General features: G+C 44.2%; 1 protein-coding gene across 1 annotated transcript; it reads left to right on the top strand.

The window, feature by feature from the left end:
• Positions 1 to 34,947: 34,947 nt before the first annotated feature.
• On the top strand, positions 34,948 to 130,445 carry LOC137517502 (nucleotide-binding oligomerization domain-containing protein 1-like). The gene is made up of 11 exons (XM_068234474.1): positions 34,948 to 35,124; positions 43,404 to 43,578; positions 60,666 to 62,454; positions 81,273 to 81,356; positions 81,836 to 81,919; positions 91,454 to 91,537; positions 95,230 to 95,313; positions 97,144 to 97,227; positions 115,979 to 116,062; positions 127,367 to 127,450; positions 130,263 to 130,445. The coding sequence occupies exons 1-11, from the start codon at positions 34,948 to 34,950 to the stop codon at positions 130,333 to 130,335; spliced, it is 2,802 nt and encodes a 933-aa protein (XP_068090575.1). The 3' UTR covers positions 130,336 to 130,445.
• Positions 130,446 to 135,170: the final 4,725 nt, after the last annotated feature.

Genomic DNA, 135,170 nt, shown 5'->3' with positions numbered 1-135,170 from the left:
TGCATTGCCTAATCAGAAATTCCTTTACGACAGGTGTTATGCTGGGCATACATGGAGCGTTTTTGCGCCGGTATTGAGCCAGCGGCTTGATGCCAGTGCGTCACCGCTCGTCCACACATGCGCGCGGATCGATTGCCGCTCGTCCCCGCGGGAGCGGCTAATGAGCTGCTCGTTTCTTGCCATTGTTCTCCCCGCCGGGGTATCGGACACGTCGGATATTATCACTCAAGCCATCAGGGTGGATTGATAAGCCTCCCTCCTGTCCATGTATGCCCAGCATTAGACTGTTTCTGTAAATGTTAACCAAGATTCAGGTAAACCGAATAGCTATGGGGCTTGAGATCTTCTACTTCTAATCCTTCCCTCTATGATTATATTTCGTAACCATCATCACTCCTAAGTATGTCTAGATTGTGGTCAGGTGGTTTGTATGAAAGGTTGTTCTTAACATTTTTACAGCTCATTCACTAAACTGTCATATCTCACACCTACCTCTTCTCAGCACTTCCTCTTAAACAAATAAAAATGTTCAGTCGTGCATAAATGTTCTTATTGTGCTATGCAGAAAAAATAAATCACCAGCAACAACCATGACCATTATGTCGAAATAAACAATTCTAATGGCTAATGGGAAAGGCAGCTGGGAAATTTTACCAGCCTGTGTACATGTGTATTTCTACCTCACTGTGTGTGTGTTGCGAGGATAGGGAACTTGCCTTAGTAACAAAGATTCACAGGCAGGTTGGCTGTACGGAAGCTTAAATGATCTGAGCTGCTTTACAGATCACTGACAATTCACTCAAGCTAACTAAGCCTGAATACTCATTTGCTTTCACCTTGGGTTCATATTAATCAAATTCGGCTGTTGGACAATCAGAAATACATTGTAAGTACTTGTGTGTTAAATACTGTAGAATGTCTTTGTAGTAAAGTCTGATATAGTAAACCTATATGGCTATAGTAAACTCAGTCCCCAGGTCCTGAAAATGTGTCTGTATCAATATACAATGTATGAGCAATGCTGATATAGTAAACTTCTGATATAGTAAACTACTTAGCCAGATCCCTTGGAGTTTACTATAAAGGGATTTTACTGTGTGTGAATCAAAGGAGATGGTCTGATATGTAGATTTCCAAACTTCTTCCAAGTCTGTTAACTCAGCAGCAGCAAATGTATTATTATTGTTACTTGCTTACAAAATGTACATTACTTTCCTTGCATTTGACAAGTAGTAGGAAATCATTTAGAAAGCAGCATAGCTCACAACTGCCCTTCTTTTGAAGGACCCTTTCCTACTGCATGCATTCAATACGATTTTTGGAATGCATGCTTGTGCCGACAATTCGATGATCGCAAGGGCAACATAATTATTATGGTAATTGTGATAATTGTGTTTCAATAATGTGATTTATTTTTCCCCAAATGCAAATGTAGTGCGTGCCGCATTTTCCTTGTGTTTCACTTTTTTTCTTTCTATGAACTGGTAGGAACATGAACAAAATTGTACAAAGATTGTTCAGAAAAAATGCTTGATGGAAAGAAATGTTTGATGGAATGAAATTTGCATGCGATTTTGTGCACATAACATAGGATTTAGGGCCCTTTCCCACTAGCTGCCCTGCATTGCGTTTCCGCAGCATTTTCACTGCGTATGCGTTGCGTTTGCATTTTGAAAAACACGTTCCCATTTAATTCACTTGAAAAAGAATTGCGGCAAAATCGTCACGATTTTTATATAATCGCTGTATAATCAAGCATGACGATTTTGCCGCAATTCTCATTCAAGTAAAAGGAAATGCGTTTTTCAAAATGCAAACACAGCGGAAACACTGCAGAAATGCTTTGTAAAGGGAACACAGCACAGCTTGTGGGCAAAGACCCATACTGTGCTTCCACTGACTTGCTTCACACACTGCACATGGAGAAAACTGCAGAACAGAAGGATCCACAGCACTAGCGGAAAGTGGGTAGCGCGATCCCAGGAGACAGAACAGAAGGATCCACAGCGCTAGCGAAAAGTGGCTAGCGCGATCCCAGGAGACAGAACAGAAGAGATAGCTGGTAGCAACCGCTGCACCAGCTATACTCCAAGAACAGAGATCAGAACCATTTCCTGTCGACCACCGCTGGGACAGGACAACAGCAACAGAACAAACAAACAGATAAACAATCCTAACTGCACTAGGGAAATCTGCCTAGCACAGTTTCCAGGAATTACTCTAAGCTGATCTTCAAACCAAGAGCATGGCTGACACTCTCCAGAGTGTTTCACAGGAAGACTCCTTATGAACAGCAAAGCATTGTGGGACACACATAGTACTTATAGTACACGCCTCCAATGAATGTGGCCAGGCAATTTGCATGACAACGTATGCAAATTCCTCAGCAAGCACAAGCTGCAAAACTGACAGAAGCTCTTCTTTCCAGAGTCCTGCAGCATGCAAACCTACACAATGGTCAAAAAGCTGCCTGCCTGCACAGGCAGCTGAGCAAATCATCACAGTACCCCCCCTCCAGGGTCGAATTCCAGACGACCCTCAAAAGTGCTATTAGCAACAGACTCAAACTGAAGACTCATGAAGGTCGGGACAGACCGACAAAGTCCAATTCCAGAGTCAGTCCACCCGAAACCGACCTCATCAGAAACAGAAGCCACCGAAACATGCCCATCAGCACTACAAGTCTCAGCGTAACACCCATCAGGACTGTGGATACCAGAGAAGAAGCCACCGAAACCCACCAGACAATACCCACCACCTTCCAAGGAGCGTCCGAAAATACCAAATCTGCCACAAAACCTGTTCGAAGTGTCCCTTACAACACAAAAGCCACCGTTGATCTTATCCAGGGTACCAAGCAAAATTTCTCCCGGAATCTCCCAGAACCTTTTGAAGCTCCACAGAGATCCCAAGAGGGCAGAACAATCACCAGGCTTACATGGAGAACTATCAAGAACCCCTATGGAACCAATGACAATTCCAGACTCAGAATTACGAGGACATCCATCAAGATCAAGACTTTCAGGGACCACTTCTGGGCTTGCAAGCAGGCAGGCTAAATCAGAACATGTCTCCACCGAGGAAGCATCTGAGTATGCTGGTAACCGAGGCACACTTGGGCTTTCTGGGTCACAGAGCACATTGGGGTACACCAGCACAGGAGAAACCTCAGGACATGTTGGGGAACTGCCAACCTCAGAGTCCGACACGAGGAAACCAAAACCAGGACCGGGCAGAAAATCATCACGAGCAATGGTCTCAAGCACTGGACTTTCAAAAGAAGACTCGGATTCAAATTCGGAAATTTCTGTGACTGCAATATCATCATTGACTACACATGACTGAAGCTCCACCAGAGCTGAAAAGGTAGCCAGCAAGGCAGCAATGCCTACGGAAGAGGGCAACACCTCAGAAGGACTTGGGGGGCAGGAGACATCTCCTACAAGTTCTGCACCCTTTGGGAGGAACTCGGAGACCTCCAGAACATCAAAAAAGACCTCAGGAACATCATTTTTTAAGTTTTCTAAGAAGGATTCTGTACTATCCATGTTACAGGGCAAAACTGGAACTTTATTTTGTGAACAGGGCAGATGTCCCAGGGAAGGTTCCACCATAAACTGAGACTGAATTTCATCATCATGAGTGGAACATACAGGAATATTCACTGGACCACACACTGACTCCCTAACTTTAATCTCGCTGCACCCAGAATTCTGAGTAGCAGTCAAACTAGCTTGCAACTCCAAAACTGCAGAAAAACAGGTAAAATAGCAGCAATACCTAGACGAGCCTCTAGGGGCAGGGCAGGAGATATTGTACAAGGCAATATTGACTCATCCAGAGTACAGGGTGGAGAGTCAGAACTTTCTTCAAAGCAAGAAAGGGACTCCCAAATGTCAGTGTGATTGGACATCATTTTGTTATTCATGGTACAGGGCAGGCTCAGAGAAACTTTCTCTGAACCCAGCAGAGCTGTTTCAGAGTCAGATTCGCAAAACCGAAGCGCTGTCTCACTCTTAGATTCGGCTAACAATGTCAAATCCGAGGAGCCAGAACGCAAAACCTGCAAATCAAAAATCGCTTTAGGTTGTGAAACTGACGCTTCCATAGTGCAAACCTCCGCGATCTGCGGAGCAGACTGCAAGGCATCTAGGACCGAAACACTGGAGCAACTGTCCCCAGGCAACGGGCCCTTATCGGTGTGAACAGGGTGAGACAGAGACTCATTTGCAGAAGAAATAGCGACATCAACAGGATAAACTGTATTAGGCATATTAATTTTACTTTTGACGCTGCATAGTCGAGAAATTTTCCCCATAGCAGGGTCACAGACGGAAGATCTCAAAGATCTGTTTCTAAATGACAAAGGATCCCACACATCCTTGAGGAAACCGGCAGACTCATGCCGATCACAATCTGCAGGAACATCCGAGAAACAGGCATCAGATCGCACAGATTCAAACTGCACACTGTCAGGAGCGAATCCTTCAGGATTCGCACAGGAATCAACCACAGCGGCACACTCATTCATTTCAGATTGCACAAAGTCAAGACTCACATGCTTTACCCCAGAAAGGCAGGAACAATCATCCAACAACGATGTCTCTCTATTGGAATCAATTGGTTGGTGTGTGTGCAACTCATCCAAAATCGTTTGCCATACATAGATCACCAGATCCACATCATCCTTGTCACATTCATCGGAATCAATCAGAAGGTACATAGAATCGAGACAAGCATTCAAGACATCTTCGCTTTTTGCGATGTAAAAATCGCAAAAGGCTTTCCAATCAAAATCGAATTCCTCCAGCAAGGCCCCAACATCCCAGGAAGCAAATGGGGGTTCAAACAAGCCAGTATCTAGATAATTTTCATATGGGTGGAGTTCAGGAACAAGAACAGATTTTTTAACTGCTTTAATGTAGTGTGCGATCCTACCTATAGCAGGATCCACATAAGCTTTGGATTGGGGCAAAAAACCTGGAAACTGATCAGCAGATGCATTATAAACATCATTATCATACTGCATGGTTTTGCCCATTTCAGACTTGACAGAAATAACCTCTTTATTTGTGGTTGCTATGGGCAACGGATCTTTCCGCTGGGAAGCCTTCCTAGATCTTTTACGTGTAGACTTAGAGGCTTTGGATGGCTGCTTTATGGATGAAAGAGTAGATGGAACAGCTGATTGAGCTGCTGACAACAACTCATTAAGGGGGTATGGTAATTGAGGTAATCTCAGCCAATTGTGAATTAAAAAGGCCAAGAATTCCAGGGGTCTTTGACTCAGGGTGGTATGATCTAACACAACATAAGCCCACATTGACGTTTCGCCCCCCAACAGAATGTAGACCATTTGGGGGGCCCAGGTAGACACTGGGGTGCATTGGAATTCAGGGTTCGCTAACAGTTTCGTACACTCAGACATAAATTCGTCTGCTGATTCAGGTTCAAGTTTTTTAAATCTCTTAAAGGTACAAGAACCATATTCGACAAAATCGTACAAATCGGAAATTCCGTCTACACTGGAGTTTTGGGTTGGGCTGTTCATACTGTAACGATTGTGGAACTTTCTCCGTGATCAGCGCACAACGCGTGCGCTGACACGGCGGAAATCCTCCAGAAGCGTGTAATTGCAGGCACCCAGCAAAAGGTGCTACGCACCTGTAGAGGGAAATTCCTGTCGGCAGATGGCGCTGGGGAGTGCAGAGGAACCAATCCTCTGTACCTCCACAAATGCCAGACAGGAATTGTACGAAGCACAGAACGCAATCGCAAGAGAGGCGATTGCGAATGAGAACGAGCAAAGGGACAGGTTGTATGTGTGTGCGCCAATCCAGTCGCGACCGTGCACACACAAAAGCAGATATGAAATAGGAACGCGATCGCGGGAGGTGCGATCGCCAGACGTTACACAAGGCAGATCAGAACAGAATACGAGGGTAGCAAAGGCACAGCAAATAATACAATGAGAAGATGCGGAAAATAACAAACGCTAGCTAACCGCGAACACCGCACTCATTCGCAACAGTGAACGCGGTTGTGATGATTTGCTCAGCTGCCTGTGCAGGCAGCCAGCCTTTTGACCATTGTGTAGGTTTGCATGCTGCAGGACTCTGGAAAGAAGAGCTTCTGTCAGTTTTGCAGCTTGTGCTTGCAGAGGAATTTGCATATGTTGTCATGCAAATTGCCTGGCCACATTCATTGGAGGCGTGTACTATAAGTACTAGGTCTTTCCCACAATGCTTCGCTGTTCATAAGGATTTCGTCCTATGTAACACTCCTGGTGGGGTGTCAGCCTTGCTCTCTGTTTGAACATCAGCTTAGAGTAAAGGTGGGTACACACGTCAGATAAAAGTCTTTGGAAAATGAAAGATCACAGACCAATTTTACCCCCTTTCATGTAGTATGAGAGCCATACTCTACACAGTCTATTCTATGGAGCTGAACTCCCCATCAGATAAAAATCTTTGCAAGATGCTGCACACAAAGATGCTGTACACATGCAACAGATCACTTTCTGCAAAAGATCTGTTCCTGCAAAAGATCCGTTCCTGCAAACTGCATACATAGTCTATGATGTCTGCAGATCTCATACACACCTTGTTTAACGGACAATTATCTGTAGATCAGATCCACCAGGTTGGATCTTCAGATCGGCAGATAATTGTCTGATCTGCAGATGAATGTCCATTAAACAAGGTGTGTATGAGGATCTGCAGATGTCATAGACTATGAATGCATTTTGGAGGAACGGATCTTTTGCAGGGATTGATCTTTTGCAGATACTGATCTGTTGCATGTGTACAGCATCTTTGTGTGCAGCATCTTGCAAAGATTTTTATCTGATGGGGAGTTCATCTCCATAGAATAGACTGTGTAGAGTATGGCTCTCATACTACATGAAAGGGGGTAAAATTGGTCTGTGATCTTTCATTTTCCAAAGACTTTTATCTGACGTGTGTACGCACCTTAATTCCTAAATCTGCGCTAGGCAGATTTCCCTAGTGCTGTTAGGATTGTATTATCTGTATTGCCTGTTCTGTCTTGTCTTGCCTGTTTGCCATTGTCCTGTCCCTATGGTGGTTGACAGGAAATGGTTCTGATCTCAGTTCTTGGAGTATAGCTGGTGCAGCGGTTGCTACCAGCTATCTCTTCTGTTCTGTCTCCTGGGATCGCACTAGCTACTTTTTGCTAGCGCTGGGGATCCTTCTGTTCTGTCTCCTGGGATCGCGCTAGCTACTTTTCGCTAGCGCTGGGGATCCTTCTGTTCTGTCTTCTGGGATCGCGCTGGCCACTTTTCGCTGGCGCTGGGGATCCTTCTGTTCTGCTACTCTGTACTTGGATCGCGCTAGCCACTTTTCGCTAGTGCTGTGGATCCTATCTCTCGCTTGTCCCTGTTTTCGTGTGTCTGTCTGCTACGCTTGCTGGAGGCTCGGTGAGGTAACCGTTAAGCAAGCGCTCGCGTCCTCTGTTTCATGTTTGTCTGTTAATGGTTAGTTAGGCGTGCTTGTCTCTATTGTGCTTATCACGTGGAGACCGCGCATAACCGCATGCACTGTTGCGAATGAGTGCGTTGTTCGCGGTTAGCTAGCATTTGTTATTTTCCGTATCTCCTCATTGTATTATTTGCTGTGCCTTTGCTAACCTCGTATTCTGTTCTGATCTGCCTTGTGTCTCGTCTGGCGATCGCACCTCTCGCGATCGCGTTCCTATTTCATATCTGCTGTTGTGTGTGTGCGGTTGCGGGGTGGCGACTGGATTGGCACACACACATACAACCTGTCCCTTTGCTCATTCTCATTCGCAATCGCCTCTCTTGCGATTGCGTTCTGCGTTTTGTACAATTCCTGTCTGGCATTTGTGGAGGTACAGAGGATTGGTTCCTCTGCACTCCCCAGCGCCATCTGCCGACAGGAATCTTCCCTCTACGGGTGCGTAGCACCTTTTGCTGGGTTCCTGCAAATTATACGCTTGTGGAGGATTTCCGCCGTGTCAGCGCACGCAATGTGCGCTGATCACGGGGAAAGTTCCACAATCGTTACAGTATGAACAGCCCAACCCAAAACCCCAGTGTAGACGGAAATTCCGATTTGTACGATTTTGTCGAGTTTGGGTCCTGTGTCTTTAAGAGCTTTAAAAGGTTTAATTCAGAGACCAAGGCGGAATTTCTTTCTGAATGTGTGAGGTTTTGCCTGAATCCCACCTTTCAGATTTCTGATCCGTCCACGTCGGTTCTTCTGTTTGCCTATGTGCTCTTAAAAGACGATTTGTTCACCTGGGCATATAATCTGTTAAAAATCAATTCTTGGAATGGTAATCTGTATCAGTTGCTTGCAGAGATATTCTCTCACTGGTTTAAACTGCCTGGCTTACCACCTGCTCTGATTGAGTGTGTAGCTGCTGATAAGTCAGCTGATCTTTCCCTTCCATGCAAAACCTTTCAGTATGACAATCAGTTCAATGTGTCTGTTGCCACTTCAGGTTTTAAACAGCAGACATGCAAAGTGGCGAAAAAGAGAAAAACTAAAAAACGCAAGCATCGGAATAAAACACTCCCTATTGATGTTTGTAATGATGTTGTTCCGTCTCCGGCTTTTTTGCCCCAATCCAAAGCTTATGTGGATCCTGCTATAGGTAGGATCGCACACTACATTAAAGCAGTTAAAAAATCTGTTCTTGTTCCTGAACTCCACCCCTATGGAGATTATTTGGATACTGGCCTGTTTGAACCCCCATTTGCTTCCTGGGATATTGGGGCCTTGCTGGAAGAATTCGATTTTGATTGGAAAGCCTTTTGCGATTTTTACATCGCAAAAAGCGAAAATGTCTTGAATGCTTGTCTCGATTCGATGTACCTTCTGATTGATTCCGATGAATGTGACAAGGATGATGTGGATCTGGTGATCTATGTATGGCAAACGATTTTGGATGAGTTGTACACACACCAACCAATTGATTCCAATAAAGAGACATCGTTGTCGGATGATTGTTCCTGCCTTTCTGGGGTAAAGCATGAGAGTCTTGACTTTGTGCAATCTGAAATGAATGAGTGTGCCGCTGTGGTTGATTCCTGTGTGAATCCTGAAGGATTCGCTCCTGACAGTGTGCAGTTTGAATCTGTGCGATCTGATGCCTGTTTCTCGGATGTTCCTGCAGATTGTGATCGGCATGAGTCTGCCGGTTTCCTCAAGGATGTGTGGGATCCTTTGTCATTTAGAAACAGATCTTTGAGATCTTCCATCTGTGACCCTGCTATGGGGAAAATTTCTCGACTATGCAGCGTCAAAAGTAAAATTATTATGCCTAATAAAGTTTATCCTGTTGATGTCGCCATTTCTTCTGCAAATGAGTCTCTGTCTCACCCTGTTCACACCTGTAAGGGCCCGTTGCCTGGGGACAGTTGCTCCAGCGTTTCGGTCCTAGATGCCTTGCAGTCTGCTCCGCAGATCGCGGAGGTTTGCGCTATAGAAGCGTCAGTTTCACAACCTAAAGTGAATTTTGATTCGCAGGTTTTGCGTTCTGATTCCTCGGATTCGACATTGTTAGCCGAATCTAAGAGTGAGACAGCGCTTCGGTTTTGCGAATCTGATGCTGAACCCTCTTTGCCTTATTCAGAGACGCTTTCTCTGAACCTGCCCTGTACCATGAATAAAAACATGTGTTCCTTTTACACTGACGTTTGTGAGACCCTTTCTTGCTCTGAGGGAAGTTCTGACTCTCCACCCTGTACTCTGTATGAGTCAATATTGCCTTGTACAATATCTCCTGCCCTGCCCCTAGAGGCTCGTCTAGGTATTGCTGCTATTTTTACCTGTTTTTCTGCAGTTTTGGAGTTACAAGCTAGTTTGACTGCCACACAGAATTCTGGGTACAGTGAGAATGAAGTTAGGGAGTCAGTGTGTGTTCCAGTAAATATACCTGTACATTCCCCTCATGATGATGAGATCCAGTCTCAGGTTATGGTGGAACCATTCCTGGGACATCTGCCCTGTCCACAAAATAAAGTTCCAGTTCTGCCCTGTAACATGGATAGTTCAGAATCCTTCTTAGAAAACTTGAAAAATGATGTTCCTGAGGTCTTGTTTGATGTTCTGGAGGTCTCCGAGTTCCTCCCAAAGGGTGCAGAACTTGTAGGAGATGTCTCCAGTCCCCCAAGTCCTTCTGAGGTGTTGCCCTCTTCCGTAGGCATTGCTGCCTTGCTGGCTACCTTTTCAGCTCTGGTGGAGCTTCAGTCATGTGTAGTCAATGATGATATTGCAGTCACAGAAATTTCCGAATTTGAATCCGAGTCTTCTTTTGAAAGTCCAGTGCTTGAGACCAATGCTCGTGATGATTCTCTGCCCGGTCCTGGTTTTGGTTTCCTCATGCCGGACTCTGAGGTTGGCAGTTCCCCGACATGTCCTGAGGTTTCTCCTGTGCTGGTGTACCCCAGTGTGCTCTGTGACCCAGAAAGCCCAAGTGTGCCTCGGTTACCAGCATACTCAGATGCTTCCTCGGTGGAGACATGTTCTGATTTAGTCTGCCTGCTTGCATGCCCAGAAGTGGTCCCTGAAAGTCTTGATCTTGATGGGTGTCCTCGTAATTCTGAATCCGGAATTGTCATTGGTTCCATGGGGGTTCTTGGTAATTCTCCATGTGAGCCTGGTGATTGTTCTGCCCTCTCGGGATCTCTGTGGAGCTTCAAAAGGTTCTGGGAGATTCCGGGAGAAATTTTGCTTGGTCCCCTGGATAAGATCAACGATGGCTTTTGTGTTGTAAGGGACACTTCGAACAGGTATTGTGGCAGGTTTGGTATTTTCGGACGCTCCTTGGAAGGTGGTGGGTACTGTCTGGAGGGTGTCGATGGCTTCTTCTCTGGCGGTCACAGTCCTGATGGGTGTTATACTGAGACTAGTAGTACTGATGGGCATGTTTCGGTGGCTTCTGTTTCCGATGAGGTCGGTTTCGGGTGGACTGACTCTGGAATTGGACCTTGTCGGGCTGCCCCGACCTTCATAAGTCTTCAGTTTGAGTCTGTTGCTAATAGCAGTATTGAGGGTCGTCTGGAATTCGACCCTGGAGGGGGGGGGGTACTGTGATGATTTGCTCAGCTGCCTGTGCAGGCAGCCAGCCTTTTGACCATTGTGTAGGTTTGCATGCTGCAGGACTCTGGAAAGAAGAGCTTCTGTCAGTTTTGCAGCTTGTGCTTGCAGAGGAATTTGCATATGTTGTCATGCAAATTGCCTGGCCACATTCATTGGAGGCGTGTACTATAAGTACTATGTCTTTCCCACAATGCTTCGCTGTTCATAAGGATTTCGTCCTATGTAACACTCCTGGTGGGGTGTCAGCCTTGCTCTCTGTTTGAACATCAGCTTAGAGTAATTCCTAAATCTGCGCTAGGCAGATTTCCCTAGTGCTGTTAGGATTGTATTATCTGTATTGCCTGTTCTGTCTTGTCTTGCCTGTTTGCCATTGTCCTGTCCCTATGGTGGTTGACAGGAAATGGTTCTGATCTCTGTTCTTGGAGTATAGCTGGTGCAGCGGTTGCTACCAGCTATCTCTTCTGTTCTGTCTCCTGGGATCGCACTAGCTACTTTTTGCTAGCGCTGGGGATCCTTCTGTTCTGTTTTCTGGGATCGCGCTGGCCACTTTTCGCTGGCGCTGGGGATCCTTCTGTTCTGCTACTCTGTACTTGGATCGCGCTAGCCACTTTACGCTAGTGCTGTGGATCCTATCTCTCGCTTGTCCCTGTTTTCGTGTGTCTGTCTGCTACGCTTGATGGAGGCTCGGTGAGGTAACCGTTAAGCAAGCGCTCGCGTCCTCTGTTTCATGTTTGTCTGTTAATGGTTAGTTAGGCGTGCTTGTCTCTATTGTGCTTATCACGTGGAGACCGCGCATAACCGCGTGCACTGTTGCGAATGAGTGCGGTGTTCGCGGTTAGCTAGCATTTGTTATTTTCCGTATCTCCTCATTGTATTATTTGCTGTGCCTTTGCTAACCTCGTATTCTGTTCTGATCTGCCTTGTGTCTCGTCTGGTGATCGCACCTCTCGCGATCGCGTTCCTATTTCATATCTGCTGTTGTGTGTGTGCGGTTGCGGGGTGGCGACTGGATTGGCACACACACATACAACCTGTCCCTTTGCTCATTCTCATTCGCAATCGCCTCTCTTGCAATTGCGTTCTGCGTTTTGTACAATTCCTGTCTGGCATTTGTGGAGGTACAGAGGATTGGTTCCTCTGCACTCCCCAGCGCCATCTGCCGACAGGAATTTTCCCTCTACGGGTGCGTAGCACCTTTTGCTGGGTTCCAGCAAATTATACGCTTGTGGAGGATTTCCGCCGTGTCAGCGCACGCGCTGTGCGCTGATCACGGGGAAAGTTCCACAATCGTTACAGCGGTTATGCGCGGTCTCCACGTGATAAGCACGAAAGAGACAAGCACGCCTAACTAACCATCGACAGACAAACATGAAACAGAGGACGCGAACGCTTGCTTAACGGTTACCTCACTGAGCCTCCAGCAAGCGTAGCAGACAAGACAGACACACGAAAACAGGGACAAGCGAGAGATAGGATCCACAGCACTAGAGAAAAGTGGCTAGCGCGATCCAGGTACAGAGTAGCAGAACAGAAGGATCCACAGCACTAGCGGAAAGTGGCTAGCGCGATCCCAGGAGACAGAACAGAAGGATCCACAGCGCTAGCGAAAAGTGGCTAGCGCGATCCCAGGAGACAGAACAGAAGAGATAGCTGGTAGCAACCGCTGCACCAGCTATACTCCAAGAGCAGAGATCAGAACCATTTCCTGTCGACCACCGCTGGGACAGGACAACAGCAACAGAACAAATAAACAGATAAACAATCCTAACTGCACTATGGAATCTGCCTAGCACAGTTTCCAGGAATTACTCTAAGCTGATCTTCAAACCAAGAGCATGGCTGACACTCTCCAGAGTTCACAGGAAGACTCCTTATGAACAGCAAAGCATTGTGGGACACACATAGTACTTATAGTACACGCCTCCAATGAATGTGACCAGGGAATTTGCATGACAACGTATGCAAATTCCTCAGCAAGCACAAGCTGCAAAACTGACAGAAGCTCTTCTTTCCAGAGTCCTGCAGCATGCAAACCTACACAATGGTCAAAAAGCTGCCTGCCTGCACAGGCAGCTGAGCAAATCATCACACATATCTTGCATATTGATGCATCATAGCGGATCAAATACTGCTTTAAGAATGCAAATTAATATACAAAAAAATTATATATATATATATATATATATATATATATATATATATATATATATGACTAAGTAAGACTAAGTCAGTCGTGGGGACACAGCATCTCTGCCTGCACGCCGTGTGACTGCCTTCTCCGCCACCAGGGTCCAGGACTCCAGGTGGATTCCTGAATTTCTTGGAATGGTTGTGTCACGTGTTTGAAATAAAGAGGACTTGGTATTAAGAGTGTGCGGACGTTCTGGAATTTGTCCTGAATGTTTAAGGCTATACTACTTTTTTTGGTGTGTGTACATGAATGCCTAATTTTTCTGGCTGCACTGCAGCTGCAACAACAGAACAAAAGGGATGTACATGTGGCAATTCCCCTTCGTGATCATTACCTTGCTGTGGTGAAGGGGCTTGCGTATCACAATGAAGCAATGACCAACGGCTATATGAATGTCTCGGAGGGGGCACACCCAAGATAATAAGGTCGTTGCTTCATTGTGGACAGACTAAATTTGATCAGCTGGACAGTCACTGTTGTTCTATCATTGAGCTACCACAGCTCGGCGACCATATGGGCTTAAAAAAAACCGCCACGGCCTGCACTCTTGCCATGGTGCACACCAGTCCAGCACGGCCGTCACAACACAAACAGCTGTTTGCAGTGCGTTACACAGTGAGTTTGGTGTGTCAGTGTGAAGCAGTACTCTAATTACACTCCCTGATTGATGTATACACATGCAAGATGTTTTAAAGCACTTTAGGCCTGCAATTTAGCATTCAATGTGATTTCTGCCCTTAAAATGCTGCTTTGCGTCAAATCCAGATTTTTCCCCAGGACTTTTGGCCTCTATCCCACTCATCCATGCAAAAATGCAGATGTTAGACCCCTTGAAACATCTTTTCCATCACTTTTGTGGCCAGCATAAGTATTTCTAGTTTTCAAAGTTCGCCTCCCCATTAAAGTCTATTGCGGTTCGCGAAAGTCCGCACGGACCAAACTTTTGCGGAAGTTTGCAAACCGAAAATCGGAGGTTTCGTGCCATCTCTAGTTGCTACTCTTCAGAGAAAATTAAAAGAGGAGGGAAACTTACAATTGACCTTGCAAGGTCCCCCTGCTCAAGAAGGCACATGTGCAGGCCCGTCTGAAGTTTGCCAATGAACACCTGAATGATTCTGTGAGTGACTGGGAGAAGGTGCTGTGGTCTGATGAGACCAAAATAGAGCTCTTTGGCATTAACTCAACTCGCTGTGTTTGGAGGAAGAAAAATGCTGCCTATGACCCCCAAAACACCGTCCCCACCGTCAAGCATGGGGGTGGAAACATTTTGCTTTGGGGGTGTTTTTCTGCTAAGGGCACAGGACAACTTAATCGCATTAACGGGAAAATGGACGGAGCCATGTATCGTGAAATCATGAACGACAACCTCCTTCCCTCTGCCAGGAAACTGAAAATGGGTCGTGGATGGGTGTTCCAGCACGACAATGACCCAAAACATACAGAAAAGGCAACAAAGGAGTGGCTCAAGAAGAAGCACATTAAGGTCATGGGGTGCCTAGTCAGTCTCCGGACCTTAATCCAATAGAAAACCTATGGAGGGAGCTCAAGCTCAGAGTTGCACAGAGACAGCCTCGAAACATTAGGGATTTAGAGATGATCTGCAAAGAGGAGTGGACCAACATTCCTCCTAAAATGTGTGCAAACTTGGTCATCAATTACAAGAAACTTTTGACCTCTGTGCTTGCAAACAAGGGTTTTTCCACTAAGTATTAAAGAGACACTGAAGCGAAAAAAAAATTATGATATTATGATTTGTATGTGTAGCACAGCTAAGAAATAAAACATTAACATCAGATACATCAGTGTAATTGTTTCCAGTACAAGAAGAGTTTAGAAACTCCAGTTGTTATCTCTGCAAAAAAAACATTAATCTCTACGACTTTCAAAGTCGTGGAGAGGGCTGTCTTCTGACTTTTATTATCTCAACTGTAAGTGAACAGTTTTATTTTTATCTGCCAGAGGAGAGGTCATTAGTTCACAGACTGCTCTGAAAGAATCATTTTGAATGCAGAGTGTTGTGTAATCTACACATATTAGAGAATGATGCAATGCTAGAAAACACACTATATACCTGAAAATAAAAATATGAGAATATTTTCTTTGCTGCCAATCTTCTAGTAATTATTCATAGTACACAACCAATTCATTATATCATATATTTTTTTTCACTTCAGTGTCTCTTTAAGTCTTTTATTGTTAGAGGGTTCAAAAACTTATTTCACTCAATGAAATGCAAATCAGTTGCTATCTTTTATTTAAGGTTATTTTTTCGATTTTCCTTTTGATGTGCTATCTGCCACTGTTAAAATAAACCTACCATTGAAATGATACTGTTCTGAGACTTTTCATTTCTTTGTCATTGGACAAACTTACAAAATCAGTGAGGGGTCAAATAATTATTTCCTCTACTGTATATATATATATATATATATATATATATATATATATAATAAGACTAAGTCAGTCGTGGGGACACAGCATCTCTGCCTGCACGCCGTGTGACTGCCTGCCCTAAGACTAAGTCGCTCCCCACACAGCATCTCTGCCCGCAGGCCGGTTGACTGCCTTCTCCGCCACCACCAACAGGGTCCAGGACTACAGGTGGATTCCTGTGAATTTCTTGGAATGGTTGTGTCACGTGTTTGAAATAAAGAGGACTTGGTATTAAGAGTGTGCGGACCTTCTGGAATTTGTCCTGAATTTTTAAGGCTATACTACTTTTTTTGGTGTGTGTACATGAATGCCTAATTTTTCTGGCTGCACTGCAGCTGCAACAACAGAACAAAAGGGATGTACATGTGGCAATTCCCCTTCGTGATCATTACCTTGCCACGGTGAAGGGGCTTGCGTATCACAATGAAGCAATGACCGACGGCTATATGAATGTTTCGGAGGGGGCACACCCAAGATAATAAGGTCATTGCTTCATTGTGGACAGACCAAATTTGATCAGCTGGACAGTCACTGTTGTTCTATCATTGAGCTACCACAGCTCGGCGACCATATGGGCTTGAAAACCGCCACGGCCTGCACTCTTGCCATGGTGCACACCAGTCCATCACGGCCGTCACAACACAAACAGCTGTTTGCAGTGCGTTACACGGTGAGTTTGGTGTGTCAGTGTGAAGCAGTACTCTAATTACACTCCCTGATTGATGTATACACATGCAAGATGTTTTAAAGCACTTTAGGCCTGCAATTTAGCATTCAATGTGATTTCTGCCCTTAAAATGCTGCTTTGCGTCAAATCCAGATTTTTCCCCAGGACTTTTGGCCTCTATCCCACTCTTCCATGCAAAAATGCAGATGTTAGACCCCTTGAAACATCTTTTCCATCACTTTTGTGGCCAGCATAAGTGTTTCTAGTTTTCAAAGTTCGCCTCCCCATTGAAGTCTATTGCGGTTCGCGAAAGTCCGCACGGACCAAACTTTTGCGGAAGTTTGCAAACCGAAAATCGGAGGTTTCATGCCATCTCTAGTTGCTACTCTTCAGAGAAAATTAAAAGAGGAGGGAAACTTACAATTGACCCACTTAAATACTCTTTCTCATAATTGGATTTACCTGTGTATGTAGGTCAGGGTCACTGAGCTTACCAAGCTAATTTGAGTTCCAATAATTAGTTCTAAAGTTTTGGAATCAATAAAACGACAACAGTGCCCAAATTTACGCACCTGCCTAATTTTATTTAAACAATTATTGTGCACTTTCTGTAAATACAATAAACTTTACTTCACTTCTCAAATATCACTGTGTGCCTCCTATATGATATATTTAACTGATATTTTTTACCGTAACAACCAACGTTTTATACAGGAAAATCATGATCATTAACAAGGTTGCCCAAACTTCTGCATCCCACTATCCCACTGTAGATATATATATATATATATATATATATATATATATATATATATATAACATACACACATACATACACTTATTTTCCAGTTTTAACAGTCGCTATTTTGTCATTGAACAATATATATATATATATATATATATTTTATATTAATTTGCATTTTTAAAACAGTGTTTGATCTCCTATGATGCATCAATATGCAAGATACGTTCATTTGATTTTGATTCCAGAAACATGTTTAAGGAAAGATAAGGCATTTTTACCTCTGGGTTGTATCAGCTTTTCTATTAAAAGCTGGTCACCATAAAAATCACATTTCAATAGCAACTGGTCTGATTGTATTAAGTGATAAAGATGCTAATCCTGCATTCAAAACTTGCAAAACTTTCTCTGCTGTTATGGTTTGGAGTCTTCACATACTTTAGGAGCACTGGCCCTTTAGTAGTCAGTGCCAAACAGTTGAATGCTGGGGGAGGAGGGCAGTTATTGAATACACAATGAGCAAGAGAAGGGAGGGGGGAAAACAAGAGTCAGGGAGGATATGATGTCAGCATTAGCTTGGCAAAATGGCCACTGCCTAGAATAGGATTTTCTGCTTTTCCTTTATAAAATTCACAGGAATCATTACGTGGCTAGCACAATACATCTGTTATGCAAGTAGAAGTAGTATTTAACTACTTAATTATGTGTCTTTTATTTCTAGGTTAGCATGGGTGTCGCTTGTTCTTTAACAAAACTTTGTAAACATTTTGGAACTAAGGAGATACATTGCTGAAATGTTATCACTATTTAGCACTATTTACTGCTTTGCTATTGAGCTGTGATTACCATTAGCTGAAGGGACATCATCTTTGTACTGTGTGTGTGGGATATGAGTATGAAGGTACCTACTGAGGTCTTGCACTGTGTACGTTACCTGTTGGTATGCTATAGTAGAGCTTTTGGGCTCCCGTGATTCCAGGGACCCAAATCCTACAAGCAAGTTCTAACACAGTGGTATACCATCCGGCTATATCAGATAGGAGGACGGCAAATGTGATGTTTTATATGGATCCCTGAGAGCCTGCACAAGGTCCTCCAGCACCCCAGGTTGAAACACCAAGGTTCGCCCCTCCATCCCTCCCACCCCACCCATCACACACTGATTGCTATTAGACTAAGAGGTGCCCCAACACCCCCAACACCTCAATCTCTAGTTATCTGGCTTGCAGTCACGGCCATGAATCTCCTTTTCCTATTTCTCTCTGCTTCAAACACAGTAGGGGAATGATAGATGAGTGAGTTGTGCTTTCCCTCCTACACTGCACCCTGAGACTGGAGCCTCTCTCGCCTCTGGGATTCCTTACAGCACAGCTTGCATCAATAGTTATAGGTGGAAAAACTAGTATATAGCAAGTCTGGCCTCCCCTCTAACCGTACTGACCCACTTAAATTGGTAATGAATGCGGCAGCCAGACTGATACATTCTTCTCACCGCAGCTCCTCTACAACTCCGCTCTGTAAAGCGCTACACTGGCTCCCCATCAGCTTTAGGATCAATTTCAAAATCCTGTGCTTGGCCTACAAATCAGTGCACAAGACCTGCCCGACCTACATCTCTGATCTGGTCCACAGGCACATACCAGCCCGCCCCCTCCGATCCTCCAATGACCTGCGCCTAGTCACACCACGCATAACTCAGTCACACGCACGATTGCAGGACTTCACCAGGGCTGCCCTTACTCTCTGGAACTCTCTCCCACCAGCCGTCAGACTCGCCCCCACCTTTAATACCTTCAAACAAGCTCTCAAGACTCACCTCTTCACACTCGCATACCCCCCTACACCAGCATCATAATATGTTCTGTTTGACCCTCTCTCAAAAGACGCACCTATTGTCTCCACCCCACCCTTTAGATTGTAAGCCTCTGGCAGGGCCCTCCTCCATAATGTATCCAGCTTGATTATGCAATCTTACTCACAACCACCCCTCTTGTAGACTCGAACAGTCTCTATTTTGACCTATGACACTGTATTGTTTTTAAATCATTTGCATGATCTTGTTTTGTTGTGAGTTTCCGTATGTTCTACCTGTATGTTAACCCATTTATCTATTGTGCAGCGCTGCGTAATATGTTGGCGCTTTATAAATGCAATAAATAATAATAATAATAATAGCGACACTCCCCTCGCTGTATGATTAACAGGGGTGGGGGGGATCGACAAGGTCCTCCCCAATACTAGACATATCATGTCCACTTGGCCAACAGGCAATCAGTTAGAGGAATACACCTATTTTATACAACGTACTGCTTTACATTATTCCAATAAAGTTGTATCTTTTTAGTCGTTGTACATACAGGGCATTAACATTTTTGGTCCATGATATAACTGGAGAGGGGAAATATCACCCAGTGTTACAAATGCTCCAGTTATTCATACCAGACAACCTTGCTGTAATATCTGTGGCTAGCCTCAGGCAGCGGACAATGTCATCAATTTCACTTCCAGACGGTGAAGCAGTAGTGAAACTGTCTGGTGTGATCTTGAAAATGAAATTGTTAGCAGCTGATGCAATGTTTTTGAGTCTTTACAGATATGACACTACTATGACCCTTTTGAAGTATTTATGTGTTGTATACAATTTTTTTTATATCTGTTTATCTGTCGTAACAGCTACTGTAACCTATTACAGAAATACTGCAGACAAAAATCCCAGGGCTTGATGCAATAATTATCATTTTATATTTGATAGTTGAATTAAACAAGCTACATTTTTCAGCATCATCCAAGAATATCACGCTGTCATTGAGCCCTCGGCACTACAGTGCAGTAAGAGTCTATTTCTGTGTGCAAGGGTGGGATAGGGGTGCATGGGCATAGGAGTTCGTTCCCTAGTGTATTCTACATGATCATGTGCTGCTATGACCACTTCGTGCTTGTATTACTGGGCCTACTTAACCAGCCCAAAATTGCACGATCATGTATTTTGTACTGTTTGCCTTGTATAAGTTGTTACGTTACATCTTCCATCCTTTGTATCATTGTATGTATTTATTGTCCAGCGCTGTGTAATATGTAGGCGCTTTATCAATGCAATAAATAATAATCCTGTAAAGTTTATGGTGCTATCATATTGTCTGCCCTGGCTAATAAGTAAGAGGTGTTTTAGCAGATGCCTTACCCTTTTGCTGTAGTGTAAAGTGTAACCGCACATTTCACCAGTGTTATAGCTGAACTAGGGCACCTAAGGTAACTGCTTTGGTCGCTAGGTGCCAGCAACCTGGTCTTTGCCTTCTAATTTGTAGCTTTCATCAAGGCCACTTATTCAGTCTGTTCTAGGCTATCAGAAAAGTGTGTGACTGAGGGATTAGACGATTAGCTGGAATTGAGGTAGACGTGTGCTAATTGCCTTTCGAAGACCAGGATATCAGGATTCCAACAGTGAAGATCAAGCTATGTCCTTCTGTTGGTGAGAATGATTCACTTATCTACCACTCGCTATATTGCTGCAACCAGTTACCTAGTCAGCAAGGAGACCCTAATGCTCCAGGGTGGCTTAAAGTGAGTTCTTTGTGGCTGAAGCTCTCAAGCGCTTTGAGTCCAACAGGAGAAAAGCACTATGTAAATGTTAACATTATTACAGTATTATTACGGTAAATATTGAACAAAACATAAAAGAAATATTTACCAAGAGCAAATAGGGGTGGTAAAGTGATGTAAGGAGCTAACATTGTACATCCTGCCTCCATCTCATGTTCTGGTCTGTTGAGCACCAACTTCAGAATAAGTCATTGAGACTCAGCAGAAGTATCAGAAACAGAATAGATCACGTTAAATTTAGACAGGTGGAGACTTTTGTTAGGACAAAGGAACCATGGGCATAACAATCACCCCTGCGACTCCTGCCAACGCAAGGGGGCCCAGTGGCTTGAGGGGCCCTTCTCCTCCCTCTACCCAACCACAAGTGCAGCCAATTAGCAAAAATAACTCCCCTTTTGCTCACAAAAAAACGTCCCTGCTACCTTCCCCCACCATGCAGCGTAGAGGAGGGTGTGCATTTTTTTCCTGCTTCCAGACACTGCTTCACAGCAGAACACTCTCTACTGCCTTTTGCCAGCTCCCAATCCTGTGACCTGGATGGGGTTAGGGGATTAAGGGGGCCCCATACTATCATTTTTGCAGGGGGGCCCTATTAAGAGTCTAGTTACACCCCTAAAAGGAACCTATTTACACTTCTCCCCCCATAACAACACTTTGCAGATACAAACTTCAGCAACTAGGCTAAGCATTAGTTACATAAAACATTGTGATATGTGGCAATGTCCTTTCTCTTTCTACTGCTATTCAATTCCCTGAATTAGGTAACACATTATTACCAGCAAGTAATTACCTGTGAATTGACATTATCTTGGGCCACTTAGCTGACTCCTAAATTCCTAGTTATATCATCTGTGTTTATTGGGGAGAGTGACTGCAAAATCAGATGTCAATGTGTATAAGATATAGTTCTCATTGTGACCACATAACTTCATGTTACACAGAAGCTCCATAACAACATTCTTTACCTGCCTCCCGCTATGAACTGGTTGGAGCAGTTATCACAAAGGAGGGAACATCCATTGTAAAGCTCTTCAGGTGTTTACATTTTAGATCCAACAACAAATACATAAAACAGACATCTAATGCCTGGTACACACCATGCAATTTCCCGTCAAATCGACCGGTCGAATTGATAATTTCCAACAGCAGTTCCGATCTAATTTCCGATTGCTTTTCTGATCGATTTTCCACTCACTTTTGTACAAAATCGTGCAGAAAAACGATCAGAAATCAGATCGGTCCTGTCGGTAATGATCAATTTAACCTTTCGATCTGATGGGAAATTGCATGGTTGTGTACATTCCTTTAGGCTGGGAGCACACTAAGCAGAATTGCATGCAGTGTTTTAGGAGTGCATAATTGAAAAACGCATGCAATTCTGCTTAGTGTGCACTCAGCCTCAAGGCGTATTCACATTGAGCCTGTTTCATCAAGCTAAAGCAGCACAGCCTAATGTGAATGATCACCCGCTTTGCCTGCCTTACATAGCAGCACTTGCTGCTATGTAAAGAGCTGCAGGCAGTCGCTACCGTGATACTTCATTCATGGCTGATACTATGTTAATTTACATAGTTATAACTGCTATGTAAGGCAGGCAAAGCGGTCGATCATTCACATTAAGCTGCGCTGCTTTAGCTTGATGAATTAGGCCCATTATGAGCTATTCAGATAGCAGTAATGCCATGCAAAACCCGTTAGAACTGTCCACCTATGTTAATAAATGGGCTCATTCCCATCCAATGCATTTTGTATGGGTTTTTAAGCAACTGACAGCATGCTGCATGTTTCCTGTTAGTGTTCATGTCCTGATAGCTGTTGTTTTGTATGAGGGCCCTAGTGCACATTTTTAGTGCATACGAACCTATATGCTATGTGTTGAAAAAACTGGTGGGCAAAAGCATCATCATAGTTTTTTTAATCTTCCCATCTCATGATTACTCAGAAAATTATATTGTTATATGAGACCTTTTTATTGACTGAGTAGATTAATCTGCATAATGTACGGCACAGTACATGTTTGTGTAAAATCTTGTGTATTAAAGCAGAGCTGTACAGAGCAGACTCACTTCTGGAGATGCGATCTGCTGTAGGGCAGCCATTTTTGCCCAGCTAATGGCAAATGGCGAGAAAGTGCATAAAGCTTGTTGAAACAGAACTCCTATGGGGTCATATAATAAGTGCAGAACCCATTTACCCTTCATAACAAGTGCTTCCTGTATTGTCACCACTCCTACAACCCAACACAAATTCATCCACCATAATCTCTCTTCCCTCCACTATAAACACTGCCACAAATGCTCACTCAAACAACTGTTGCCACCCTTTACTATCCCCTGTACCAAGTACGCTCACTATTTCCCACATAACGAGTACTTCCATGAGATCCCTCCATGGAAGATAGTACATCAGAGGCGTAAGTATTTTTCTTGTCCTAACACCAAGTGGATCACCTCTCCTCTCTGGGCCCTGTTGATCCCAGCACGATGTGGGCTCTCCCAGGGCATGTAGTCTATGGGACAATGGGTCTTCATCAGAGCAACCCACAAGGTATTATGGGCCATCACCCCATCAAGACATCAAGTGGGTGGTGGATTACTTTGGTGCATGGTGGCCCTCAGGTCACAACCCCTGGTAATGCCCCACTGTTGACTTGAGGGGTGAACCCTGCAAAGTAAGTACGACAGGGCAGACTAACAAACAGAACTGGCTGGCAGGTATGGATAGAATGTAACTAGACAGGACTTGCAGGTCCAGACAGTCATGGAAGGACTGACTGGAGTGACAGGCCTGGACAGCACAGGACTGCACTGCACTTAACTGAACTAAGTGGACAGGAGTGGCAGGCCTGGACAGTTTGGCTGGCAGGTCTAGACTAGTTCAGACAGAGCAAAACTGACTGGATAAGACTAGACTACTAGACTGACTTGCAGGACTCGATAAGAGGGAAAGGCAGGACTGACTGAATAGGAGGGATTGGCAAGAAGTACAGGAGAGACTTACTGATGACTTGGTCATGCTGGATGAGCAGGGCAGGCCTTGGCTAGTGAAACAGACTGGTGGCCTGGGCTACCTGGACATATAGGACAGGCCTATCAGGACAGACTGGGCTGCCTGTACAGACAGGGCAGGACTTTGCTGGAAGGAGGAATTGACTGAATCAACATGAGTGACAGCAGCTGCCAGTCTGGTGGCTGAACAGCATGAAATATACTGTGGCAGTAAGCAAACAGCACTAAGTGCCAGGTGAATGTAACACCTCCTATTCTGCTCACCTACCTACTGTCAATCATTCTGTACAACTCCTGAGTCCTGACATGCACATTCCTGTATGTCAAAGGACAGAGATACGTGACAGTAGTGATTTGCACAGAAGAGGAGGACTGATCAGCCTAGTACCAGAGCATGTAATACACTTACTCCTTTGCTGCACTACTCTGCAAAGTGTGGGGATGGGTGTTATGCAGTTTCTACTGAGGGTAGTTTGTATAAACGGAAGAAGCCATGTTCCCTCTGTTGTAAGAGGCTGTGCAATTAGAAGTGGTGGAGCAGATTACTACAAACTAATTTTTCAGTGAGCACTGAGTGAGTACAGCATGAAATTACCTTCAAAATTTGCCTTAACTCAGAATTATGTACAGTACACCCTAGTGACCATCCCTATCTGCCAGTTCAGCCATGACAGGAAGAGTGGGACACATAAGGGCTCGATTCACAAAGCGGTGCTAACCCAGTTAGAGACTTTAGGCGTGATAACCATTTCATCATTGTAAGGAAACGCGGAAAAGCCGCCGTCTCTCGAAGTGAGGCGGCTGTTTCCGCGTCCAGCATGGCGTCACAACGCGGAAAGAACGCCGCATGCCGCATAGGCAGTGCGGCGGAATCCGCATTGGTAACGGCGGAATCCGCATTGGTAACGGCGGAATCCGCATCAGAGGCGGCCCCCGCACTAGATACATTGCATGACAGTACTGGTGTGGCTGGGACTGATAGTCCACCAAGATTCAGACTTACACGCGCGCGAGCACAGAGGCAGAGTTTAAATAGCAGTTAGAAGGGAGTCAGCTGACCAGCTGGGTCAGCTGACAAATTCCACTGCTCTCATTGGACCAGCAATTAGGGAGGTCCTGGAAAGGTCCTAGAGTATATATACTGCTGGTTGTTCACTTGCTCTTTGTCTGGCGTGCGATCACATATGTGGAAGCACCCAGATCCGTAGTCAGATCCGCAAGTGTGCCGGGACCAGCTGGAGCTGTAATCCTACACTTAGCTAGATTTTGTTGATAGCTTAAAGTACTAGTTTGATTGTGATTATCTGTTATGACTTTTGCCTGCCTTGACTACCCTTCTGAACTCTGATCTTGTACCTCGATATTTCTGATACCCTGTTGCCGAACCCCGGCTCGTTTCTAGACTCCGCCTCAGCCTCCTGATTCTGTACCTCGATATTCTGATACCCCGTTACCGTACCCTGCCTGTACTTACACTCCGCCTTTGCCTCCTGATCTTGTACTTTATCTGTCCGTGTGTGTACGACCTGGCTTGTCCGACCTCGAGAACCGACCTTACCGTTAGAGGCGGTTCCTCGCTCTGTTAGCGACCCTTCCTCCTGAGGGTCACTTCCAGACATCCTTCCTACTGTCGGTCTGACTCCTCCCGTCTTGGAGAGCTCAGGTCTGTAGAAGGAATCTGTGCAGTACTCCTTGCTGCACTGAGGCCTAGTCCTCAAAGTGTTACTGTTACACCAAACACTACACTCTACTCAGGTGAACAGAGGTTAGCTAGTATATCCGATTATCGGTGAGACTGCAGATCACTTATAATCTGGTATATATCTGTATTCCCAGTGATACTGCAGATCACCGGTAATCAGATCCTCTCTGTGCTTCACCGATCGTTACAGAACGCCAGACCAAATACAAAATGGACGCAAACACTGATTGTCTGGGTGTACTTGCCACTTCGGTGGACAACATCAATCAAGTACTGGACGCCCACATAACTCTTATTGATGCCCTATCAGGGTCAGTACAAACCCTCCAGACATCAGTGGATCATGTGCGATCCTCTCCTAGCTCTGACATACGTATGCCTGTACCTGAAAGCTTTTCCGGCCACAGATCTGACTTCCGGAATTTTAGGAGTAGAGTATTGTCCTATTTTGAGTTGAGACCCCAATCTTCGGGTACTGAGACCCAGAGGGTCACGTTTATAAAGACTTTGTTGTCCGGCGACTCCCAGTCTTGGGCATATAGCCTGCCCGCCGGAGACAAAGCTCTTACCTCTGTAGAGGAATTCTTTAAAGCTATGGCAGTAATTTACGACGATTCGGACCTTGCTTCGACTTCTGAGCGAAAGCTCAAGTTTTTGCGTCAAGGCGAAGGTCCGGTTGAAGATTACGCGGCCGAGTTTAGGAGGTGGTCAGTTACGGCCAGGTGGGACACTTATGCCCTATTAGATCGTTTCTTGTCAGGGCTGTCCGATGAGGTCTCTGATTTGATGTTAAGCCAGCCTGAGCCCAGAACAGTCGATGAGGCCATCTCAGCGGCCATCCGAATCGACCGCAGGCTGCGCTACCAAAAACAGACCAGGGGTAGTTCCCGTGTCAGAGGGGTATCTTACACTACGGTCCCAGTGACTCCACCTCCTACTATTTCACCTTCTCCCGTCTTGCCTCCATCCGAGCCGATACAGATTGCTCGGTCAAAATTGACCCAGGTAGAGCGAAGACGGAGAATGACCGAACAGCTGTGTCTGTACTGTGCTGAAGGAGGGCATATAGTACAGAACTGCCCTAACAAGCCGGGAAGATGCTACCGTTTAGGAGTGGTAGGGGGTAGCACCCTAGGTGCCCGGCTCATATCCTTAAACGAAAAACGTTTGCTCCTTCCATGTATGATTACATGGGGGACAAATCTGAAGCCACAGAAGCCTTTGTTGATTCAGGCTCCGTGGCTAACTTTATGAGTTCAGAGTTCGCAGAAAAGTTGGGCATTCCGCTCACCCCAGTAAAACCACCTATCCAGGTTACTGCTGTGGACGACTCCCCGCTGCAAAGGGACCGTCCGCTGTCTCAGACATCAGAGGTGGAAGTCACTATTGGGGTTCTGCATAACGAAAGTCTAAGTTTCTTTGTATTACACATGACCACCTCCACAATTGTTTTAGGAATGCCCTGGCTGCAGCTCCATTCGCCACAGATTAATTGGGCTACAGGACAATTAACTAGTTGGTCAGACTTCTGTTCCCAACAGTGTCTAGGGAAGGTGACTTTAGGTCAGACCAAGTTGCATGTGGAGGGGGTTCCCGAGCAATACTCCGAGTTCTCGGATGTATTCTGTCCCAAGGCTGCTGACAAGTTACCTCCTCATCGCCCTTTCGATTGCCCCATCGATCTCCATGCCGGTTGTATGCCCCCTAGGGGTCACCTGTATAATTTGTCTGGACCAGAGAAAATAGCGATGCAGGAGTACATTCGTGACAATTTAGCCAAAGGGTTCATTCGCCCCTCCCAGGTCGCCTGCAGGGGCCGGTTTCTTTTTTGTTAAGAAAAAAGACGGAGGGCTGCGACCATGCATCGACTACCGTGCCCTGAATAAAATCACGGTGAAGAATCGTTATCCGTTACCATTGATAGACGATTTATTTACGCAAGTCACGAACGCTAAGATCTTTTCAAAATTAGATCTGAGGGGTGCATACAACCTGGTCCGCATTAGAAAGGGTGATGAATGGAAGACGGCCTTCAACACTCCCGACGGGCATTACGAGTACTTAGTGATGCCCTTCGGGTTGTGCAATGCGCCAGCCGTCTTTCAAGAATTAATCAACGAGGTATTCAGGGAGGTGTTGGGTAGATTTGTACTAGTATACCTTGACGATATACTAATCTATTCCAACAACCTCCCCGAGCACAGGGTCCACGTTAAATTCGTGTTGGACAAATTGAAGCAAAATATGCTGTATGCCAAGGTGGGGAAATGTATGTTTGAGGTGACCACTGTCACATTTTTAGGGTATGTGATCTCCACCTCAGGCCTGTCAATGGATCCTGCCAAGGTCACAGCTGTCCTGGAATGGCCACAGCCAGTTGGGTTGAAGCCCCTGCAAAGATTTTTAGGTTTTGCGAATTACTATAGGAGGTTCATAAAGGGATACTCCACGATGATTGCCCCTCTTACCAGTCTCACAAAAAAGGGGGCAGATACCAACCACTGGTCTCCTGAGGCTGTGGCAGCTTTTTCTCACTTGAAAAAATTGTTTTGCTCTGCACCCATATTGAGACACGTAGACACCTCTTACCCATTCATTGTGGAGGTTGATGCCTCAGAAGTTGGAGTAGGGGCTGTGCTGTCTCAACGCTCTGGGCTGCAGGGGAGGTTGCACCCGTGTGCCTATTTCTCTCGGAGGTTTTCACCGGCAGAGAAAAACTACGACATAGGCAACCGGGAACTTCTGGCCATTAAATTGGCATTTGAAGAATGGCGCCACTGGTTAGAAGGGGCAGAACACACGATCATGGTGTATACTGATCACAAGAATCTGGAATACATCGAGGGGGCTAAGAGACTAAGTCCCCGACAGGCCCGTTGGTCGTTATTTTTTACGAGGTTCAGATTTATTATCACATACACTCCAGGCAGCAAAAACATCAAGGCAGATGCCCTGTCCAGATGTTTCGAATTAGAGACAGCACAGCCCCCCGCTCCTGAGTCCATCATCCCGCAGAGGCTGGTGTTAGCAGCCACAGAGACCTGGGAGGATTGGACAAAGGTTTTGGGTCCCTTTCAGCAGGATGTCCCTGAGGGAAAACCGGAGGGGGTCTTGTTTATCCCACTGTTTTTTCGTCTACAGGTCTTACAAATGTTTCACGCCCATAAGAGTGCTGGTCACCCTGGTGCTGCCAGAACGCAGGATCTGATTGCCAGGTGTGCTTGGTGGCCTTCTATGGCATCAGACTGCAAGGAATATGTCAGGGAATGTGCGGTATGTGCCAAAAGTAAACCCTCCCGGCAGGCACTTGTCCATGGATTTTGTGGGTGAGCTCCCCAGGTCTGAAGGCATGTCGGTCATTTGGGTGGTAGTCGACCGCTTCAGCGAAATGGCCCATTTCATGCCTTTGAAAGGACTCCCCTCGGCCCAAGAATTGGCTGACCTATTCATCGTCCACATTTTCCGGCTGCACGGCATTCCGGAGAACATTGTGTCCGGGGAGTCCAATTTATCTCTAAATTCTGGAGGGCATTTTGCCACCAAATGGGCATGAAGCTGTCTTTCTCGTCAGGCTACCACCCACAGACGAATGGGCAGACTGAACGAATTAATCAGTCTTTAGAACAGTTTTTAAGATGTTACGTTGCGGAGGCACAAAATGACTGGGTGAAGTTTCTGGCTTTTGCAGAATTTGCGCAGAATAATTTAAAGAATTCTTCTTCTGGTTTTTCCCCGTTTCAGATTGTGACAGGGAGGTCGCCCAAGTTCTCCCCTTTGCCAGTGGCCTCTTCTCCGTTCCCAGTGCTGGAGGATTGGCAGAGGTCACTCAGGGACAATTGGGGAATTGTTAGAGATAATTTGCAGAAAGCGTTCCAAAGTCAAAAGGGTCAAGCGGACAAGAGACGTTCCATGGAATGGAAGTTTCAGCCAGGGGATTTAGTCTGGGTGTCCACACATCACTTGACCCTGAAGCAGCCTTCTGCCAAACTGGGCCCCAGGTTTGTGGGTCCGTTTTCTGTGACCAAAAAGATCAACAACGTCACTTATACCATTGATCTCCCCGCCAGCATGCGTGGGGTGAGATCATTTCACGTATCCCTGCTCAAACCTGCAGTCCATGTGGGCCCTACTCCTCCTCCTCCTGTCCTGGTGGATAGCCATCCTGAGTTTGAAATAGAGAAAATTTTGGACTCTCGCATTGTCCAGAACTCGGTACAGTATCTGGTACACTGGAAGGGATATGGCATTGAGGAGAGGCAATGGGTACCTGGGAACCGTATGCATGCGGATGAGTTGGTGAGGGAGTTTCATGCCTTACACCCCGAGAAACCTGGTGGGAGTTGTCCGGAGTCCACTCCTCGGGGGGGGGGGGGGGTACTGTAAGGAAACGCGGAAAGGCCGCCGTCTCTCGAAGTGAGGCGCCTGTTTCCGCGTCCAGCATGGCGTCACAACGCGGAAAGAACGCCGCATGCCGCATAGGCAGTGCGGCGGAATCCGCATTGGTAACGGCGGAATCCGCATCAGAGGCGGCCCCCGCACTAGATACATTGCATGACAGTACTGGTGTGGCTGGGACTGATAGTCCACCAAGATTCAGACTTACACGCGCGCGAGCACAGAGGCAGAGTTTAAATAGCAGTTAGAAGGGAGTCGGCTGACCAGCTGGGTCAGCTGACAAATTCCACTGCTCTCATTGGACCAGCAATTAGGGAGGTCCTGGAAAGGTCCTAGAGTATATATACTGCTGGTTGTTCACTTGCTCTTTGTCTGGCGTGCGATCACATATGTGGAAGCACCCAGATCCGTAGTCAGATCCGCAAGTGTGCCGGGACCAGCTGGAGCTGTAATCCTACACTTAGCTAGATTTTGTTGATAGCTTAAAGTACTAGTTTGATTGTGATTATCTGTTATGACTTTTGCCTGCCTTGACTACCCTTCTGAACTCTGATCTTGTACCTCGATATTTCTGATACCCTGTTGCCGAACCCCGGCTCGTTTCTAGATTCCGCCTCAGCCTCCTGATTCTGTACCTCGATATTCTGATACCCCGTTACCGTACCCTGCCTGTACTTACACTCCGCCTTTGCCTCCTGATCTTGTACTTTATCTGTCCGTGTGTGTACGACCTGGCTTGTCCGACCTCGAGAACCGACCTTACCGTTAGAGGCGGTTCCTCGCTCTGTTAGCGACCCTTCCTCCTGAGGGTCACTTCCAGACATCCTTCCTACTGTCGGTCTGACTCCTCCCGTCTTGGAGAGCTCAGGTCTGTAGAAGGAATCTGCGCAGTACTCCTTGCTGCACTGAGGCCTAGTCCTCAAAGTGTTACTGTTACACCAAACACTACACTCTACTCAGGTGAACAGAGGTTAGCTAGTATATCGGATTATCGGTGAGACTGCAGATCACTTATAATCTGGTATATATCTGTATTCCCAGTGATACTGCAGATCACCGGTAATCAGATCCTCTCTGTGCTTCACCAATCGTTACAATCATGCTGGTGAAAAGCCAATTTAGGCATGATAAGTTTAGGCATTATAAGTTTAAACATGATAAGTTTAGGCATGATAAGTTTAGATAAGTTTAGATCGCGCGCAAAGTCCCGCACGCAAAGCAGCGCCATTAAATTCTATGCAAAGTGCACCAGACTTTGCTAGTGCAAAACTTTTGATCAGCTGTGCACTGCGGTGCTAACCCAGTTGGTGCTTAAACTTATCACCCTTAAACTTATCACACCTAAACTTATCATGCCTAAACTCATCACACCTAAACTTATCATGCCTAAACTGAGTTTTGGCGTGATAAATAGCTTTTCACCAGCGTGCTAACTGTTTGCACCACTTTGTGAATCAGGCCCATAGGGTACTTATGCTTCCGCCTGTACATCCTAGAACAAGATCAGAGCCACACCCCTACCACCCACATGACCATACACTAGCTCTGTACTTACAGCCTCACCCTAGAAAGCTCTGCCCCATCCCAGTCAACCTCTTAAAGGACAACTGTAGTGAGAGGTATGTGGAGGCTGCCATATTTATATCCCTTTAAACAATACCAGTTGCCTGGCAGCCCTGCTGATCTATTTGGCTGAAGTAGTGTTTAAATAACGCCAGAAACAAGCATGCAGCTAATCTGGTCAGATCTGACAATGTCAGAAACATCTGATCTGCAGCATGCTTGTTCAGGGTCTGTGGCTACATGCATTAGAGACAGAGGATCATCAGAATAGCCAGGCTACTTATATTGTTTAAAAGGAAATAAATATGGCGGCCTCCACATACGTCTCACTACAGTTGTCCTTTAAGCCTTGTAAAAGACCAGTACTGTTGCTTGGCAGGGATCGAGACTCAATCCCTCAGGCACCAGTGCATGGTTGACAGATGCGTCGCTAGCCTTTAGACTAGTAATACAATTTGGGGGGAGGGGGGTGACAGAGTGGTACACGAGGAGTGTCACACAGCAAGCAGGATGAGTGGGCGGAACAATTCTCTCAACCAGCGCTCAGCCAGGTGGATAGCTCCATGCCGAGGGGGTTTAGGGCCTGCCGTACACATGTTAGATTCTCAACAAAGCCAGTCGTTATCAGCCACTTCAATTTAACTTAATCAAGTGAAGGATAGAGGTTAGGGTTTTGTCCAGAAAAATCTAACTTTTTTTTATTAGCGCAAGTATCTGATTGAAATGTCAGTTGTTATCAATATAAGTTGTTTGGGCCCAGATTCTTCTGATCAACTTTTATGCAAATTTAATGTGTAAGATAGATTGCCAGTTTCTTGATCTGTAGACCCAAGCAATTTTTTCAGAGTTTTAATTTTTTTTTATTAACTGGAGAAAAATTGAGCATGTGAGCATTGGTCACATATTAAAATCAATCAGAAAAATTGACTGTATTTCTTAAATTAAAAAGAAATATATAAAATAATCGTATCGTATGTGGTCACATTTAGCCAGCCTCCATTCTAATGTAGATCTCATGTATGGACAAGCAAGGGGTGTGGCTATCGTCACCTCTGCAGGCGCATTCCTCTAACAGGAAGTAGTGACAGTCAATCCATCACATTAAGGGTCCTTTCACACTGCTTCAGTTGATGAATAATTCTACATGTCAACTCACTGCTATTACAATTGTATGAGATGATTCTTATATCAGTGTTGTAACAGTACACGTTATTGTAATACCAGTAATCCCCTGATTACTTTCAAAAATACCCCCCACCCCCTCGCACACATGCCCACCACGCATCCTAGTGATCGCAGTGTGCATGCGCTCGCACCCGTGAACACCTTCTCCTTCACTTCAGCGATTGGGTGGTGGTTTCTGCTTTGCACAGCATGGACTCAACTGCTGCATGCTCAGCTGCATCCACACCGTGCATTGCAATTGCCTGTTAGGCATATAGATGCTGCATGCAGGCTTTGAATTCATGTATATGCTCAGTTTCCCAGTGGCGTAGCTAAGGCGCTGTGGGCCCCGATGCGAGTTTTACAATGGGGCCCCCCAGGCACTCTATACATAGCAATTGATACGGCGCACCAAAACCTGCCAATGGCAACTACAGTGTCAGAGGTGCAAGAAGGGGATGGGGAACAGCTTGTTAATGATTACCACTATTCAAAGTATCTATAGAAGTGATTATTACCAGAACAGGACCAATAGAGAACTAATACTGTAGTTGAGGGAGGGCCCTTCGGGGCCCCTCTGGCCCAAGGGCCACGATGCGGTCGCTACCGCTGCACCCCCTATTGCTACGCCCCTGCAGTTTCCCCAACAGTGTAAACACAATATAATGCGTGCGTTATGATGTACACACAGTGTGAATCCAGCCTCATGCTGTAGGGAGAATGAGAAGTCAACGTACAATTAATTACAGACTACTGTGTAAAGTTTGATACAGGTTCACATGAACAATCACTTCTGCAACAGGTTTTTCCTGCTCATTGTTATAGCAACTTTGTTTCCTCGTACAGTATTGAGTTTCACAGAAGGCAGAAGTCATGTTTGTTTTACCATATAGCATAAAGCATGGCAAAGGGAGAGATGTACTGTATGTAGAGTAGCTACTTGGCGAGCATAGAATTTCATATTGTGTTATTGTTGAATATTCAGATCTTTTTATAGCATATTTTTTATGCTGAATGGTTTCTGATCATTAAACAATATGTACTACTCAATAAAAAGATTGCCTGTTAAAAAATAAGTGTGTAATTCGCTATTTCTTTTATTTATTTATTTTAAATAATCGTTTATTTGCAGAAAGGTAATACAAGGCAGACATGCCTGGCAGAAAACCACATACCCACGGTAGGGTGAAAATCGGCACACTGCCTCAGAGACAATGTTGTATGGAAACGTTACATAAAACCTTTCAATTTTAAAAACAGGCAAGAGAAGATATGTTGAGGATCTGAAAAACTGTGAAAGCATAAAAGTGTTTGCCAGAAGGCCAGAAACTGACCAAAACTAAGCAGTTTTACTCAAACAGTTGAGCATTCTAACGTACACAAACAGAAACAAGCTGGTGGCAGCTGAAATCTAAACCTGAACCAGCTACTGTCAGCTACTGTCACGGGCCCCTTACTGGCCAGACCACTGGATAGTGTAATGGTTAAGGGCTCTGCCTCTGACACAGGAGACCTGGGTTCAAATCTCGGCTCTGCCTGTTCAGTAAGCCAGCACCTACGGTATTTCAGTAAGGAGTTCCTTGGGCAAGTCTCCCTAACACTGCTACTGCCTACTGAGTGCGCTCTAGTGGCTGCCTCACAAGCGCTTTGAGTCCGACAGGAGAAAGGCGCTATACAAATACTGCCATTATTATTATTATTATTATTATTGCCTCTCAGTTTTGAGAATACTTATGTACATGTGCTTTCTCAATTTTTTTATTTTAAATAGATTTGCCAAGACCTCAAGTAAACATTGTCATTATGGGGTGTTGTGTGTAGAATTCTGAGGAAACAAATTAATTTAATTACATTTGGAATAAGGCTGTGACATAACAAAATGTGGAAAAAGTGATGCGCTGTGAATACTTTCCAGTTGCACTGTTACATAGCCAGAAGCGACTACAGAAGACTCACTGGCTCCAGCGTTCCAGCAATGACATCATCTGTCCTCTGCAGCACACCCAGCGACTCGTCCTCTTCTTGGTAACAGCCGCGTCATCACTGGAACATCAGAGCCGGTGAGTCTTCTGCTGTTTTAACCTTTCCTCACTCTTCTTCAGAGGGAGGGAGGGAGAGAAGTGGGCAGCACTTAAGGTAGCCAGCGATCCACCACTCACGCATGTGGGATTGTGGCAGCCGTGCTGAGCGCCCTTTAGAGTGCTGCACCTGGGGACATACGTCCCCCCTTGCCACCCCCATTGCTACGCCTCTGTCTGCTATGTGCCTATAAAATGGAAACCACAAAATGAAAATGCTCAGTATTGATTGTTATTTGTATCTCTTCTTAGGCTAAAGTTTCTCAAGACCGCTAATGTATTTTATCAGCGCGGGTAATGTGAAGAGAACTTAAATGATGGAAATCCAGGAGCCTCAGCATAGGTCCTATGTTCAGTTATTGAGACAGAGTCGTGACACGTTGGTTACTCAAATCAGAAACGTCAGCAGTTTACTTGAAAATTTAAGAAATAATCAGTGCTTTGTAGATGAAGATGTCGAATTTGTCCTGCAGTGTGGAAAACGGTCTGATCAGGCAAGTAATGAAATATAAAATAGCTATTTTAACTTTCGAAATGTAAAATTTCTGATGTGCAACATTGGGCTTGATTCACTATGCGGTGCTAACCTACTTAGCACGTCAAAAGTCTTTAGGCGTACTAACCTGGGTGCTAAGTAGGTTAGCACCAGTTTTCTCAATCAGATCGCGTGCTAAGTACCGCCCGCAAAGTTTTGCGCGCGCAAAGCATTATGCGTGCGCTAAGTCCCATAGGCTTTAATGGGCACTTCGCGCGGAGCTCCCTGCGCTCTGTGCAGTGCGCGTAAAGTTTTGCGTGCATAACTTTGCGCGATGTGATTCGCAGGCAAATTAGCGTGCTAAGGGGGTTTTCACAGGCGTGCTAACAGTTAGCACCGCTTTGTGAATCAAGCCCATTATATTTTTACAATGCAAGGAGATTACCTCTGAGCCACAGATATTGTCTAATTCACTCTGGGAGTCCCAACAATGACTAGAGGTCCATCAAGCCTCTAAGACAGAGTACAATATGAAACAAATCCAGTTCTGAATCAACCCTCAAGTAAGAAAATTCTCCAAATGTTTGCTTTTATTTGTAATGTGGTGATACAGCATAATAGTTTCTTTGACAATGGGCATAGGGCTAAAACATTGTGCTGGTCTGTTATACTGTATCACCGCATTACTAATAAAAGCACATTTTTAGAAAATTTACCATTTCAAGGGTTGAGTGCGAACTGAATTTTTCAATATTATATTTAGTAATGACATTTGAAGTGCCTAGTGGACAGTGGGAAAATCAAAACCAGTACAGAGAAACCTGCAGCAAAACCATTGCTTACATTCAGATTGGTCACTCCAAACAACTGCTCCAGTTCTGCACCTGTTGTGCACCAGAATTGCCCCAATTTTCCTTTCACTGGTCTTGTGAAACCTGCACCAGTTTTCCCAAGATCCTAAACATGCATATCTGCTAAAGAAACCTGCAGCACCCAACTCTCACATCTGGAGATCCATAAGACTTGCAGTGAAAGTGTGCAGGTGCTTCACTGCTTAACAGTAACCATTTGTGTGAAATTGGGGCATATTCACAAAGGAATTGCCCAGCAATTTTAGCATTACTTACACCAGTTATGCAACACACATTGCGTAAGTAGCACAACCATGTTACCTAGGTAACAAGTACATTGCTAGTGTAGCGCACAATATACTACCTGCATAATACGTATCCCACTAGCAACGCATGTGTTAACTAAGTAATGCAGTTGCACTATTTTCGCAAGATTTGCAGTGTTACTGGTGTAAGTAATGTCAAAACTGCTGTGTGCAGTCTGTGCATGGCAATTTTAAAAAATTTTCGTGAATTTCCCCCATTTTGTAAGAAAGGACATTTCCATCATTGGTTTCTAAGGCAATTATGCAGTTTCAGTAGACTGCCAGCAAGGTCCTTGGTCATTAGAAATGTATGTGATCTTTAAAAGATACCTCTAAAACTGCCCATACACTGGTCGATGTGGCCATCAGATAGCTCTCTCATCTGATCATCTGACCAGAGAAGCAATCTATCTGATCGAATCCCTCCATCTGTACACAGATTTTCACTAGATTGCAGCATGAAATCTATCGAAAATTTGTGTGCACTGCCTGCTGGGACCCCAGGTCTCCCAGTAACTAATCAGTAGTTCTGGTCACTTACCCTCATAGGTCTAATGCTGGGTACACACTATGAGATTTTCTGGCCGATTTGCTGTCAGATCCATTATTTCCAACATGTCCAATTTGCTTTCCGATCAATTTCCGATCATTTTCCAATCGATTTCCTATTAGAGTTAACGGAAATCGATCTAAAAATGCTCGGAAATCGATCGGAAAGGAAATAGGACATGTTGGAAATAATGAATCTGACAGTAAATCGGCCAGAAAATCTCATAGTGTGTACCCAGCATAAGCAGGATGTTTGACCTGAAGTGTGAGCTGGTCAACCGTGGGGGCTTCCAATCTCACCGCTACAATAGATATTATGATAACAGGAAGGGGAACATGAATAAAATCACCATTTATGTCCATTTCATTAAAACGCATGGGGGAAATGCAGAAGCTTAACACAGATCGGAATCTGTGCCCTGCACCCACCATCTACCTACCACAGCACCCGCCCAGTGTTTGCATTTTTACAGGCTTGCTAATAAAACGGATTGCTTGCAGTGCCGACCTCCTCCTTTCCATTGCGTGTGCTGCACTTTTCATGAGGCCAGAGCATGCCTTTAAATCCTTTGGAGCAGGTGGAGTGTCTAAAGTTTATACTTTACCTAGAATGGTGTGAAAAAAGAAAAATATCCATTAAGCAGTCTTTTGAATGGTAATGCCTTCTTAATGAGAGGACAAAGGAGACTGTCGAAACTGGTTTGAACTGACAAAAAAGCCTGTGGTAACTCAGATAACCACTGTTTACTACTGTGGTAGTAAAAAGCAACTAATTTCATTCTTTTTTTTTCATCATTTTTTTTATTGAAAACTAGGTTTTTTTTTTTGGAGCATATACACTAAGAGGCCAAAAAATGAGAGACACCCTTTCTTTAAAAGTAAACAAGTCCAACAGTGACGTAGAGTGGCGTAACAATGCAGAATTGGTTATATAAGGAATGTTCAACTTTGCAGGCTTTAGCAGCAGGAGACCATCAAGAGTACCTTTGGTATCACAGAAAAATAGGAAAAGATGCCTGTTGTGGGCCCAGGAAATACGACAATGCACCTTGCCACCATGCTTGATAGGTCTCAAATTGGTTTGAGGAACATCAATAAGAGTTTAACTACTTAACCAGTTCACCCCCAAGGGTTTTTATCCTAATGGACCAGAGCAATTTTCAGTTGTCAGTGCTCCTCCCTTTTATTCCCTAATAACTTTATTACTACTTATCACAAGAAAATTATCTATACCTCGTTTTTTTCGCCACCAATTAGGCTTTCTGTGGATAGTACATTTTGCTAAGAATTTTTTTATTCTAAATGCGTTTTAACTTCTTGCCGCCCGCGTCACGCCAATGGGCGTGGCCGCGGCGGCAGCCCCAGGACCGCCTAACGCCAATTGGCGTAAAGTCCTGGGGCAGCAGTTTGCAGGAGATCACGCGCAGGCTGCACATCTCCTGCCTGGTGGGCGGAGCAGAGCTCCGCCTTCAGTCTCCGAGCGGCGGTCACCGCTCGGAAGACTGTTACACGGCAAAACCGCCGTGTGTTTACTTGTACAGCGCTGCGATCAGCAGCAGCGCTGTACTGGGGACAGCCGTGTGACTCGGCTGTCCTCCTGGGGGACAAGAGAGCGATCGGCTCTCATAGGCAGAAGCCTATGACAGCCGATCGCCGTGATTGGCCGGCTGGGGGGAGAAAGGGCATTTGGGGAAAAAAATAGCAAGAAATATTAGAAAAAAAAAGCAAATAAATATTTATTTTAAAAAAAAACTAAAAACAGGGAGGCCGATCAGACCCTTCCAAAAGAGAGCTCTGTTGTTGGAGGGAAAATGGTGGGGAATCACTTGTGTGCAGAGTTGTACGACCCTGCAGCTTGGCCTTAAAGCTGCAGTGGCCAATTAAGCAGGATTTTGCCTGGTCACCAGGGGGTTTAACACCATGGTCTTCAAGAGGTTAATGAGAAAAACAGGAAAAAAAGAAAAAAATCATTAGTTCTCAGTTTTCAGCCATTATAGTTTTAAAATTAAACATTCTCCTGTGGATAAAACAAACACGTTTTATTTGCCCAGTTGTCCCGATTATTAAACCGTTTAAATTATGTCCCTATCACAATGTATGGCGACAGTATATTATTTTGAAATATAAGTGTTATTTTTCTGTTCTGTTTTTTTTTTTTTTGTTCTGGCCATAATTACAAGCCCCTATGTAATAAATTAAAATTAATTTTCCCCCATAAAATATAGATTAAAAAAGCTGAGTCCCTAAGGCAACTATTTATTTATTTATTTTAAGCTGATTTTTTTTTTTACAAGTGTCACTTGTCAGGCCTGGTCAATGTCGGGTGTCAGGTAGAGTATAAGGGCTGGTTCAGACGGACGCTTGTGGAGCTTTTACGCGCGTTTACACGAACGCGGCGTTCGGGTCCCGATTTTCCCTGGCGTTCAAGGAGCCCCTGGAAGCTACATGTAGCTTCCAGGGGCGGTTAACCGCAATGGGTAATGTCCCCCTAGGGGAAGAAATAAACACGACCGCATCCGAACGCAAACGCTGCTGAAAGCCCGAACGCATCACCGCCGCGACGCCAATAAAGGCGACGCCTCCGAACGTCCGTCTGAACCAGCCCTAATTCCCTAACAGGGCTGAGCTCTCGGATTCTGAATTTCGAGTTTGCCATCGGAATTTGGCAGTTCCGAATAACCACTCGAAACTCGAAAATTCGGCAATTCCGAGTACCGAATTCGCTTTTACATTGAAGTGCTAAATTCCGTGGTTAATTGTGAAGCCGCTGTATGTGCTATCAACACCAAATTTGGCATGTATGTTAAGCAGATGAGTAGGAAAATGGTAAAAAAAAAATTGTGAAAAGACCTTATAGTTTTTGAAAAAATCGAATTTAAAGTTTCATAGGAAAAATGTTTTTTAAACTGTGTAAAATGACACTTGCTGCAGAATAGGGCACTGCATTCCAAGTTCTGTATGCATTTCATGAAAACAGATAGCGTGGGGTCCCCCCTCTTGAGCCTCCTTAACCCCTTGTCCCCCATGCAGGTTGGGATAGCCAGAAAGAATGTGGAGTCCCGGCCACGTGGGGGCTTCGCACCCTGAGCTATACCAGCCTGCATGGTCCATGGTATGGGTGGGCTCTGGGGGAGAGGGGCGGCTAAGCCTTCCCCTCTTCCCCGGAGCCCTTGTCCAATCCATGGACAAGGGGCTCTTCCCCACCTTCGGTGCCCCAGGAGGAGGTGGGGGCCGCCGACGTCCTGGGGGGGTTCATGGTGCCATCTGGGGGTCCCCTTTAACAAGCGGATCCCCGGAGGTCTGCCCCCTCCCCAGGAGAAATGAGTATAGGGGTATACAGTACCCCTTACCCATTTCCACAAAGAGTTGAAAAAATAAATAAAAACACGACAACGAAAAAAAGTCCTTTATTGTTCTAGATTATCCAGGGATACTTACCATGCGATAATCCCACGCCAGTATCCTCTGGAGTGGTCCCATGCCAGTATCCTCTAAGACATACCCCCACCCTCCCACACCGACGAACTCCCGCCACTAAATGGTCACAGTCAGCCTCTGCATCTGTATAGCCTTAGAAACAAGACATTTCGGCAAACAGTGATGCAAACAAAATGGCCGCTGGGAAATCCCCAATTGCTGGAGGCCACACTAGAGTGGTGAAACAAGCCATTTTTCACATAGATGGTGGGTCCAGGTGACCAGAGCAAGAGGTGCCCTGGTCCCCTGGACCCACCCATTCATGTGAAATAACGCTCATTCTGACACTCTGAGGTGGCCTCTGGGGAACAGGGATTCCCCAGCAGCCATTTTGTTTGTGGCACTGTTTGCCGGAAATTCTTGTTTCAGAAAACAATTTTCATGTTTCTAGCTTATGCAATACAGATGCAAAGGCTGTCTACAGCCATTCAACCCCGGGAGTGCGGCATGATCGGTGGGTGCGCGGGATCTCCTAGGAGGATACTGGCGTGGGACCACTCCTGAGGATACTGGCGTGGGTTTATCGCAAGGTAAGTATACCTGGTTAATTTAGAACAATAAAGGACTTTTTTCGTTGTCGTGTTTGTATTTCTTTTTTTAACTCTTTGCAGAAATGGGTAAGGGGTACTTCAGTACCCCTATACCCCTTTCAACTGGGGAGGAAGCTGCCCTCCGGGGATCCGATTGTTAAAGGGGACCCCCAGATGGCACCATGAACCCCCCCACACAGGACGTTGGCAGCCCCCACCTCCTCCTGGGGCACCGGAGGTGGGGAAGAGCCCCTTGTCCATGGATTGGACAAAGGCTCCGGGGAGAGGGAAAGGCGTGGTCGCCCCTCTACTCCAGAGCCCGCCCATACCATGGACCATGTGGGCTGGTATAGCTCAGGGTGCGAAGCCCCAGTCGGCCATGGCTCCGCATTCTGGCTATCCCAGCCTGCATGGGGGACAAGGGGTTAAGGAGGATCAAGAGGGGGGACCCCACACTGTCTGTTTTCATGAAATGTATACAATATGTATATAGAACTTGGAATGCAGTGCCCTGTTCTGCAGCAGTGTCATTTTACACAGTTTAAAAAACATTTTTCCTATGAAAATTTAAAATTGATTTTTTCAAAAACTATAAGGTCTTTTCACAATTTTTTTTAACATGTTCCTACTTATCTGCTTAACATACATGCCAAATTTGGTGATGATAGCATGTAAGGGGGCTTCACAATTGAACGCGGAAGTTGGCACTATTCAATTCAATAGAAATGCACTCGGAACACGAAAATTCGGAAGACGAAATTCGGTTTTCACCTGCGGTATACCGAATTTCGACGAAATCGGAATTCAGCTGTTCCGATCATCCCTACCTAATCCTACAGTCATCTGGTGAAAAGAAAGATAGATCACACTCTCCATTTAAAATAACTTCTTGTAATAGCTTTTGGCGAGCATCCGCTCGCGCCGGTAGCAGTGCAGCATTTGGAGTCACCTGACTGGTTACGTGTGGGCCCCACAATACAGCCCGGCAATCTTCCTGCGTGAGCGTCATCAGTGGAGCGCATACGTCACCAGTCAGTTGACTCTGGATCTATATTTCTTTTCACCAGATGACGGCAGGATTAGGTTATTACAGCTCTGCCTGACACCTGGCACTGACACCCTTACCAGGCCTGACAAGTGACAGATTTTTAAGGGTTAAAAAGCCGTCTTATACGCAGGTATATACGGTGATTAAAAAGTTACTGCCGTATCAAAACAACACAGCTAAAGTGTCAAAAATGTCAGGAACCTTAAGGGGTAAAAAACATATAAGACAAACCAGTTAACCTCACCTGCTTCCATGGCCAGCTCAGGGCACAGGCTCAGTAAAGCAACATCATTGAAAACTGGAAGAAAAGTTTCCTGGAGTGATAAATCTCAGTTTATGTTAACCACTTGAGGACCACAGTGGAAAACCCCCCTAAAGACCAGGCTGCTTTTTACTTAATTGGCCACTGCAGCTTTAAGGCCAAGCTGGAGGGCCGCACAACACAGCACACAAGTGATTCCCCCCCCTTTTCTCCCCACCAACAGAGCTCTCTGTTGGTGGGGTCTGATCGCCCCCCCCCCCTCCCCCCAGTGTTTATTTATTTTAAATAAATATTTATGTTAATATTTTTGTATTAAATTTTGCTATTTTCTTTTATATTTTTTTTATTAAATCCCTCCCTTCCCCCAGCCAGCCAATCCTGGCAATTGGCTGTCATAGGCTTCTGCCTATGAGAGCCGATCCCTCTCTTGTCCCCAAGGGGGACAGCCGTGTCACATGGTTGTCCCCAGTGCAGCGCTGCTGCTGATCGCAGTGCTGCACTATGTAAATAGATGGCGATCACGCCGTCTAACAGTCTCCGCTCGGAGACTGAAGTCACAGCCTGCGCGCGATCTCCTGCAAATCCCAGCCCCAGAACTTGACGCCAATTGGCACAGTTAAGGCACAGTGTGAATGGTAATGTCAACATTAAAAAAAACCGAGGTATGAGACCTATGGAAGCTGCCATATTTATTTAAACAATACCAATTGCCTGGCAGTCCTGATGATCTTTCCGGTCAGTGGGGTCTAAATCACACACCTGAAGCAAGCATGCAGCTAATCTGACTGTGTAGGGCCTTCTTTTGCAAGGTGAAGTGCTATTAACAAAAGCTGGTGTACTGCTAACATAAAGTTCAAAGCATTCAGGAGCAAAGAACCGGGTTGTTTCAACGCAACATACCAGCTCTACAGATATGTAAGCAATACAAGTGACATCTGCTACTTAGACTGATTACATGGCTGTAGAGTCTGTATGTTGAGGTCAGTCTACCCTGTACCTTGCTCCTGAATGCTTGGGCTTTATTGTGGCACCACGCCAGATTTTGTCAAGAGCACTTGACCTTGAAAAAGAGGCTCTTCGTTGGCATTTTGACTCATATCTATAAAATATTTTTCTTTTAGCTTATCAATGAGATTTGTCCTCCACTTGTTGTAAAATTGGCACTCCACTTAAACTACATGTTGGCCATACTGTAAGGTGTGCGGGATAAACACATTAATATTTCTTAGTAGTTAAGTTATGTAACATACTGTACCAAACTTTCTCATTGCTACAGACTCGTAACATTCTTGACCTGGTGGAGGATAAAGGGGAGGAGGTAGCTGAGTGTTTCATACACATCCTCCAGAACATCCCTGAGGCATACTTTGATCTGAGTTCTTGGTTAGGAGAAATTGGTTTTCAAGCTTCAGAGCAAGTCTTGGCTTTACGTATTACCAACAATGACCCAGGTATGAAGCTAATTTTCTTTGCCTGTTTACACCCCATCTGCAGCTTATGTGTGCGTTTGATTTTACCACCATAGATCAGAGAATAGATTACATAACGTTCCAGATGGAGCCATACATGAAGGACGGACACACAACCGCTCTCTGAGGCAGACATCAGCCCTGTTAACCTTTAGGTAGCCACTAAGCAGAGCCGGATCTTCAACCAGGCAAACTAATCAACTGCTTATGGGCCCCAGGAGGTCAAAAGGGCCCCATAAAGATGTCTTGCCTCTGTTCATGCAGTCCTTTAGTAACTCTTTCAGTCTTTAAAAACACAATCTCTGCAGCAATTCTCTACTACAAAGATAAGAAGTTATACAAGCAGGCACACACAGTTACCCCCCTCCCCTCGCCTTAGCTCAGATCTGTCAGTCACGGGCTGGGTGCTGGAATGTGATCTCTTCATACAGGAGCCGCTTGCTAGCTTAGCTAGAGAAACTTGATGTGGCAAAAACATCTGTAGTTAGTTAAACTTTTTTTCATAGTAGCATCATAATTTGTTCAAAAGCCTATGACTTATGTTCATAATGTTTACATTTAGTTCCGGTCTTTGCTGAACTTATTAGCCTTAATTTTATCTCCCACATAAGAGGCACATAAAGATGTGTTATCTGTCTCTGTTCTGTTTATTGTCTCTGACTGTTCAACTCTTTCAGTCTTTAGATCTCTGCAGCAATGTTCTACTAACAGAGATAAGAGTTCTGCTGGTGATGTTCACAGTTGGTTCCTATGATTGCTGAACTTGACCTTAATTTTATCACCCTAGTTGGCCAAAAAATATCTAAAGCTGGCTATGCACACATCGATTTTGATTGAATCTTCCAGTAATCTATTGCTCATACGTATCCAATAGATTAGCTTTTAAGCAGTATTGTGCTGTTTATTAATCTCTGTGGTATGGGGGCAGGACAGGAGTGGTGGGGTATCGATGGTCTAAAACTTTGCTCTGCATTGAGCAGTACAGCACTTGCAGTTTGATTGAATATTGATACAGTTCTGCTGAAGCCTATCAGAATTAAACTTGCTGTGATAGAGGTTGATCACTAAACAATTGAATGGAATAATGATCAATTGGCTAGACATATTGAGGCATTATTGACCTGTGTATGACTAGTGAGAATGAGGGAGCAAAACTGACTAATTTGGTCTTGTACTGTAGTGAATAAACTCGAATATTGCTTTACGACGAGATCCTCAGAACTCAAATACCTGGTACACATGCAATTTCCCGTCAGATAGATAGGTCAAATGGATTATTTCTGACAGATCCGATTGTGATCCAATTCTGATTTCTGATCGTTTTTCTGACCAATTTTGTATAGAAGTGTTTGGAAAATGATAAGAAACTTATCAGAAATAATTGATTCAACTCATCTATCTAATGGGAAATAGCATGGTGTGTACAAGACATTACAGTCAAATTTGCCATGTGGCAGGCTTAGGCAACAATAAAGAAGTACAAGGGGCCATCACATTTTCAATGTAAACAATCATGAAGTTGATCTTAAAGAGAACCAGAGATCAATGAAAAAAAGATTTTATACATACCTGGGGCTTCCTCCAGCCCCATCAGCATGGATCACTCCCACACCGCTGTCCTCCGCTGCCTCTATCCCCTGGTACCAGGTCCCATTTCTTCAGCCAGTCAGGGCCAGTTGACGCACGCACAGTGCACTCCCTCCGCACTGCGCAGGCGCATGCGTAAAGGCAGGCGCCGGCGAGATGGAGGGAGCCCCTGTGCATGCATACCGGCCGCGTCCTGCGGAAGTGATGGGACCCGGTACCGGCGATAGAGGCAGCGGTGGACGGCGGCGTGGGAGTGATCCATGCTGATGGGGCTGAAGGAAGCCCCAGGTATGTATAAAATGTTTTTTCATTTTTCAAGTTCCTTCGTCTCTGGTTCCCTTTAAATCTACCTCGCTGTATTTACTTTTGTTGCCAGTGGCCTAGACATTCAAGGACAACTGTAGTGAGAATTAAGTGGAGGCTGCCATATTTATTTTCTTTTAAACAATACCAGTTTCCTGCCAGCCCTGCTGATCTATTTGGCTGCAGTAGTGTTTGAATCGCACCAGAAACAAGCATGCAGCTAATGCCAGGTCTGACAATAATGTCACCTGATCTGCTGCATGCTTGTTCAGGGAGTGTGGCTAAATATATTCGAGGCAGAGGATCAACAGGATAGCCAGGAAACTGGTATTGTTTAAAAGTAAATAAATATGGTAGCCTCCACATACCTTTCGCTACAGTTGTCCTTTAATAGCTGTATGTTGATGTTATTGCACAGCAAATAACCTTACACTGTTAGAAAACAGAGTGACCAAGCAGCTCAGGGTGACCCAAACTACTAGGAATCATGGGCGTCCGCAGAAAATTTTCCAGGGGGGGCAAAAAGGCAGGGCAGAAGTGCGCGCGTCGCAAATTTTTGAGAAGATGTGTGGCGAAAAACCTGAGGGTTATGTTGTGCGGCGCGCGTAGCCAAAAAATGGGTGCGGCCATAGACCAGAATGTGGGTGTGGCCATGGGTGGTGACAAATTTTCATTAACTTAGCAATGTGGGACATTAGATTAGGACAGTGGTGGCGAAACTTTTGGAGGCCGAGTGCCCAAACTGCAACCCAAAAGTCACTTTATCTATCGCAAAGTGGCAACAGCAATTTAAACTTCATACAAACGTTTTAACTCATACATGAACATTATGGAAAATCCAAGTTGAAACTAAACTGTGAAGATAAACAATTTCATTCATCCTACTCCTGTAAAATGTATTCTTTTTTTTTTAGAACCTCCCAGTTTTATTTTCCGTTTTAAAAAGCTAAAAAGTAGGTTTAATGCTAGTGTCTCATAGGATGATGATTCAGCTTTTCCCAGAGGCCCCCAACAAGACAAATTTAGCAATCATGAGGCCCCCAACAAATCATCAGGCTCCCAACAAGACACATTCAGCAATCTTGAGGCCCCCAACAAGACAAATTCAGCAATCATGAGGCCCCAACACATCATGAGGCCCCCAACAAGACATTCAGCAATCTTGAGGCCCCCAAAAAATCATGAGGCCTTCAACAAGACGAATTCAGCAATCATGAGGCCCCCAACAAGACAAATTCAGCAGTCATGAGGCACATAAATAGACAGCATTTCACATAAATAGGCAGAATGCCCCCTTAATTTGGTAGACACCTCTCACCTGGCTTCTCAATTCTCCTCTACTGGCTGCTGTGCCTGGCAATACTGTTTTTGGCTGGATTGGGGATGACGTGCAGGCTGAAAGGCCTTGCGTGATGCTGTGGCCAGGCTGGCTGGCGGTGATGCTGTGGCTGGGTTGGCTGGCAGTGATGCTGTGGCTGGGTTGGCTGGCAGTGATGCTGGGCTGTGCTTGGCTGGTTGAAGTAAATGCTGCCCCCTAGTTTAGGTAGCGCCAGGAACCCCCAGGTTAGGAAGTGACAAGGACCCCCCCAGTAAAGTAGTGACAGGGACCCCCAGTAAGGTAGTGACAGGGGACCCCCAGGTTAGGAAGTGACAGGGGACCCCCAGGTTAGGAAGTGACAGGGGACCCCCAGGTTAGGAAGTGACAGGGGACCCCCAGGTTAGGCAGTGAGTGACAGGGACCCCTTTAGGCAGCGGGTGACAGGGAGCCCCTTTAGGCAGCAGGTGACAGGGAGCCCCTTTAGGCAGCGGGTGACAGGGAGCCCCTTTAGGCAGCGGGTGACAGGGAGCCCCTTTAGGCAGCGGGTGACAGTGAGCCCCTTTAGGCAGCGAGTGACAGGGAGACCCTTTAGGCAGCGGGTGACAGGGAGCCCCTTTAGGCAGCGGGTGACAGGGAGCCCCTTTAGGCAGCGAGTGACAGGGAGCCCATTTAGGCAGCGATTGACAGGGACCCCTTTAGGCAGCGAGTGACAGGGACCCCTTTAGGCAGCGAGTGACAGGGACCCCTTTAGGCAGCGGGTGACAGGGAGCCCCTTTAGGCAGCGGGTGACAGGGAGCCCCTTTAGGCAGCGGTGACAGGGAGCCTCTTTAGGCAGCGGGTGACTGGGAGCCCCTTTAGGCAGCGGGTGACAGTGAGCCCCTTTAGGCAGCAGGTGACAGGGAGCCCCTTTAGGCAGCGGGTGACAGGGAGCCCCTTTAGGCAGCGGGTGACAGGGAGCCCTTTAGACAGCGGGTGACAGGGAGCCCTTTAGGCAGCAGGTGACAGGGAGCCCCTTTAGGCAGCGAGTGACAGGGAGCCCCTTTAGGCAGCGAGTGACAGGGAGCCCCTTTAGGCAGCGAGTGACAGGGAGCCCCTTTAGGCAGCGAGTGACAGGGACCCCTTTAGGCAGCGAGTGACAGGAACCCCTTTAGGCAGCGGGTGACATGGAGCCCCTTTAGGCAGCGGGTGACAGGGAGCCCCTTTAGGCAGCGGGTGACAGGGACCCCTTTAGGCAGCGAGTGACGGACCCCCATTTAGGCAGTGTGTGACAGGTGCCCCCTCTCTCTAGCCGCCGCTCTTCCCCCCTCACCTTGCAGCAACTTCAGACCTCGATCAGCAGCGACCCGACCAGTAAGTGCGGGCGCCGGACGCACCCGCTCAATTTGCGGAAGTGATGTCACTCCCGCATATCAGTGCGGTGTGCTAGGTCCTAGCGCCCGCACTATTGGTCACCGCGGCGCCGCCTGATCGAGGTCTGACGCAGAGGCCAGGAGGGGGTGAGCGGCGGCTACAGGGGGTGAACAGCGGCCAGGGGGGGGGGGGGGGGGGCGGCGGCCGGGGGGGGCAGCGGGCGGCCAGGGGGAGGTAGCGGCACCTCCCTGGCTCTATGTGCGGACGCCCATGCTAGGAATGTATAGGGGGATAAAAGGAACCAAAAAGCCCTCCTACTAAAAAAGCAAAGCTTGGTGTAATCTGCCTTCTTGTTAGAAAAGCTGTACACTGACTGCTTTACATTGTATCACAGAGTCATATCTTCAGTGCTGTCTGTTCCATGAAAAGATGTAATACAATATTTACAAAAAAGTGAGCGGTGCACTCACTACTGTGAGATGCTGTATGCTGGGGAGACATCCTTTCAACAGTGTGGCAGGGGGGGGGGGGGGCCTAAATGTATTATTCTGCTTGGGGCCCTGCATGGTCTTAATCCGGCTCTGCCACTAACGATCCAATTTCTCAATCTCCGTTGATGAGCACAATTGATTACAAATGATTATAAATAGATAGATATCAATATTAATAAAGCCTCCTAATCCTCCTCACAAATGAAAATGAACAATATAAATATAAATTGCCATTGCTGAATGCAGTTTCTTAGGTAAGCAGTGAAAAATGAATAAAAAATATTGGTAGCAACCAGTGCATGTCAGTAAATATTGCATCAAAAAATCCCCATACATAAAACCAGGAAGTGGCCAATAGAAATGTTACAGCCTATTGTCAGCAAAAATAAACACCAACGGAACAACCTAAGAATCAGCAAATAGTGCAGTACAAGAAGGTGAAACAGGTTCTTTTTTTTTTAACAGGTACATTTTTATTGGTTTTTAAAGTTTTTTACACAAGAACAACAGAACATAACATAACATGTCAATATAACTACAGGGATGCTCATTCGGATTCCGCGGAAATGCAATTTCCGAAATTCCGATCGAAAATTGCATTTCCGCATCGGAATGCGGAAGTCGGTAATGCAAGTGCCGTAGGCGGATTTCCGCCGGAAATCGCGGAAATTTCCGCCGGAAATCGCGGAAATTCCACCCGACTTTAACATCGATTTTCTCAAAAACTATAAGGTCTTTTTGAAAACTTTTTTTTTGCATCTTGTTCACAAGATTCGGTTTAATAATCGCTGAAAATTTGGTGTTTCTGCATCTGCCTATTTTCTGTATTTTACATTACAGTAAAAATCTGCCGACTTTAGAAGTTAATAGCAAAGCCCCCGTAAGTCCTAGAAAGACCAAATTTTCAGGGTTTATTAAACAGAACCTTCTGATCAAGATGCAAAAAAAAGTTTTCAAAATGACCTTATAGTTTTTGTGAAAATCGATGTTAAGGTCGGGCGGAATTTCCGCGATTTCCGGCGGAAATTCCGCCTTGGAATGCGGAAATTGGTAGCGGAAAGCGGAATCAGTAATCGGTACATGACGGAATGCGGAATTACCGCGGAATCGGAATTTGCCATTCCGACCATCCCTACATAACAGTAGGTCAAGGCCTAAAGAAGGAAAAGTAAGAGAAGAGAGAAAAGAGGGGCTCTTCCAATGAAGTCACCCCTGAAATGTCTTACAAAAGGGAACAAGACAACAGCATGATATTGCATTGCATGTGTCATACATCAGCATACAATCGGTTTGTAATTCCACCATATTTCTACATATCATGAGAATATTGTTGAACACTAAATAAAGCATTTCATCTATTCAATGAGTTTAAATCATAAACAACCCATATGAGTTACCAGTTTGCAGTGTATCAGAGAGTTCTTAATGGAAACAGATCTTGGGTATTTATCTACATATCCCACCCACCCACTGGAGCCCACCAAACCCAGCACACCATTCCTTAGATAGTAAATTCTGTTATCGATAGTTACATATATCAGGAAGCAATACACAAAGCAAAATGAATGTTAATGGATATACACCCATTTATATTTATATTTATAGCTTGATTTCCTTAAAAGGCAATGTAAGGTGTAGAGCCCCTTACCATACAGTTATGAATATTAAGATAGTCACTAAAACACTCCTGCAGTATTTATCACACCATCCTGACCAAATGTTATCAAATTTATTGGGGCAATTTCTTTACTTATAAGTCATTTTACATAAAGGTATTACGTTGTTAACTGCCTTAACCCATTCAGTTTTGGATGGTATTACTGATTAGTTCCAGTAAGACAGTATCACCTGGCAAAGTGTAAAAATCATTGCTTTTTTGTACTACTACTTACTGTATATTCCTGCGTATAAGACTACTTTTTAATCCTTGAAAATCTTCTGAAAAGTTGGGGGTCGTCTTATACGCCGGGCGTCTTTGATGCCGGGTGATACGCCCTATCCTGTTACCGCCTCTCAGATCTCCCTGCTGAGGGAGCACAATCTATTCTTCCATACTGCTCTGATAAACAGGTAGACAAGGAGAGCTGACTAATCCAGTTAAGGTGAGTTGACCAATGCAACAAGTCAATTGACTATATACTGTTATATACTCGGTAACACATACAGTACAGCACCAGTATCTGTTCATACACAGCACCAGTACATGATTTTTTTATTTTAATTTGGTGTGCGTTGGAAGAGGGGTAGTCTTATACGGCGAGTATATCCCAAACTCTATATTTTAACTGGAAAAGTTGGGGGGTCGTCTTGTACGCCCAATCGTCTTATACGCCGGAATATACGGTACTATACCTATCCTTGTCGAAAATCCCAAGTCTCGCCATTTTGGGTTCAAATTTAAATGGCATATCTAGTACACTCCCAATAGTGTTTTCTATCTGGTCCCAGTATCTTGTCAATGCCGGACATGTCCAGAACATGTGAAAGAATGTTCCTTCTATCGCCCCACATCTGGTACATAAATTAGAATGAGTGTTATTGATTTTGTGTAGTCTGCTGGGAGTAAAATACACCCTGTCTACACAGGGTGTGTTATACTCCCAGCAGACTACACAAAATCAATAACACTCATTCTAATTTATGTACCAGATGTGGGGCAATAGAAGGAACATTCTTTCACATGTTCTGGACATGTCCGGCATTGGTAACATACTAGGACCAGATAGAAAACACTATTGGGAGTGTACTAGATATGAATTAGTCTGTCCCTGGATGAGATAAAGACCGCAGCACCCCTGCCCACCACATCCTCCCACTCTTCATTATCTATTTCCCCCAGGACATCCGCTCAATGCTTATGGAGTTTAATGGTATTGTGGCCCATCTGGAGGAGGAGCTCTGCGCAAATGTCCGACAATGGTCTATCTAGTCGTTCCATTATAAACAAGGATTAAAGTGGTTCAGATTCTAATTTCAGTCTTTCTCTACCAAATTGGGCCATGGTTGCATGTGAGATTTGTAGATATCGAAAACTCATATGATCAGTAAGACCATGCAGTATTTTTAACTCTGAGAAAGGTAATAGAGTCCCATCCTTTCAGTATTTTTATTTCATATCAAGCCCAGATTGCTGGATCGGGGATGGTAGATAACTGAGGGACATTAGGATTTCCCCATAGGCGGGTATATGGGGACCATTTATGGGGCAAAACAAATTTAGGGTGAAGGTATTGCCATGCACGAATAGTGGTTTTCATAATTATGGTAGTATCCGGGGATGAGTTAGGACCTCTGAAAGGTAAGTTCAGAAAAGCTTTGTATGAACCCATGATAGCTGCCTCTACCACTACTGCTGGATTATGTTCATTGCGAGAGAACCACCATCTTATAGTGACTAGTATTGAGGCCAGGAAGTAGTAGAAAAAGTTAGAAATAGCTAAGCCTCCCTCTGACATTGGTAGTGCTAAAGTTTTTAGTGACATGTGGAAGTTTGTTAGAGCAAATGAAGAGAATCATTTTTTGTTTATTTCAGTAAAGAATTTTTTAGGGATCCAGACTGGAGAGTTACGAAATACATAAGTAAATTTAGGGAGCAGCATCATTTTGATCACATTAACTCTTCCTACAAGGGTTAAAGGCAACCCCTGCCATGTATTGCATTTATCTTTAATCTTTTTAATTATGGGGATAAAGTTATTAGTTAGGAATTGTCACGGAAGAGCCGCGAGAAAATGCAATCGCAATCAGTTTTCTGCACCGATTGTTGTTAACAACCCAGATTGTATGTTTAGGTACAGCAGATTTCAGCCTTGGTGGTCTTCCTTTGGGAATCTGCCCTTTCATAGCAGCTGGCAGAGTTTCTTTTCATGAGATGCATTTGCTCTCTGATAAGCCAGGGTTTGCATTCAATTACCTGGTTCAAAGAAACTTATCTATCAACTAAGTGCGATTCAGTACAATTTGGCCTAAACCACTTTAGAATGCAGGAAGCCCACAGCAGTGGGCTGCCAGAGACCAGCAGTAGGCCCCCTATTGAGAATTTGGTCTCTGGCAGACACGGCGGAGCTGTGCAGCCAGCCTTAAGGCCCATACACACGTCGGATTTCCACGAACGACGGGTCGTTTGAACGTCCCGTTGTTCCGTCGTTCACCCGCTAAATCGGGCGTGTGTACAGACTGTCGTTCTCTTGATAAGAGTGAGTTTGAGCGATCCGCCAGGCGGATCGCTCAAACTCACGCTTATCAAGCAAACGACAGTCTGTACACACGCCCGATTTAGCGGGCGAACAAAGGAACGACGGGATGTTCAAACGACCCGTCGTTCGCGGAAATCCGACGTGTGTATGGGCCTTTAGGAATACATGGAGTATATGAGTTTTGCTTGTTTAAAGAATACAGTTAATAAGAGAGGTATGGAAGATATATCATTCTGCTGGTCTGGATCTGGTGAATATTTCAATAATAAATTGGTGGCACTGACATACCCAGTCACCAAGTTATTCAGCTGCTTGGTGCCTCACATGGCCAACCAAGCTTGATGTCATAAGAATTGTCATATTCTGAGGAATAATAATCTGTGGTTGTTATGTGCGTGTGGGAAACGTGAGCTGAAATATGAAAAATTTCAAATGTTCCACCTAGAAGGTTAACCGCACTCTGTCCAGCCCCTGGGCTGATCCTGAGATCCCACCCAAAAATGTGAATTATTCAAAAGAACTCCACGGGGACTCCTCCCCAGTTCTCCATATTCCATCAATACCAAAACCTGCTGCTGGCCAGAGGACCATGTGGCTGGCGGCCATTTCACTGAACTGAAACAAAGAACTTTACCATGTGCTCAGACTTCACAAAAGGACACTTTCACCTGAACTTAAGTATTCGATTACCTCTTCCCTTTTTATTTTTATACTGTGCTACTATTGTCTCTATAATTGTTGATTTTAATGATTTTCTGTATATATTAATTCTTTATATTTATAATAAAAGGTTCTTAAGTCATTTATTGATTTCACGGCTAAACCTACTATTCAGCCATAGAGAACGTATCCTAGCTTCCTGAAGATTCGCTACCGAGAAGTGTTGTTATTAGCCAGAATAGCCTGTTAACTGTTTTTTTTACCCACGGGTCTTAGTCAGTCAGTGGGCTTCTCTGTCCCATTTAAACAGAGATGGTGGCAGCCTAGTATGTTGTGTTTTATAGTGCGCACGCCTCCTTCTGGTCTGTCTGTTGGCAAAATTCCAACTGGTTTTAGCTCATCGATTGTGTCCATGAGATTGGCTGGTCTGTGTGCTGAAACCGATTGGAAGGCATTGCACGGTCCGGCCACTAGGGGTGTGTGACAGTGTTTGGCAGCTTTTGAGATATCTGTGTTGTGCTGAAAGTATCTTAGATAGCGCTATCAAATTAGCCCTGTCGAGAAACGAACCAATTCGTTGGTTGCTAGCTGAATGCAATATATTTTTTATATATACAGAGAGATTGTGTAGCCCAGTACCCCTACCCAAAACTTTTAATTTTATTTGGGGTTAAAAAAACTGTGTCAAGCAAAGAACATTGACACCTTCCGCAAGACAAAATCGGACATTATAAGTGTAGGCATCAAGTCTCTAGATCACTTACGTGAAAAGTTTGCGCTTCCTCCCTCTGAATTGTTCCGATGTATGCAAATAACCCATTTTGTGAAACAACACATTATGAATGCAGAATCCCCAACGAGCAGGACCTTTTTTGAAAATATTTGTGATACCAACCCACATTCACCTGGGGTAATTTCATTTATATATAGGGAACTCACTCTTACCCACTCCCAAACAACCGGACTATATACTTAAATGGGAAAGAGAATTGGGCTTGCAAATAGACTACACACTGATATGTGTGATATTTGGGAAAACATCTCTAAGACATCAATAAATGCTGATCTTGTTGAGATAAACTATAAACTCCTATTTAGATGGTACTTAGTTCCCCAGAGAGTGGCCAAGTATAATAGGAAATGCTCGGGAGACTGCTTCAGAGGGTGTAAAATGACAGGCTCTTTTGCTCATATATGGTAGAATTGTAAAAAAAAAGTACGTAGATTGTGGATTACGGTTTGTATCTGGGCATCATCTTTGATCAATGCCCCAGTTTCACAAAACCCTCTCCATGTCCTATAAGGCTGCCCCTACCCAAACCTATCTTCTACTCAAAATACCCTCATTAATTATATCTTTACTGTAACTAAAATTAAAATAGCGGCAGCCATGAATACTCAATCTCTATCATTTGAGGCAATCAAAAACATGCTTGGCAATATATTGTTCTTTGAGAAACTGAGGGCTCGCATGAACGACGATATAAAAAAGTATCACAAAATCTGGGACCCGTTAATAACCTACTTATTAAACTCTGAGCAAATAGCAACGGCACGTAATCAATGACCTTGTTATGGTTGCCTCCTTCAGGCAATGTATAACTTGCACATGGAGGATTTGCTTAGACATCCCTCTTCACTGGACCTTCTAAAACTTTCCTACGTCTCTCTTCTCTTTCTTCTCTAACCTTATTTACCTATACTTTCAAATTTCACTTTGAACTTTCCTTTATTCTCCGAATTGCCTCTTCCTTAAATTTGATTACACTGATGATCTACGGACACTAGATCTTCATACTAAAATAGTATGTTGACTATTGAGCCAAGCACATCTCTTTTTCCTGGTTTACATTTTGCATCCACCATTCCAGTTAGTACCTAACTGTATTGACCTATGCTCACGCTAGTTAGTAAACAAAGCCTGACCTCACTGGGGGACAGGTTTCATAGCCAAAGGTACTGGACAAGATTATGTAGGTTTGTCTTCATCCGACCATGTTACGGTTATTGACGGATGATGGACATCCTGTAGGATAGCGTTCTGTGAATTTTTCCTGGCTATATCTTGAATTTTATCTTTTAATTTTCAGTTATGTATATTAATGGGATATGCCTGTATTGCTTTTGCTTGTTATTGTAAATGCAAAACTAAGTTGGAAAACTGTTCTATCTTCTTTACAAAAATTTTTCAATCAAAACGATTGAAAATAAAAGAGACTTGTTTCAATGGGATACCCAGCAACTGCGGGAGCGGGATGTGTCCGCTGAGTTGGACATCAGCCCATCTAACTCAAGTAGAGGGGAACCAGAGACTGAAGATCCTGAGCGTACAGAGGTTGAGCATCCTGAGGGCCTTGCTACAACAACTATGCAGGAGACTGTACGTATGGAGAGCTTCTCCAAGTACTTGCGCGGAACCAGCCAGTACTGGACTGTCCATTTGTGCTGACCCGGTAATGCAGCAGGCATTACAAAAGCTAATGGACACTGACTCAGCGAAGTACCTGCAGTATATGCAAGTGTGTGAGGAGCGCCAAGCTGCAGAAGCACATGAGGAGTGCCAAACTGCAGAACGCCAAGCGGAGAGGGATGCCACTGAGTGAGAGCAGAAGCGCCAGCATCGGCATGAACTGAACATGGCCAAGGTGCAACAGTCCAGCCAGAGTTTATCGCCCAGCCTCCCTTCCTGAAGCAGCCGCATCAGTTGTAAGTGCAAAGTTTAAATTTGCTACTATTGAAAAAGACACTGATATTGACTTATTTTTGTGATCTTTTGAGAAAGCATGCCATCAGTATCGTCTGTCTCAAGACCAGTGGGCCAGACATCTGACACCCTTGCTGCGCTACAAAGCACTTAAAGCTTTTGCAGAGTTACCTGTGGAAAAGGACAATGATTATGCCGCTATAAAAGATGCTATCATTGCCAAATATCAGCTGACGCCAGAAGCCTATCGTAAAAAGTTCAGGTCCTGGCAGAAAAAACCTATCCGGACTCTTATCCGGGTGTGGTCAGCAGTTTACGCACCACATGCTGCCGGTGGACTCTAGGCCTCACCAAAGGGTCTTATGATGTCCTGGAGGACTAGATGGTATTAGAACAGTTTCTGAACTTTTGCCCTGCTGATGTACAACAGTTTGTGCTGGAGCGGAAGACTGAGTCAGCGACTGCTGCAGCAGATCTCACTGAGAATTTTGTGACTACACGGGTGCCTGACACACGCAGAAATGCACCATCTAGCTGGAGATGAGGTCAGCCCAATACACTGGCAGACCCTTTTGCCCCTGTGAGCCGTCCGCCACAGAGGTCACCCAGTGCAGCTGCTGCGCCCAGGCCTGAGGAACCTGAGGGGGTCACCTGTCACTACTGCTGCAAGCCCAGACACATGAAATCGACTGTCCTGAGCGGAGGCAGACACCACCAGCACCTGGACCACCTGTACCTCACCTACGGCAGATGCAACCCGCCAGTGAACCACAGCCTGGATCCTCAGATCTTGTTTTGTTTGTCCATGGAAAGGAAATCCGCAACCGAACCGACCAGCAGCAGCCTGTTAGAGTGAACGACCAGGTTGTCACCGGATTCCGAAACACCGGAGCAGACATCACATTAGTGCACTCACACCTTGTTCCAAAGGAGAGCATCAGCTCCAACTGATACCTTGCCCTTACTGGAGTAGAGGTCACCCTTTTAAACATAGCCCAAAAGAGAGTGAAGCTTGACTGGGGGTTCAAGAAAGGGTTGTTGGGGTTGTGGATGATCTTCTGGTCCCTATGTTTTTGGGGACCGATTTTGGCAAGCTTGTGTCCTACTACAAACCTTCCACAACCGCCTCGACGCTCACAGAAGGAGACGGACTCTCCACCCACCACCAGGTACTTTGCACCCTCGGGGGAGCACCAGGGGGAGGTGGGTTGAATGCACCCAGTTCAAGGGTACCAGGTTCAAAGGTACCTGTGTTTGATGTACAAACTGTCTGTTGTGATGAAAATGTAACTGTACCTGTCACTGTCATTAATGCATGTGTTGATGATTGTAATGTTAATGTTGTACCTGCGCCAGCAGTCACTCAAAGTGCTGCAAGGGTTGTGGGCTCAGTGGCAGACTCCTCGTCCAGTGCTGACACCAGAAGTGAGAGCTTTCAGCTGCTGACCTCATGTGGCATGAGCCAGCTGGCTGAAACTGACAGTGAAGCATTCACAGCAGTGCTACAAAGTGACCCAAGCCTGGAGGCACTCAGACAGCAAGCTTCTGAGCCCCTTGCAGATGGGGCCGCTTTCAAGGTGTATTGGGAAGGTAGGAGACTGTACAGTGATGCTGTGCAGCCCACTGTGGGTGAACCACATGCGAATACCAAATGGCTCGTGGTACCGAGTGCATTCAGGGGGCATGTGCTGCACTCCGCACATGACAGCCCTCTGGCCAGACACTTGGGGGTCCGCAAGACACTTTCCTGTATTCGAAAACAGTTGTTATTAGCCCAGGATGAACATGGATATAGCAAAATACTGCAAGTCATGTGCCATCTGTCAGAAGCTGGGAAGGTCCAGAGATTCCCACGGGGTTCCCTTATGTCCACCGCCATGCAAGAAGCCCTTGCATGAGATGGCTGTTGACATACTTGACCCACTTCCCGTTGAAAGCAGTCCAGACTGACCCCACAGTGGCGCAATCGCCCTGCTGGGAAGGTCCATGTCGGGTCAAGCCTAACGGTAAAGGACAGCGACCTGTCCAGGTGAGCCGAGCCGCAGGCTCTAATGAGTTACCCTGCCATAGCGGCAGCTCGAGACCTGTCAGCCAGATTAGCGTCAACGCCACACATCTTGTGGATGTATGCCTAATGTGCCTCCACCCAAGGGAGGGCTATCACGGAAGAGCCGTGAGAAAAGGCAATCGCAATCGGTTTTCTGCACCGATGGTCGTTAACAACCCAGATTGTATGTTTAGTTACAGCAGACTTCAGCCTTGGGGGGTATTCCTTTTGGAATCTGCCCTTTCATAGCTGCTGGCAGAGATTCTTTTCATGAGATACATTAGCTCTCTGATAAGCCAGGGTTTGTATTCAATTACCTGGTTCAAAGAAACTTATCTCTCAGCTAAGTGAAATTCAGTAAAATTTGGCCTAAACTACTTTAGAATGCAGGAAGCCCACAGCAGGGGGCCTATTAATAATTTTGTCTCTTTCAGACACGGTGGAGCCGTGCAGCCAGCCTTAGGAATACATAGCGTATATGATTTTTGCTTGTTGAAAGAAAACTATTAATACGAGAGGCATGGAAGATATATCATTCTGCTGGTCTGGATCTGGTGAATATTTCAATAGTAAATTGGTGGCACTGACATACCCAGTCACCAAGTTATTCAGCTGTTTGGTGCCAGAAAATGTGAGGCCCACCAAGTTTGATGTCATAAGAATTGTCATATTCTGAGGAATATGATTCTGTAGTTGTTATGTGCGTACTGGAAACATGAGCTGAAATATGAAAAATGTCATATTTGGTGGACACGAATGTCCCACCCAGAAGTTTAACCGCACCCTGTCCAGCCCCTGGGCTGATCCTGAGACCCCACCCAAAAATGTGGGTCATTCAAAAGAACTCAACGGGGACTCCTCCCCAGTCCTCCATATTCCATCGTTACGAAAACCTGCTGCTGGCCAGTGGACCATGTGGCTGGCGGCCTGAACTGAAACAAAGAACTTTTCCATGTGCTCAAACTTCACAAAAGGACATTTTCACCTGAACTTAAGTATTCGTTTACCTCTTCCCTTTTGATTTTTATACTGCTCTACTATTGTCTCTATAATTGTTGATTTCAATGATTTTCTGTATATATTAATTATTTATATTGCATTTATAATAAAAGACTCTAAAGTCATTCATTGATTTCTCAGCTAAACCTACTATTCAGCCTTACAGAACGAATCCTAGCTTCCTGAAGATTCGCTACTGAGAAGTGTTGTTATTAGCCCGACTAGCCTATTAACTGTTTTTTTTTTTACCCGCAGGTCGTAGTCAGTCAGTGGGCTTCTCTGTCCCATTTAAACAGAGATGGCGGCAGCCTATGTGTTTTATAGTTCGCACGCCTCCTTCTGGTCTGTCTGCTGCTAAAATTCCAATCATTTCAGCTCATCGATTGCTTCCACGAGATTGGCTGGTCTGTGTGCTGAAACCGATTAGAAGGTATTGTGCAGTCTGGCCACAATATCTTAATGTCTTTCTGTACCACTATGCCCAGGTATGTGAATTTATCTGACCACTGTAGCATTGATCTGTTATTATCGCAGGTCTGGGAATTATCATCTAGGGGTAAAAGAATAGACTTTGTCTTGTTTATTTTCAATCCCGACCATCGACCAAATTGGTCAATCGTTTCCAAAGCTGCAGAGAGAGAAGGGCCAGAGTCAGCGAGGTATAAAAGAATGTCATCTGGATCATTCCTGCCATTGTTCCCACCCAGTTAAGCTCCTCATAGATGCCTATGGGGAATACACCTGAGAACACAGTACAGAAATAGTATGCTTGATTTGCTAGTATCCTCAGAGATTTCCAAGTGACTCAATAGGGATATCATAAGTGATCACAAATCTGGAATGGCTTTTTAAAATTCTTACTTGGTAAAATATTGCAGCACTTGCCTGGGTCATACTGGAACTCAGTGAGTGCTGCTGTAAGGTTACAGTGTCATGCAGACATTCACAGTGAGAGTTTCATTTTTTCCTTTTTGTGAATGAATTTAGAATATTACAAAAACTCTTGCTGTGAATGCTGCACAAAACTGCAGTCACTCTACCACTAATTCACAAACCACTCAACTTCCAATTCTATGATTTGAGTTGACCCAGGTAAGGGTGCTGACCATTTAACAGCCGACCGTATTTTTGCTGGATCACTTATGTTTTGCCGTCTGGAGATGCTTGGAGATCTCTGGGGAAGCTTTAATTAATCAGTCACTTAACTATAAAAAACTTTGCCAAATGTGCTCCCCACCATAGTCACCAGCAGCAGCTGAGACCTGACAGGTCGTCAGATCCAATACTATCCCACAAAATATGTTGGAGTTACTCAATAAAATGTAAAAGAAAATAATTTTATATGCACTGCTTGCGGAAATGACTCTATAGTAATGACAGAATAGTAATCTCATCCTTTTTCTTGTCCTTGCAGTATCCATGTATAGTAGGAAACTGAAGCAGGAATTGCAGAGTGATTCTACGTTCATAAGGTCTTACACTCAGGAAGAAGAGATGATGCTCCAGGAGACATATGTAAATTCAGTCATGGAACTCATCAGTGCCAGAAATGAAACCATGGGTCGTGCAGGAGGCTTGGATTCTTTATTTGATGATGTTGGGGTGATCAATGAACATGCTGAAACAGTTTTCATTTTTGGTGATGCAGGAATGGGAAAAACACTCTTGATCCAAAAGATTCAGAACCTATGGGCCAGGGAACAATTGTATTGTGATATCAAATTCTTTTTTAGATTCCGATGCCGGACATTCATAATTTTTAATCGGAACACTGAAATCTCTTTGAAGGATTTGATCTTTCGATACTGCTGCAGGCCAGAACTTGACCCTGAAGAGGTGTTTCATTATATTCTTACATTTCCAGAGAAAGTACTATTTACCTTTGATGGCTATGATGAGATACATTCCAGTTTTGATGTGAACAATGTTCCTGAGGTTTCCTCACCCAATGACACTACCCATCCTGCAGCATTGCTCCTGCACTTACTGAGTGGCAAGTTGTTAAAAGGGTCTAAGAAGGTCCTAACAGCAAGAACAGGATGTGAGGTCTCTGCAAACTTTGTCCGTAAGAAAATTATGTTGCGTGGCTTTTCCCCTAAAAATCTGGAGGAGTACACTAGATTATTCTTTAGCGAAGTCAGTGTTCAGGAGAGTGTATTAAGGCATCTCAAGGCCAACCATAACTTCAGCAGCTTATGCTCAATACCCTTATTTTGCTGGATAACATTTAAGTCCTATGAACACTTTCATTCCATGAATGAGGCTCATGAGTTTTCAGGCAGTTCTGTGACACTAACAGATATCTTTTTGTTCATAATTGAAGTTTACTTGAGCATATCTAATAGAGGAAGAACAAGAAGACAATGTGATGTTTTTAGAAATGGCAGGAATACTTTATTGTCTATTGGAAGGCTTGCTTACCATGGAATGGAGAGTTCAGTTTTTGTATTTGATCAAGATTGCATCACATCACATCAGATTCTTGACAAGTACCTCCAGGTGGGCTTCCTAAGACCTGTTAAAAACTATAATGAAGGTGGTGATGATTCTTCTTTTGAATTTTTCCATACAACCCTTCAGTCCTTTTTTACAGCCTTGTATCTTGTCATTGATGAACAGGCTACTACTGCAGATCTTCTGAAATATTTCAGTCACTGTAAGCACAATCAACATGGAGAAAAAGTCCTTTCTCTGCTGGCTTGCGTTTGTGCAAAGAAGCAAAACGAGTTTGATCCATTTACAAATAAGGATCATCTTCAGTTTGTTAATCTTTTTCTGTGTGGACTGCTCTCAAAACCAAAAAACAATTTGCTAGAAAACTTAACACCAGCTTCAACCTTAGAAATGAAGAGAAAAGCTCTGCAACAAATTATTTTTAAAAGTGTCAAATCTCACCTAAAAAAGCTGCCCAGAGCACCTTATTTGGGGTTCAGTCGTGTTCATGCACTGACAGACTTTATCTGGATGGTGCGGTTTATAAGTGAAACCCAAAATGAGAAAGTGGGGAAACTTGCAGCCAAAGGAATATGTGCAGATTACATTAAACTCAGCTTTTGTGATGCGTCTTCATCTGATTGTGGAGCCATTGCCTTTGTTCTGAATCATTACAGGAAACAGCTTGGTTTGGAACTGGACAATAACAATATAAATGACTACGGAGTGAGAGAACTTACACCATGCTTTAGTAAACTCCTTGTTATTAGGTAAGCAAATGTTTTAGCAATAAATTATATTTGTTGGGTTTTTTTTTTCATATACTGTACAATGCCATTCAGTGGAAGCTTAAAGAGACTCTGTAACAGCATTTTCAGCCTTATTTCTTCCATCCTGTAGGTTCCTATACCTGTTCTAATGTGGTCTGTCTTACTGCAGCCTTTCCTAGTTGCACAGTGGCTGTATTATCTGTTATATAATCTAATCTTCTTTCCTTTGATGGCTTTGTAGGGCTCAGGCACTCAGGCAGGAATGTGCTGCTCTGCTTGTGATAGGCAGAAGCTATACACACCCTCTTCACGCCCTCTGCAGGCTCTGTATGAGTCACAGACTTAGCTTCTCTCAGCCTATCACATGCTTGTTAGCAGCCATGTCTTTTGTTTGTAAACACTGCCTTAAACTGGCAATTACAAGCCAGGATTGTAGCAGGGAGTAGCAGAAACAGCACAGAGGGGCCCAGGTGAACATAATGAATAGAATGGTATGCTTTTTATTGTAAGAATTTTAGAGTACAGATTCTCGTTTTGTGATTCTATAACATTTAAATGCAATCACTACAAAATCACTACAACAATGCTGCATGCACCATGTTTGAGCTTTCAGCAAATCACTTATCACTGGTGATCGCTACAGTGTGAACCCTACCATTGATCTGCATTGCCAGAGGGCTAGTTCACACTGGGTGATTTTTCAGCGATTTACTGATCACTGGCAATTAGCAAAATGCTGCTGCTAAGGCAAGTCAATGGTAGTGTTCACCAGTCACTAGCGATTTGCTGATGGTGCATGCAGCATTTTTGGAGCGATTTTGGAGCGATTGCATTTCAATGGTATAAAATCACAAAACCCAACCACTCCTAAATCGCTTTCCTGTACACTGAAAAAAACAGTTTTTTGCTGATCGCCGGCGATCAGCAAAATGCTACCAAAGTGCACAGTGTGAACTGCTTTTCTATAACGCTAGACAAGCTGAAATTACAAGTAAAGCTCTCCCGTGTAAATGAGGCCTGGCCGGTTCACATTACAAACGTGGACAGCCACGCATGTGGAACGCAACGCGTCCGAACGCACGCCATCCGCGTTTGTATGCGTTGCGTGGTTGATCCCATCACTGAAAAGTGAATGGGACAGCCGCGCGTTTTTACAAAATCTGCGTGCATCATGCGTTCTCAGACCGCACAGGTCAAGAACGCATGCAGTGTGAACATCAGACAGTGCACTCTATGCACTGTCTGATGTTGTGCGTGTCGGCCTCCTGCATGCATTTCCAAAACGCGGCTGGAAACGCGTGTAGTCTGAACGGGCCCTAAAGGAAACCCAAATTGATGGGTTTTGGATAATGTCATTGCAGACTAACGTTTTGAAATGTTCTTTTGCCAGTCTGAAAATCAGATGTTCTACTCATACTGTGGGTTGCAAAAGTATTCGGCCCCCTTGAAGTTTTCCACATTTTGTCACATTACTGGCACAAACATGCATCAATTTTATTGGAATTCCACGTGAAAGACCAATACAAAGTGGTGTACATGTGAGAAGTGGATCGAAAATCATACATCATTCCATACATTTTTTACAAATAAATAACTGCAATGTGGGGTGTGCGTAATTATTCAGCCCCCTGAGTCAATACTTTGTAGAACCACCTTTTGCTGCAATTACAGCTGCCAGTCTTTTAGGGTATATGTCTACCAGCTTTGCACATCTAGAGACTGAAATCCTTGCCCATTCTTCTTTGCAAAACAGCTCCAGCTCAGTCAGATTAGATGGACAGCATTTGTGAACAGCAGTTTTCAGATCTTGCCACAGCTTCTCGATTGGATTTAGATCTGGACTTTGACTGGGCCATTCTAACACATAGACATGTTTTGTTTTAAACCATTCCATTGTTGCCCTGGCTTTATGTTTAGGGTCATTGTCCTGCTGGAAGGTGAACATCCGCACAAATCTCAAGTCTTTTGCAGTCTCCAAGAGGTTTTCTTCCAAGTTTGCCCTGTATTTGGCTCCATCCATCTTCCCATCAACTCTGACCAGCTTCCCTGTCCCTGCTGAAGAGATGTACCCCCCCCCACCACCACCACCATATTTGACAGTGGGGATGGTGTGTTCAGAGAGATGTGCAGTGTTAGTTTTCCGCCACACATAGCGTTTTGCATTTTGGACAAAAAGTTCCATTTTGGTCTCATCTGACCAGAGCACCTTCTTCCACATGGTTGTGTAATGATCTGCTCTGCTGTCTGCACAGACAGACAGCTGTTTGACCATTTTTTAGGTCTGAATGCTGCAGGTCTCTGGAAAAGAGACCTGTCTTCACTCTGCAAGTTGCAGAGCTGCTGTTGTGGTGAGGAATTTGCATCCACTTCATGCAAAGTCATGCAAATTGCTTTGCTGCTTCCTTTGATGGCTTGCAGTATAAATACCATTTCCTCCCAGAGTTCCTTGCTGGTCATGATGGTTTGTTCCTATTAATTTGCCTGGAAGTCTCAACCCTCTGCTCATAGTAGGCTATTATTGCTAGCTTAGAGTAGTTTCCCTTTGGGAGTGCTCCTTGCACTCCTGTTTAGCGTAGTCAGGTTGTATTATCTGTTTTGCCTTGTGTTGTCTATCTGTAGCGATTGTCTTGTCGCCAGCGGCGGTCGACAGGAAATTGTTCTGTCTGTTGGGATCACATTCGCCCTAGCGGTAGTGGCGGTGGTTCCTTCTGCACTCTGTCTTAGGAGTGCAAGCCAGAGCAGCGGTTGCTACTGGTTGCTCCATCTGTCTGTCTACCTGGATCGCGTCCATCCTAGCGGTAGTGGCGGCGGTTCCTTCTGTACTCTGTCTGGGAGTGTAGGCCAGAGCTGCGGTTGCTACTGGTTGCTCCTTCTGCCTGTCTTGTCTGGAACGAATGCTTGCTGTAGGCTCAGTGAGGTAACCGTTTAGCAAGCGTTCACTATTCATTTTCGTGTTACATTGGTTAGTTAGGGTTGGCGCGTTTTGTCTCTGTTGCGCTTCTCGTGCGGAGACCGTGCCATTAGCGTGCTTTGTCGCTGTTGCGCTTTTCGTGCGGCGACCGCGCTTAGCGAGTGCGTTTGTTATTTTCCTTGGTGTTCTGATCATTGTTATTTGCTGTCTTTCTTGCTACACTTGTGCTCTGTCTTTACTCGGTCTTGTGTCACTCTTGGCAATCGCCACTCCTGCGATTGCGTTCCCACTTGTTTTCCGCTGTTGTATGTTACCCGTCACCGGGTGGCGACTAGATTGGTGGACACACATACGTTCTGTCCCTGTGCTCTCTCTCTCTCTCTAGGGGCTATCTTGCCCTGCATTTCTTCAACTCGTACAATTCCCATCTGGCATCTGTGGCAGTGCAGAGGCTGTGTTCCTCTGCACTCCACAGCTCCATCTGCTGGTGGGAATTCCTCTCTATAGGTGCATAGCACCACAGCTGGGTTCTGTTATTTTATACGCTTGTGGGGGATTTCCGCAGTGTCAGCACGCATCTTGTGTGGTGACCACGGAAATAATTCCTGCAATCGTTACAGTATGACCAGCCAAACCGAAATTCCCAGTGTAGAGGTAATTTCCGATTTGTATGATTTTGTCGAATATGGTTCTTGTAACTTTAAGAGCCTTAAAAAACTAGACTCTGAAACCAAGGAGCACTTCCTTTCTGAATGTGTAAGATTTTTTCTGAATCCTACCTTTCAAATTACTGATTCGTCCACATCGGCTCTCCAATTACCTTATATTCTATTGCAAGGCTATCTGTTTGTGTGGGCTTATGAGGTTTTGAAAGATCATTCCTGGAATGATAATCCTTATCAGTTCCTTACATTGATTTTTTCCCATTGGTTTAAACTGCCTTGTTTGCCATCTGTACTTGATGAGTGTGTACCTGTGATCAGTCAGCTGTCCTGTCCCTTCCATGTAAAACCATTAAGTGTGACAATCAGTTTAATGTTCTTGTTACTGCTTTGGTTACTAAGAATATGCAGGAGGAAGGTGTGGACAGCTCTTTTGCATTTAAACAGCAGCTGTTTAAACCTGCTAAAAAGAGAAGGTCTAAAAAACACAAATATCTGAGTGAAACAATTCCTTTGGATGTTGACAATGGAATTGTTCAGCCTGTGTCTAGAAAAGCTTCCCAGCTGAAAGATCCATTGCCCATAGCAACTACAAATAAGGGGAGTATTACTGTAAAGTCTGAAATATGGAGTACTCTTGAATGTGATAAATCCAAAGAGACCTCTCAGTCTCAGGTTTTGTTGCCCCAAGCAAAAGCATATGTGGATCCGGTGATAGGCAGAATTATTTAGTATATTAAAGGAGTAAGAAAATCTATGCATGTTCCTGATCCCAACCCGTATGAGTGTTATCTTGAGGGGTTGTTTGAGCCTCCATTTGCTCCGTGGGAGATTGGGGCTTTGATTGAGGAGTTCGAGATTGATTGGAAGGCGTTTTGCAATTTTTACATAGCAGAAAGCGAAGAGATTCTTAATGCTTGTGTTAATTCTGTGTATACTTTGATTGGATCTGATGAGTGTGACAAATGTTTTGTGGATCCAGTGATTTGTGTGTGGCAGACGATTTTGGATGAATTGCACACACACCAACCAATTGACTCCAATAAAGTGACACCGATATCAGATGATTGTTCCTGCCTTTCTGGGGTAAAGCAAGTGAGTTTAGACACTGTGCGATCTGATGCCTGTTTCTCAGGCGTTCCGGCAGATTGTGATCGGTGTGAATGTGTCAGTTTTGTCAAAGATATGTGGGATCCCTTGTCATGTAAAAACAGATCTTTTCCTCCCAGTGATAATTTAAGATCTTCCAGGATGCTATGGGGAAAGTTCCTAAACCATGCAGCCTCAAGAGTAATGTTAATATGACTAATAAAGTTTCTCATGTTGTTGTCACAACCTCTTCTGCAAATAAATCTATGTTACATAGTTACATAGTTATTTTGGTTGAAAAAAGACATATACGTCCATTGAGTTCAACCAGTATAAAGTACAACACAAGCCTGCTCCCTCACATATCCCTGTTGATCCAGAGGAAGGCGAAAAAACCCTTACAAGGCATGGTCCAATTAGCTCCAAAAGGGAAAAATTCCTTCCTGACTCCAGATGGCAATCAGATAAAATCCCTGGATCAACATCATTAGGCATTACCTAGTAATTGTAGCCATGGATGTCTTTCAACGCAATGAAAGCATCTAAGCCCCCTTTAAATGCAGGTATAGAGTTTGCCATAACGACTTCCTGTGGCAATGCATTCCACATCTTAATCACTCTTACTGTAAAGAACCCTTTCCTAAATAAATGACTAAAACGTTTTTCCTCCATGCGCAGATCATGTCCTCTAGTCCTTTGAGAAGGCCTAGGGACAAAAAGCTCATCCGCCAAGCTATTATATTGCCCTCTGATGTATTTATACATGTTAATTAGATCTCCTCTAAGGCGTCTTTTCTCTAGATTAAATAAACCCAGTTTATCTAACCTTTCTTGGTAAGCAACACCTTCCATCCCACGTATCAATTTTGTTGCTCGTCTCTGCACCTGCTCTAAAACAGCAATATCTTTTTTGTAATGTGGTGCCCAGAACTGAATTCCATATTCCAGATGTGGCCTTACTAGAGAGTTAAATAGGGGCAATATTATGCTAGCATCTCGAGTTTTTATTTCCCTTTTAATGCATCACAAAATTTTGTTAGATTTAGCTGCAGCGGCTTGGCATTGAGTACGATTATTTAACTTGTTGTCGATGAGTACTCCTAGGTCCTTCTCCAAGTTTGATGTCCCCAACTGTATCCCATTTATTTTGTATGGTGCTAAACCATTGGTACGACCAAAATGCATGACTTTACATTTTTCAACATTGAATTTCATCTGTCATGTATGTGCCCATATAGCCATCCTATCCAGAGCCTGTTGCAATATGACACTATCTTCCTGAGAGTTGATGATTTTGCACAATTTTGTATCATCTGCAAAAATAGCAACATTGCTCACTACTGCATCTACTAGGTCATTAATAAATAAATTGAAGAGCACTGGACCCAGTACAGACCCCTGTGAGACCCCACTGCTAACAGTCTCCCATTTTGAGTACGATCCATTGACCACAACTCTTTGTTTTCTGTCCATTAGCCAGTTCCCTATCCATGCACACAGACTCTTCCCCAGTCCTTGCATCCTTAACTTTTGCACCAGGCTTTTGTGGGGAACAGTGTCGAAGGCCTTTGCAAAGTCCAAGTATATCACATCTACAACATTTCCAATATCCATATTAGCATTCACTACCTCATAAAAGCTGAGCATGTTAGTCAAACAGGACCTGTCTTTAGTAAACCCATGTTGATGCTGAGAAATAAGATTATTTTCTACTATGAAGTCATGTATAGTATCTCTTAGTAACCCCTCAAATAGTTTGCATACAACTGATGTTAAGCTTACAGGTCTATATATCCGGGATCTGTTTTTTTGCCCTTCTTAAATAATGGGAAAACGTGGGCTGTACGCCAATCCACTGGGACTCTGCCAGTTGCAAGAGAGTCACAAAAGATAAGATAAAGGGGTTTATCTATAACTGAACTTAATTCCCTTAGGACCCGAGGATGCATGCCATCCGGGCCAGGTGCCTTGTCTATTTTTAATTTATTTAGTCTTGCCTTCACTTCTTCCTGCGTTAAGTATTTAATATTACAGTTAGAAGTTTGAGACTCTTCTGCCTCTGTAATTTGCAACAGTGCTGTTTCCCTTGTGAAGACAGAAGCAAAGAAAGCATTTAATAACTCTGCCTTACCTTGGTCATCCACCATTGAGTTCCCACCCTCATCCTTTAGGAGTCCTATACAGTCAACCTTTCTTTTTTTAGAGTTTATGTACTTGTAAAACTTTTTTTGGGTTAGATTTGATATCCCTAGCGATTTGATTTTCAGCTTTGATCTTTGCCAGCCTAATTTCTTTTTTTACAATTTTTATTGCACTCCTTATAATTGCTTAGTGCAGCCTCAGTCCCCTCCTGTTTTAGGACCTTATAGGCATTCCTTTTCCTCTTCATTTTATCCCTAACCTTTCTATTCATCCATAGAGGCCTTTTTTTTTTCCTAGACATTTTGTTTCCATTTGGGATATACATACTACAATATTGATTGAGAATAAGTTTAAAAGCTTGCCATTTCCCTTCAGTGTCCTCCCCTTGTAGTACATTATCCCAGTTCACCAAACTTAGTGCCTGCCTAATTTGATTGAACTTTGCTTTTCTAAAATTCATAGTTTTAGTGGTCCTGCTGCCCCGTGGCCTATCAGTCACTAGATCAAACGTTATCATGTTGTGATTACTATTTCCCAAATGTTCTTGAACCTGCACATTTGATACATTATCTGGTCTATTAGAAATGATCAGATCCAGTAACGCATTCCCCCTAGTTGGTTCCGTTACCATTCGAGTCAAGTAATTGTCCTGTAGTGCTACCAGAAATCTGCTGCTTTTACCAGAATGGATAGCCTCATCTCTGGGACATCTGCTCTTTCCGCAGAATGTATTTGATGTTCCGCCCTGTAACATGGATAGTTCAGAATCCTTGATTGTTTTATCTGAAAACTTGGGAAATTATGCTCCTGAAGTTTTGTTTGATGTTCTGGAGGTCTCCGAGTTCCTCCCAAAGGGTGCAGAACTTGTAGGAGGTGCCTCCTGCCCCGCAGGGCCGTCTGAGGTATTGCCCACTTCAGTAGGCATTGCTGCTATACTGACTACTTTTGCAGCTCTTGTGGAGCTTCAGTCTTGCGTAGTCAATGATGAGTTCTGGTTGGATACAATTACAGTCACAGAGACTTCTAAGTCTAAGTCCAAGGCTTCTTTTGAAAGACCAGTACTTGTGACCACTACTCGTGATGATTCTATGCCCGGTCCTGGTTTTGGTCTTGTCGTGACGGACTCTGAGATTGACAGTTCCTCGACATGTCCTGAGGTTTCTCTTGTGCTAGTGTGTCCCAATGTGCTCTGTGAGCCAGAATGCCCAAGTGTGTCTCGGTTACCAGCATGCTCAGATGCTTCCTCGGTGGAGACATGTTCTGATATTGCCTGCCTGCCTGCATGCCCAGAAGTGGTCCCTGACAGCCCTGATCTTGATGGTTGTCCTGGTAATCCTGAATCCGGAATTGTCATAGGTTCCATAGGGGTTCTTGATAGTTCTCCATGTGAGCCTGGTGAGCGTTCTGTCCTCTGGGGATCTCTGTGGAGCTTCAAAGTGTTCTGGGAGATCCTGGGAGAAATGTTTCTTGGTACCCTGGATGGGATCAACAGTGGCTTCTCTGTTGAAAGGGACACTTCGAATAGGTATTGTGGCAGGTTTGGTATTTTTGGAAGGTCCCTGGAAGGTGGTGGGTATTGCTCGGAAAGTGTCGATGGGTTCTTCTCTGGCATTCACAGTTCTGATGGGTGTTACGCTGAGTTTTGTAGTACGGATGGGCATGTTTCGGTGGCTTCTGCTTCCGACGAGTTCGGTTTCGGGAGGATTGACTCTGGAATTGGGCCTTGTCAGGCTGCCCCGACCTTCATGAGTGTTCAGTCGGACTGTTTTGTTGGAGATATCAGTTTTGTGGGACGTCTGGAAGCCGTCCCTGGAGTGGGGGGGTACTGTAATGATCTGCTCCACTGTCTGCACAGGCAGACAGCTGTTTGACCATTTTTTAGGTCTGAATGCTGCAGGTCTCTGGAAAAGAGACCTGTCTTCACTCTGCGAGTTGCAGAGCTGCTGTTGTGGTGAGGAATTTGCATCCACTTGTCATGCAAATTGCTTAGCTGCTTCCTTTGGTGGCTTGCAGTATAAATACCATTTCCTCCCAGAGTTCCTTGCTGGTCATGATGGTTTGTTCCTGTTAATTTGCCTGGAAGTCTCAGCCCTCTGCTCATAGTAGGCTCATATTGCTAGCTTAGAGTAGTTTCCCTTTGGGAGTGCTCCTTGCACTCCTGTTTAGCGTAGTCAGGTTGTATTATTTGTTTTGCCTTGTGTTGTCTATCTGTAGGAAATCATTCTGTCTGTTGGGATCACATTCGCCCTAGTGGTAGTGGCGGTGGTTCCTTCTGCATTCATTCATCTGCAGATCAGACAATCATCTGCAGTTCTGAAAATCCATCCTGGTGGATCTGATCTGCAGATGAATGTCTGTTAAACAATGTGTGTATGATGATCTGCAGATATAGACCATAGTCTTTGGAAAATGAAAGATCACAGACCAATTTTACCCCCTTCCATGTAGTATGAGAGCCATACCTACACAGTCTATTCTATTGAGCTGAACTCTCCATCAGACAGAAATCTTTGCAAGATGCTGCACACAAGGATGCTGTACACATCTGTTCCTGCAAAAGATCCGTTCCTGCAAAATGCATTCATAGTCTATGAGATCTGCAGATGATTGTCTGATCTGCAGAGGAATGTCTGTTAAACAAGGTGTGTATGAGGATCTGCAGATATCATAGACTATGAATGCATTTTGCAGCAACGGATCTTTTGCAGGAACAGATCTTTTGCAGATACTGATCTTTTGAATGTGTACAGCATCTTTGTGTTCAGCATCTTGCAAAGATTTCTATGTGATGGGGAGGTAAGCTCCATAGAATAGACTGTGTAGGTATGGCTCTCGTACTACATGGAAGGGGGTAAAATTGGTCTGTGATCTTTCATTTTTCAAAGACTATGGTCTGATGTGTGTATGCACCTTCACTCAATATCATTCTGTCCAACATCCTGACTAAAGGCTCATACACACATCAGACCATAGCTTTGGAAAATGAAAGATCACAGACCAATTTTACCCCCTTCCATGTAGTATGAGAGCCATACCTACACAGTCTATTCTATGGAGCTGAACTCCCCATCAGACAGAAATCTTTGCAAGATGCTGCACACAAAGATGCTGTACACATTCAAAAGATCAGTAGCTGCAAAATATCTGTTCCTGCAAAAGATCCGTTCCTGCAAAATGCATTCATAGCAAGGAAATGAGCAGCGCTACTTAAAAACAGACTAGTGCCTACCTGCAAAAGAGTGCAAGCCCCACTTGTGGGGTCGAATACACACCGAGCATACACATGACCTGTCTACCACTAGAGGAGGATGTTGGTTTCCATTAACAGCTTGCATGCAACCTATTAAGTACTCGTCCCTCCCACTGCGAAGAAGTCGATCCTCCATGGGAAGGGCCTAACACTAACTAAATCCTAACCTATGTATATGCATAGCCTGGGTGCGGCTATCACAATGTAAGGGCCTAACACTAACTAAATCCTAACCTATGTATATGCATAGCCTGGGTGTCACAAGTTAGCAATTTCTGCTAACTTGTGACAAAAAAAGGTCAGCTGCTCCCACTTAACAGCCATGCTTTTGGTGTATATGCAGAGCTTCTGTTTGGGTTCAAGGTGCGTTTGTAGTTCCTGGGGGGGCTCAGCGCATCTCTGATGGAGGCCATTCGGAGGCGGCCTGGTGTTGTGCTGATCCACCTTTTGCGCAATTTTCAATTTTCGATTTTATTTGATTAGCCGCACCCAGGCTATGCATATACATAGGTTAGGATTTAGTTAGTGTTAGGCCCTTCCCATGGAGGATCGACTTCTTCGCAGTGGGAGGGACGAGTACTTAATAGGTTGCATGCAAGCTGTTAATGGAAACCAACATCCTCCTCTAGTGGTAGACAGGTCATGTGTATGCTCTGTGTGTATTCGACCCCACAAGTGGGGCTTGCACTCTTTTGCAGGTAGGCACTAGTCTGTTTTTAAGTAGCGTTGCTCATTTCCTTGCTATGTAAAAATCAATTTCTGCTAACTTGTGACAAAAAAAGGTCAGCTGCTCCCACTTAACAGCCATGCTTTTGGTGTATATGCAGAGCTTCTGTTTGGGTTCAAGGTGCGTTTGTAGTTCCTGGGGGGGCTCAGCGCATCTCTGATGGAGGCCATTCGGAGGCAGCCTGGTGTTGCGCTGATCCACCTTTTGCGCAATTTTCAATTTTCGATTTTATTTGATTAGCCGCACCCAGGCTATGCATATACATAGGTTAGGATTTAGTTAGTGTTAGGCCCTTCCCATGGAGGATCGACTTCTTCGCAGTGGGAGGGACGAGTACTTAATAGGTTGCATGCAAGCTGTTAATGGAAACCAACATCCTCCTCTAGTGGTAGACAGGTCATGTGTATGCTCGGTGTGTATTCGACCCCACAAGTGGGGCTTGCACTCTTTTGCAGGTAGGCACTAGTCTGTTTTTAAGTAGCGCTGCTCATTTCCTTGCTATGTAAAAATCAATTTCTGCTAACTTGTGACAAAAAAAGGTCAGCTGCTCCCACTTAACAGCCATGCTTTTGGTGTATATGCAGAGCTTCTGTTTGGGTTCAAGGTGCATTTGTAGTTCCTGGGGGGGCTCAGCGCATCTCTGATGGAGGCCATTCGGAGGCGGCCTGGTGTTGCGCTGATCCACCTTTTGCGCAAAATGCATTCATAGTCTATGATATCTGCAGATCATCATACACATCTTGTTTAACAGACATTCATCTGCAGATCAGATCCAGCAGGATGGATTTTCAGATCTGCAGATGATTGTCTGATCTGCAGATGAATGTCAGTTAAACAAGGTGTGTATGATGATCTGCAGATCTCATAGAATATGAATGCAATTTGCAGGAACGGATCTTTGGCAGGAACAGATCTTTTGCAGATACTGATCTTTTGTGTCTGTACAGCATCTGTGTGTGCAGCATCTTGCAAAGATTTTTTCTGATGGGGAGTTCAGCTCCATAGAAAAGACTGTGAAGGTATGGCTCTCATACTACATGGAAGGGTGGTAAGATTGGTCTGTGATCTTTCATTTTCCAAAGACTATAGTCTGATGTGTGTATGAGCCTTAGCCTGCTGGGCGGTCTGGACGAGCTCAGCTCATCCAGTACCGCCGGAGCCTGTCGCTCAGGCCCTGCTGGGCCGATTTGGCTCAAATAAAAAGCAGCACACGCAGCCGGCACTTTGCCAGCCGCGTGTGCTACCTGATCGCCGCTGCAGCGGCGAAAGAGGGTCACCCCAGCCGCCTGAGCCCAGCGTAGCCGGAACAAAAAGTTCCGGCCAGCGCTAAGGGCTGGATCGGAGGCGGCTGACGTCAGGACGTCGGCTGACGTCCATGACGTCACTCCACTCGTTGCCATGGCGACGAGGTAAGCGAAACACGGAAGGCCGCTCATTGCGGCCTTCCGTGTTACTTCTGGCCGCCGGTGGCGATCAGAAGAACGCATCCGGAGCGCCCTCTAGTGGGCTTTCATGCAGCCAACTTTCAGTTGGCTGCATGAAATAGTTTTTTTTTTATTAAAAAAAACCCCTCCCGCAGCCTCCCTGGCGATCTTAATAGAACGCCAGGGAGGTTAACGATCACTTGTTTGCAGGAGGAAATGCCTGTTATAGTGACTTGTGTATACCTATGAATGTTTTCTCTCTGAAAAATGATGAATGATTGTTTTTCCTGTTAGAGCAGTGAGTCCCTAATGCCTGTACGCACCAGATAGATGGGTTGAATCGATTTTCAGATCACGTATACAAAGTCGATTAGAAAAATGATCAGAAATCAGATTAGACCTGTCAGAAATAATCAATTCGAACCCATCTATCTGATGGCAAATTGCATGGTGTGTACCAGGCATGAAGTAGCAGAGCGGCATTCATCTCCCTCTCTGCTCTTCTGTAATCACAGATCTGTTGCATTTATTTTATAGTATTTATTGTACTGACTCTTTCACAGTTGTTTTTTTTTTACTGTTTGCCAACATAGTACAAATATATATATTTTTTTATTTTTAGTGTATGTTATTACTTTTGGTATTCAAAACAGAATGTAACAATACAAAAGTATACAACAGTACATTTGGAATTATAATTATAGAGAAGTTGTCTATCTCATACTACTGCAGACATTACTGCTGCCTTTAAAATGAGCCAGCAAGGGGTTAAGATTTAGCTTAGAAGGGGGTGTCATAAATCTCTCTAAGGAAAAAAAAACCTTATCTTTCTGTTTAAGATTTACAATCCAGGGGGAGAGAGGAGAAGGAATGGCTCAAGTCATTAACAGAGTCTGACTGACCAGCAATACATTGTTTAGCCCAGTTGTAAAGTTGTAAAGTGGAAATAATTCTGTTATGGTTACCTTACTGGATCAGAAATTGTGTCTACATTGTGATTCATGTTTCCCTACACCCCTGGCAATAAACTGAAGCTTGTATGTTCAGGAGATAGCACTGTCTCACCGCACACCACGAAGTAAGGAAATACACGGAGCTCTGGAATTCTGACTGTGTGTGCAGCAAAGCCGGGGCGCTTTGGAGCAGGAGAAATGATTTATTTTGACATGCAGCCTCTTATCTCTCTCAGGTCCTGCCGCCCTTTTATCCTTCTGATTTTTTTCCGCCCTAGGCCGTGGCCTTTGTGACCTTTGCAGAAATCCGGCCCTGGCCACTCTTGCGATTGCGTTCCCACTTCGGTTCTGTTGTTGTGTGTTCACCGTCGCTGGGTGGCGACTAGATTGGTGGACACACATACATTCTGTCTCTGTGCTCTCTCTCTTTAAGGGCTGTCTTGCCCTGCATTGCTTCAACTCGTACAATTCCCATCTGGCATCTGTGGCCATGCAGAGGCTGTGTTCATCTGCACTCCACAGCTCCATCTGCCGGTAGGAATTGCCCTCTACAGATGCATCGCACCCAAGCTGGGTTCTAGCAAATTACACGCTTGTGGAGGATTTCCGCAGTGTCGGCGCGCGTCCTGTGCGCTGACCACAGAAATAATTCCCCAATCGTTACAGTATGACCAGCCAAACCGAAATTCCCAGTGTAGAGGCAATTTCCGATTTGTACGTGTTTGTCCAATATGGTTCTTATACCTTTAAGAGCTTTAAAATACTTGACGCTGAAACTAAAGAGGACTTCCTTTCTGAATGTGTAAGATTTTTTCTGAATCCTACCTTCCAAATTACTGACCCGTCCACGTCAGCTCTCCAATTAGCTTATATTCTATTGCCAGGAGATCTGTTTGTGTGGGCTTATGAGATGTTGAAAAGCAATTCCTGGAATGATAATCCTTATCAGTTTCTTACATTGATTTTTTCCCATTGGTTTAAGCTGCCTTGCTTACCATCTATTCTTGATGAGTGTGTACCTGTTAATCAGTCAGCTGCTCTATCCATTCCATGCAAAACCATTCAGTGTTATAACGAATGCAGTAACAGCTCCCTTATATCTAGACAGCAGCCACTTGTAGCGGCTAAAACTAAAAGGAGAAAATCCAGGAAGGCTTCTCAGCGGAAAGATCCGTTGCCCATAGCAACTACTAATAAAGAAATTATTTTGGTAAACGCTGCTCATTACCGCCGATCGCCAGCCGCTAGATCAATGAATGGAAAAACAAATCCCATTCATTGATCTAAGTTCCCTTGTGAATGGCTGCAGCCGTCTATTCAGACGGCTCTGCCATTCATAAATCCCGTGCACATAGTGCTTCCGTTTCAGTACTAATAGTACGGAGCTGAAGTCACCACTGAAGACATCTTATGGCCAAATCGTAATATTACATCCATCTTTTTTTTTCAGTTAATCATCCCTAGTTACCTTTTTTTTTTATTAACCCCTGACCTCCCACACTCCCCTAAAGTTACCTTTTTTTTTTTTTTTTTATTAAAAAAAAATGACAAATAACAAAAAAAATACATAGTTACCTTAGGGACTGAACTTTTTAAATATGTATACAAAAACTGTATACTACAATTACTTTATGAATTATGGGCATGTAATTAGGGATCGATGCAAAACTGAAAACATGCACCTTTAATTTCAAATAAAATATTGGCGCCATGCATTGTACTAGGGAAACATTTTAAACGTAGCAATAACCGATACAAATGGGCAAATAAAATGTGTGGGTTTTAATTACGGTAGCATGTTTTATTTTGAAACTATAATGGCCAAAAACTGAGAAAAACTTAATTTTTTCAATTTTTTTCTTATTATTCCCATTAAAACGGAGTTAGAATAAAATAATTCTTAGCAAAACGTACCCCCCAAAGAAAGCTTAATCAGTGACGAAAAAAACTAAATATAGATTGTTTCGTTGTGATAAGTAGTAATAAAGTTATAGGTGAATGAATGGAAGGAGCGCTGACTGGTGAAAATTGCTCTGGTTTTTTAAGAGGAAAAACCCTTTGAGGTGAAGAGGTTAAAAAGATTGGAAAAACATAATGAGGTATGGAAGATGTGGGACATATCCAGAAAGGCAATAGGAGGCATATCTAGGCCTCTCTTGATGCACAGGGCTGCTCCTCTGGAATTGAGGTGGTGTTGGGGATCTCCATTGTGGAGTTATTTCAGAGGAACCGTGGTGCCACGCATGGCTCTTCAGTAATGTGCTCAGAGGTGTCAGGGTCCCCCCCCCACGGGGTCACTATATTTAGGGGGCCCATTTCTGCCGGGAAGCGGTGTCTCATGCCACACTGGGCGAATACCTGATTTTAATTGAATGGAGGAGAGATGGGCGTTCACTGGTGCGGTAGCCCGGGTATGCCCTGTGAGAAATCTTAGAGGGGGCTGGGCTGACCTCCAGTGTAGTTGGGTCCCCCTGGATGTGGGGTGGCCCAGGGAGGTCGGAGGTGGCCCCAGTATCAGTGGAAGACATTGGGAAGGTTTTAGGGTAGTTTCTTTTGGTTATAAAGTTTAGGAAGTTATAATTTAATGAAATAGGTGCTGGGATTTATGGCATGTTTCCTCTATTTTGATCATGTTGTTAGCTGAAGAAACTTATGATGTACCGTGACCCATGCTGAATATTGCATAGAGTATAATACGGATATTTTTTTATTATTGTAACAACATTTTTAATCCATACTCATTCATGTCCATTCTCATAACTCCATCTGCCAATCATACAGCTGTAGCACACTGTCTGCATGTATGCTGCTGCTGATTCTTTTCTCCTCCTCCTGGCTGTTGGCTCATCCTCATGCTGCTTTGCCCACATGCGGAAAAAAAGCTGAATTAAATTAATGGACTGAGGGAAAAGAGATTGCGGATCAGCTATTTGGGTCTTAGAGGTCGCAAGCTCCACAAGCTTGTATCTGACTTTAGCTAGGGCCCTTCTTTAAAGTGTAACTCGATTTAGTATTATTATTAATATTTTTTTTCTTTTCTATATAACTTTAACTAAGCTTTTATTGCACGTGTTATGTCCCCATACTTAGCTGAGCTTTAGGAAAGGATGAATGACAACTGGCTTAAACTACTGTAAATGCTGACAAAACTGAGGTTGTTGTCATTGGAGGTCAGCACTTAGCAATAAAGCAGCTCCTGACACAGTCTACACCACTGAGGGTGGGGAACTCAGACCTTACTAGCTCCAACACTGTGCGCAGCTTGGGTTTACTCAGGGCCAGACTTACCATAAGGCTGAGGGTGGGGAACTTAGACCTTACTAGCTCCAACACTGTGCGCAGCTTGGGTTTACTCAGGGCCAGACTTACCATAAGGCACTGTAGTAGGCACGTGCCTACAGGCACCTCATGATGGAAAGGTGGCTCACTCCTCACCTCATGTGCCTCGCTCCGTCCCTATGCAGAGTCCTGATAAAAGTGTAAAGGTTACTCACCCAGCTCTCAGCATTCCACTGACCAGATCTCACTTCAGCCATGGGCACCTCTAGCTATTTAACACTGAGGGTACCTCTGGCTACCTAATAGTAAGGGTCACCTGTAGCTAGGCAAGGGAAGTAAGGGAGAAGAGACAGCTGGGACAGCCAGCACATTTGTGGTGCAGTTTGGAGGGGGTTTGTGGGTTCATAGGGGGCAAAGTCTAAGGTGCCAGGACATCTGTGCCTACTTCAGGAATCACATTTCAGCTGTTCCACCTAAGTAATATTTCAAAAATTAAGGTTCTTCCCATTCTAGTTCACGCCTTCATAACATCATGGCTGGACTATTGCAATGCCCTCTATGCAGGTCTTCCAAATAAAGACCCACACCCCCTGCAGCTAGTATTGAATGCTGTCGCAATGCTGCTGTTAGCAAGTCAACCCCGCCATTGCTACATTGCCACATAACTCCAATCATTTGCTCACTACACTGGCTACTCATAACATGGAGAATCCTTTTCAAAATTGGCATTCTAACATTCAAATAGCTATAGGACTTAGGCCCTGGATACCTGAACTATTTTGTTGCAACGAAAGATGCTGGCGCTATATAAATCTATTATAATAATAATAACTGTGTCACACCTCCCACAACCTCAATTAAAAGGATCTAATAACTCGACCACCCCAGAGTCCACCTAAAAACCTTTGGAGACAGAGCTTTCGGTCATGCTTCCCCCACCCTTTCGAATGCCTTGCCAAACCTAATCAAAACAGCTTCAACCCTGGACATGTTTAAATCAAAATTAAAAATCCACCTGTTTAGTCTGGTATTTTTGATCTCATAGCTTACTTCCCTGTACACAACACGATGTACTAATCTGATTGTGTGCTTTTGGCCCTAGGAGAGAAAAGCACTTTACAAATGTTTTGTTGTTGTTGTTGTAACTTCTTTCCAAGGTATCACCTAAGCAAGAGGTAAGGGTAAATTATCTCAAATGGTACAGAGAATAGTAAAAATTTGAGCAAAAGTTGTTATATGTCATCACATAACCTAGAGTTCTACTTTATTCACTTCCTATTCACTAAGGGGGGTTTTAGGGTTAGGCATCACCAGGGGGGGTCTTAGGGTTAGGCACCACCAGGGGAGATTTAGGGTTAGGCTCTAAACCCTGTTGTACTGATTCATATTTAAAAACAGTGGTATGCGACTGTATGATACCCGAAATGCAGTTTTACAAGAGCAGCTTTTTATTGGTTGAGTCATACAATCAGAAGGAACAGTTTATCATTATGTGTGTCCTCTTTTAACTCTGGGCACCATGCACAAGGTGTTTAGAAGAGAAGCAGGAAATTTGTGTGCATGAGGCAAGTGGACAAAAAGGGCGCCGCCATTCACTCCCATAATAAATATTGTTTGATGGGCGCTGAACGCGAAAAAAGGGCACCGGAGATTAATAACGCTTTCAAACGGAGCCCGTAGATTTTTAATGTGTTCTAACGGCGCTTGTGATGATTTAAGTTTACAAAATGCGCCCGTGACAAATAAGGTTTACAAAAATACTAAACATATTTATCGTATTTACTTAAATTGTTAAACTGTATTTAAAATGTTATCCCTTACTGTTTGTAAAACATTATTATTCACAAAATAAAGCGATCAGTATGTAACATAAATTGTAATATATTTTTTACAGTCACTATTTGTAAAACATTATTCTCCACACAAAGTGATCACTAAGGGGGGTTTTAGGGTTAGGCACCACCAGGGGGGTCTTAGGTTTAGGCACCGCCAGGGGAGATTTAGGGTTAGGCACCACCAGGGGGGTCTTAGGGTTAGGCACCACCAGGGGAGATTTAGCATTAGGCACCACCAAGGGGGTCTTAGGGTTAGGCACCACCAGGGGGGTCTTAGGGTTAGGCACCACCAGGGGGGTCTTAGGGTTAGGCACCAAACAGGGAAGATTATCGTTTTCACAATTTTCGATTTCATACACATTATTAAATGTTTTTTAATTTGTAAAACATTATTTGTAAATGAAATACAACACAATATTTTTATAAACATTATTACTGCTTATCGTTTACACCCCGCGCCCTTTGTTCCCTACGCCTTTTTTTGCATGTACGCTTTTAGAAGATTTCACAAGATACTAAGCACATGTATTACATTTTCTGTTACAGACTGAGCGTCAATCAGATTGGTGATGAAGGTGTAAGAGTATTAGCTGAGGAGTTACCCAAGTATGGGGTAGTTATGTTTGTTGGGTAAGTAAAATAACATTACTACAGCGCTGGGTGATGAGCCACTTGGTTTGGGGCATGATTGGGATGTCTCAAGATGAAGCAAACAGGTGTCGCATGCAAACCAGGGCTGCCACTTCCATAGAGGCAAACAGGGTCCATAAAGAGTTTTTGGCAGCATAGCGACTCACCTATCCCTGCTGGTGCGCTCCTCTGTTCCTCATGCATTCCTATCTTCATCCTCACTGGCCACATCTTCTCAATGACCTGGCGGCATGTTGTTACATAATAACATGCACCAGGTCACTGAGGAGAGGAGCCCCTGTGAGGATGAAGATGGGAAGGTTTACGTGAAAATATATTAAAACCACTTTTGTAACCTATGCATATAGGCAGGTAACCCCCAGCACACTGTTATACAAAAGACCGTTATTACTCTGACCTGGAACTAGAGTAAATACTTTATCACTGTACTGAGTAATCATTTCCTTTGCTTTTTATAGATTGTACAAAAATCTCATCACAGATTTTGGAGCGAAATATGTTGCAACACTCATAGAAGGATGTCCCAAACTAAGACACATTATGTAAGTTACATTTAAGCAAAACATACTGTACATCTTATATGAATAAATTAAAGGATACCCGAGGTGACATGTGACGTGATGAGATAGAAATGTGTATGTACAGTGCCTATAACACAAATAACTATGCTGTGTTCCTTTTTTTCTTTCTTGCCTGAAAGAGTTAAACATCAGGTATGTAAGCGGCAGTTCCTGTCTGAGTCAGGACTGGGTCAGACTACAGTGTGACCGTCCCTCACTGATAAGAAATTACAACTATAAAACAGTTTCCTAGCAGATAATGGCTTCTGAGAGCAGAAAAGAGATAAAAAGGTTTGATAGTTCATTTTTAGCTCTGGCATACTTCAATGAATGTGTCATTGAGCAAAAACAATAGAACAGTAAAAACGTAACCATTTAAGCCTTTGGATGTACCTGCTATGTCCAAAAGGCTGCTGCCCCGCTGCTACCCCGCTGCTGCCCGCTCCCACGGGTGATCGCGTGCACCCTGTGCGATCCCACCCTGCCGCCTGTTAGCCTGGAGATCATTAAATGGGATTACAGTTTTCATTCATTAATCTAAGTTCCCGTTAGATTTCTGGCTTCTATGAGAAACACGCGATCGTTCTAAGTCACACATCCCCTCTTCACTTCCTGTAAGCGTACTATGTATGATTACAGGACACCTAAAGAAAAAAAAGACTGTAGTAAAATTACAGACCCGCACTTCCATTTAGAATTAACTGTTTACCTCCCACACTCTCCCAAAAATACCCAAACATTTTTAATAAAAAACTAACAAACAAAAATTACAATAAAAAAACACATAAATAGTTACCTAAGGGTCTGACCTTTTTTAATATGCATGTCCAGAGGGTATATTACTATTATTTTTTTAAATCATAAGTCTGTAAATAGTGATGGATGCAAAACTTAAAAAATACACCTTTATTTCCAAATAAAATATTGGCGCCATACATTGTGATAGGGACATAATTTAAATGGTGTAATAACTGTGGCAAATTGACAAATAAAATACATGGGTTTTAATTATGGTAGCATGTATTATTTTAAAGCTATAATGGCAGAAAACTGAGAAATGATTTTTTTCCTCATTTTTTTCTTAATATTCCCATTAAAATGCATTTAGAAAAAAAGAATTATTAGCAAAATGTACCACCCAAAGAAAGCCTAATTGGTGGTGGGAAAAAAAACAAGATATAGATCAATTCATTGTGATAAGTAGTGATAAGGGGGATGTCCCAAACTAAGACACATTATGTAAGTTACATTTAAGCAAAACATACTGTACATCTTATATGAATAAATTAACCACTTCACGACCGCCCCCAGCCGATGGGCGGCGGCAAAGTCCGGGCCCAAACGACCGCAATACGCCCATCGGCGGGGGCGGCTGCGGGAGTGGCTATGCGGCGATCGCGTCATTCGTGACGCGATCAGCCGCCGGGGACTGGCTCCGCCCCCCGTTTGCTGTAACCCACCGGCCGCTCGGAAGCGCCGGCGGGTTACTAGCACCCGGATCGCCGCATGTACAAAGTATAATAGGCTTTGTAATGTATACAAAGCCTATTATACTGGCGGCCTCCTGCCCTGGTGGTCCCAGTGTCCGAGGGACCACCAGGGCAGGCTGCAGCCACCCTAGTCTGCACCCAAGCACACTGATTCCCCCTCCCGCCCCCTGATCGCCCACAGCACCCCTCAGACCCCCCCCTGCCCACCCCCCCAGACCACTGTTTGCACCCAGTCACCCCCCTAATCACCCATCAATCACTCCCTGTCACTATCTGTCAACGCTATTTTTTTTTTAGTCCCTAATCTGCCCCCTACTCCCTCCTGATCACCCCCACCCCTCAGATTCTCCCCAGACCCCCCCCCCCCCCCCGGGTACTGTATGCATCTATCCCCCCTGATCACCTGTCAATCACCTGTCAATCACCTGTCAATCACCCGTCAATCACCCCCTGTCACTGCCACCCATCAATCAGCCCCTAACCTGCCCCTTGCGGGCAATCTGATCACCCACCCACACCAATAGATCGCCCACAGATCCAACATCAGATCACCTCCCAAGTGCAGTGTTTACATCTCTTCTCTCCTCTAAACACCCATCAATCACCCATCAATCACCCATCAATCACCCCCTATCACCACCTGTCACTGTTACCCATCAGATTAGACCCTAATCTGCCCCTTGCGGGCACCCAATCACCCGCCCACATGCTCAGATTGCCCTCAGACCCCCCCTTTTCAATTCGCCATTGCAATATTTACATCTGTTATTCCCTGTAATAACCCACTGATCACCTGTCAATCACCTATCAATCACCCATCAATCACCCCCTGTCACTGCCACCCATCAATCACCCCCTGTCACTGCCACCCATCAATCAGCCCCTAACCTGCCCCTTGCGGGCAATCTGATCACCCACCCACACCAATAGATCGCCCGCAGATCCGACATCAGATCACCTCCCAAGTGCAGTGTTTACATCTCTTCTCTCCTCTAAACACCCACTAATTACCCATCAATCACCCCCTATCACCACCTGTCACTGTTACCCATCAGATTAGACCCTAATCTGCCCCTTGCGGGCACCCAATCACCCGCCCACACGCTCAGATTGCCCTCAGACCCCCCCTTATCAATTCGCCAGTGCAATATTTACATCTGTTATTCCCTGTAATAACCCACTGATCACCTGTCAATCACCCATCAATCACCCCCTGTCACTGCCACCCATCAATCAGCCCCTAACCTGCCCCTTGCGGGCAATCTGATCACCCACCCACACCAATAGATCGACCGCAGATCCGACATCAGATCACCTCCCAAGTGCAGTGTTTACATCTCTTCTCTCCTCTAAACACCCACTAATTACCCATCAATCACCCCCTATCACCACCTGTCACTGTTACCCATCAGATTAGACCCTAATCTGCCCCTTGCGGGCACCCAATCACCCGCCCACACCTCAGAACGCCCTCAGACCCCAGCCCTGATCACCTCGCTAGTGCATTGCTTGCATGTATTTCCCCACTCTAATCACACCTTGAGACACCCATCAATCACCTCCTGTCACCCCCTAGCACACCTACCCATCAGATCAGGCCCTAATTTGCCCCGTGTGGGCTCCTGATCACTTGGCCAAACCCTCAGATCCCCCTCAGACCCCCTTCCGATCACCTCCCCAGTGCATTGATTGCATCTATTTTCCACTCTAACCGCCCCCTGAGACACCCATCAATCACCTCCTGTCACCACCTCCTGTCACCGCCCTAGCACTCCTATCCATCAGATCAGGCCCAAAACATCCTGTCATCTAAGAGGCCACCCTGCTTATGACCGGTTCCACAAAATTTGCCCCCTCATAGACCACCTGTCATCAAAATTTGCAGATGCTTATACCCCTGAACAGTCATTTTGAGGAATTTGGTTTCCAGACTACTCACAGTTTTGGGCCCGTAAAATGCCAGGGCAGTATAGGAACCCCACAAGTGACCCCATTTTAGAAAGAAGACACCCCAAGGTATTCTGTTAGGTGTATGATGAGTTCATAGAAGATTTTATTTTTTGTCAAAAGTTAGCGGAAATTGGATTTTTATTGTTTTTTTCACAAAGTGTCATTTTTCACTAACTTGTGACAAAAAATAAAATCTTCTATGAACTCACCATACCCCTAACGGAATACCTTGGGGTGTCTTCTTTCTAAAATGGGGTCACTTGTGGGGTTCCTATACTGCCCTGGCATTTTAGGGGCCCTAAACCGTGAGGAGTAGTCTAGAAAACAAATGCCTCAAAATGACCTGTGAATAGGACGTTGGGCCCCTTAGCGCACCTAGGCTGCAAAAAAGTATCACACATGTGGTATCGCCATAATCAGGAGAAGAAGTATAATGTGTTTTGTGGTGTATTTTTACACATACCCATGCTGGGTGGGAGAAATCTCTCTGTAAATGGACAATTGTGTGTAAAAAAAATAAAAAATGTGTCATTTACAGAGATATTTCTCCCACCCAGCATGGTTATATGTAAAAATACACCACAAAACACATTATACTACTTCTTCTGAGTACGGCGATACCACATGTGTGACACTTTTTTGCAGCCTAACTGTGCTAAGGGGCCCAAAGTCCAATGAGTACCTTTAGGATTTCACAGGTCATTTTGAGACATTTGGGTTCAAGACTACTCCTCACGGTTTAGGGCCCCTAAAATGCCAGGGCAGTATAGGAACCCCACAAGTGACCCCGTTTTAGAAAGAAGACACCCCAAGGTATTCTGTTAGGTGTATGATGAGTTCATAGAAGATTTTATTTTTTGTCACAAGTTAGCGGAAATTGATATGTATTGTTTTTTTTTCACAAAGTGTCATTTTCCGCTAACTTGTGACAAAAAAAAAATCTTCTATGAACTCACCATACTCCTAACAGAATACCTTGGGGTGTCTTCTTTCTAAAATGGGGTCACTTGTGGAGTTCCTATACTGCCCTGGCATTTTAGGGGCCCTAAACCGTGAGGAGTAGTCTAGAATCCAAATGCCTCAAAATGACCTGTGAATAGGACGTTAGGCCCCTTAGCGCACCTAGGTTGCAAAAAAGTGCCACACATGTGGTATCGCCATACTCAGAAGAAGTAGTATATCGTGTTTTGGGGTGTATTTTTACACATACCCATGCTGGGTGGGAGAAATCTCTCTGTAAATTGACAATTGTGTGTAAAAAAAATCAAACAATTGTCACTTAAAGAGATATTTCTCCCACCCAGCATGGGTATGTGTAAAAATACACCCCAAAACACATTATTCTACTTCTCCTGAGTACGGCGGTACTACATGTGTGGCACTTTTTTGCACCCTAAGTGCGCTAAGGGGCCCAAAGTCCAATGAGTACCTTTAGGATTTCACAGGTCATTTTGCGACATTTGGTTTCAAGACTACTCCTCACGGTTTAGGGCCCCTAAAATGCCAGGGCAGTATAGGAAGCCCACAAATGACCCCATTTTAGAAAGAAGACACCCCAAGGTATTCCGTTAGGAGTATGGTGAGTTCATAGAAGATTTTATTTTTTTGTCACAAGTTAGCGGAAAATGACACTTTGTGAAAAAAAAACAAATAAAATCAATTTCCGCTAACTTGTGACAAAAAAAAAAAATCTTCTATGAACTCACCATCCTCCTAACGGAATACCTTGGGGTTTCTTCTTTCTAAAATATGGTAATTTGTGGGGTTCCTATACTGTCCTGGCATTTTAGGGGCCCTAAACCGTGAGGAGTAGTCTTGAAATGAAATTTCTCAAAATGACCTGTGAAATCCTAAAGGTACTCATTGAACTTTGGGCCCCTTAGCGCAGTTAGGGTGCAAAAAAGTGCCACACATGTGGTATCGCCGTACTCAGGAGAAGTAGTATAATGTGTTTTGGGGTATATTTTTCCACATACCCATGCTGAGTGGGAGAAATATCTCTATAAATAGACAATTGTGTGTAAAAAAAATAAAACAATTGTCATTTACGGAGATATTTCTCCCACCCAGCATGGGTATGTGTAAAAATACACCCCAAAACACATTATACTACTTCTCCTGATTACGGCAATACCACATGTGTGGCACTTTTTTGCAGCCTAACTGCGCTAAGGGGCCCAAAGTCCAATGAGCATCTTTAGGCTTTACAGGGGTGCTTACAATTAGGCACCCCCCAAAATGCCAGGACAGTGAACACACCCCACAAATGACCCCATTTTGGAAAGTAGACACTTCAAGGTATTCAGAGAGGAGCATAGTGAGTCCGTGGCAGATTTCATTTTTTTTTGTCGCAAGTTAGAAGAAATTGAAACTTTTTTTTTTGTCACAAAGTGTCATTTTCCGCTAACTTGTGACAAAAAATAAAATCTTCTATGATTCACCATGCCTCTCACTTAATACTTTGGGATGTCTTCTTTCCAAAATGGGGTCATTTGGGGGGTATTTGTACTATCCTGGAATTTTAGCCCCTCATGAAACCTGACAGGTGCGCAGAAAAGTCAGAGATGTTTGAAAATGGGAAAATTCACTTTTGGCACCATAGTTTGTAAACGCTATAACTTTTACCCAATCCAATAAATATACACTGAATGTTTGTTTGTTTTTTATCAAAGACATATAGCAGAATAACTTTCGCGCTCAAATGTATAGGAAATTTTACTTTATTTGAAAAATGTCAGCACAGCAAGTTAAAAAAGTCATTTTTTTGACAAAATTCATGTCTTTTTTGATGAATATAATAAAAACTAAAACTCGCAGCAGCAATCAAATAGCAGCAAAAGAAAGCTGTATTAGTGACAAGAAAAGGAGGTAAAATTCCTTTACGTGGTAGGTTGTATGACCGAGCAATAAACCGTGAAAGCTGCAGTGGTCTGAATGGAGAAAAAGGCTCTGGTCCTTAAAGAGAATCTGTATTGTTAAAATCGCACAAAAGTAAACATACCAGTGCGTTAGGGGACATCTCCTATTACCCTCTGTCACAATTTCGCCGCTCCTCGCCGCATTAAAAGTGGTTAAAAACAGTTTTAAAAAGTTTGTTTATAAACAAACAAAATGGCCACCAAAACAGGAAGTAGGTTGATGTACAGTATGTCCACACATAGAAAATACATCCATACACAAGCAGGCTGTATACAGCATTCCTTTTGAATCTCAAGAGATCATTTGTGTGTTTCTTTCCCCCTGCAGCTATCTTCCACTGAAGTGTCAGGCTGTTTCTTCCTGCAGAGTGCAGACAGCTCTGCCTGTATGTAATTCCTCAGTATGTGAAAGCCCAGCCAGCTCAGGGGAGGATTTATCCAGCTTGTAAAAGATAAGAGAGAAGAGAGAAGCTGCCCTAATCTAAATAGTGCAGAGAGGGTCCTGGAGGGGGAAGATGCATCACAGAACCACAACACTGAAGAACTTGGCAGCCTTCCAGACACAGGCTGACAAGTCTGACAAGAGAGAGATAAGTTGATTTATTACAGAGATGGTGATAGTAGAACGTGCTGCAGTAAGCCAGAACACATTAGAATAGCTTTTGGAACTTGTAGGATGATAAAAAACAGGATGCAATTTTTGTTACGGAGTCTCTTTAAGGGGTGAAAAGACTGTGGTCCTCAAGTGGTTAAAGGATACCCGAGGTGACTTGTGACGTGATGAGATAGACATGTGTATGTACAGTGCCTATAACACAAATAACTATGCTGTGTTCCTTTTTTTCTTTCTTGCCTGAAAGAGTTAAACATCAGGTATGTAAGCGGCAGTTCCTGTCTGAGTCAGGACTGGGTCAGACTACAGTGTGACCGTCCCTCACTGATAAGAAATTACAACTATAAAACAGTTTCCTAGCAGAAAATGGCTTCTGAGAGCAGAAAAGAGATAAAAAGGTTTAATAGTTCATTTTTAGCTCTGGCATACTTCAATGAATGTGTCATTGAGCAAAAACAATAGAACAGTAAAAACGTAACCATTTAAGCCTTTGGATGTACCTGCTATGTCCAAAAGGCTGCTGCCCCGTTGCTACGCCGCTGCTGCGCGCTCCCACGGGTGATCGTGTGCACCCCGTGCGCTCCCACCCTGCCGCCCGTTAGCCTGGAGATCATTAAATGGGATTACAGTTTTCATTCATTAATCTAAGTTCCCGTTAGATTTCTGGCTTCTATGAGAAACGCGCGATCGTTCTAAGTCACACATCCCCTCTTCACTTCCTGTAAGCGTACTATGTATGATTACAGGACACCTAAAGAAAAAAAAGACTGTAGTAAAATTACAGACCCGCACTTCCATTTAGAATTAACTGTTTACCTCCCACACTCTCCCAAAAATACCCAAACATTTTTAATAAAAAACTAACAAACAAAAATTACAATAAAAAACACATAAATCGTTACCTAAGGGTCTGACCTTTTTTAATATGCATGTCCAGAGGGTATATTACTATTATTTTTTTAAATCATAAGTCTGTAAATAGTGATGGATGCAAAACTTAAAAAATACACCTGTATTTCCAAATAAAATATTGGCGCCATACATTGTGATAGGGACATAATTTAAATGGTGTAATAACTGTGGCAAATGGACAAATAAAATACATGGGTTTTAATTATGGTAGCATGTATTATTTTAAAGCTATAATGGCAGAAAACTGAGAAATGATTTTTTTTCCTCATTTTTTTCTTAATATTCCCATTAAAATGCATTTAGAAAAAAAGAATTATTAGCAAAATGTACCGCCCAAAGAAAGCCTAATTGGTGGTGGGAAAAAAACAAGATATAGATCAATTCATTGTGATAAGTAGTGATAAAGTTATTGTCAAATTAATGGGAGGTGAAAGTTGCTCAGATGCATAAGGTGAAAAAACACTGAATGCTGAAGTGGTTAAGAAGTAAATTTAAATATAAAATAAAACTGTGGAATATCTTATAAAGTCATTTTTAGGAGAAGAAGGAAATATACAATTGTTTATTTCATTAGTTTATTTTCACCTCGGGTGTCCTTTAAGTGTTTGCATCTTGATAATATTTGTATATTATTTTTTCATGAGTTATCAGCTCTTAATCTTTTCACACCATATTTTAGGGATAGTGAATGAGTTGCAAATCATTCCGAGTTGATGCAGGATTGTGCAAATTGTGCACACCAATTTGCACAAAATAGACCTTGTATGGTTGAAAATAGACCAATAGAATCCTGCCATGCTGGAATTTAATAGTTCATTTTCAGACTGCAAAAATGTGCACAATCCTGCATCAACTCTTATCTATTTGCATGTCATTGATCTATCCAATCCTTACCTTATTTGAGTAACACCTTTCCAGCATCCAGCAAGTAAAAAAGCAATAAAAATAAGGCAAAAAAAAAGTAATATTAGAAAAGACTGAATTTGGAACAACTTATTTTGAACCCATTTTTTGGCTAACATTCTCTGTAACCATTATTTTATAAGGGGCTGATTCAATTACAGAATTTCTAGTGTTAAAAGCTAGGGCTTGTCTAACTTATGAAACTAAGTATTCGTACAATCTAGTTTAGAAAAGTCAGTAATGCAATAGTAAGCCCCAGTGGATGGTGCAAAGCGGTTTTGCCATGGCTCCCTAAATGTTCACTGTTGCTGCTCAGAGAACTACGTCCCGGCATAAAACATATTGTATTTTTCACTGGGGCTTTTTATTGGTCGAATTGAGTGGACAAATGAGAATCCTGGATTCTTTCTAGCGGGAGATTTTTATTTAGCAGGCTTGCTCTGTATGACATTGTATATGGGGAGGGTTTAGTTGAGATTTAAAGTCCAAACTCAGGCACAGTTTTGTCTGTATGCATTACATAAAATATTTCAAATAAGTCATTGGACATTTTTATAAAAAGCCTGCTGCACCAATTTATAGATCTTCATACCCAACCTGGCATCCCTCCTCCCATCTTTCCTGGTAGCCTCCAGTTGCTTGGGCACTAGCTAAAGCTGCAACTATACCAATAGTGGAGTTACATGTAAACTTTTTTTTTCATTTATTTCTTCTTCCCTTTTTATTATAGGTTAGGATTTAATCAGTTCACTGCTGCTGGAGGAGTATGTATTGCACAAGCCTTACAAAAGAATGCCAGTATTTTTGAAATTGGGTAAGTCTCACCTTACAGCGCTGGGTCTCCGGTTTGAATCCCAGCCAGGTCAACATCTGCAAGGATTTTGTATGATCTCCCTGTGTCTGTGTGGATTTCCTCCGGGAACTCTGATTCCATACCACATCACAAAAACATAAAGATAAGTTAATTGGCTTCCCTCAAATTGGCCCTAGACTACAATGCATACACTACATGATACATACATAGACATATGACTATGGTAGAGACTAGATTGTGAGCCCCTCTGAGTGACAAGACAATATACTCTGTACAGCGCTGCGTAATATGTCAGCGCTATATAAATACTTAAAATAAATAAATAAATAAGTCAACATTACATACTACATGAGAAAGACAAGAAATGTCACTGCTTGCTACCTGACCATGAATGCTTTACACCTCAGGTGACAGCATGGCCTTTTCATGTTTTTGACTTGACTGTAGAAAAGATTTTCTTTATTAAAGAGACACTGAAGCGGAAAAAAAATATGATATAACGATTTGTATATGTAGTACAGTTTACAGTTAAGAAATAAAACATTAGGAGCAGAGACGTAAGTCTATTATTGTTTCCAGTGCATGAAGAGTTAAGAAACTCCAGTTGTTATCTATGCAAAAGAGCCATTGAGCTCCACATCTTTCAAAGTCGCAAAAAGAGCTCTGTCTTCTGAAGCTTATTATCTCAAGCGTCTGGCACTGCATTGTTTTGTTCCCTGCAGAGGACAGTTCAAAGGTTCACTAGCCCATTCTGTAAAATCATTTAGAATGCAGAGTAGTGTGTAAACTGCAAATATTAGAGAATAGTTAAAAGTTATAAAAAAAAACAAAAAACCACAGTATATAACTGAAAATAAAAATATGAGAATATTTTCTTTGCTACTAATGTTCTAGTAATTATCTGTACTACACAACCAATTCATTATATCATATATATTTTTTTCCACGTCAATGTCTCTTTAAGCTATATAAAAGTATTTCACGCAGAAAACAAATGAAAATGCATTACATTTATTTGCAATTAAGAATACAGTTCACTTTTCCTGATGTAAGACATGTTTGGACCCACAAAATAAGAGCCTGTTTTTAAAGAGAAGTGATATGATTGCTGTTCACTTTTCCAGAACACTTGTTACAAAATACTTCCTGCCAGTCCAGGGGCATAACTAGAGGGAAGCAGCACCTGCGATCCCATGGGGGCCCAGAGCTGTGGAGAGCCTCAAATACTAACCTTCCCTTCCTTCAGTACAGCAAAAAGCAGTTAACCCTGTACACACTCACTTGCAAATGTTCAAACAAATGCATTCACATGGATTACTCATCCAGGCACCACTGCCATCCCTACAGCTAATTTAAAAGCTGGGGTCTTAGTTACAAAAGAATGCATTCCCTTGCCTAGTCACGTACACTGAGCAGAAGTACCCAGGTATTCTTAGGTGTCCTAACTCTGGCCCTTTAACATGAATAGTGCAGATATGCAAACATTCATTGCATCAAACCTATCTAAAGATTAGGAGCACATATCCTGACATCCTCTCCTGGGACAGATCCTCTCATGGGAACAGTGCATCAAACTAAACTCACAAGGGAGCTAACCAGATATATTAATGTCCACTATGCACACACCAGCATACACTGTGTGCGTCCTGGCAATGGTCACAGACAGGGGAAATAGGGAGTGCAACTAGATTAAAGAGAACCTGAGGCGGGGTTCTGAGAATAAAATCCCCATACAGAGGCTGGGTCTGTCTATAGAGCCCAGCCTCTGTTGCTATATAGATCGCCCCTAAGCCCCCCCCCCCCCTGCGCTCTGTAATCCCCCCATAAAACACAGCCACACTGCTGACACGCAGCTTGTCAGAGCGCGCTGTGTTTACCTCTGCTCTGTCAGTCTCGCCGCTCCCCGCCTCCTGCATCGCTCCAGTCCCCGCCCACGTCCCTTCCCTCGCCGCTGATTGGAGGGAAGGGGGCGATGCAGGAGGCGGGGGAGCAGCCGAGACTGACAGAGGATAGGTAAATAAAGCCGCACCGCGCGGCTGTGAGTTATGAGGGGATTGCAGAGCGCAGGGGGGCTTAGGAGCGATCTATATAGCAACAGAGGCTGGGCTCTATAGACAGACCCAGCCTCTGTATGGTGATTTCATTCCCAGAACCCCGCCTCGGGTTCTCTTTAAACCCTGTCCACAAGGGTCAGTTACTAGAAAAAAATAAAGTGTTTTCACACTTTGTCAATAAAATACTTTTTAAGCCCCCAGCATGCAAGGAAATAGAGTGAGTTGGATTTCAAGGGCAGGGAATAGTGGATAGCACTTGCTCTTTTTATAGCACTGAATCCCCGGTGTGAATCCCAGCCAGGGCACTATCTGCATGGAGTTTGTATGTTCTCTTTTGTCTGTATGGTATTACTCCAGGCGCTCATCCCACATCCCAAAAACATTTACATAAGGTATTTAGCGCTAGACTACAGTGGACATATGACTATGGTTAAGATTAGATTGTGAGTTCCTCTGAGGGACAGTTAGTGACAAGACTGTATGCTGTGTAAAAGCGCCGTGGAAGATGTCAGCACTATATAAATACTAAATAAAAATTGGGACCATGGACAGGACATGTATTATTATTTCAGGGATGCCATTTAGAGTTCTGGACTAACCCATAGATATGTGTCTGTAAAATTACATCAAAAATCCTTACTTATTCTCCAACAGGGTGTATGTTTCATTGGGGTTGATTCACTAAACCGTGATAAAGAATGGCATTGCAGTTAACACGCCTTATCAGAGATAACATGCCTTACAAAGTTAACACACCTTATCAAAGTTAGCACGCCTTATCAGAGTAGCATAGTGAGCACTACGGGCTCAGAGAAGGACGCGTGGAGCTCTCCTCATTGCCAATTAGCAGACATAAGTTCGTAGTACTCACTATGCTACTCTGATAAGGCATGTTAACTTTGATAAGGTGTGTTTACTTTGGTAAGGCATGTTATCTCTGATAAGGCATGTTAATTTCCTTGCTATGCGTTAGCGCGGTTTAGTGAATCAAATGACTCTGTAAGAGTCCATGAAAAAGTTTTGTGCTGATTTATTGCCCTACATCACATATCCTTCCTACATAGTTTTCCTATAAAGGTGTACACCAGATATCATGAATTAATAAACTGTAAGGGATATTTCCTACTAGAAATCGGGCTGCAATATGATTGCGATTCCAAGTGTACTCACCACACGCATCATCAAGCAATTAACGCCCGACTGCATTTGCAATTTGTGAAGGGAGATGGTTCCAAAAAAGTGAAGAAAAGATTTTTAAATTGTCTAAAGGCAAGAAATTTGCATTTCGCCACAATTGCTATGCGATTTTCCTGTGCTGCTATACTTTCAACACAAACACAAACAGAAAAGAGGCAGCAGGACTGCCATTTGTGATCAGGTAGAATCGTGTTGCAATTGCACTAATGGAAATCTGCCGACACAATTTCCTTTACTTTAGCATGTCCTGCAATCAGAAACAGAACGCAAAGTGCTGCAAGTGGGAAACAGCCCTAAGTAGTTATATAGACATATATATAGACTTCCTCTTAATACTATAATTCCTTGTATATTATTAAATAGGCTTTCTTACTACTATTACACAGCTGATTGTTTTCTTCCTTTACATCAGTTTGTAACACTGCACTATTGTCTTTGCAGAATGTGGGGGAATCGTATTGGAGATGAGGGGGCGCAGGCATTTGCAGATGCTGTTAGGAATCACACAGGCGTGGAAGAGCTAAGGTTTGGTTATTAGCATCTATATATATATATATATATATATATATATATATATATATATCTATATATCTTTATATACAGTATATACACACATATATACTAGACGACCTAAGCCCATTTAAAAATGGGCTCTAGGTCTGTTTTCTAACGTCGCCACCGCCGCATGTCAGTGCACTTGCACGTGCAACTGCCGCACCAGTCCGCTCGTGCGTGCGCACCCGTCTGCCCGTGCACACGCCCGCCCCACTCACTGGCCCGTCCTCAAGTCCCAACGGCTGTCTGGGTCCGTGCTGCGCACATACGCAGTAGAAAAAAGCACTGACCCTGCAACACAGAGACAGGTGTACGCAGGGACACCTGTCTCTTATTATATAGGATATATATATAAATATACTGTATACACAGCGGGATGTGAAAGTTTGGGCAACCTTGTTAATCGTCATGATTTTCCTGTATAAATCGTTGGTTGTTACAATAAAAAATGTAAGTTATAATATATCATACAGGAGGCCCACACAGTGATATTTGAGAAGTGAAATGAAGTTTATTGGATTTACAGAAAGTGTGCAATACTATATTACTGTACGCCTCTTGTAAAACACACCTGACTCGAAACAAAGCTACCTAAGGTAAGCATAGAGGTATATTCATGCTTGATCCACATATCTTCATAGGCAAACGTGGGGGGGGGGGGGGGGTTCTACAGCTGCCCAGAATCCCCCTCAGACCAGGGCCAGTGCAGTGTCTGGGGAAAGGCACAAGTTGAGACACCAGAATATCTGCAGGCACCCTGCAGCTCACAGCACTGCCCTTTCCTTGCTGCAGTTGACATTGGATGAAGCAGCAGCATGTGTACAGAGCATGGGGCAGCTCTGGGGAACTTAACAGAGTCAGGTATGAGCACAGCCCTGTGCCCCTGCTCTGTGAATGCTTCACTTTCCCCTTCATTACCAATGTCGGCTGTCCTCTTTATTATCTATATCCAAACTGCTCCTGATCGATTCCATTCGGTCTTTCCGACGGGAAATTGCATTATGTGTGCCCAGCATGATGTCCTACCATATTATACTGTATTGTGCTTGGCCGAGGGAGATCTTTCAGGACCCCCCCCCCCCCCTCTCCCCATTGAAAATCCTGGGGTTGAAAAACGTCACTTTTGGCTAAAGTCTGGCTTGCTGCGATAGTCCCTCCTATCTCTTATCACCCTCCCATTGCCTCTTCTTCCCAGCCCCATTCACTCCCCTCTGACTATGAAAGAAAATGTTAGATACACAACTATTAAGAGATGTGGATCCCATAGAACCTTTCTGATTCTCTCTGCTTCCCCTCGGTCCAGCACTGTCCTACCTGTAGGTTGACTAAGTATTCATCATACAAAGGTATGTGGTTCCAGCATGAACATACCTTGTTGCTTAGCTTAGCTAGTTTTGCCTTGAGTCAGGTATCATTTAAATGTATGCACTCATCCAAGTGGCCTGGCCGAGTCTAGGGCTGTGAGTTTGAGGCCACTGAATGTAGAGATTTAACATGCCTTTTTTGATGATTTATTGCCATCTATTAGCAGGCATTGCCATCTAGTGGCAGGCTCACTTCATAATGTGTGGATCTGTTGTTTTAAATGTGTCAATGTACATATAAACAAGTAAAAAACATTGACATGATTCTATTTGTAGTATTAACTAATTTGGTGCCATAGTCAGATTTTTGTAGTGATTGATTACAATGATATCTTGATTTTTACAATGAGAAAAAGTGTACAAAAGATATCATGCATCTTTCCATCTATTGGATCTCATTTCTTTTCTAAACTACTTCTTATTTATTTATTTGCAGTCTGGCCTGCAATGACATTTCTACTGCGGGAGGAAAATGCATTGCTGCTGCTTTACAAGAAAACAGATCAATTAAAATATTATGGTAATTATATACTCTACCAGGGCTAGTTCTAGACTTTTCGCTGCCTGAGGCAAACTTGTGATCATTTACCCCTCCTTCTCCCTAACCCGATTTGGAATGATGCCACGGCGCCCGACAATTTCACTCTGCTTCATTTAATGTTCTCACATGACATGCTGCAGCTCAACACAATAGCACACTGGCTGGCTGTGAGTCTGTGGCAAAGAAACTGCTCACCCTCAGTCATTTCGGTCGTCCTCCATGCCTTCTCAGTCAGGACAGGAGTGCCACCTGCTCCCTTCTGCTGTGCAAGTCAAATGAAACACTGCTGATCTCCTCCCTCCCCCTTCCTCACTCACTGTCAGACTCCTCACACAGCACAACAAGCTGCTTCTCCCCAATGATGACCTCTTCACCTTGCTCTCCTCTCGCTTCTCCTCCTACTCTGACTGCATGCTGTTAGTGTAAACACACAGTACAAACATGCTACCTCTGTAATCTCTGCACCTGATGCAAATGTTTCACCTTGCTGCATAAGAGAACCGGCCCTGTACTTTACTAGTAAAAAGGCCCGTCTGTTAAATAACAGGCGCTGGGCCATTGGGCATGTACTGTGCACACACGCAATCTCTTTCCCCCTCTCATGCACACATCTGTAACCAATGTGCACACAGCCGAGTGAGTCCGTCCACGACCCATGTGCAGTGCATTGGGCCAGGAACAATGGATTTACGGACACAGGGACCGGGGTTTTCTTATATGGATTTTCCACAAATCTCACAATCAATACAGGATTTCCTTCTTATGAAGAATATGTGAGATGGCTTTGCATCCTCCGGTAACCCCCAGTGCTCAGGGGACATGGTGCAACGGGGGTTTTAATTTTGGTAACGGTAGCCTTGTTCCCTGGGGTCTGGGGGTCTCGAATATTCTTCATATGAAGAAAAGCTTGTTGTTGCTTGCATCAAAATTTTTGGAATACTGGCTTGTCTTTTTGTGGAATAGATTAAATATGCTCAGCGCAGAGTCCAAAAACAAAAGACGAGTCTTCAGCAAAGGATAAAAGCAGGCAAATCTCCACCACAATAAATATTGGGTTCACGGCACAGCTCTGCAATCATGGATACCCAAAAAAGGAAAGAGGCTTACCAGCTGGTGACAACCCACATTATAAGGTTGTATCAACGCTTTGGTAGGACATCAGGAAGCAACAGTCTGTCCAGGATCCACCAATTTAGCAATGATTCCTCTCACGAATGGATATCAGTAAACATCATAAAAAACAAACAAACGGCAACTCTAAGTGTAAACCGTTTAATATAGAGTTTTCATAGTAAAAACAGCTTAAAAATAGCATAAAAATAGCATAAAAACAAAACTTACATACGGGGCCCATGCAATGGGAACCCCGAGAAAGTTGCAAGCGTGTATGGGTCAGCGGTAAAGGACAGTATGAAGGTGTCGCCTGTCTCCTTCCCGACCGGTTTCGCAAACTAGCGTCATCAGGGGATCAGGGCTTCTAATGGTCCCCCACAGATGTCCAGTGCTTGCGCAGCCACTCATGGTTTGGCTCTCCTTATTTGACATAACTCACGGTTTAGCTCTCCTTATTTGACATAACTTATGGTTTAGCTCTCCTTATCTATTTATCTCATGAATTATCTCTCCTTATTTGTTTATCTCATGTGTTAGTACTCCTTACAGTTGAGGTGAAAAATAAGTAACCTTTGTGCATCAACTCCTATATACGCTATATGTTTAATAGACACCTTTGAAAAGAAAGACATGCTTAATATTAAGTGGAATAAATAATATTTTATTAATGTACTTATTTTAGATTTGACTATTACCACAGCACTGACTAGTGCTAACTATTCCACAGCACTGGGAAAGTTTGGATTCTTTAATGCTGTAAATTGATATTTCCTTTTGATTTGAATGATCTTCTCAAAAATAAGACAATTTGCTAAAAATCGCGCCATTAATGGGCACCTTAAGGCCTAGGCTCAGAGCGAGGATTTCCAGTGAAAAATTGTTAGAATGAATTTCCAGTTTCTAGCATTAAATTTTGATGCTAGCGAGTGTTATAAACTGTTCTTATATCACCTTGCTTCGACACCAGTAACTTCTTACAGTTACGTCTCACAGACTGTGAGATCACTTGACTCTCCACACCGCAAACAGGATATAGACTTTCTCAGGCTTCTCCAATGTTTCCGTTATTTATTCAAGTCACAGAAAGACAGATAGATACAGTCATCATATCCTAGCTATGCAAATCTTCATGTTGCATTATAAGCTCATGATTAGACTCCCTACCGAAGTCTATCAGGTACCTTCTTCCTACCTACGTTACACTAAACTACCTATGTACATAGCATACATTATATCAGCTTACATAAAGGAATAACATGCTTAGAGGTCCAAGTCGGCCTTGCGAGCTAGTGCAGAAGGAAGAAGCAGAAGTGCCTTCTCCATTGCTCGCTCCCGATTTAATACCGGCTAGGAAAGAGTTAAATATGACATCATCTTCGCCACCCCCTATATCAGTCTATTGGTGGACCCACTCATGGTGTCATCATACCCGCCTACTCGATTAATAATCGATGAGACATTTGACATACATGCAGGAATGTGAATATTTACAAAACATGACTGATGTTTATTGTTCCAGGCCCAGGTCAGGGAGACCTGCGGCCTTGTTCAGAACAGCTTCTTGGTATGTTCTAGTTCTGCTGACAGAACTGCAGATTTTCTCTCTTCAGAGAAAATCCCCTTAAAGGGCAGGTCTGCTCATCAAGCCTTTTTGACTAACTCAGTCCAAATAACTGAGGCCTACTTAAATTATAACAATCCCCCCTAAAACGGCTTGACCCGCAAATCCCAGCGTCTGAACCTCCCAGTACCTGGTTTCTTTCGTTTATGTTTCACTTTTCGATGTTCGTGCTCACACAACTTCTCTGCTCTCGGTGGTTACCCCTGAAAGAGAGAGAGCAAGACCTCTTGGTCTTCCTGTAACCAGGCTCTCTGGGGAAGCCCTACTTCTAAGTCCCTCAATACCACATGCTCAGCATTTGCGTCACTTGCGTATCACTCACAAACTTGCATGACCACAGAAAAGTGAAACTCGTTTGGTTGTTACAAAACGGAGCAGTGCCAGGTGCCTTCTAAAAGAGCGCCTTTATACAATCAGCTCCTAGGTACTACTAAACCTATACCCGTAACCCTGTATATCCCTTAATTTAAACTATTGGTTCCGGAGATTGTTTATGAGGCACCAATCTCTGGACCAGGTTAATTTATTTTACGTAATTTTAACCCGCAACCTCACCTGGATAATGATGCCTAAAGTTGTCATCCCCATCCAGACGACCAGTGGGTGTAGAAAGAACTTTGGAACTGCAGATGCCCCGTCCGAGTGTCCCTGGAACATCACCGGAACCTTTGTCCACCAGGGCAGACTGGAACTCACCTGCTCATTTTTGTGTTCTACCTCGTTAAGATCACCTGTATCATGGTGAAATCTTACCTCTAACTTAGTGTACTGTTTGTTTAACCTTTGTAACAAAATGTGGTCGTCTTGGATCAAACCCTGTTCCCCTTTGTCCCATGTCGGGTTCTCTTTCAGGACGGGAACTACCCGTGAAACTTTGACCTTTAGAGTTCTCTTAACAATTTGAGAAACAACGTCATCAAACCTGGATGACAGGATCCATATGGGATCTCCACTCACACAATATGTTCCCCTTGGAAACTCCCCCTTATCGGAACAATTATGAGAATATACCTTGAATGTATCATTAGACCTTATGTTAAAAAAACAAACCTTTCCTTCAGCCACCGGAACTATCGGTTGGGCTTCAGGGTGGATCTTTTGAATGGTAGCCTCGCAGTCTGCGTTATTGAGCCCGCAGGCTTCTCCACTAAATTTGACTTGCCCCGGCCAACGCAGGTACTTCTGCAAGAATTGCCCGCATGAGGACAACTCTACTTGTTTCACCTCCCCGTCTAGCACCAAAAAAGGTTGACCTCTCAGGTCCTGGTGTAAGACATGTGTTGAGGTGGGAACTAAGGAAGTGGCGGTGCCTAAAGGAATGTTGCACCGTTTCCATTTGTTCACCCAAACATCTCGAAGCTGCCATGCAAAAGATCCTTCTCCAGAAAAGTTACTATACCTCCCCTTGTCCAATCTCAGTTGCACAGGATCTTTTTGCCTCTCCCTGACAAAATATGCCCCCAACTGTCCTGATTGGACCTCTTCCCCCCTTATGTCCTGAGGCACACTATGCACCTGAGGTCGGGAAGACTGTACTCTCTGCAATCTTTCAATTAAGAGTACCTCTTCACTTACCCAACTATCATGAGGATAAGCTGCTGCACATGGACTGTGTAATGTCGTCCCCTGTTGTGACCCGTGTAGTGTGGATGGGGTTCCCTGTGTTGGCTTTCCCTCCCCCGGGACCGCTCTCCCCACCCTCTTTGCCACCTGGCGATGTGGCTTTATCTCGATCTTTACTTCTTGTTTCGAGAACCACACACCCTCGGCTTTCCAGCCTTTACGTGTGTATAGCTGTTTCAGAGGCACTCTCTGTTGGTAGCTCCAGAGTGTGATGTTGTCCCCTGCGTCTCTCTGGTATGAGAATTGACGCCTCCTGCTCGTTCCTCTCCAATCTGGAACCATCTCACTCTGCATAACCAAGACAAGGTACCTCTGAATCACACACTCCACCTTTTGCATGTACCCATTGTACTGCAATGTACCTTTTAACAAACCTTTGGATCGGTGCATCGATTCTGGGAGTGTGGCATTCAATAGCAGATTTACACTGCCATTAAATTCCCACTGCCCGCACACTTGACCCTTCAGACCTTTCACCCACATTGTGCCATGAAATTTGTTTTCTCCTGGCACAAGTGCTCTTTCCCTCCATCCCTGCTTGGTCCATCTGTGCCAATCAGAGGGAGGTGTGAAAGGATCAGTACCTTTGTCACCCAACATTAACATGCTTGGGCCTTGCATTCTCATTAACCCCTTATTATACATGAGAATGTCCTCTCTTCGTTCTCCTAGGACGAAATGGCAACCTAGGATCACCATCAGCACGGTACTCCTCATTATAAAAGCACCACCTTGGGAAAGAAAAACATTAGCAATTTGCACTATGCTTTGCTCAGACAGTTTTTTTAGTCTCTTTCCGATCTCCGAAATCTCGTGTTTTAGTCTCTTTCCGATTTCAGGAATCTCGTGTTTTAGTCTCTTTCCGATTTCAGGAATCTCGTGTTCCTCCAAGCTTAGATCGGCATCTGGAACCTTTCGCTTATCCGACTGACATCTCCATCTTTGCTGCCAGCACTGCATCTGTCTCAAATCCATATTGCCAAACACCTGAAATCGAAATACAAACAAATCAATTCTTATTAATGATTTGGGATTCGCCCTGCGGCTTGTACTCTTTACACTTTAGATTGATCAATATATATCGTAATTGATCTCGTTGCTTTATGGTTCTCATGAACTCTGTTTACTCTTATTGGTAGATTGGAGTTAAACTTCACCCCCCTACCTCAGTACTATCCTCAGTACTTACCTGTTTTAAATATGCTCCCGCGGACTTCACCTTTGGAAGCTCGCTTCACCTTTGGAAGCTCTCACCCCATTGCAGCTCACTCCACATCCCCCCTTATCTGTCCATGCGCGGCCGTCGCATGCACAGATTACGGATGCCACACCTGATGCTGCTTTGCAGGTGAGCCTGCAATGCTCTTACTCATTATCGCATTTACTTATCTAGAACTTCATCGCGATACCAGCTCTGCTAGAAGTTCTGTGTGTTGTACCCTCTGATCCATGTTTGCCGTGCCACTACCCCCAGACTTCACAAAAAAAACGGCTGCCTCCCTGTAGGAAGGAGCACTTTGCACTTAAACTACACAGGGTGCAGGGCTAAGCATACCAGCGTCACATGCCTGTATGCAGATCCCTGAATGCCCACTTGGTAGGTAGTCACATGGCAAACACCGTACTGATACACTGTCACTCTGTAAACGGCAATTCTATCATCTGTATAATTGCCCCATGAACTGTTGTCAGTCCTTGTTCTTTGTGCTACAATTGATAGGAGCTGGAAAAAACATATTTGACCAATCAGTGGACGAAAAAAAACGCACACAAAAACAGCTCCAGCCCAGCATAGACCTCTCAGTCCAGCTCTGGCCCTGTTCACGACAAAACCGGAAAAAACGTTACCGCTCTGCAGAAGCGGCGACGGAAACCCGAATTGGTCAACTCCCTTTTTTCCAACTCCGGCACCCCCCTGATGCACTGTCCCCCCCTATACGCTATTGGGAACTCATGCTGCACCACCCATTAAGGTGCCCCACTTACAGGAATAATCCCATAAGCAACTCAGTACAGACCCTTTCCTAATCTGCACTGCTACGTGTGTCCCCGCACCGAGCTGGGAAACACTTCCTATTCTGGCATTCCTTTCCATGGACCCAGGGAAAATCTCTGGGGAAATACTTTGAGAACCGAGACACACAGTAGACTGTCTCTGTATTTCTACCCCCCTCCCTTTCAGCTGCTCTGCCCGGAGCCGCGAGCACAGCCTGCCGTGATGTGGATCCCCCCAGCCCCTCCTCCCCCCTGCCATGACGTGTGGGGGCCATGACTCACGGGGGCGGGCTCTCTCCACTGCCGCCATTTTGAGTCCTGGACTGCCAGCCAAGATGGCTGCTCCCATAGCAGCCTCTCGTTCCTATAGACCTAGGAGAGAAAACAAAACTCACACAGAACATACACATTTTTTTTTTTATCGTTACACACAGCATCTATCCACAGTGCACAAAAATCAGCCTCAGCATTCCTTCACGTCTCAGCTGTAATCCGAACTGCAATCAGACATACGGATCCCCAGAGACGTAGGAATCTTTCTCACTCTATCACAGACATAACTAAGAACCGAACTAACTGTTTTAACTGTTAACATCCCAGCTAGAACTTCAACACAATACAGACATTGAAAAAACATGTTAGCAGCAGCACCGACTGGAAATGCGAGAAACGTGCAGAACATCTCACAAACAGAAAGACACTCGCTTTCCTCTTCTCTCCCTCTATCCACCACTAACACTGATGGTTTCCCTCTGCCACGGGGGACCCCCCCCCCCCCCTTATCTATCATCCTGCTCAGTCTCTGGACAGGGAGAGAAAAACAAAAAAAAACCCAGAGAGAGAGAAATCAAAACATCTGCCACACAGGAACATCGAATCCTAAAAAACAATAAAAGCGCATAAACTCTGAAAACACGTTCTGTATTTACATCGGAGCTGCACCTCTCCTCACCCCTCCCTTCACGCACAGGAGAGATGAGAAGCCCGCAGCCTCCACTCTGCAATTAACACAGAATATACACATTAACACATTAACCTCCTCTCATACAATAAAGATAATGCAACACAACAACGTAAAACATACTTGCCTGAGCAGAAGACTTTGTAAGCCTGCAAATTCGACCAGCTTTTGGCAACTTTCCATGACACTGAGTGGATCCCTGGAACTACTGAGCGTCAGCTCTGTGTACCCACACTGGCTCAGCGGATCAATCTCCAGCGGCAGCTGCCAGCCGGCCTCGGAGCCTTCCAGTCACCTGTGATCCTGTTTAGGCTAGGACTGATGTGCACTTTCAGTCTAAGTTTAACATCCACGAGTGTCGCCGCTGGTTCTCTCGAATTGTAGCCCGTGTGTGCTCGGCTCCCACACACTACTCACACCAGCTTATCAGTCTCAGCTTGATAAGCTTTACAGTCCGTGTCCGTCTATTCCGCTTGTTTTGCTGTGGAATATCTTGAAACCATTTTCCGTCGGCCCCGGCCCCGTCTGCCTGTATAGCTAGGCAGGGAAGGATTTCAGGCACCACTGTTATGAACTGTTCTTATATCACCTTGCTTCGACACCAGTAACTTCTTACAGTTACGTCTCACAGACTGTGAGATCACTTGACTCTCCACACCGCAAACAGGATATAGACTTTCTCAGGCTTCTCCAATGTTTCCGTTATTTATTCAAGTCACAGAAAGACAGATAGATACAGTCATCATATCCTAGCTATGCAAATCTTCATGTTGCATTATAAGCTCATGATTAGACTCCCTACCGAAGTCTATCAGGTACCTTCTTCCTACCTACGTTACACTAAACTACCTATGTACATAGCATACATTATATCAGCTTACATAAAGGAATAACATGCTTAGAGGTCCAAGTCGGCCTTGCGAGCTAGTGCAGAAGGAAGAAGCAGAAGTGCCTTCTCCATTGCTCGCTCCCGATTTAATACCGGCTAGGAAAGAGTTAAATATGACATCATCTTCGCCACCCCCTATATCAGTCTATTGGTGGACCCACTCATGGTGTCATCATACCCGCCTACTCGATTAATAATCGATGAGACATTTGACATACATGCAGGAATGTGAATATTTACAAAACATGACTGATGTTTATTGTTCCAGGCCCAGGTCAGGGAGACCTGCGGCCTTGTTCAGAACAGCTTCTTGGTATGTTCTAGTTCTGCTGACAGAACTGCAGATTTTCTCTCTTCAGAGAAAATCCCCTTAAAGGGCAGGTCTGCTCATCAAGCCTTTTTGACTAACTCAGTCCAAATAACTGAGGCCTACTTAAATTATAAGCTTACTCACTTGTCCACCATGCGTCTTCTCTCCACCACTAGACAGGAAGCAGCCACATGGTGGATAGGTGAGTGCTGACTGTGCATGGCATGGGGGGGGGGGGGGGGGGGAGGAGTGTATGGAGTGACTCAGGGACCTGGGGGCCCGGACAGCATGGTGTTCAGATTTTCAGTTTTCAGATTTCATGCTGATCAGATAATGATCCAAGAGGGATCTATCTGCTGGGCCTCATCAACCAGTGTATGATCAGTTTAACCTCCCTGTTGTAAAGCTTGTAGCTAGCACTAGGCTAGCTAGCATTGCCGCCCAAGTCCCCCGCATCCTTCTGATCCCCCCGATCGCCGCCGGATTACGTTACCTAGCCGCGATCCCGCGACAGCCACAGCCTCCCCAATGAGCTTCAGTCATCGCTATGGCGACGATTGGACATGACGTCTGACGTCATGCGCAATCCTGATCCTCCCCATAGCGAAGCCTGGAGCTAATTGGAGAGGCTGCACCATTGCGTGATCTGGGGGGGGGGGGTACGTATAACGGCGGCGTTCGGGGTCAATCGAAGAAGAGCGGAGGGACTTGGGGGGCAATCGTAGCTAGCGAAGTGCTAGCTACAAGCTTTACAACAACTTTTATACAAAAAATCCCTCCCGGGGCAGATAAATCCTTTGGGCTGTAGCTCTGCCTCTACTCTGTCAATCTGCGCGGATCTCCACCTATGCACGCCCCTCTCAATCTTCTTTCACAAAGAGGGGCGGGGAGAGGCAGCGATCTGCGCGCAGATTGACTCTAGCAGAGGCAGTGCTACATCCCATAGCTCTGCCTCCCTGTGCAGCAAAATCCATGACCAGGAAAGTCGTGGATTTTTGCCCCGGGAGCTTGGGGGGATTAATTGAGATTTCAGCCGCGGGGATGCAGCGTTTTAGAGGGGGTATTAATACTTAACAACATTTTTTAGAAGAAACGACGGGCCATTCTGAGGACAATTTTCCTAGGGTGTACAGTCTGTCGGCAGGCTGATAAAGCTGGTTTTGACAGATCCGCCGAGCAGATCAGTCAAAACCAGCCTTATCAGCCTGCCGACAAACTGTACACACGGGGAAACTGTCATCAGAATGGCCGCCGTCGTTTGAAGAAATCAGGAGTGTGTATGTAGCTTTAGGTGTGTTTAGCTTCTAAGGGCAACAATGGTTGAGTTGCATATTTCAATAGTGATGCACTGGGAGACATCTCGAGCTGACTCCAACCTGAATTATCGCAAATACTTTCTGTTTTAAGAAAGCAAACTTTTGTTTTGTATGTTTATTGAAACACTGTTCATCTCATCGAAAAGTTAAATTCAGTAATACAGTTCAACTGAAATAAATATTTTATATAGATTAATTACACACAGAGTGATTTATTTCAAGCATGTATTTCTTTGTACTTTGCTAATTATGGCTTATGGAAACCCAGAATTCTCCAAAAATTAGAATATTGTGAAAAAGTTAAGTAGCCCAAAACACCTGCAAACTTGTGCTGTGTCTTTAGATGCTCTCTCAGTATGGTCCAGTAGGGCGCACAGTCGTGGGGAAAAGTGATGACTTGATAGTTGTCCACAAGACAGTCAACGACATGTTCCACAAGAAAGGTAAGCCACAAAAGGTAATTGCTAAACAAGCTGCCTGTTCACAGAGTGCTGTATCCAATAATATTAATGGAGAGATGGGTGGAAGAAAAAAAAGGTGACACAAAAACCACAGTATTGAGAAGATTCTGAAGCGAAGTCCATTCAAGAATTTTGAAAACGATCATGAGTAGGGAGCTATCCTACAGGAGCTACCACACACAGACGTATATGGGCCATGGGCTACAACTGTCATAATCCATGTCAGTACTTTCTTTCCTGGGCTAAGGATAAAACAGACTGGATAGTCAGTGGTCCAAAGTCCTCTTTTTAGATTAAAATTCATGTTGCATTTCATTTAGAAATCGAAGTCCGAGAGTCTGGAGAAGTGGAGAGGTAAAGAATCTAAGCGTCAGGCTTGTCTGGTCAATGACCACAGTTCAGGCTGTATAGCCATATGACTGACCCAGAGACCAGCCCGTAACACCTGTGCAATCTCCTACCTAACACAATACTAACAATACCCTGCAGGCAGATATAGCATACAGTCTGACAGATAGCTAATCACCAGACAGAACCTGAATTCTTAGCAATGCAATCTGGGCACAACAGATATATTTATATATATCTGTTCGCAGTGTGGGGTTCACTGTACAGTTTGGGGTTGTTTCTTACCCGTCGCGTCAGTCAGGGGTTTGGCCAGGGTACTATAATTTGGAACGAACTTCCTATAGTATCCTGCATTCCCCAGGAATGCCTGAACTTGTTTCTTGGTGACAGGTCACGGCTATGACAGGATGGCGTCGATCTTTCCTGCCTCAGGCCTCAGTTGCTGACTTCCTACTCTGTGTCCAAGGTACTGTACCTCGGTCATGCCAATTTGACATTTGCTGGGCTTTACAGTCAGATTGGCAGTGGACAGTTTTTCTAATACCTGTGCTAGGTGGTCAAGGTGATCTTCCCTGGTTGGGCTGAATACGGCAATATCAGATATGCAACCGCAAAACCATACATTCCTTCCAGCAGGTCATTCATAGCCCGCTGAAAGGTGGCTGGAGCATTCTTCATACCGAAAGGCATCACCATAAATTCATAGAGGCCAAAGGGTGTGATGAATGCCAATCAGGCGCAAGGGGAATCTGCCAGTATCCGCAGCTCAAGTCCATTATTGTTAGGTAGCTGGCAGATGCCAGCTGATCTAGCAGCTCATCGATTCGAGGCATGGGATACGCATCGGTTGTGGTCAGGGGTCTAGTCCTGGGAAAAGAAGTGAGTGGACTCACCTGGAAAACCCCTGCGCCGCGCATAGCGCGTCGTGCCATAAAATGGGCGTGGACAAGCATAATGTGGGCGTGGTCATGGGTGGAGCCAAATATACATGACCTTAGCAGTGATGTAAAAGGTCTGCTGGGGAAGTTTGAACTCTGCCGTAGTGTATCCCCCCAAAATAGATGTAATCTAACAGCATTTCACCAAAAAGACACATACGCTGGTAGAAGTTCCTCCAAAATACAGATAATATGGCAGTGGCTCCCCCAAAATAGACAATGTGGCAGCAGCAGTTCCCCCAACATACACATCATTTGGAAGCAGTTCCCCAAAATACGCGAAACCTGGCAGCAGTCGTTCCCCTAACATACACATAATCTGGCAGCTGTTCCCCAAAATACATAACAGCGGTTCCACAAAAATGCAGATAATCTGACAGCAGTTCCCCCAAAATAGGTACCCCCAGCATAGGTAGCCAGGTCTATAGGTGTCCCCAGTATAAGTAGCCATGAGTACAGTAGTCCCCAGTATATGTAGCCAGAGGTATATGTGCCTAGTATATGTAGCCAGGGGTATATATCCCTAGTATATGTAGCCAGGGGTATACGTGCCCAGTATATTTAGCCAGGGGTATACGTGCCCAGTATATGTAGCCAGGGGTATACGTGTCCAGTATATGTAGCCAGGGGTATACGTGCCCAGTATATGTAGCCAGGGGTATATGTGCCCAGTATATGTAGCCAGGGGTATATGTGCCCAGTATATGTAGCCAGGGGTATATGTGTCCAGTATATGTAGCCAGGGGTATATGTGCCAGTATATGTAGTCGGGGGGTATATGTGCCCAGTATATGTAGTCAGGGGGTATATGTGCCCAGTATATGTAGTCAGGGAGTATATGTGCCCAGTATATGTAGTCAGGGGGGTATATGTGCCCAGTATATGTATTCAGGGGGGTATAAGTGCCCAGTATATGTAGTCAGGGGGGTATATGTGCCCAGTATATGTAGTCAGGGGGTATATGTGCCCAGTATATGTAGTCAGGGGGGTATATGTGCCCAGTATATGTAGCCAGGGGTATATGTGCCCAGTATATGTAGTCAGGGGGTATATGTGCCCAGTATATGTAGTCAGGGGGTATATGTGCCCAGTATATGTAGTCAGGGGGTATATGTGCCCAGTATATGTAGTCAGGGGGTGTATATGTGCCCAGTATATGTAGTATATGTGCCCAGTATATGTAGCCAGGGGTATATGTGCCCAGTATATGTAGTCAGGGGGTATATGTGCCCAATATATGTAGCCAGGGGTATATGTGCCCAGTATATGTAGTCAGGGGGGTATATGTGCCCAGTATATGTAGTCAGGGGGTATATGTGCCCAGTATATGTAGTCAGGGGGTATATGTGCCCAGTATATATGTCGCCAGGGGTATATGTAGCCAGGGGTATATATGTGCCCCGTATTTGTAGTCAGGGGGTATATGTCCCCAGAATAGGTACTCAGGTGTCCCCCAGCAGGAGGGGAGCAGCGCTGTGGAAGGAGAGCTGTAAGCAACACCTTAGGGTGCTCTCCTTCCCTCGCTCTCCCCTCCTGAAGTAACGTGCGGGCAGCCGGCAGCGGGCGGGACTTACCTCTCCTCGTCGTCAGAGCACCGAATCTGCGTGCCGCAAGTCTGGTCTGGTCCAGACCAGAGCAGCAGCACGCAGATCCGGCGCCGGAACGAGGAGAGGTAAGTCCCGCCCGCTGCCACGCACCACTCGACCCCTGGTTGTGGTGTTGTCATTTCAGCCTCCTGTAGTCAACACAGAACCACGTGGTCTTGTCCTTCTTGGGAACCAGGATGTGGACTAGAGGATTTCTGTATGACTGTCATACTCATCACCAGCCTGCACGTCCTGTTCATCTGCTCCAGTGTCCGTCTCGCACACGTGCGTGGGTAGCCGGCACTTTGTCTTTTTGACGCGTGGCATCACGCCATTCAGTGTGGTGTCCACTTCCTGTTTTGGATCTAGGGGGCAACGCGCTTATGCGGGTGTACGCGGTTGTCTGTCCGCATGTACGCATGCGCGACATATGATTGCTGACAAAAGTATGCATGCACAGCGGATTGTTGCTGACGAGTACGCATGCACAGGGGGTTAATGCGGATGTTAGTATGCATGCCCAGCGTCATCAATTGGCGCCAAAGGCCCAATATATGCCTGTCTGCCCTGCATGTTAGTGCTGTCTGTTCATACAGCTTGCCAGCAGTGTACCTTGTGCTCTGTCAGCTATACCTTTGATTGCCTTCTCGTTGCCGACCTTAGCCTGTTCCTGTTTCCACCTGACTGCCGCCTGCCTTGACCTATTGGCTGTTACTCATTCTTGATTGTACTCCGCCTGCCTCGACTTTTGCCTGATTTACCGTTTAAGATTGAACTCTGCCTGCCCTGAACCCGGATTGTCTGACTACTCTTCTGCCTACTGATTCTGTACCTTGATATCTACTATCTCCACAACGCAGCATCAACTGTTCTCTCTCGTTTACAGGGCCAGCAGGCCTACCTTCTCTCCAGTTCTGGGACAGGGCTCTGTCCTTGTCAGGTACCAGGGATTTGCGAGTATCTGGTACCGCCGTTCTGTGGGTTTCCAGGACCGCGGATTTGCGAAGATCCGGCACCCAGGTTGCAACAAACATGTCTGCCAGCTCAGCAGCTTCTTTGGCAGACGGAGGCTTCCGCTCCAGCACAAACTGCCACACGTCTGCAGCACATATAGAGAGGAACTGATCATGGATCATCAGGTCCGCAAGAGTATCAAAAGTATTTTCTTTGAGTACTCCAATCCATTGATGGAACGTGGCGCCCAGGTAGCTAACCACATCTGTGTGAGAGTCTGGGGGTGCCTTCTGAAGGGCACAAAACTTTTTCCGGTAAACTTCCGGAGTTAACTGGAACTTAGCAATTATAGATTCCTTGATAGCCTTATAATCACCATCTTGATCTGTGGGCATCTCTAGGCATCCAGTGCTTTACCAGTCAGCTGGGGTGTCAGATGGATGGCCCACTGTGCCTCTGGGATGCAAAACTGGTGGCATGCTTTCTCAAACGACTGCAGATAGAGATCAATGTCAACACCCTTTTCCATGACATGAAATTTTGCTTTGGGGGTCACAGGCACAGGTATACTCCCTGCAAGAAGAGGGCTAGGGGTGGAAGACTCCTCTGCCTGTCTCACCCAGGCCAGTTTTAGTGCACGCTGATGCTGCAAGTCCTCTCTCCGGAGCTGGAACTGTCGCTCCTCTCTCTGGCTTTCTAGTTGCAATCGCCGTTCATCAGACTAGCGTCATCTCTCTTCGAGAAGGAACTGCCGGTATGCAAAGTCGCCAGTGTCCCTTAGGAATATCGGGTCTCGCTGGACCAGATTGTGGCAAGGCATCCATCGCCTGGCCGTCTGCTTCCATGAGGATGGTCCTCAGTGCAGCTTGGGTTTTTCCTCGAATATCGATGCCCCGCAACTGGCAATAGTTTTGTAGGTCGGGCAAGTACAGGTTTTGGTAATTGACTTGCTCAGACATAGCCAAATAAAAACTGTAACAATCTGGTTCAATGCTATATCAAACTGCACCGTCTATGTGCTCAGAGCTCCAGCTCTGTAGAACAGTTACTTAAAGATGAACTCCAGTGAAAATAATGTAATAAAAAAAAGTGCTTCATTTTTACAATAATTATGTATAAATGATTTAGTCAGCGTTTGCCCATTGTAAAATCTTTTAAATCCCTAACTTACATTCTGACATTTATTACATGGTGACATTTTTACTGTTGGCAGGTGATGTAGCTGCTACATGCTTATTTGGCAGTTGGAAACAGCTGTAAACAGCTATTTCCCACAATGCAACAAGGTTCACAGACAGGAAACTGCCAGGAGTACCACGGTCCTCAGAGTTTCTTGTGGGAGGGGTTTCACCACAATATCAGTCATACAGCGCCCCCTGATGGTTTGTTTGTGAAAAAGAATAGATTTCTCATGTAAAAGGGGGTATCAGCTACTGATTGGGATAAAGTTCAATTCTTGGTTGGAGTTTCTATTTAACCATTTCTGCCGCCCGGACGTAATGCTCACGTCCAGGCGACTGCTCTGCTACGGTGCAGCGCTTCGGCCCGCGCTCCAGCGCAATCGCGCCCGTGCTGTCCCCCGGTAGCCCTGGGATCAGTGAACGGGAACATGGTTCCCGATCACTGATCTGTGTCCCCAGCAGAAAAACCGAAGCGCTCTTACTAGAGGCTTTAGTCTTTCTGCAAAAAAAAGTTTCCCCGTGCTCCTTGTGCTTCCTGTGATCGAGAAGCACAAGGAGACCGGAAGCACAAGGAGAAATAAATAAACTCAAGGTGGCCATCTAATAGTAAAACTACATCTACATATTTTTTACATTACAATTTATACATATAATAACATTAAAAACTAACTGTTTATTTCCCACACCGAAATATTACCCAAATAAAATTTTTAATGGAAAAACAAATTACAATTAAAAAAAAAGACATAAATAGTTACCTAAGGGTCTGAACTTTTTAAATATGCATTTGAAGGGGGTACACTACGAACATTTTTTAAATTATAAGCTTGTAAATAGTGATGGACACAAAACGGAAAAAATGCACCTTTATTTCCAAATAAAATATTGGCGCCATACATTGTGATAGGGATAGAATTTAAATGGTGTCATAACCGAGACAAATGGGCAAATAAAATACATAGGTTTTAATTATGGTAGCATGGATTATTTTAAAGCTATAATGGACGAAAACTGAGAAATAATGATTTTTTTCCATTTTTTTCTTACTAATCCTGTTAAAATGCATTTATAAAAACAATAATTCTTAGCAAAATGTAGCAAAAAATACAGAGGCGCCAGCAGAATAAAAGTAATACCAATTTAAAACCAATTAAAACGTGGGTGGTAATGGTGGACTTGCCTACCCTACAGAAAGCCAAAAGACCACTTTGTATGGTACAAAAGTAATAATTTAATTAATTTAGTACTCCAAACAAAAAACAAATAGTTTGCAACGCGTTTCACGGGTCCCAATCCCGCTTCCTCAGGCAAAACACATACAAGCAGGAGCAACGAAGCAGTAGTCTATACTGGTGTGGCGCCTCTGAGGAAAATCATTATCTTGGTGCCGTGCTGAGGATTTTATTGCTTTTATTCTGTGACCATTGTGGATTGGTGACCTCCACCAGCTCCTAATGCTGGGCATACACGGGCCGATGTGCCCTTATCAATCAAGCCGCTGATGGCTCGATTGATCATTTCCGACAGGTCCGATGACCCACCAGATCGATACCCCGCTCGATCCCCGCGGGCGGACAGTAGCGGGGAATCGAGCGGAAGATAAGGAGCGCCCGCAGGTCGAGCGGGAATCGATCCGGCCGCCCGCGGGGACGCGCGGGGAAGCTGCGGGAGTCGATTCGGCGGCTAATCGAGCCGCCGGGTCGACTCGTGTATGCCTTGCATAAAGTTTCCCATTCCCATTTGTGTGATGATAGTGCTTGTTCTCCTTGTTGTTTAAAAGAATACAGATGATAACTTTTTTCTTTTTTTGTTTAATTTAATTAATAAAGCCTTGCATTTACCTTACAATAAATAGGTTAAATACATAGGAGGGTTAAAAGTGACCTCTATGCCTACCATATTTTTCGGACTATAAGACACTCCTGACCATAAGACGCACCTAGGTTTAGATACAAAAACCAGGGGAAAAAATATATACAGTATACTAAACCTGGTGCATCCATGGGGAAGAGGCATCTTGTGGATTATGCCCCCTTTGTACCTTATGCCCCCTTGTACATCTTGTGTCTCTCTGTGTCCTTCTCTGTCCTCCATGTGTCCATCTCTGTCCTCCTTGTGTCCTACTCTATGCCCCTTTGTGTCCCCCTGTGTCCTCCGTCTCTCCCCATGTCCTCCTCTGCATGGGCACAGTACAGGGAGTCCCCGACATTGTGGCGAGTTTGCAGGCATTCACAAGTCAGGAACTCCCTGCATTTGGACTATAAGATGCAGTGACTTTTTTTTCTACACTTTTAGAGGAGAAAAAGCGAGTCTTATAGTCCAATAAATACAGTACTTACCTGGAAGGGGGTAGCTGTCTGGGGTCTCCTTATTAAAAAGGACTCCCATATTCCACTATAACCACCCCTTCCCCAGAGGTTGGAATAGGCCTCTTGTTCTTGACATGAACAGGGACTTTGCAGGAAAGGGGGAAAGATTTCTGTGCCTCTCCTGAACCCCCCCCCCCCCCCCAGGTCATGAACCATGCAGGCTGGTATAGCCTAGTATGGCAGAGCCTCGAGCAGGTTGGGTAGCTATACCAGCCTGCATAGGGTACAAGGGAGTAAAGGAAAGTTTAAGGGGGTAGGTCATACCATTTTTTATCTTTATTATAGCAAGAATCAGATACACCCCCCCCCCTCCCCTGAACTTTTATGAATCCCTTCTTACCCATGTTGGCTGGTATAGCCAGGATGATTCTCCACCATACTAAGCCTGTATGATATATTGCTATGGGGGATCAGTAAGAGAAAGCCTCCCTCTTTCCTACCTGCTGCTGCACGACGGCACCATCTTTCGCACCGCCACTCCTCACCAGTCTCATCAACAAATTTTGGAACTTGGCGGTGCTTATTGCTGGCAAGTTAGGAAATTGCATAGGGCCCAATACATTTTCGGTTTTCATTATCTGTAGGCCATAATCAGCAAAAATGAAAAAAATAAATAAATAAACGCTTGAAATGTATCACTCTGTACGTAATTAATTTTATATTTGAGTTTTACTCTTTAATGGAATGATGACTGAAATAAATGTGTTTTTCAATGCTATTCTGCTTATTGAGACGCACCGGTTATGTTTATCATAAAGCAGCCCACCATTTCCCTCGCATTTTGGCTTATTCTTTTTATTCTATATTTTGTGTGATATTATATGTATAATGTAGATTTTCAGTGACTTACTTTCCTAGCAGGCAGGATGGAATGGTTGTATTTTACTCATGTTAAATTGTCCCTTTTACACCTTTTATTTTTAGAGCAGATATGACACCAAACACAGACTTGCATGTAAAAACATCACCTAAGTATACACGCTGCTGGTGCTATGGTATGTTATGCCAAGTTGGCATATTCTCTATTATAATAGTAGTTGATGTTATAAATATACTCTTTTTTAGGATGCAAGAGAACAGACTGACAGATGAGGTAGCTGAGAGCTTTGCTAAAACATTGAGCGTAAACAAGACTCTCCGAGATCTGTGGTAAGAAACCCAAAACCACTGTGGGGTCTAAAAAAAAATCATAATTTTTTTCCCATTGATTTGTGTAGACATTCAACTGCAAAGCTTAGCTGTGTCTGGATAAAAGTTCCTTAAAATGAACCTGAGGTGGCAGTGATATGGAGGCTGCCATATTTATTTACTTTAAGCAATACCAGTTGCCTGGCATCCTGATGATCTTCTGCCTCTATTACTTTTAGCCATAGACCCTGAACAAGCATGCAGCAGATCAGGTGTTTCTGACATTATTGTCAGATCTGACTGGATTAGCTGCATGCTTGTTTCTAATGTTATTCATACACTACTGCAGCCAAACAGACCAGCAGGGCTGCCAGGCAACTAGTATTGTTTAACAAGAAATAAATATGGCAGCCTCCATATCACTCTTCCCTCGGGTTCACTTACAAACATAAACTTATACCTTGCAATAATGAAGGACTAATTATTCTGACCATATGAGCTTATTAATAGGTTGATGCAAGGACTGAGGGTTGTCAAACCAGGAGATCTGGTTATAACACTGTTTTGTGGGATGATCCCCTTTATTATTAGATTTAACAAACAACAGAAAGAAATGTATTCAATATTGGAGAATATTAAATTAGATTATGTATGCATAATACCATCAAACATAGGGATGACCCCCCTAAAGCCACTATCAGGAAGTAAAAAAGAGTGAGGATTAAAGAGCACTTCACATTATCATTCATGTAGCCATTTGTCAGTGAGTATACAGGCAGACACTTTACACTCAAAGAGAGGAAATTGAGTGCACACCAGAATTCTGCCATAAAACTTGCAATGATCTTAAGGTGGCCACTAACGGTCCAATTTCTAGCGAAAAATCGATCGAGCGATCAGAAATTCTGATCGGATTGGTTGTAAATAATCTCCATTGGTGGACACAAACAATTATGAATGAGTGAAAAAAATGTCGCCCGAATGACTTTTCGTCGAACCAAAATTTGGATTTTCTTGTTGGTTGTGATAGATAGGAAGCAAAGATTGGTTCGTTGATATTGTAGTGAACGATTTATTACAATATTTCACTTCCGATCAGAATTTCTGATCGCTCGAACGATTTTTCGCTAGAAATTGGACCGATAGTGGCCATTTTTAGTCAAGCGGTGCAACATCTGGTTAAACGTATATCCTTGATACAGTATCCAACCAAAGAGAAAGATTCCAAGAGCAACTGTCATGGTCTTAAAAAAGCCCTAATAGAGGGGCGAAACGGTCGTCGACCACACCAGCCTCCACACCTCTTATATCACTCTGACAAATTTGCTGCTCAACCACTCATGGGATCGATAAGTATTGTTGCTGTTTTTTAATATCTGCCGTTTTTATATGAAGATGCGAATTAAAAGTATTGAGGTTTTACTGTGCAAGTGAGTTCCTCCTGGAATCTTTCTCTATGGTTGGATACAGGCAGACACTGGCCAGCATGTCCCCATGTGACTCTATTCCTGCTGTGTATACTCCCCGGTTTTATTGAAGCCTGTATCACCTGCATTTGCTGCTGTATGAAAGTGTTGCCCATCCTGCAGCAAATGTGGTGACACAGGTTGCAATAAAGCTTGGGAGGACACACAGCAGGGTTTTATGGTGCCCATACCTGTGTGGTGCCATTTTTTTCACCCAATCTTACCATTTCTATATAATATAAGGGAACTGCCTAAATTAACCTTTCAGTATATTCACTTAATTTACCCGTATACTACATAGAAATGGTAACATTGGATGAAAAAAAATTGTACCATGTATGGGCACCATTAGTAAAAGGTGCAGAGACCAGCATCAGCCTGTATACTCACGCATGGGGCAGGAAGTCAGGCTGGTCTTTCGTGCACCACTCTGTATTAATATTATAATAACCTTAAGCATTTTGTTAATTACGCAATTGAAGTAGTTATATATCTGCAGTAATGCATTCACAGGCCTCAGTTCACTAAGCTTTATCAAACACTTTATCAAATGTTTGATAATTGATCTCATGGGTAAAATCTAATTCTGAATTTACTAAGGTGTTATAGATTTATCAAATGTTTTATCAATAAAACGTTCAATAAATCGATAACACGTTAGTGAATTCAAAATTGGATTGTAACCATGAGGTAAATTATCAAACGTTTGATAAAGTGTTTGATAAAGCTTAGTGAATTGAGGCGACAGTGCCTATTATGTGTTCAAAAAGAGCATTAGGAAAAAGGATATACGAGTGGTTTGGAAAATAGAAATAATAATAGAAAACACGTGGCAAGCCACTTCATCAAAGGCCTTCTTCTTCTACTCTAAAGCCAGACTTATTTTATGCAGACCACTCTAAGACTCCTGGAAACACATGGTAGCACATACAGTATCTGGGTGTTTTGAGGCAAGAGTTGTAACTTTAGATAACAAATATTTTGATCCATATGCAGTGTGGTGTGGGATGCTTGTGATAAACACAAACCTATTAAATGCTAGGACTCTTCTGACCAGTCCAATATTTATTCTAATTATTAATCAAAAGACAGTTGGGACAGCCCGTTTGGCTTGGGAGTCGAATGTGTGTGCGTATGAGTGTGTGGGGTGGGGGGGGGGGGGGGGCGGTTGCAATTGATGGTGGTATGGCTTCGTACTTAATTGTGAAATACAGAGGTAAAGGTGGTGTGAGAATCTGCTCAGTTGCCTGTGCAGACAGGCAGCTTTTTGACCACTGTTCAGGTCTGCATTCTGCAGGTCTCTTTAAGAGAGACTTTTTGTCAGTATTGCAGCTTGCTGCTGAGGAATTTGCATACATTCGTATGCAAATCCCCTACCTGCCTCCTGTGATGACTGGCAGTATAAAGGTTGGGATTACCCACAGTCTTTTGCTGGTCATTCCTTCAGGGTTTGTAGTAAACACTCCTAGAGAGTGTCAGCCATGCTACTTCTTGTTGAAGTTATCTTGGAGTAATTCTGGGGACTGCACTAGGCAGTTTCTTTAGTGCCGTCAGGATTGCTTATCTGTTTGTTTGTCTGTTGCGACTGTCCTGTCCCAGCGGTGGTCGATAGGAAGTCGTTCTGTGTGTCTGGGTGCTAACCGGAACAGCGGTTGTTACTGGTAGCCCCTTCTGTTCTGTCTCCTTGGATCACGCTAGCCACTTTCTGCTAGTGCTGTGGATCCTTCTGTTCTGCCTCTCTGGATCGCGCTAGCCACTTTCCACTAGTGCTGTGGATCCTTCTGTTCTGCCTCCCTGGATCGCACTCGCCTTGCGCTAGTGCTGTGGATCCTTCTGTTCTGTCTACCTGGATCGCACTCGCCTTGCGCTAGTGCTGTGGATCCTTCTGTTCTGTTTACCTGGATCACACTCGCCTTGAGCTAGTGCTGTGGATCCTTCTGATCTGTCTTCCTGGATCGCACTAACCGCTAGCGGTGTGGATCTTTCTGATCTGTGTTTCTGCTTGGATCACACTTGCTCTGACTAATTTCTGTTTCACGTTTGTCTGTCTTGTCTGATACGAACGCTTGCTGTAGGCTCGGTGAGGTAACCGTTAAGCAAGCGCTCGCGTTCTCTGTTTCGTGTTCGTCTGTTTTTGGTTAGTTAGGCGTGCTTGTCTCTGTTGTGCGTAACACGCGGAGACCGCGCACGAACGCGTGCACTGTTGCGAATGAGTGCGGTGTTCGCGTTTAGCTAGTGTTTGTTATTTTCCTTATCTTTCTCTTTGTATGATTTGCTGTGCCTTTGCTACCCTGGTGCTCTGTCCTGCTCAGTCTTGTGTCGCTATTGGCAATCGCCATTCTTGCGATTGCGTTTCCTACTTCGTTTTCGCCGTTGTGTGTTCGCCGTTGCTGGGTGGCGACTAGTTTGGTGGGCACACATTGGTTCTGTCCCTTTGCTCTGTTCCCTGTGGGCTATCCAGCCCTGCCTGATTGTACCTTGTCCTGAGTCTGTACAATTCCCATTTGGCATCTGTGGCTGTGCAGCGGCTGTGTTCGCCTGCACTCCACAGCGCTATCTGCCGGTGGGAATTGCCCTCTGCGGGTGCATAGCACCTAGCCTGGGTGTCCTCAATTATACGCTTGTGGAGGAAATCCGCCACGTCAGCGCACGTCTGGTGCGCTAAACACGGAGACGATTCCACATTCGTTACAGGTGGTAATTCTCACAATATACAATCTATTGTGAGAGATACTAACTACAGTACTTTATCTCAGCATATCTCAATTTAGACAAAAGAAGCAGGGCTCAGGGAAATTTAGCCCAACCTGTAGCACAAAATGCTAGTAATTAATAAAACACACTATTATGGAATTTAGAAAAATAACTTAACTGATAATCTTATTAATAAAATGACTGTGTCTCAAAAAAGGCACCACCCAAGTACATACAACACACAACTTGTTGTAGCCACACCTATATACTTACCACAAACATACTTTTAAGCTTCCTACAAAATTAATTTATAGTACCTACACTTTCAAAATGTGGGTCTATATCCAGCATTTAGAAGCATTAATGATATCTGTGAGTGGTCCGGAGGATGGCATGAGAAGCCTCTATAGGAACCAGAGGCTTCCCTCTTCGTAGGTATGTGTTTTTTGACCCACATTTTACCTCCAGTTCACTTTAATAAATACATTTTATTATTTTTTAATGTATAGCCAGCATATCCCCTTATTGTATAGAAACACAATGCAGCTCTTGACCTTCCAGTGGTCTTTTTACATACCTCCCAACTTTACGAGATGAGAAAGAGGGACACTTAAGCCATGCCCCTGCCACACCCCTGATCACACCCTTATGCTACGTACACACATGCGACAACGATCGTTCGTTGAGAACGACGAACGAGCTTTTAATTGATGAAAGAACGACCTGAGTAAAGTTAGTTTTTAAATGTGTGTAACGATCTGATCGTTAGAACAAACGTTACATCAGGTAAAGCAACTATTGCGCCTGCGCATAAAAATGAGAAGTTTAAGGGAGAAATAGTGAAATGCGCATGTCAAGCCTAGTAGGAACGACCGTTTCCAACGATGTACTACTTTTGCAAACGATCGTCGTTGGTTAAAATCCGCCGAGACAGAACTTTCTTTTGTAGCGATTTGGCTCGTTCGTCGTTTGCCTTAATAGTCGGTGGCTCGTTTTTTGTAACGATCATCGTTGGTAAAGATCAGGGAACGATCGTTACAAACGACTATAGTCGCATGTGTGTACGCACCTTAACCACTTGAGGACCTAGGGCTTTCTACCCCTTAAGGACCGGCCACTTTTTTTCCATTTAGACCACTGCAGCTTTCACGGTTTATTGCTCGCTCATACAACCTACCACGTAAATGAATTTTGGCTCCTTTTCTTGTCACTAATAAAGCTTTCTTTTGATGCTATTTGATTGCTCCTGCGATTTTTACTTTTTATTATATTCATCAAAAAAGACATGAATTTTGGCAAAAAAATGATTTTTTTAACTTTCTGTGCTGACATTTTTCAAATAAAGTAAAATTTCTGTATATATGCAGCGCGAAAAATGTGGACAAACATGTTTTTGATAAAAAAAAAACCATTCAGTGTATATTTATTGGTTTGGGTAAAAGTTATAGCGTTTACAAACTATGGTGCAAAAAGTGAATTTTCCCATTTTCAAGCATCTCTGACTTTTCTGACCCCCTGTCATGTTTCATGAGGGGCTAGAATTCCAGGATAGTATAAATACCCCCCAAATGACCCCATTTTGGAAAGAAGACATCCCAAAGTATTCACTGAGAGGCATAGTGAGTTCATAGAAGATATTATTTTTTGTCACAAGTAAGCGGAAAATGACACTTTGTGAGAAAAAAAAAAGAAAAAAAAAGTTTCCATTTCTTCTAACTTGCGACAAAAAAAAATGAAATCTGCCACGGACTCACCATGCCCCTCTCTGAATACCTTGAAGGGTCTACTTTCCAAAATGGGTCATTTGTGGGGTGTGTTTACTGTCCTGACATTTTGGGGGGTGCTAAATTGTAAGCACCCCTGTAAAGCCTAAAGGTGCTCATTGGACTTTGGACCCCTTAGCGCAGTTAGGCTGCAAAAAAGTGCCACACATGTGGTATTGCCGTACTCAGGAGAAGTAGTATAATGTGTTTTGGGGTGTATTTTTACACATACCCATGCTGGGTGGGAGAAATATCTCTGTAAATGACAATTTGTTAATTTTTTTTACACACAATTGTCCATTTACAGAGATCTTTCTCCCACTCAGCATGGGTATGTGTAAAAATACACCACAAAACACATTATACTACTTCTCCTGAGTACGGCGATACCACATGTGTGGCACTTTTTTGCACCCTAACTGCGCTAAAGGGTCCAAAGTCCAATGAGTACCTTTAGGATTTCACAGGTCATTTTGAGAAATTTCGTTTCAAGACTACTCCTCACGGTTTAGGGCCCCTAAAATGCCAGGGCAGTATAGGAACCCCACAAATGACCCTATTTTAGAAAGAAGACACCCCAAGGTATTCCGTTAGGAGTATGGTGAGTTCATAGAAGATTTTATTTTTTGTCAAAAGTTAGCGGAAAATGACACTTTGTGAAAAAACACAATTAAAATCAATTTCCGCTAACTTGTGACAAAAAATAAAATCTTCTATGAACTCGCCATACTACTAACGGAATACCTTGGGGTGTCTTCTTTCTAAAATGGGGTCATTTGTGGTGTTCCTATACTGCCCTGGCATTTTAGGGGCCCTAAACCGTGAGGAGTAGTCTTGAAACGAAATTTCTCAAAATGACCAGTAAAATCCTAAAGGTACTCATTGGACTTTGGGCCCTTTAGCGCAGTTAGGGTGCAAAAAAGTGCCACACATGTGGTATCGCCATACTCGGGAGAAGTAGTACAATGTGTTTTGGGGTGTATTTTTACACATACCCATGCTGGGTGGGAGAAATACCTCTGTAAATGGACAATTGTGTGTAAAAAAAATCAAAAGATTGTCATTTACAGAGGTATTTCTCCCACCCAGCATGGGTATGTGTAAAAATACACCCCAAAACACATTATACTACTTCTCCCGAGTACGGCGATACCACATGTGTGGCACTTTTTTGCACCCTAACTGCACTAAGGGGCCCAAAGTCCAATGAGTACCTTTAGGATTTCACAGGTCATTTTGAGAAATTTCGTTTCAAGACTACTCCTCGCGGTTTAGGGCCCCTAAAATGCCAGGGCAGTATAGGAACCCCACTAATGACCCCATTTTAGAAAGAAGACACCCCAAGGTATTCCGTTAGGAGTATGGTGAGTTCATAGAAGTTTTTATTTTTTTGTCACAAGTTAGCGGAAATTGATTTTAATAGTTTTTTTTCACAAAGTGTCTTTTTCCGCTAACTTGTGACAAAAAATAAAATCTTCTATGAACTCACCATACTCCGTACGGAATACCTTGGGGTGTCTTCTTTCTAGAATGGGGTCATTTGTGGGGTTCCTATACTGCCCTGGCATTTTAGGGGCCCTAAACCGTGAGGAGTAGTCTTGAAACCAAATGTCGCAAAATGACCTGTGAAATCCTAAAGGTACTCATTGGACTTTGGGCCCCTTAGCGTACTTAGGGTGTAAAAAAGTGCCACACATGTGGTACCGCCGTACTCAGGAGAAGTAGTATAATGCGTTTTGGGGTGTATTTTTACACATACCCATGCTAAGTGGGAGAAATATCTCTGTAAATGACAATTGTTTGATTTTTTTACACACAATTGTCCATTTACATAGAAATTTCTCCCACCCAGCATGGGTATGTGTAAAAATACACCCCAAAACACATTATACTACTTTTCCTGAGTACGGCGGTACCACATGTGTGACACTTTTTTGCAGCCTAGGTGCGCTAAGGGGCCCAACGTCCTATTCACAGGTCATTTTGAGGCATTTGTTTTCTAGACTACTCCTCGCGGTTTAGGGCCCCTAAAATGCCAGGGCAGTATAGGAACCCCACAAGTGATCCCATTTTAGAAAGAAGACACCCCAAGGTATTCTGTTAGGAGTATGGTGAGTTCATAGAAGATTTTATTTTTTGTCAAAAGTTAGCGGAAAGTGACACTTTGTGGAAAAAAACCAATAAAAATCAATTTCCGCTAACTTTTGACAAAAAATAAAATCTTCTATGAACTCGTCATACACCTAACAGAATACCTTGGGGTGTCTTTTTTTCTAAAATGGGGTCACTTGTGGGGTTCCTATACCGCCCTGGCATTTTACGGGCCCAAAACCGTGAGTAGTCTGGAAACCAAATGTCTCAAAATGACTGTTCAGGGGTATAAGCATCTGCAAATTTTGATGACAGGTGGTCTATGAGGGGGCGAATTTTGTGGAACCGGTCATAAGCAGGGTGGCCTTTTAGATGACAGGTTGTATTGGGCCTGATCTGATGGATAGGAGTGCTAGGGGGGTGACAGGAGGTGATTGATGGGTGTCTCAGGGGGTGGTTAGAGGGGAAAATAGATGCAATCAATGCACTGGGGAGGTGATCGGAAGGGGGTCTGAGGGGGATCTGAGGGTTTGGCCGAGTGATCAGGAGCCCACACGGGGCAAATAAGGGCCTGATCTGATGGGTAGGTGTGCTAGGGGGTGACAGGAGGTGATTGATGGGTGTCTCAAGGTGTGATTAGAGGGGGGAATAGATGCAAGCAATGCACTGGCGAGGTGATCAGGGCTGGGGTCTGAGGGCATTCTGAGGGTGTGGGCGGGTGATTGAGTGCCCTAGGGGCAGATAGGGGTCTAATCTGATAGGTAGCAGTGACAGGGGGTGATTGATGGGTAATTAGTGGGTGTTTAGGGTAGAGAACAGATGTAAACACTGCACTTGGGAGGTGATCGGACGTCGGATCTGCGAGCGATCTATTGGTGTGGGTGGGTGATCAGATTGCCCGCAAGGGGCAGGTTAGGGGCTGATTGATGGGTGGCAGTGACAGCGGGTGATTGATGGGTGGCAGTGACAGGGGGTGATTGATGGGTGGCAGTGACGGGGTGATTGATGGGTGGCAGTGACAGGGGGTGATTGATGGGTGATTGATAGGTGATTGACAGGTAATCAGTGGGTTATTACAGGGGAGAACAGATGTAAATATTGCACTGGCGAATTGATAAGGGGGGGTCTGAGGGTAATCTGAGCGAGTAGGCGGGTGATTGGGTGCCCGCAAGGGGCAGATTAGGGTCTGATCTGATGGGTAACAGTGACAGGTGGTGATAGGGGGTGATTTATGGGTGATTGATGGGTAATTAGTGGGTGTTTAGAGGAGAGTAAACGCTGCGCTTGGGTGGTGATCTGATGTCGCATCTGCGGGCGATCTATTGGTGTGGGTGGGTAATCAGATTGCCCGCAAGGGGCAGGTTAGGGGCTGATTGTTGGGTGGCAGTGACAGGGGGTGACAGGGGGTGATTGATGGGTGATAGGTGATTGGCAGGTGATTGACAGGTGATCAGTGGGTTATTACAGGGAAGGATAGATGTAAATAATGCCCTGGCGAATTGATAAGGGGGGGTCTGAGGGTAATCTGAGCGTGTAGGCGGGTGATTGGGTGCCCGCAAGGGGCAGATTAGGGTCTGATCTGATAGGTAACAGTGATAGGGGGTGATTGATGGGTAATTAGTGGGTGTTTAGAGAAGATAACAGATGTAAACAATACATTTGGGAGGTAATCTGACGGCGGGTTTGCGGGCGATCTAATGGTGTGGGTGGGTGATCAGATTGCCCGCAAGGGGCAGGTTAGGGGCTGATTGATGGGTGGCAGTGACAGGGGGTGACAGGGGGTGATTGATGGGTGATAGGTGATTGGCAGGTGATTGACAGGTGATCAGTGGGTTATTACAGGGAAGAACAGATGTAATGAATGCACTGGTGAATTGATAAGGGGGGGTCTGAGGGCAATCTGAGCGTGTGGGCGGGTGATTGGGTGCCCGCAAGGGGCAGATTAGGGTCTGATCTGATAGGTAAAAGTGACAGGTGGTGATAGGGGGTGATTGATGGGTGATTGATGGGTAATTAGTGTGTGTTTAGAGGAGAGAATAGATGTAAACAATGGATTTGGGAGGTGATCTGATGTCGGATCTGCGGGCGATCTATTGGTGTGGGGGGGTGATCAGATTGCCCGCAAGGGGCAGGTTAGGGGCTGATTGATGGGTGGCAGTGACAGGGGGTGATTGATGGGTGATTGACGGGTGATTGACAGGTGATTGACAGGTGATCAGGGGGGATAGATGCATACAGTACATTGGGGGGGGGGTGGTCTGGGGGGGTCTGGGGAGAATCTGGGGGGTTGGGGGGTGATCAGGAGGGAGCAGGGGGCAGGGGGGGGGGGTATTAAAAAAAATAGCATTGACAGATAGTGACAGGGAGTGATTGATGGGTGATTAGGGGGGTGATTGGGTGCAAACAGGGGTCTGGGGGGTGGGCAGGGGGGGGTCTGATGGGTGCTGTGGGCGATCTGGGGCGGGGGGGGGAGAAAATCAGTGTGCTTGGTGCAGACTAGGGTGGCTGCAGCCTGCCCTGGTGGTCCCTCGGACACTGGGACCACCAGGGCAGGAGGCAGCCTGTATAATACACTTTGTAAACATTACAAAGTGTATTATACACTTTGTATGCGGCGATCGTCGGGTTAACATCCCGCCGGCGCTTCCGTATGGCCGGCGGGATGTTGCGGCGAGTGAGCGGCGACAGGCGGAGGATCGCGTCACGGATGACGCGATCGCTCCGCCCATGCCCAAACAAGGACCGCCGCATTTTGTCAATACGGCGGTCCTTGCGGCGTCTGCTTCCCGGCCGCCATTTGTCTATACGGCGGTCGGGAAGTAGTTAAGTCACGCATGCCATAAAGATTTCATAAGAAAAATTGGTTGTTTTGTAATTCAAACCACACTGGTCCTTTCTATCCAGGTTCATTTTCCTTCATATTTATGTTGTAAAACTAGTAATATATCAATTTACAGGAGGGGAATAAAGTTTAGAGTCAATTAAACACATTTTTTGTAGAGAAATACATATATTTACATAGAAAGAAGGACAAAGTCCTGAAAGAGAGACAAATGAGGAAGAAAGAGGGACAGAGGGACAAGGCTCCAAAAGAGGGACTGTCCCTCCAAAAGAGGGACAGTTGGGAGCTATGTTTTTATATTCAGTAAAAATTGATCTTAGGTTAATTGTTATATCTATGCACATTATTACTGGATAAAACTAATACGGTAGTTGTTCTGTTTTTTTTTTTTTATTATTAGAACGCCTGTACGAGTTGCGTTGTTTTATTATTGTAATAGTGATACATTTTACATTTCCATTCTCTGTAGGCTGATGAACAACAGAATTACAAATGATGGAGCTAATGTGTTAGCAGAAGCTCTAGACAATAACACTGATCTAAAGGAAATTTGGTAAGATTGAAAGAGCTGCATGTAGTAATGAGATAAATGTGATGTAATGATTATAGTCACAGGGAGGAGTCTTCTGTTCTGAGTGTAGCCAATTTCACAGGAATCATGTTAATTAATGACATACAAAAAATGGCAATAAATGGCAACAAGGAGCTTTTAGTTTATGCCAGGTTTACATTTTAAAAGCAGCAAGATGCATTTTTGTTGATTGAATCTCAGTAGAGTACCAAATCTCAGAGAATATTTTATTTTATCCTGTGGAAATAATATACTGTTATCTTACAAAAGACCCAACAGTCTACTGTGAGATCATTTGCGGAGTGTGCCAAATGGTATCCCATAGTGGCCCAATTATCATCCAGTCATGCTGATGAACTGATGTGGGGCAGAATAGGATGCAGTTTCCAACAGTTTCGCTTTTTTGTCAATGATAAAAACTAGTGAGTAGTTTGGTGACTTAAAACAAAGATCATGCATTCGTTTTAAAAAAGCTGTCATTAGAGATTCCACAGTGCTAAATTTCCTGCTCTGGTTATGGAGACTCGGGCCCATATGCAATTAACTTTTTCTCCTAGGTGATATTTTCAAGCCTTGTCATAAAATATCTTTTAAACCACCAGCAAGCAAGAAAATACACAAAATAATGTTGATAGTACTTTTAGGTACCATATATACTTGTGTATAAGCCAAACCTCCAACTTTTACCTCAAAAACCAGGGAAAAATGACTGACTCGTGTATAAGGCGAGGGTAGGAAATGGAGCAGCTCCTGAGTTTTAATAATAAAAATAAATATACATTGTGTCCAGAAGATAGGACACTGGCTTGTCTCTCCCTAGAAGGAAGGTGCCAGGATTGTAAACGGAAGCCATAAAAATGGACTCTTTTAGGGTATTGCTGCAGCGGAGAAGGGTGAGAGTATCTCTAAGACAAACCTGTACATATTGCAAAGTGGTAAATGCTTATCTATTCTTGGCTTAACCTGCATGTGCTCCAAAACTGAGTGTTACTATACTATTGCAGCATCCCATACATGCTTTATTAATTGTATGGATTTGTTGTGTAAAGTTATTTGTATGTGATTGCCTCCCGAGGCCCCCCACCTACTTACAAAACAGTCTCACCTTGTCTGCACCATGGATTGGATGACGGGAGTAGAGTGGGATGCCTGGAGGAGAACAGCTGATCTGATGACCACCAGCATGACTTGCTTGCTTGCAGCCCTGTGCTGTGTATTGGATGGCCAGACTGGATGGATGCCTGGAGGATGATCGCAGGGAACATAGAGTGGATCAGATGGAGCAGAGGGTAGAGGCAGCAGAGGGGAGACAGAGCAAATCGTGCTGCGGTGATGTCAGCACCCTCTTTAACCATATGTCGCGCTTGCTGTGTCTCAAGACCCATCTAGAGGGCATCATAGAGATGAGACACAGCCAGAGCGACACACTGGCATCCCGCTCTGCTCCAGCCACGCGATCTGTAGCGCAGGGCTGCAGGCAAGCAAGTCACAATGTCATCAGCTCTGATCCAGCCTTCTTAACAAAGCGCCGATCCAGCTCCCCAAGGCTGTCCCTGCAATTCATCTCTGTGCATCACTGTTGCACACAGAGTGTCCCCACCATCAAGCCAGATCAGTACAGAACAGTTCCGGCATCATTGCTGCCCAGAGGCTGTCCTCACATGCCCTCTCAGTGTAAGTACTGCTGCACTGCCCTCTGATTCGCTCTGCACCCAGGGTCAATTTACACACTGCTCTCCACACAGCAAGTTGACGACTCGCATATAAACTGAGGGGGTAACTTTTCAGCAAATTTTTTTGTGCTGAAAAATGTGGCTTATATGCAAATATATACAGGTATCTTTTTAATTGTAAAATGCTTAAAAGTTATTTTAAAGCGAATATGAAAATTACTGTATCTCCTAGGAGATGACTCAGGATAAAAAGTTAATTGCATTTGGGTCTTAGTCCAGAAGTGTTCTACTCAGTACAGTCATCAGTCAGTTACTGTCATTGAATTGGAATCCCATTTAAAAAAAATGCTATACCTATGTTTTTTCCTTTATTCTTAAAACTACGATATAAATGAAGTACTTAATTTAAAGGGACACTTAAGTCAAACAAAAAAAATTAGATTTTTCTCACCTAGGGCTTCCAATAGCCCCCTGCAGCTGTCCGGTGCCCTCGCCGTCTCCCTCCGATCCTCCTGGCCCCGCCGGCAGCCACTTCCTGTTTCGATGACAGGAGCTGACATGCTGGGGATGCGAGTGATTCTTCGCGTTCCCAGACACATTAGCACCCTCTATGCTGCTATATGGTATATGATATATGCTATAGCAGCATAGATGGCGCTATTGTGGCCAGGAACGCGAAGAATCACTCGCATCCCCAGCCTGTCAGCTCCTGTCACCGAAACAGGAAGTGGCTGCCAGCGGGGCCAGGAGGATCGGAGGGAGACGGCGAGGGCACCGGACAGCTGCAGGGGGCTATTGGAAGCCCCAGGTGAGTAAAACTCTTCTTTTTTTTTTACTTAAGTGTCCCTTTATAGTGAATCTGAGATGAAAGTTGTATCAGGTTTTATACTCACCTGGTGCTTTCTCCAGCCTCCTTGAGGCCGCTTGGTCCCTTGCCGTCCCCCTGGTTGCTCCTGTCCCCCACAGGACGGCCCTGTACTCTGTCCAAATCATGCTTCATTGCACATGCACGGCTGCAGGCTCTCCGCTGTCCCTCAGTTTTCACATAAAATAGTATATTGTCTTATAGTATTTGGGGCTTTTAACATTTATTTATTTATTTATTTTGTATGTTATTTCAGTTTACAAGGTAACCCACTGACACCCGGTGATGATGAGGTTTTCCAAAGATGCTCAAGAATACATATTGTCTGATCAGCTCGTAGGAAAACATCAGAATATAATCTTGGCAGCTAGTGTCATCGATGGAAAAATATCTGAAACTGTCTGCCTTCTGCTATTCTGTTTAATTTAGCAGAGGTGTATCTACAGGGATGCAGGTATGGCATGTGCCATGGGCACCTCATACTAGGGGCTCTGCTCCAAAGCATCCCTGATGTTCTCCTTCTCTAGTTTTCATCTTGGGGGCATTCTTCTGCATGGTTACATTATTTATTTATTTTTTATTTATTTTTATTTTTTTTTGGGGGGGGGGGGCAAGCTACCCAATTGTTATTCAGGAAATATATACAGGCTGACCTATTGCTATACTTCATTCTTACAGGTCATGCTTCATGTCAGCTTGGACACAATTAATTTAATTGAGACTACACCTTAAATATTTTTCAATGGTGACCTATCCCCCCCCCCCCACCACCACCACCACCACCTTCTCTACCCCCTGGGAGGATTCCAGTCTTAACCATAGGAGCCATATTCCCTAAATTTGCCTCTTAAAATTAACCAGGATGTCAGAATTCTAGCGGTTTTATTTATGCAGGAAAAGCGTGTGTATGCTTTAAGTTTAATGTTCTATGCAAAATTTCATTGTAAACTGTAAAGTTAGAGTACTTTTTTAAAATATTGTTCTGTGACATCTCAGCATATTCCAAGCAGTGAAACTCATAATTGGATTATTCTAGTTACAAAAAGCAGGAACATTCTTGTTTATGTTAGGCTCCCTGCACACTGCAAATCCGTTTTCCGATTCCGATTCCGATTCCGTTTCCGATTCCGATTCCGATTCCGTTTCCGATTTTCCTTGAATACATTCAACAGAAAAACGGATCAAAAAACGCAGCATGCAGTTAAGATTAAAAATCTGAATCGGAATCGGATGTAAAAACAGATTAAAAATCTGAATCTGAATCTGATTTGCTTGCAGTGTGCAAGAGGCCTCAGTGCGTTTGTCTGTGGCCTTGACATTTGAAAGATGCTTCTGTGTAAAGACTGGGAACAAACTAAAACTCATATTACTGCAGTAATTATATATGTATATTTTCTTAATTATTACACATATATATTATTAATCTAAATATTAATAATCAGTACAGTCCTTCTAAAGAAAGAAATAGTTATTGTTAAACCCTATATAATATCATTTAATACTTTGAAATACATTTAAAAGCTGGATTCAACCAGGGATGCTTTGAGACAGTAAAACATTCTTGTGAGATTGTTATGATTCTGGCGGATTGTTGACGTGTTCTAGTCTCAGCTAGCTGATAACACATGATGTTTTGGGAACAGGATTTATAAAATATAAAACAAAGAATGTGTTTTCCCAATTAGTTAAAGATGATTCAATGATGCCACCTGGCGGCTTCATAGTCTTATAAAATTAATATTATTCAAACAGATTGTTATTATATGATGAAATGCTGAAATCTGCCGGTTGAAGTTATTATATTTATTCATAAGAAAGGCAAATATATAGAACATGATTTTATATTATTAAGATTTAATATGCAATTATTTCTTATATGATTAATTGTTTTAAGAAGAATTATATAATAAGCTTTATATTTAAATAAGTATATTAGAAGCCCTGTATGTTTCAATAAGCCCTAAATTGATGAAGACTTTCACAGGCCTGTGTTAGTGTCAATTTGACCAAGCTTATGTCTGGGAAAGTACCGAGACATTCCAACCTAATTAGCAGAGAACACTTTATCAGAAATGCGTCATGAATGACATTGTTTAGTCTCAATTTCTGGGGCAAAAAAGTCAACCAGCAGACAAGATGGCTGGTGACATCCATTTTTAATTAACTGCGTCAGAAATGACCAAATCAGAAATTATAAACAATAATATTATGATTTAGGTATTCAAAACATGATAAAGCATTGACGCACGGAAGCTTTAGCCAATCAGAACCTGGGAAATAGGGAAAGTCCAGATTAGGCAGCCATATTGCATCCAATCACTATAAAAGTAGGAGCTGAAAGCTCATAGTTTGCAGAAGCCTAACAATCTTCTGTGAAGACACACGAGGCAGAAGCTACCTTCCCACACGTGGTTCTAGATGCTGAAGAGATGACAGAGAAGGGGTAATATGCTTAATATTCTGGTGATTTACTGTATTCATTTTTCAGCATTAAGTTCTGTTAAGATGTTAGCAAGAAGTTTTTTTTAGAAGCTATTTTTATGCTATTTCTTTAAGAAGATTACTACAAGTTTTACACAGCTACTATATACACAGCTATTGATACAGATGAGACTACTTTTGATCTTATTCTACATAACACAACTGTTATATTATTTTTTGAATGTGCTTAGACAATTGAAGATTGCTTGGCTATAAAGCCTTGATGAGATGGAATACTGTTAGAAGGAAACACTACTTGGAACTGTTCATATTTTGTATATATGCTGTATGATAAGCAAATACAATTTTTTATATAAAATCAAATACTGAGTGTTCTGATTCATTTCAAGGTACACCGTCAATCTATAATTACTGTTACAGAGGGTTCAGACCCCACTATGCCGGATTTATATGGTCGCAACGCTTTAAAGGCTGGTCCTTTACTGAGTTAGCAATCATGAAAAAGGCAAGAACCGCTCAGGTTTTTGACAAGGGGATTTATGAGGCAGAGGTGTCGGGAATTAATCTTAAAATCCTCCCATACGCAGATGACTTAATGTTATCTCACTTGCCTGCCAGCGCTTACTACAGCTGAACTGCAGCCAGATAGCCCTGGATTTCCTGCATGCATGATGTTGCATTATTGCATAGGACTGCATGCATTGGTACAGATAGTCTTTCAGCTAGCAAATAGTAACCAAGCCAGCTCAGGATTGAATGATTGCCATTCAGCTGTGTGGAGATTTGCATGCTTGCATCCATTGGCTGATGCCAGCATAAAAGTCTGCCTCCCCTTTTAGACCTCGCCCGTCATAGTTTCAGCTCTGTCTAAGCTGTTACTGGGTCCCTTGATACTGTAAAATATATTCCTTGTCTTGTTACTTTCTAGTTCAGTTATCTTTGTGGAGCTACGATTATATATTTCCCACAGGGACATATATACGTACTCCTTATAGTGCAGAGAATTTGTATTGTTTGTATTGCCTTGTTAGTTCGCTGTATTGCTCAAGTCCAGATCTAGCTAGTCTCCTTGCTTATGTTATATATTGGTTCATCGCCAATATATATGTATTCTAGTCAGCGTTTGTTATTTTCCTTGTATTCGTGTTACGGTGATATATCAGTGCCGCTGATATATACGTACTCGAACTGTTGATATCCTGTGTTCAGCTAGTCAGTTTTGAGCACGTTTCGGTAGGTTGCGCTTAGCGTGACCACCCGTGCTTAGCTAGCATAGTCCTGTCCTTGCGAGGTAGCCATTGCTGCAGTTGCTATTGGTTACCTCACTCTTGTCTTTGTGAATGCTTGCTGTCACTGAGGCAGTGACTAGATTACCAAGCATTCATTCTGTCAGCCTCTGCCCTCCTAGTCCTGTCCTTGCGAGGTAGCCATTGCTGTGGTTGCTATTGGCTACCTCACTGCAGTCTGTCTAGTATATGTCTGAATGTTTGCTATCACAAGAGCAGCACAACATCGCACTGCGCTGCCATTGCGTCTTATCAGAAGCCCAGTGCTGCAGTTGCTCTGGGCAGCCTGTGTAGCCTCTTCCATTATCCAGCTCTTAGCCATTTTGTGCTGGGTAGTCAGAAAGTATGACCCCCCAGCATTACACTTGGTATACAATTTTGAATGTAATGCTCCTATTTTATATTAATTACCATATAAAGAAATTACATTTATAATCTAAAACGAGCTACAAACTTAAAAAATAAAGAAATAAACCACAATATTTTGGGCAGAATAGACATTTTAAAAATGGCAAGTCTTCCTAAACTGATTCTCCTTTATCAGTGTTTACCATTTACATTACCTATGAAGTAGTTTAGGCAAATGAAAAATATTTTTCAAAATTATAAATAGAGACAAAGAGGACCAAGGGCTATCTATGCTAAACTACCCTTCCCCCCACTGGTCGGGTGCGCAGTGGTAAATATGCAGATTGCAGACAAGCATACCCCCCAGGTATACCCCTTTTAAAATGTGCTGCCCTGGGGCTGTGCAGAGTGTTACACTCCCTTGCCTGCCAGCGCTCTCCTTCCTCTGTCCTCTCCGAAGTCACAGTACAGGGACGGGGATGGAGCCTGTCTCTAGGTCCTGTACATAGGAGGAGCATGGCAGCAGACAGGTGAATGCGCTTCACTGCCAGCACTCTGCACAGGCATGGGGGAGCACATTTTAGATGAGGGGGAGACATAGGGGCCCGCCCGTCGGTCCAGCAATTCAGCGGTGGCTCAATAGATTTTTAGTAGAGTTCATGGTTGAAAACTATAAAAAATCTATTTGCAGTGTCCGGTAATAGTAATAGATCCCTCTCTGATCAGATTTGGATCAGAGAGGGATCTATCTTTTAGTCGAATCTGGTGGCCAGCTGTATGGCCTTGTCATGCTTTAAATTAACATTAAACATCTGCCCACTAGAGGGAGTGAAGAAAAAACTCATAGATTAATATTTAAAGAGAACCAGAGATGTTGGGGAAAAAAATGTTATACATACTTGGGGCATCCTCCAGCCCCATAAGCCTGGATCGCTCCCACGCCACTGTCCTCCCCTGCCTCTATCTGCCAGTACCGGGTCCTGTACTTTCGGCCTGTCGACGCAAGCGCAGTGCGTCACTGCTGGCGGACGCATAGAGGCTCCCTCCATATCCTTACACATGCGCCTCCATACTACGCAGGCGCATGC

This window comes from Hyperolius riggenbachi, chromosome 5 (assembly GCF_040937935.1).
Source record: "Hyperolius riggenbachi isolate aHypRig1 chromosome 5, aHypRig1.pri, whole genome shotgun sequence".
Lineage (NCBI taxonomy): Eukaryota > Metazoa > Chordata > Amphibia > Anura > Hyperoliidae > Hyperolius > Hyperolius riggenbachi.
Note: the sequence above shows the minus strand (reverse complement) of the source record. Positions and strands in the feature narration are given on the sequence as shown.

Excerpts from the sequence above, each read along its gene's own strand:
- LOC137517502 (XM_068234474.1), top strand. The coding sequence starts at position 34,948 with ATGGAAATCCAGGAGCCTCAGCATAGGTCCTATGTTCAGTTATTGAGA. Across the intron at positions 35,125-43,403 it reads GTGGAAAACGGTCTGATCAG|ACTCGTAACATTCTTGACCT; the intron begins GCAAGTAATGAA and ends TCATTGCTACAG. Across the intron at positions 97,228-115,978 it reads AGATCAATTAAAATATTATG|GATGCAAGAGAACAGACTGA; the intron begins GTAATTATATAC and ends ACTCTTTTTTAG.